This window comes from Mchenga conophoros, linkage group LG10, assembly GCF_057382185.1.
Source record: "Mchenga conophoros isolate Kocher_MC1m ecotype Shallow Benthic linkage group LG10, M_conophoros_male_GT1.1, whole genome shotgun sequence".
In the NCBI taxonomy this organism is placed as follows: domain Eukaryota; kingdom Metazoa; phylum Chordata; class Actinopteri; order Cichliformes; family Cichlidae; genus Mchenga; species Mchenga conophoros.
In genome coordinates, this window is record NC_140535.1 from 16,697,557 (window position 1) to 16,819,443 (window position 121,887).

The 121,887-nt window shown below is 40.1% G+C and overlaps 8 protein-coding genes across 10 annotated transcripts; 5 read left to right on the forward strand and 3 right to left on the reverse strand.

Annotated features, from left to right (window-relative positions):
* The first annotated feature begins 30,835 nt into the window (after positions 1-30,835).
* Positions 30,836-39,250, forward strand: cdc23 (CDC23 (cell division cycle 23, yeast, homolog)). The gene is made up of 16 exons (XM_085288893.1): positions 30,836-31,042; positions 31,470-31,542; positions 32,585-32,722; positions 32,859-32,901; positions 32,992-33,097; positions 35,442-35,574; positions 35,788-35,965; positions 36,067-36,164; positions 36,369-36,450; positions 36,619-36,772; positions 36,901-37,020; positions 37,133-37,208; positions 37,311-37,372; positions 37,500-37,578; positions 38,760-38,879; positions 38,963-39,250. The coding sequence occupies exons 1-16, from the start codon at positions 30,930-30,932 to the stop codon at positions 39,113-39,115; spliced, it is 1,728 nt and encodes a 575-aa protein (XP_085145019.1). The 5' UTR covers positions 30,836-30,929; the 3' UTR covers positions 39,116-39,250.
* Positions 39,251-39,370: 120 nt separating this feature from the next.
* On the reverse strand, positions 39,371-47,433 carry kif20a (kinesin family member 20A). Its single transcript, XM_085288892.1, has 19 exons — positions 47,223-47,433; positions 45,959-46,133; positions 45,377-45,487; positions 45,164-45,283; positions 44,827-44,965; positions 44,531-44,706; positions 44,210-44,303; positions 43,756-43,968; positions 43,261-43,372; positions 43,093-43,167; positions 42,843-42,986; positions 42,377-42,545; positions 42,130-42,282; positions 41,815-41,954; positions 41,522-41,624; positions 41,209-41,407; positions 41,031-41,122; positions 40,789-40,926; positions 39,371-40,297 (listed from the first exon to the last, which is right to left on the reverse strand). The coding sequence occupies exons 2-19, from the start codon at positions 46,121-46,123 to the stop codon at positions 39,920-39,922; spliced, it is 2,721 nt and encodes a 906-aa protein (XP_085145018.1). The 5' UTR covers positions 46,124-46,133; positions 47,223-47,433; the 3' UTR covers positions 39,371-39,919.
* Positions 47,434-47,538: 105 nt separating this feature from the next.
* On the forward strand, positions 47,539-48,704 carry LOC146565617 (uncharacterized). The gene is made up of 3 exons (XM_085287929.1): positions 47,539-47,846; positions 47,998-48,138; positions 48,273-48,704. Exons 1-3 carry the CDS (start codon positions 47,606-47,608, stop codon positions 48,326-48,328), a joined length of 438 nt encoding a protein of 145 aa, XP_085144055.1. The 5' UTR covers positions 47,539-47,605; the 3' UTR covers positions 48,329-48,704.
* Positions 48,705-50,605: 1,901 nt separating this feature from the next.
* Positions 50,606-59,123, reverse strand: LOC146565618 (cationic amino acid transporter 2). The gene is made up of 12 exons (XM_085287930.1): positions 59,088-59,123; positions 58,074-58,443; positions 57,800-57,955; positions 57,434-57,590; positions 57,211-57,344; positions 56,718-56,940; positions 56,400-56,536; positions 56,160-56,262; positions 52,293-52,426; positions 52,041-52,207; positions 51,744-51,852; positions 50,606-51,634 (listed from the first exon to the last, which is right to left on the reverse strand). Exons 2-12 carry the CDS (start codon positions 58,441-58,443, stop codon positions 51,492-51,494), a joined length of 1,833 nt encoding a protein of 610 aa, XP_085144056.1. The 5' UTR covers positions 59,088-59,123; the 3' UTR covers positions 50,606-51,491.
* Positions 59,124-61,527: 2,404 nt separating this feature from the next.
* On the forward strand, positions 61,528-65,736 carry casr (calcium-sensing receptor). The gene is made up of 6 exons (XM_085287932.1): positions 61,528-61,712; positions 61,791-62,097; positions 62,281-63,120; positions 63,213-63,443; positions 64,022-64,145; positions 64,228-65,736. Exons 1-6 carry the CDS (start codon positions 61,528-61,530, stop codon positions 65,361-65,363), a joined length of 2,823 nt encoding a protein of 940 aa, XP_085144058.1. The 3' UTR covers positions 65,364-65,736.
* Positions 65,737-68,340: 2,604 nt separating this feature from the next.
* Positions 68,341-77,009, forward strand: b4galt4 (UDP-Gal:betaGlcNAc beta 1,4- galactosyltransferase, polypeptide 4). 3 transcript variants are annotated; one of them, XM_085288896.1, is made up of 7 exons: positions 68,341-68,357; positions 69,741-70,285; positions 71,246-71,478; positions 73,150-73,337; positions 73,493-73,615; positions 73,706-73,810; positions 73,889-77,009. In XM_085288896.1, exons 2-7 carry the CDS (start codon positions 70,024-70,026, stop codon positions 74,022-74,024), a joined length of 1,047 nt encoding a protein of 348 aa, XP_085145022.1. In that variant the 5' UTR covers positions 68,341-68,357; positions 69,741-70,023; the 3' UTR covers positions 74,025-77,009. The 3 variants fall into 3 exon arrangements, with proteins under 3 accessions (XP_085145022.1, XP_085145020.1, XP_085145021.1); XM_085288894.1 differs by lacking the exon at positions 68,341-68,357 and adding an exon at positions 68,384-68,483; XM_085288895.1 differs by lacking the exon at positions 68,341-68,357 and adding an exon at positions 68,510-68,744.
* Positions 77,010-82,328: 5,319 nt separating this feature from the next.
* arhgap31 (Rho GTPase activating protein 31) lies at positions 82,329-96,341 on the forward strand. The gene is made up of 12 exons (XM_085288897.1): positions 82,329-83,176; positions 86,500-86,602; positions 86,980-87,124; positions 88,332-88,414; positions 88,539-88,646; positions 88,747-88,883; positions 88,973-89,180; positions 89,279-89,400; positions 89,626-89,673; positions 89,882-90,514; positions 90,614-90,762; positions 91,072-96,341. The coding sequence occupies exons 1-12, from the start codon at positions 83,077-83,079 to the stop codon at positions 93,070-93,072; spliced, it is 3,837 nt and encodes a 1,278-aa protein (XP_085145023.1). The 5' UTR covers positions 82,329-83,076; the 3' UTR covers positions 93,073-96,341.
* A 5,292-nt stretch (positions 96,342-101,633) lies between these two features.
* On the reverse strand, positions 101,634-103,085 carry gsx1 (GS homeobox 1). Its single transcript, XM_085287933.1, has 2 exons — positions 102,616-103,085; positions 101,634-102,508 (listed from the first exon to the last, which is right to left on the reverse strand). The coding sequence occupies exons 1-2, from the start codon at positions 102,992-102,994 to the stop codon at positions 102,156-102,158; spliced, it is 732 nt and encodes a 243-aa protein (XP_085144059.1). The 5' UTR covers positions 102,995-103,085; the 3' UTR covers positions 101,634-102,155.
* Between the last annotated feature and the right edge of the window lie 18,802 nt (positions 103,086-121,887).

Sequence of the window (121,887 nt, forward strand, 5' to 3'; positions counted from 1 at the left end):
AGCAGCATCTAGCTCTGTGACTGAGCAAAGTAGCATTAATTTATTATTTTCATATCATTGTATATTCAGTACTGGTGCATGTTTGAGCTACGAGTGCACTTGTTGCCAAATGCTGTGGTCTGATTGGTCAGATCTGTTTGTTCACATTTGTGAGTTGTTGCATTAAGAATAATTTAGTCTGAAAAATATTTTAAAGCACAAAATATTTGCACAAATTTTAGGCATGTAACTTTTGACACAATTTTATGAGTAAAAGCCTTAAAACCTTAAGGGTGTTTTCACACCTGTCCTGTTTAGTCCATTCAACTGAAGAAGTCTGTTTCATTCTACCCCTTTGTCCAGATGTGAGCATATTCATTGTACTCAGGTATGAACCAGAGCATCTGTACCAAGAAGCTTTGAAGAAGACAGCCTTGCTTAGATTCCAAACCAATGATACGGCACAACGTGATCTGATGTTTGGACTAAACCACTTCCTGTAGGATGCAGCAGAACACTCCCAACCCAAACACATCTAGCCAGTAACCAAAAACAAAATGTCCTCAAGTTACACATTTAGTTCTTTTTGATTTCCTAGAAATCAAAAGAAATCACACCAACAATAACAACAACAAAAAAAGCTACAAATATAAAAATTCCTCAGCTGATTCATACCATAATTTTGAAGCTCTTTTTTGCTGTAGCTAACAGTTGCTGGCTACAACAAAAACAGTACTAGCTAACCATTAGCTGGCGTACTTGATGGTTCCAAAAACTATTTTAGCCAGTGAGTACAAAAACAGACAAGCAATAGCTGATCTTATGAGAAAATCTGAGATTAAGCTTGTACAAAAATAAAATAAATGACTAATTGATTTCCATACCTAACAAGATAAATAAATACACATATAAATGAATAAAATAAAATACAATAGAGTTTTGTTGATAAGGCCAAACTTTAGAGTAACCAATCCTGGTGTGTCGCCTCCCATAATAAAGACCTCAGAACAAAATAAAACAAGCAAACAAATAATTGAATAGCTTTGGATTGATCTCTATGAAATATCAAAATTAGCTTAGTGTGCTGGTATGTGCTCTATCCATCAATTCTTTTTGCTGCCTCTGCTCTTAGTTTCTCAGCCTCTGAAACTTCCCTGGTCTATTCACTCTGTTCTTCTGCATTTGTCTGAGATCAATATTGTAATAACTGGAGGAGAAAGTCTCATCATAATCAATAAGAGCAATGTATAGCTAGGCAGACCCAGACAGAGAGAAATCATTCTGCCCAACAGCAGAGCTTAATGTTTGTGACACCTCATTCATTATAGTATTGAATAATCCATCGGCTTGTCACCGCCGAAGAACAGAATGAGCTCTGGTGCAAGCACATAGGTGCTCACAGCAGGAGGATGATCTGACAGAACTTGATAGGATTCACACAACTTTGAGAGTACTTACATATCCACAAGTCTGAGACGAGTTGTGAGATCACCAGGGCAAAACCAAAAAAACCTTGAGGCCAAGCCAAGTTACAAGTTTAAACTGGAAGTAACTTTTATGAAATCTACAAAATCTTTTTGTATAAGTTTTTAAATTATTACAACAAGATTTTAGAATTTCATATTTTCATACAGTTATGTCCATATATATTTGGAGACTGTCCCAGTTTTTTTTTTTTTTTACCTTTTTACTGAAACATATTCCAGTTATAGTTATATAATAAGCATGGACATAATGTGTGGACTCTCAGCTTTTATTTAAGGGCATCCACATTCAAATTGGATGAAGGATTTAGGAGTTTCTGCTCATTAACATGTACCACCCTCTTTTTAAAGGGACCAGAAGTAATTGGACATCTGACTCAAAGGCAATTTTATGGGCGTGTGTGGACAATTCCTTTGTTATATCATTATCAATTAAGCAGATAAAAGGGCTGGAGTTGATTTGAGGTGTGGTGCTTGCAATTGGAAGATTTTGCTTTGAACAGACAACATGCGGTCAAAGGAGCTCTCCATTCAGGTGAAACAAGCCATCCTTAAGCAGCAAAAACAGAAAAAAACATCTGAGAAATGACTACAACATAGGAGTGACAAAATCTACAGTTTGGTAGTCCTGATCCAAACATACCATATTATCTGTAAAGCACGGTGGAGGCAGTGTGGGCATGCATGGGTGCCAGTAGCCCTGGGACACTAGTTTTTATGGATGATGTGACACAGGACAGAAGCAGCTGAATGAATTCTGAGTTTTTCAGAGACATAATTTCTGCTCAAATCCAGCTAAATGCAGTCAAATTGATAGGGCGGAATTTCATAATACAGATGGACAATGACCCAAAACATATAGGCAAAGCAACCCAGAAGTTAAAGCAAAGAAGTGGAATAATTTTGAATGGCCAAGTCAGTCACCTGATCTTAACCCGACTGAGCATGCATCTCACTTAAGACTAAACTTCGGACACAAAGGCCCTCAAACAAGCAGCAACTGAAAGCTGCTGCAGTAAAAGCCTGGCAGAGCATTAAAAAGGAAGAAACCCAGCATCTGGTGATATCTATGAGTTCAAGACCTCAGGCTGTCATTGCCAGTAAAAGGTTTCCAACCAAGTTGAAATGAAATGAACATTAAATTTTTTTTTATTTAAATTGTCCAATTACTTTTGAGCCCTTGAAATGAAGGGTTTGCATTAAAAAACAACAACAACGCTTTAGTTCCTCAGATTTTTATGCAATATCGTCTCTGTCTAAGCTAACTGTATATCTGCCTAAGTACAGTTTTTAAGCTCATGCTTTCAGTCTTTCAGGGATCTTTCAGTGGCTTATTCTAATGAGCACCTGCTTAAAAATTAGGGACTACTCTTCAAATGTAAAATTATAAATAAAAGCAGTACCCCCCCCCCCCCCCCCCCCACCCCGCAGATGTTTGCAGCAGGTTATGCTTTCCTCCCACAGCTTGAGATGGCAACAGCATACAGGGATTTTAAAGTTTGGAGTTCCTGCTGTCAAGAGAGCCATTTCATTCTTTAGAAGATTATCCATTTACAGCACCATCAGTTCACTTAAACCCTGAGGTAAGAAAAAAAAAACATGCACCTCAGTGGCTTATCACCTGCCACCAAAAAACAGAAACATGGATCTAGTTTCGGGGCAGAAGTGGGACACTTGGTGGTGATCTTATCAAAAATGTCTGTGAACATTTTTGTTTGATCTTCAGCTCAAATTTGACCTTGCTTGGGTCAAAGCTATTATAGCTGCCATAAAAAGTAGCTGACATCCACCTCCAGTAAAATTATTACACCATGAATACGTATGCCAAGGTGGGAGGAGGAACGCTCAGACACAAGATGCAAAGTCATCAACTCAGATTCACATGTGTCTGACAGACACAGAATGAAACACTTCTTAAGAATTGCTCTTGTGGGGCCTGGAGGGCCTGTCAGTTGACTTTGGTGCGCTTTAAACTCAGGGCTAATAAGGATGTGCTGTTGGGAATTTGTGTGCATGACAGCCAAGCAGAAAGAGAGGCTTTGATTAGCTACGGGGCCCGTGCAAAGGGAATCATTGCACGGGGAGACCAGCCACAAACCTGAGCTGAGAGAGAAAAAAAAGTTCAAATACTGCTGAAGTTCAAGGCTGTTTGAGAAAATAAAAGCATGCACGCCACACAATCTATGATTTGACATTTTAAGGTCAAATAGGGAAATATCTCAAGGTCTTACTAAACAAACTACATTAAAAAAAACCTAAAATAAAATAAAAAATCAGTTGATTGTTGTCATCAGCAGTGCAGACATGTCAAACATGATGACAGAGACCTTTTTGGCATTTCAGGCAATCACAACACGTGAAATTGATTTAGGGTGTCGAACTGAAGAGCAATGAACAAGTGATTGTTACTGTCAGTGTATCAGAGGATCAGCTTGTTCTTCTGCTGGTAAACAAGCTTTCAACGTACAGAGGAGACTGTTGTAACACATTAAATGACATGTGAAATTTGGCAGTCAATAATTAGAAAAATGGGGAGGCTCCCTGGGGGAGCCGTTCTTAACCTGCTGGGTGTTATTTCTGTCTTTTTCACACTGTGAGGAAACCATTAAGGTCTTCTGAGTTGTTTTGATTGAGAGCCGCAAGGTTTAAACTGTGACCATTCTAGTAAATAAAAAAACAAAAAACAAAGTAATAACAGCAGCTCAAGACTGTGATTCCAACAGTGAGTTTAAGATTATGAATTATACAGCAATAATTTTTTTAAAGTTCATGTTATATTTGATGTGCATGCTTGAATTTAATATCACTGGTTTAGATATAATAGCAAATTAACAAGCAAGCCTTTACCTCTTGGATTCAAGTGCATTCAACTGCATGTATGTATGTATGTATACATATACTCCATGGTAGGGTGTAGTTTGCAGCTTAGCTATAGGGGAGGGGTGGAGCAGTGGGTTCAGGGTATGGTGTCAAGGGAGGCTGACCAACACAGCAGATTTTCATCACCTTATCATGCCTGTCCTATTTGAGTAGGGTGCCGTGACCTGACAATAGAGCTGACTGATGTGTTGCCCTGGAGAAAAAACACTGTCAATAAACATTCATCCATATTGCAACACTGTGTGTTGGTCCTTTTGTATCAAAAGAGGTGCTGCAACCCAGTCATGGGATGATGGATCCATGACCAAAAAAGTGGTAAAAGTAGTGTCGGAGCTGTGCATCAGGAACAAGCAACGGTACAACAGCAATAGCTTGACCGTCTGCAGGGTTAAGGTGTGCTAGTTGAAGCTGTTTGAGGACCTAGTTGCTCCGCACCAACATCACTGTCCCACCAGTGTCCCTTTCCCCAGAGACTCTCTGCTACTCACACAACCAAACCAGGGCTCCTAAATTCAAACCATGTCACTGTAAATTGTAGTAGTAAAAGTAAAAGTAGTGAAAAGGTATTCTTGCCTCAGCACTGAGTCTTGCATTTGGGTCCACGCTGCCTTCCAGCCACCTGGACGTAACACCCTCAACTTTTTTGGGGGACATCCGCTGGGCGATACCGGACTGTCCCCTCCTGGACCCATCAGCACCACCATGGGCCATTGCTGCAGAGCGACTGGGACATGTCCACCGGGAATGCCCACGGATGGGGGTGGGACAGTGTTGTCAACCCTCCAACATACATTGTCTCAGTAACGCATCAAGGGTGTATACGCAGCTTTGTTGGACTCAGGCTACACGAAGTCCTGATCCACCCAACCCTGCGTTGCCCAGGGGCATTGTGAAAGGGCAAAGAGGTCGTCTGACGGTGACTCTGGGGAGGATTAGATAGGTGGGCCTTCCTGGGAGGCCTCACTGTTTCCAGCGGTTCACACAATGGGAGGTTTCCCACCAGAGCAGTCTCAAGACGATACTCTAAGCTCAGCCTTTGACCAGGTGATGAAAATCATTGGTCAAATGGTGTGCCCTGATGTAGCGCTAACCTACTCGCATTTTGCGATGGTGACAGACAGATTGCATCTAGTGATCTGTGACACTTGAATGGAAAAGGAACACATCCAGTTGTTGGTGCTAAAAAGCTGCCTCTACGAGGTGGTGCGGTCAGACAGGGGAGTAGCCACAAAAGTTTAACACCTTAACCTGCTCAAAGCATGGAGAGGCTTAGGCCACTTCTTCGGTGAAGGAAAGAGATGAGTTGGGGCCGGAGGTGCCGAATTCCACCATTCCTATCTCCCTCCATTGTGATGACCATGTCACACAGGTTCAGAGAGTGGATGGTGCTGGACTGCAGCAGTGTTTTGCACATGTGTTACCTCCCACCTACCTAGTCATACCTCGCTCATAGAGCACCATTTTGAAATGCGCCCTGATGTGATGGTGCATTCAGGACTCGACCAGCTTCCTGGACAGAAGACAAAAAAGGGAAAAAAGAGAAATAGTTAGGAGGAAATGGGGGAACTGCTGAAGATGGGAGTAACAGAACAGTCCCACAGTGCGTGGTGTAGCCCCACAGTTCTTGTGGTGAAGAAAGGTGGGTCTATAACATTGTGCTGACAACCACAAAGTGAAAGAGATGCCACGATTTTATGCCATGCTCAGGTCGATGGTTCATGGGCCAGTTAGGGACTGGTCATTTCTTCATGACAATGGATTTAACCAAGGGCTACCAACTGATTCTCTTGTCTCAAGAACTGTTGCAGAGCTGACTAGACCTTTGACTGACCTCCCCTGAAAAGTCACCCCAGATCTGGTCCAGTCGACAGAGCAGTGCCAGGCAGCATTCGTGCAGGTAAAGAAGGCTCTCTGTAGGGAAATGCTGCTCCACACTCCTAACTTCTCCCTCCCCTTCAGTCTGCATTCTGATCTTGAACGGAAGGCAGGTGGCTGTTTTATCCCAGCAGGTAAGCGGGGGTCAATTGCCCTCTGAAATATATCAGTGGGGATTTGTTAGAGCTGAGAGAGGCCAGGTACAGTAGAGAAGGAGTTCCTGGCCATCTGGTGAGAGCACTTGACTCTCTTTGATAATACTTGCTGTACTTCCTGGAACGTCCATTCACCCTCTGTTCGGACCATGCCCCACTCCAGTGGCTCCATCGCATCCAAACATTCTCCCGCTTCTGGGTTGGGGTCGGGGTTCAAGGTGTGGTGTCAGTTGAGGCTGACACCGACTCTGCAGATTTCCATATTTCCAGCATGTAATCATGCCTCCCTTATTTGAATAGAATGCCAGGACCTGACGAGTGAGCTGTGTGGTGTGCTGAGCTGGAGGAGGCAGCTGGAAAGCTGTGCAAACACAAAGTGGCAAAGAAACACTGTAAATAAACATTCATCTATGCTGCAACGCTGTGTGTCAGGTCCTTTTGTATTACATACCCTGTTGCTTTTATTCTCCCTTTATTTGCAGCTGGCAGATTGAATAGAGTTGTTGACACCCATGGAACACACAGTTTACTCTTTTTAATGTTTATACACCCCGTTCACACTCTCAAATCATCACAGACTGATGCTTGGTCAATACATTATAGCCTTCACATTTTAAAGACAGTCTGACAGAGTTCAGGGACATGACTGTTGCTGTGCATTCAGCCAAAGTAATAAAGAAATATCTGTGGGAAATACTGCCCTTTAACGTGTGTTATGGTGGGTGAATGCCTGTGTTTGAACTCTGACTTTAGTGCCTTACCCTAAATAAAGAGCGATGGAAAAAGGAAAAACAAAAACAAAAACAGAGGTGACTTGAAAAACAAAGGATTCTCTGAAATTACTGGAGTCTGTGTGTTAGTGATTGTGCTATCCACTACCCCAAATGTCTCCTGACATGTATTTTTGTTTTGGTCTGCAAGTATTCTGTCTCCTGTCTTACCAGTCATTTATCACTCTGGTGCATATTTTTTTATTTTAATTTTTGAGCGTTAATTTTTCTTTTGTTTTTTTCAGTCAGACTCTCTCTCATTAGAGTACTTTTATAATGACAGTTTCAGTGATAATGTTTGATGGAACGGAGTTCTTTTACTACATTGCAGCTGTAATAGTTGCTAGTTTAGCATCAACCACATGGCAGCTACAGTAACTGTTTGTTTTTTGCTGGCCTGCATTATCAAACGTGAATTGACAAGCTTCCCTTTGTAGATCAGCAACATTAACAGTGGTTGAGTTGCAAGATTAATAAGTTAAGTTGGTAGGCAGCCTGCATTTTTGTCTCCATTGTCATCCAGCTGAACTTTTTCCCCTGCAGGTTTAGCAAGGCTGACCTTAGGAGAGAATGGACTTTAGCCTCCTCCAATTACAGCAGAAAGCACGAGGATGGTCTTTATCAGGTCACACTCACTGGGAGTGAGTGGATGTGTTGACACAGCTTCTCCAGCTGCATGCCTTAATAATGAGTAAGAGTTCCTCTATATCTTTTTTTTTTCTGTATCTTACGAGCAAAACTGTTCTATTGAAATACAACATTTTAGTAAAGTAAGTTTCTGCCTCTGTCAGTCTGCAGGCCAAAGTACCCGTGGGCAAGATACTGGACCCCAAGTTGCTCAGGATGTATCCAAATGTTAGAAAGCACTTAGACAAAGATAAAAATGTTATATGATTGAGTGAATGACACTTGCAAAAGCATTTTGAGTCTTCAACTAAATGTAAGTATTAGTCTGTTTCCATTTCGTCAATTCAGTCCACATTGAAATAGTTGGTTTTCAGTTTCCAAAATGGGAGTGCTTTTGAATTTAAATCAACAGCTTGTCAATCAAATCTCAACCACAACCACACGAAAAGCTTCTTGAATTCTTGCAATTTAAACTATTAAAGATGCATCGTTTTTTAGAATCAGCTTTGATTTAGCATGTCTATTTAAAACTGATTTTTTACAAAGTCTTTTGGGAGCTTATACATGTATAGCAACACATTTTTCTGGCACAACTTCACCTACTTCCAAAATGCATGGAGAGGACAAAGATCTGATGACGTGAAGACTCCAGCAACACAGTTTTTGTTTAAATAAAAAACAGGACCAGTCACACCTTCACAAATAAACAAACTGACCAATTAACATTTAACGAGGTGGTACTGGCTAATTGGTTAATTGGTTAAGCTACAGCCCAAATAGATTCTGGACTGAACCACTACAGATTAAAAGGGGGAAAAATAATAAAAGAAAACTTCCCTGCAGGTCTAAAAGAAATACATAATCAAAATTACACTGACAAATGCAAATAAGTTTATATAAAACTAAAGTACAGGGACGTTAAAAGAGGGAGAAACAATACAAAAATCTATGTTTTTGACTAAATTTTTGCATTTAGTTAAATGACCCTGATGATTAAATGACCCATTTAGTTCAATTATGTATTTAGCAATGACCCTGATGAAGGCCACAAGCCAAAAGCTGTTTGTTTAAGTGTCGCTGGAGTCTTCATGTCATCAGCTTATGCAAGTATACATCTGTCCATTGAGTACAGTGTTTGGAGTCCATCCACAGCCTCTAATATAAACACTCAACTTACAAAGCTATGCTGTCACTACTAAAACTACCTGTCTTATTTTATAGATTTAGACTTTCCAGACACAAACAGCATAATTTAATGAATGGCAACAAATCAGATAGTATTTTATTCATTTTCCCTCCCCCCTTGTGTCTTGTTTGTGATGCATTACCTTTTCATTTTCAGGTCCCTTTAGATTTGCTGCTTTGTGTATTTTTGGTACAAAAAGCAAATGAGTTTTACACTTTTATCTATTATTTTTTGCTGCAGTTACTTCAGTGATACAAAGAGGAAAAATAAGGCATTCAAAGATTAGGATGTGGTGTTTATACCTTATTAGAGCAGGAAAGCCAGAGTGAATGCACTGTAAAGGTCATGTTTTGTATTTAAATCAAATGTCTGCACCTGGCTGACTGTTCTGTTTTATTTTTGCTTTGCATTCTTTCTACTCCTTGCTTCTGCATCATTTATTCTGAGTCTGTTTTTTCTTAATACATCATGTTAGTTTGATTTAAGAGCTCCTGACAGACCAAGTGACAAAATGACAGTCTTGGGAAACAGTAGAAAGACAGTGAGAGATTCTTCTGGACAGCATCATATTGCTTGATATTCCTCTAATGCATAATGATTCCAAAGCTGTTTACGCCCTGAACTTTAATTGGCACCGCTCGTGTAGATGTGCAGTGATTTACAATAAGTATCAAGAATGCAAATAAAGTAAAACTGGGACATGTTTCAAAGGCTGTACTCTTCTGACAGCCCGACACAGCTACGAATGGTGAAATTGTACTAAAAGCATAGCATGCAATTTTGAGCTTTATACCGCTGCTTTTCCGATAAAAGAGGAATGCATAACTGTCTCTTTTGACATGGAAATATAATATTTTCAAGCAGCTGTCAATCACAAATTCTTTTCAGCTATCAAGAGACGCCCCGCTGGCCGAGTCTGTTACCTTAAAATCAGTTGAAAACCCCAAAGTGCAAAGGCGACAAAATAAGTCAGAGGAAAGAGAAAATTACAGAGAGCAGCTGTGATTTAGCCCTGCAAAATTGTGAAGAAGATGTACAAATAATACAAAGCGCAGTCAGGCCAGAGGATGCAGACATATGGCAGCATCTCAAGGCAAAGCGAAATGAGAGGAAGAAAAATGAGCGCACATACACCAAAGAAAGATGATGCAAGAAAGCTCTGACACTACTGAGAAGGATGGAAGTAGAAGGAGATGAATGAATGGATGGAAGAATGAATGGATGGATGGATGGATGAATGGACGGATGGAAGGGTGAGAAGAAACTTGAAATCAGTGATTTTCTTTTATGTTTATATATATATATATATATATATATATATATATATATATATATCTCTACATATACATAAAAAAGCGCTGAATGTCAAGCAGCCGTTCACAGAACAGACAGTTACATGGGGCAGTAGTAGAAGAGAGGTACAGGCACAGGAGTGGGTGGCTAGCCATCAGTGCACAAGCCTGAAGCAATGAAACATTACGCCGGGATAATGAAGATGGTTCTGCTCGGTCACACTCCACATTAGCCCAGAGTCAGACCGACCCCAAAGTGTCAACAAGTTAATAGACTGGGTATCAGTGACTCTTTCACACTGCTGCTCTCCACCACAAACACCAATTATTTACAGGAATTTTGTGGATAGATATACATAGATCCCTCTTCGTAGAAATTAATAATATGATCACAGCCTGAGGTACAGCCAGGGGTGTAAGCATTAATGAGTGTGTAGAATTTCTTGCCATGTCGAATGTGTGGCCAATGGTGTGAAGCAGTTTAATGGTATTTCTGTGTAGGCGTAATGCTAAGAGAGAGACATGATGTCAGCTCTGGATCTCGGTTTATCTTCAGCCTTTCTTCTAATGGAAAATCAAAGTAAAGTCACAGTGTAATTTAGAAAAAATATAAATAATTAAAAGGAAGAAAAAATCACAAACACTTTCTCAAGCCAGGGCGTCACGTACAGCTGTTGTTCTGTGCATGCTCTATTCATACAGGGTTGTTTTTTTAATGTAACAATGATGACCTTTAAAGTGAATTAAGCACTTATTTTAATCCTAAACCAAGATCTTCAAATGTTGCATAAGTAACATTTCTGGCTTTCTCAATTTTTTATTAATTTATTTTTTGGTAGCAGCACATTTATGTAAATGTTTCTTGCAGATTCAATTAGACATACCCAAGACCATAACTTCTTTAGAGTGCATCTGCTCTAAACTGCACTTTTAAGCATTTAGCTCTCTCGCTGTCAGTAAAAGAAAGCGTAAAAGAGGGATGTAGTTACCATGACGTCACCCCCTGGTTTGTAAAGTCCTGTTTTTGCCCTCAGCATCTTGATATTTTCAAACCAGATGAGGGAATGGTCTGACTAACCTGCCATCATTGGCTAGTGATTTGTCGATCGCAAGCGGTTAGCAAAATTACAACATAGCATTCATAAAATGGTCTCAGTGTGAGTCCATTTTATAAATGAGTGACTGAGACCATAAGCTTGGCAGGATATCGTTCACAGAGGGCTGTCTTCCCATAAATGTCTGTACATGTACAACTGAAACTCCTGTTGCAACCGAAGCTATCGCTCCCTGGTGGACTTTAAAAAGAATGCAGGTTTAAAGGTTTAGGGCAGGGATGTGAAACTCATTTGCTACATGCAACACAGATTGATCTTAAGTGGGCCAGATGACTAAAACTTCACTTTCTGTTAGTGTAACTACACATTTTTTTTTTTTTTTTTCTAAATGACATCAGAAACAGCAGTATGCGACATTACGTGATGGCAGAGCTTCAGTTCATCCTTTGTCATTTTTTTTTTTTTTTTTTTTTTAATAAATAGGACAGGGGGAATGAATGAGAGAGAGAGGGGGAGAGAAAGAAAGAAAACCCAAGGGGAGAAGAGACGGTGAGAAGGGGGGGGAAGAGAGACAAAAAAAAAAAAACAACTCCTGGGTCACCTGTATGGAGAAAAAAACAAACAAACAAACAAACAAACAAACAAACAAACAGAGGAGACAGCAAACAACAAAGAGCAACATAATAATAGAGAAAACAAAGCACCATCACAATAAACTAGCTAGTCATAGATATCAGTATTTACTAAGTAATAAACGATATTGTGCAGCACGCAAGATAGACAGCGCACAGTGTGCTTTGAGGCAGCAGCCAAGAAAGCTTTAGTCCGCGTCTGTGAATACCCATGTGTGCATACCTGTGTGGATCAGCATGCTTGCATTCCAAAGGTTTCTCCATGTAATGATCTGCTAGGGAGTGTGGGGGGGCCACAGCCCCGTCCTCCAGGGTGTGAAGCGGGTATGGAGGAGATCAAAACTCCAGACATCCAGAGGCCCCCAGAACACAAGAGACCATGGAAGACCAACAGAGGGGCAGCCGCGCCACTGTTCCAGTAAGAGCTGAGGAGAGTCCCAGATGAGGGCTCACTCAGCAGCCGCGGAGCAGAAGCCAGGGGGGGTTGCAGTGACGCGCCCGTGAGCTCCGCCGGCCCCCAGCTGCGCCTGAGTGACCGAGCCCTAGGCCGAGAGGCCTAGGGCTAACTACACATTTAATCCCCGAGGTATCCTAATATAAGATAAATAAGTTCAATTTTAAATGTAAAATTGATAAATGTACACATAAAAGTTCTCATAGCTCACACATTTGACACCCCTGGTTAAAGGCATTTCCAGATATCTAAACTGATTGAGGTTAGCATTAGCATTTTCTAGAGAAAGCATGAAGAACAGGGTTGGTTTTAGTTCATAGCAAGGTAGAACTTATCATGGATATAACTTGGTCAGTTTTAAAGTGCTCCATTTTTGCATATTTACAAATATACAACAGTGGCAGGGGAAATTAAAAGTTTTACAGCTGTTTATATTCACTTCAACCATCTTTTGATTGTTAGCTTACGGTTGCTGAGGCAGCTCTGGCTTTCTGACTAGGAAATTAGAATTAAAGGTGGTAGTCTAGATTAAAATTCTGGCTGGGAGCTCAGAAATTCCAACGTCCAACTTATTCAGGAACGCACCATCAGTTTCCAGACCCAGAAGCTTTTCAGAATCTTTTATACTGTGAGTGGTAATAATGAGTCTCTCTGAATTTATGGGCGTGGTTATTTTGAGGTGCTAGCCCTTGCACATGGGTTTGGAAACTGTCAAAATCTTATTATTTGAATTTATTACTGTTTAGGACAGTCTTGAATCCTGTTTTCTAAGGTGTTGAGCACCCACACGAGAAACATGCTAATCCATAATCCAATTCAAACTTTCAAACATTCCTAACTGTGATGCAGGAATCTTGTAAATATATAGATCTACACAGAAATTATTAACATGGTCACAGCCTGAGGTACAGCCAGGGGTGTAAGCATTAATGAGTGTGCAGAATTTCTTACCATGTCGAATGTGCGGTCAATGGTGTGAAGCAGTTTAATGGTATTTCTGTGTAGGCGTAATCAAAGAGAGAGACATGATGTCAGCGCTGGATCTCGGTTTATCTTCAGCCTTTCTACTGCCATAGCAACTCTTAAGCAAGGAGGAGCTTATCATTTAGACAAAAAAAAATGTTCGGATCCTTTCTGTCAAGTTAGCCAAACCTTTACTATGGCATTGTTCATAAAAGGCATGCATCTGCATGCTTCTATATAAACACTGTCTTTGCATATAAAGCAAAAACACAGCACATTTTTAACTTTTTGAGGGACCACGCTGCGCAATAATCATAACGTCATTGGATCAAACACGTGCCTATACGGGGCACATGCACAGGCTTGTTTTATTTATCAGTGTAAAATAACTACCAAGTACTAGCCTATATTGGTTGTTCTGAATGTGGCTCTGTCCTTGAACATTATAACCTCACTCACCCTCAATTATGCTAAAATAATGAGGTTTCTGCCTTCAAATTCTCAAAAAGCATTTTCTACAGTAGCATCCTACAGCCTGCGTCTCCATAGACTGTATAAAATTACCTTTAAACAGTGGATAAGCTGCACTTGAACACAGTCATGTTTTAACACTACTGTCAAGATACTAATGTGCTCCAAATGGGAACCCTAATATGGAGCTGTTTATCGCTTTATGTTGCTTTCTTCGTCACCTTATTTGAGAGTGTTAGCAGCTTTTCCTAGCTCCCACCAAACACAAAGTACAGCCGAGGCTCATGGGAATGTAATTAATAATATGATGTAATTGACACTCACTAAAGCCATCGCTAGGGGAATATCAATTCCCATAGCACTTCATTCAGCAGCTGTATTTTACTCCAAGCCACAAATGCCAGCCTCACGGCCATGCATCACTAAAGGGATCACTGAAGTCCGCTCACAATGAGAGCGATTTTGTCTGAAGCATTCCAACGACATTACGATAAAGGCTAGCTGACTGATGTTCTGTCTTTTAAGCCACTGTTAACTCAGAGCCTCGAAGCCATGAATTTGAATTCAAATCACTGATGAAGCACACTATTCTCCTGGCTTGGATGCTTCAGATGCCACGCAAATGACACACGGACAAAAAGCTTCTCTAATGGCGACGCGAGCCAGTCGTCAAATACGGAATTCTGCCGTTTGATGACAGCCAAAAGTAAACCTTCTCAAACAATAACTGCAAGAGCAACTCGGCTTCAGAAATCTATGGTACTCGAAATTGTTGTTTATTTTGATTCCACAGAAGTAAACATTCAAAGCAGACAGGGATAAACAAGCCAGGCATCTCAAACTTTTTATTGGATGCAAATTAAATAGAGAGGGAGCTCTTTAAGACCATTTGCAATCCTCTATCTCAAGCAATTAGGCGAGGGTACGATTGACAGCAGCAGAAAGCAGATGCAGAGATGTGACAGGCAGCCAGACGCACTCCAGTGTGCTACACCGAACTCCCCTAATGCTTTGGCTTGTAGATAACTTTACAGATCAGCCATGATTATGTTGCTTATTAATTCAATCAGTCAGCTCTGGATGGCTGCTCTTTTATTAGTGCCGTCTTTTTACTTATGCACTCTACAAAGGCAGATGTGAGTGATGCAAGCAAAGAGAAAGCAAAGGAGCGAGAGACAGAGAGAGGGAAGAGAGAGGAGACCTTTGACAAACTCTGAAGTAATTTCCTCTAGTCATTTGAAAAAGAGGTTTTAGGATGAAAAATTGATCCATAGATCTATTTAATCAAGAGCTGACTCAAGAATTGTCCTTTAGAGTACCTCTGCTTTCTGACACAAGCGAAATAAAAAATGAGACACTATGTTTTGGATTTTACACTTTTGACATTTAGAGTATTGTAACATTAATTGACCGTATCACGAGTCTCTGCCTAGCTCAGTGGGTTTCTAAGGATCTGGTATCGTGGTGCTAGAGCAGATCAAATGCAGCTTCCGCGAGGCATCAGAGATCCAGCCCAGTATTCCTTTCTCCTCTCTTTTGCCACTTTCTATAATTACTTGCAATGCCAAACCTCCCAAGTTGAAAAAATAATAATTACATCAGATGTTAAAACTTCATGAGGGTGACATGGTGAGTGTGATTAATGTAATTATTCCTTCGGGTTATGTAGTTCTCTGTTCCACAGTCAAAGAAAAGCAGTGAAGTCAGATGCATCAAAGAAAAGTTACATAACATAACCGAGTTTCCTCCAAAATAGTCAATTATAAACAAAATGTAAGTATTTTCATATAATTTGTACTTAACTGCGAATTGCCAATATTAATTGAAAATGAGAAAACGAATTGCTTAAAAAAGTGCTCAGTTTCAATTTAATGCATGTTTCAAAAACGTTGTGATAGGGGCATGTTTACCACTGTGTTGCATCACCTTTTCTTTTTAAAATAACACTCTGCATGTGTTTGGGAACTGAGGAGACCTATTGCTGTAGATTTGAAGGCAAACTGTTTTCCCATTCTTGCCTGATAGCTGCTCAACTGTCTTGGTCCTTCATTTCACACTGTGCAGCAGGATTTCAGTGGGTGACAAGTCTGGGCTTCAGAAAGGCAGGGCTTAAAGTTTCAGTATTTGGTGTCCTTTACAAAGGAATACATGAAGAATGGGGTTTAATTTTGCGTTAGTGAAGCAAGAAAGGTGTTTTTGGAAAACGTTGCTCCAAAACTTCATCATTCAAGCGTCATTTAGCATTAATGGTGCCTTTGCTGAGCAAGTTACCTACACCATATGAAGTAATGGCCTGGTCTCAGAGTCAGTTAGGTTACAGGTGAAACGGTGATCTGCATGTTTGATTTGGCATGGATGCCTTTCTTGATGTAACCCTCCGCCTTTATCTGGGCCGGGGACTACATAGTGGCTTGTGGCAGGCTGAGGTGAAGAGAGTGTCGGGCAGAATCTGAAGCTAGAAATTGAAGGGGTGAAGCTGAATGTTGTGATTGTGTATGACTCACATGTTGGGTGTCAGTTAAAGTAGGAAAAAGAACTATGGCGTAAGCTGGATGAAGTCCGGTCACCACTGGTGATTGATAGACTTCAGAGGACATATGTAGGTCAAGTAAACAGAGGTGATGAGGATGTGATGGGTTACTATGGTGTTCAGGAGAGAAATGTGGAAGGACAGATGGTTTTGGACTGTGAAAAAACTGATGAAATGATTGTGGTGAATACACATTTATGGAAGAGTGAGGAACATAGGGTAACATATAAAAGTGTACATAGTTGTCAAGGAGGGGTTTGGTGTGTCCTTGGGCAGAGAACAAGGAGACTTGGTGATGGGATGAGGAAATACTGGAAAGTATTCATGGAAAGAGGCTGGCAAAGAAAAAGTGGGATAGTCAGGGAGATGAAGAAAGAAAACAGTACTGGGAAGTTCCTCCTGTCTAATAGAGAGGTGGCAAATCCAAAGGCTTAAGGTGAGTTGTACATGAGGCTGGACACTCAAGTAAAGGGAAAAAAAGGCTTTATCAACTGGACAGGCAGAAAGATTGGACTGCAAAAGATTTGAAGCAGGTCAGGGTAAGGATAGAGATGGAAATGTACTAACAAGGGAAGAGAGTGTGCTGGGAAGGTGGAAGGAATTCTTTGAGGAGCTCACGAATGAAGAAAATGAGAGAGAGAGGAGGTCGGATAGAGGACAGTTAGTGAATCAGTGAGTGCAGAGGATTAGTTAGAAGGAACTGAAGGCAACTATCAAGAAAATATAGAGTGCTCCTGACATACCTGTGGAGGAACTGAGCTGTTAAGGAGGGCAATGGACTTTTTAATCAGTTTGTTTAACGCAATTTTGCAGAGTGAGAAGATCCATGAGAAATGGAGAATAAGTGTACTGGTACAGATTTTCAAGAACAAGTGCTGAGCTGCTGTAACTACAGAAGGATAAAACTGATGAGCCACATAATGATGCTATGGCAACGAGTTGTTGAAGAGAGAACTGACGATCAGCAAGAAGCGGTATGGCTACATGCTGAGAACAACCACGAGAGATGCAATGTTTACTTTGAGACTACTGATGAAGAAAGAGCAGGACAGAAGGAGTTGCACTGTGTCTTTGATGATCTAGAGAAAGCATATGATAGGGTAACAAGAGAGGAACTGTATCATGAGGAAGTCAGGAGTTGAAGAGAAGAATGTGAAGGTGGTGCCAGACATTAATGAAGGACAGAAAGAAAGTGGAGATTTGTATGGTAGGAGCCACAGATGGGTTTACATCAGGGATCAGCTCAGGGCCCCTTCTTCTTTGCACAGGTGATGGACAGGTTGACAGATGAGGTCAGGGAGGAGTCTCCGTGGACTATGATGTTTGCAGATGACATTGAGATCTGTAGTGAAAGGGAGCAGCTAGAAGAGAGTTTTGGAGGTATACTCAGGAGAGAAGAGCAAGACAGAATAAATCTGTGTGAATGGGAGGGAGACAGGTGTAACGGTGAAGCAGCAAGGTGTAGAGATACTGAAAGCAGTTGAGTTTAAATACATGGGGTCAACCATCCAAGGCAACAGACAGTGTACAAGACAGGTGAAGGACAGAGCAAAAGCATGGTGAAGTAGATGGAATCAAGTTTCAGTGATTTGTGAAATATTGCAGCATGAGTGAAGGAGAAGGTTTACAAGATACTGAGACCTGGTATGATTTGTGTGTTTGAATATGATGGCACAAAGTTACAATAAAACGTCTTTAAAAGAAAGAGGTTAATATAAGTTAGGAAAGTGCAAAATCAGTCAGGATGACTGGTGAGATTTGAGGTCTTATTCGGGCAAAAATCCCCTGTCCTTCCAAGACAGGAGGGTGAGCTGGAGGTGACAGAGTTGAAGATGTAAAAACATTTTTTATTTTTTGGGGGGAGTGGCAGAAGGGACAGGACTAGAACTGAATATATCAGAGGGACAGCTCAGGTTAAGTAATTCCAAGACAAAGATAGAGAGGCAAAGGTGGTTTGGACATGAGCAGAGGAGAGATGGTGGATATATTAAACAAAGGATGCTGACTGTGGAGCTGCCAGACTGGAGAAAAAGAGGAAGAGCACTGAGAAGATTCACGATGTAGGAAAGGAGGACATACAGAGATCTGATGATGGATGCAAGGGATGGGGTCAGACGGAGGTAGATAATCCCATGTGGCAGCTGCTAAAGGGAGCTGCTGCAAGAAGAAAAAACTGAGATTTACTAGGATTTTTTCTTTTTTTTTCTTTTTTGAATTAGAAAACTTCCTCGGGTTTTTGTTTCCCTGTTCAAACTGTTTCAAAACATGTTGCTAGCATCAGTTTCAAAATAAGTATACATTTTTAGTTTTGATGACTGAGAGCCAACATATGATTGCAGGTCACACAGTGAGTTTCGCTTGTGTAATGATGACAGCATGTCTTCATATCTTACAGCCACTTTTAGCACTTGTTTGTAATTTAAGACAATGAACTTGGCAGTAGTACAGTAGTGCATTGTATTTCCTTGCTGGAGTCAAAGACCTGTCTTTTAAGCCATGGGATGTAAATGGACGGCAGCACAGTGGTTAGCACTGTTGCCGCACAGCAAGAAGGTCCTGAGTTCAATTCCACCATCTTTCTGTGTGGAGCTTGCGTGGGTTCCCTCCAGGTACTCTGGCTTCCTCCTACCGTCCAAAAGACATGCAGTTTGTGGGGATAGGTTAATTGATCGATCCAAATTGCCTATAGGTGTGAATGTGGGTGCAAATGGTTGTCTGTCTCTGCGACAGACTGGCGACCTGTCCAGGGTGTACCCTGCCTCTCACCCTATGACAGTTGGGATAGGCTCCAGCACCCCCTGTGACCCTGAAAAGGATAAGCGAATGGATGGATGGATTTAAATGGACCACTGCTTACATATATATTTACTAATTTCAAGTAGATGTGGTACATAATACTGCGTTTTAACCCAAAGTTGGAGGCGTAGCATCATTCTCCAGTGATACAAGGTAATCAGCATTATTAACTTAATTAATCAAATCTTACTCTTTAACAAATAAAAATCAGCATGTAGATGATGGACAAGAACCTCAGCTCATTTGACTGACAAGTTCTACATGCATAATGTTAAAATGAATACAATTCTCTCTCTCTCACTCATGCCCTACCAAAAAACCCTGCAAGTCATTATTGAGCAATAATTAAATCAGAATTTACAACAAAAGCTCAGTCTTGTGCTGTCGATTCATCTTGAGTAACAATAACACATTGTAAATGCAGAAAACAGAAACAGGAGAATAGAAATTTCCCCTTCCTGATAGTACTGCATAGGTTTGTTAATAACCACATCATTGTGAAGAAGACCTGCAATTAATTTTAACTCTCTTAATAAATGAAAGATGCCATTCAAAATAATAAAAAAGACTTTATGTGCAGTTGTAGATCAAATGCTTTTTGAAAAAATTTAAAAACACACACATACATAGAAGTGCGTCGTCTGTGAAATCAGCTGTTTGGTCATCTTAATGATTCTTTTTGTCCTCATTCACATCAGTTTTCAATTGTTCTGCTAAGTTTTTAATTAATTTGTTTCAAGGCCACTGTGTGCATTTAAGAAAATGAAACAAAGTGTGAAACGCAGAGAGAAAAAGAAAGTGGGAGAGAGATAGAAAGAGGGATGGGTGTTCTTTTGATTTCTAAATGAAGAAAACTTCCTCAGCCTTTAAAAGCTCAGTGGCTCACCATCTACCCACATTACAAACCCCAGCAGCAGTCTGAATTTGAGGGATAAAATAGTGGCATAATGGGGACTCTGCGATGTTTCTGTTCTCCTTGAACCTTGATGAGGTCTACACCATGCTGCTACTTCTGGACTTCTTCTTCTTAAAAAAAAAGAGCAGTTCACTGTCAGCGGCGGTGCACATATCTTCACGCACAACGATGTGCAATTTGACGCCTTGTTGCCAAAGAACTCATCAGAAGTGTCCCAGTTGAGCCGCAGTGAACATAACCCATTTTATACACTTAAAATAGTCCCCGCGAGGAGTAGCATGACATGGTCAGACAGTCCCAGCAGAGTTCGCTGAAGCGAGCTTGAGTGTTTTGTCCACAGGGACATGTCATCTGTGGCTTGCCAGGGAACTTAAAAGGCGGGTTGGGGTGCTTAATATGACTACGTATGTTAACAGTGACTGCAACTGAGGACATGAGGTGAGTCATTTCACAAAAGTAGGCAGCGGCTTCCAGTAGGATGTATACAAAGGTCACGACAATAGGAATGAACCCCAAAGGAAGAATGGACTTTGTTTGTGCTTCCAGTCAAGGGAATAAAATTGTAAAAGGCAGGAAAGGGAGAAACGGCAGCAGCAGTGCATAACCACGAAGCAAATAACCTCACCTTTAAAATTAAAGTCACTTGTCAACATGAAAAATAGTGTGGAATGGCGGAGTGTAAGCTCTGGTGCAGGTTTTCAGTCCTAATAGTTTGCAAGTAGTCCTGCTTACACTTGTTGGATATTAAATGTTTTTCCTTTCGTGTTTAATTCTCACTCTCGTCTATTTGGGGCTTTGCCAAAATTTTGAGGAAAGCCTTGTCGATTTGAACAATGTTTGGGAGCGTCCAGCTTAGGATCGCTAATGAGTGGCACACCAGCAGTGAGGTTGAAGGGGTCAAAGACGCAGCTGCTGAAACAAGAAAAGTCAGATCTCTAACAGCACCGAGTGCCTCAGGAGGAGATGAAAAAACAAAACTTTAAGCCCTTCGTTTACTGATGTTTGGTGATTTCACATACTGGTTCGAACATTAAGTTTATTATCAGCTGAGATCCTCATCGGTGTCTAGTTCAGCAGTGGAAAAGGAACACTTAAACATTCAAATTAACAGATAAAAGAATTTAATCTGTTAATTTTGTAGCTTTTAACCAGCAAGAAAAGGGCTGGTGATCATATTAATAGTAATAATATTATTGTTGATCTCTTTTTATTAATTATCAGCACTGTGCCACTTAGCGGAGGGAAGAGAGAGAGAGAGCATAGCCCAATTATAAATTAGTAATATTTCTTCTGGGTTTTATGGAGGAAAGAGAATTGATATCAGAATTCATGTATAAAGTCATGCGTCATAAAATATTAAATAATGTATATATACATAGCCTTGGGCGCAGCAACCCATCATCTCATCCACATTCTGTGCTGCCATTTCTGAATTACATCTGCTGATAATTATATTTGAGGGGCTTATTACATGTCTAGATTCATCTGCACAACATAATCCTTGAGTTGACCAAGGACCCCTTCATGTAAAATTATTAAAACCCGAATATATAAAACCGTTACTCACTGAAGAGGAGCACAGTTGTTCTTCTGTGTGGTTAAAAAATGAGGTAGCGTGTGGTTTAAATCAGGGGTGACTCAGACTGGTTTAGTATAATTTGTGGAGACCATCTGGCTACGTCGGTGCCACCAGCTAAAGTAGAGTTTCTCACAGACCACGAGAACAAATGGTATCACGTTACAGGATGTAATAACAGCAGTGTAAAAGCCCATTACTGACAGAGACTTTCCATATGAATTTTGTCAGTTACATGTTCCCAGTGGCCTTGTGGAGTTGTTTAAATGGGAAGGGGGCGGGACTTGGGAGGGACTTTAGAGGTGGTTGCATGTAACACTAGAGTTATTGTGTCTGTTCCTGGCCCTCACAGCACCTGTCCCAAAAGGCAAATTAATCCCACAACCAAAACATATCCCTCTCTCTCTTGCTGTGCACAGACATGACACATCTGTCTCAGCCATTATCCGTGGCGTGACATGTTGCTGGGATACATCACATGACACCTTCACATGGAGGATATAGTTACTGCAGCATTTGGTCTCACATCTTATGCATGATGCTTCTTTCATCCCCCCCCCCCCCCCCCCCCCCCCCCCACACACACACACCAGCTATCTCCTCATATGACCTCACTCAAAACACTTTCTTCATAGAAAAATGTTGTTGAGAGTTGTTCATGACACGGCACTTGAAGACGGAACAAGGGGGGGAGAAATAAGACCTTGAAATTGCTTTGGTATCATGAAGTGAATAGCACTCTTTTTCTTTCTTTGGAAAGTGTGCATTTCACTATCTTGTGGAAAGAAAAAAAAAGACCCAGGGCAAAACCAATGCGTGACTATATCCATGTGGTGCAGTGCTCAGTGCTCAGGTGGTGGCTGCCCTGATGAGACATGGCTGTTGGCTGTTCTCAGTCCAGTGAAACAGCATCATCAGTGGCCAATCACAAGGTCCTGCACACGACCCTGAAGATCAAAACCACAGGGACTGAGCGTGTCTGTAAAGCCGCTTTTCACGCTTACTTACATAAATGTAACAGATGTACAAAAGTGTAGAAATGTTGCCTTTTTTTTTTTCACCCAGCAATATGTTGTCTTTTCTTGCCTCAGACATTCTTGGCTGATAATATTTTCAAGTTCCTATTTCTCTTCTGTACCGCTGGAGACAAATCTACTCCACCATCTCCTTTGATATACTGCCTGCTGAAAAGAAAAATAGGAGTGAGAAATAAGTAATAGATTCTTTCCTGGGGACGAATACATAGCTCGTGAGTGGGAACACATAAAGAACTTCACATTAATTGGAACTCTTTGAACTTTACATTTTGAAGGCAGTAGGCTATTTGTTTTATTTATTTTATTTATTCTTTTTTTTTTTTTTGCAAATAGAAAATTGGTACTTTTCAGCTCTAAATAAAAAGACTTGCATATTATGTATATTTTAGGTTAGATAAGCGTGTATTATATGGATAAATAAATGACTAGTCTCAATGTGAAGGTGCACAAACAACTAACAAACCAGTCATTATTGCCATATATTCCCTTTCAAATATCATCCTCACTGCCCCATACCTGCAGCTAAGGTGTTTTGGATGTTTAGGTAAAGTAGGATCGAGGCAAGAAGGCAGGGAAAAGACTTCGGAGATGGTTGTGTGCATAACTGTGGAAGCAGGGAAAAGCTGAGTAGAAGGAATAGACTATACGGACTGTCTCTGCACCTATTTCAACCTGCTCAGTGAGCCATGTGCTCAGTCCTGTAAACTGCAGTGCTGCTTTATTACTTTGTCAGTCTCCTTAAGTGGCTTTTGCACTGTGGAAAAAAATAGGGAGACATGTCTGACAGAGGATGTCCAACAGAGAGTGTAGAGATTACTGGAGACACTGCACCGGGAAAAAAAAAAAAGGGAAATTATATTTTGCTGTTTTGTGAGCACCGTATCTTCAGCCTTGCCAAGTTTTTTTTCTTCTTCTTAATGTGCTATAAGCGTTGTATCAATCCGAGCAACCAGAATCACGCGGCACTCCTGCGGAGGGCTTTAATCTCACTTTACTGTGCCCATAGTTAAAACTGTTCTGTCATCTTCTCATCCCCCTATAGTCCTGAGGGAGCGGAGACAATTTATTTCTCATACCAAATCCCAGTTCAGTTCTTTTAATAAAATTCAAGCAAGTAATAAAAGACATCTCAAACACACCACTCTTAAGCTACCTTTCAGAAAAGGGAGGGTTTGGATGGCTACGGTCGCTGTCTGAATTGCAGGAGAATAATGATGATACAGGGAGATAATTTCACTCCAGCACTTTCCTGGAAACTCAAATCAAAATAAAACGTATTTTTCATTCCTTTGTGTGATTTCCGTAACGATTAAACATCACAGTTTTGCAGTGAGTGAGTGAAAATTTGGGAATTTGGGAATCCAGTTAGACAGTGCCACCTCTTGGCAAAAATAGGCACACTTTTCTTCATGCGGTCCGTACAACTGCCAGAATTATGCTCACTGTACAATTTATCCATGCAAAACCAACTGACTCAGTGTATTTGTGAAGGAAAGAACATAGAGGGGAAAAGGTTTCACCATAAAAACAACCACGACACACAAAAAACATTCACACGTTCTACTGGGACAAAGGTGTGGATGTATATATGTTTAATATTTATATAATATTTCTATATATTAAGCTTTTATGTATTTAATAACAACAATGCAAGGACTAAGATCTACACTCAACTTAAAGATAGGAACTAAACTACTGCAGTGAAACATCATTTTGCTGCAGAAATGATTGCCTTGTCTACTTTACCCTGCAATACACTGGCGTCCCATTCAGTTTGTACCCTTTCTCTCCTCCTGCAGGAGGGCTGCAATAGACGCCAGCCCTCCTGCAGCCCTGGATTTTTTTCTGTCCATCCATCCATTCATTTTTTTTGAGCAGTAAAGTTGTGTATTGGCTACTACTGTTGTCTTACAGCAGGCAAGTCCTGGGTTCAAATCCATCATCCCACCAGGGCCAGTTTGCGTGCTTTCCCTGTGTCTGTGATGAATGGTTCCTTTTCATTTCAAACTGAAATACGAGCTGTTTATAAATACCAGATCTATTTATTCATTACAGCGTAACAAATGTTAAAGAGGAACATGTGAAAGTTTATCGATCCCTCCTTGCCCACTGTTGATGCATCAGCCTGTGTGAGGTCTGTCGTGAGACTGCATCTTTTCGTCTCCGTGTGCACAAAGCATGGCATGAGAAAAATCTTAGCGCTTGAAGAATGACCTTTCTTTATGATCAAAGGGCAGTTGGCAGGTTTCATGTTGGTTTTAGCGGCTGCTCAGAGTTGGTGTACTATTTCAAGGGTGCATGCTGGTCATGGATTTATTGATGGTGCTCAAAACTCTGTCATTAGTTAAGTCTTTGGAAAAAGTGGCTTTAGATTTCCACTAACTTACAACTTTTGAGCTTCAGCATGAGGCAAGCCACACTGCATTTGTAGTTGAAAAAGCTTCCATTTTTATTTTATTTAATACCTAAAACCATTATGTGAATCGTTAGATTTTAAATTAGGAAAAAAGAGTAGTATAGATAAAAATTCTGCGCCAGTACTCGTGTGCAGCGTGGTGGAAATCCCAAAGCCAGTGACACTGCTGATTTTGACAGACAAGGACATGATGAGCTATGTCAGCTCTGCACCAGTGAAGCGGGGTTGAGCACAGATGCCAGTGACAGGAGCTGGGCAGGCAATCAAGTAACATTCATTATTGGTACAAGAAAGAACCATAATGATTCTGCTCTTTTCAAACTCACTGCTGACTTAGATATTGCTGCAATAAGTAGCTATTGTTTCTCTATAATAAATTGCAGATTTTAACAGAGCAGTGACAGGATTCACTGGGGCATGAACTTGGCATTAATATCCCCATCAAAGTCTTCAATACAACTGATGCACAGCAAATTAATCTGAGATTGATCCTGATTTCTATCAAAGCTTTAATTTTTTTCATTATAATGTTACTGTCTGTGTAGTAGAAGAAAGTCTAACCAACATCATCCTGTCATTCTCAGGGGAAAGCAGACACAAAAGAAAGAAAGATTTTTAAAAAAGCCTTCAGGTGTGCAATCAGGTCATCATTAAGCAGAGAAATTAGTGGTTAAACCACTGTTGTGCAAATGGCCTAAACTCTCACTGTGACTTGATGAAAATATTTAAAAGAGATGGAAAAGCATAAAGGTATGCTTCTACTCAGAGACTTTTAGGATTAAGCTGAACTCTAGTGTTCAGTCCATATTAGTAAAGAAAGGCATTGCACGCTCACATTTGAAAACACAGAGCTCATCATAATGATTTGATTGGACAACAAACATCCCAGTGTTTTGTTCTAATTTCCCCTCGCATCAGTTGCTTTAACTCTGATCCTCTGGGGATGCTACCCTGTAGAAATCGGGGATCAATCCACTTCATAGCAGGGTTAAGCCCGGGTTGGTGGTGGGGATATTTGAAGTTCTGAGTGTGAAGTAGCAGTAAGCTGTGGGCCAACAGAGCTGTAAGCCTTGAGCTAACAGGCGTCTCAACCAACAGCTAAATATAGAGTGAAAAGTCCTGATGATGCTGCGATGTCTTCATCCAGTATCTGATTGCAGACATGAAAGCAGGGTGGTACTTCTCCCAATTGTATTTAAAAACCAATGAGCATCCTGGACAGCAGTACTCAATGTGATTGCTACAAAACAGTTGTGAGATGGGCCTTTATTAGTTTAAATACCTCATTTTTTATTATCTTTATTTCTATTACAAACAGCCTTATTTATTTAGACAAAAAAGAAACTGCCTCGAAGCTTCCTATAAGACGAGGTAGCCCTTACAGAGCTGCACTGGCTCGGAAAATAAGTTACTGTGTTTAAAATAACAGCTGCGGTGCACTGAGTTGCTGAGGTAACGCAGTTAAGGTCCTATTCAGACTGCCATGACTCCAGTGCATGCGTTGGCAAGATGATATTTATGGATCTTGACATTATTAATATTATTTAAATGGCTTAAGAGATTTATAAAATGATGCATTGCCCTTTCGAACAAATAATAATTGACTGTTTAATCATTTCACCTGCAGAGCAATCATTCAAAATAATATTACCGCTGTTATGTACAGTGTCATTAGAGGACCACGAATAAATTGTTGCCCTGGGGTCTTTCGGGAGGTAAATGGAGTCATAATTTTTTTATTAAATTAATTGATCGAACACATTTTTCTTTAGTCAGGGTCTTTAGTGATTTTTTTGTTGGTGTATCATTCTTTACTAAAAAAGAACATCTTGTCCCTCATTATAGCCCACAGGGTTTTCTTGATGTCATCAGCTGCTATGAAAAATACAAAACATTTGATCATCACAGAGATTCAAACTTCAGACATATTGATCTGTCCAGGTAGAAAGCAGAAACAATAGTGGCTTTATTTCACTTGCTTTGATGGAAATGAATGTGCGGGTGCACTTGAGAGGCAATAACAGAACAACATGCAAAAAGGAAAGTTTTTATTTGTTTTTTAAGGTAGTAGCCACAGACCATCCCCCTCTCTTTATCCATCCTGGGTGATTTTTCTCTAGTTTTGCTTTTTCTGTCAATACTGTGAGCATGAGAGCGGCATTCTTGTTGCACAGATAGCCTCACTCCTCCAGGATATGTGCCATCACAAAAAGGTTTGCTGTTTCTCCTAGTGCAGTGTCAAGAGTGTGGAGGATACAAGAGACGGGCCACTACATGAGGAGAGCTGGGCAGAGCATCAGCTTAGCTCCTTTGTGCAAGATGGAACAGAATTAGCACCACCAGAGACCTACGAAATGACCTCCAGTGGCCCTCACGTGTGCGTGTTTCAGACTGAACTGTCTGAAACAGACTCCATAAGGGTAAAATTAGTTCCCGGTGTCCTTTGGTGGGACCTGTGCTCACAGCCGAGCACCATACAGCTTGACTGACGTTTTCCAGAAAACATCAGAGCTTCAAGGTCCCACCATGCTCACACTGCCCTCGTGTGACAGATGTGAAATGGTCTTGAGAAAGTGTGTAAACTTTATGCTGCCTGCACCATTTAACCTCAATCCATGCATGTTTTTGGACTGTGGGAGGAGTACTGGGGAGAAATCATGCAGACATGGGGAAAATATGCATCTCCACACAGAAAGGCCCCAAAAATGGACTTGAACCCAAAACCTTCTTGTCTGGCATTAGGTCTAGTGGTGGTCTCGTATTCTTGGAAGGTCACATACACCACAACATGTTAGCCAGCAATATCCTCACAGTTTCTAGGTGCTGGGATTAAATCCTCATATCCACTGTCAGTGAGCCCTGGGGTCCTGCTGGTACAAGACAATGCCAGGATTCATGTGGCCAGAATATGTAGGCAGTTCCAGGACAGTGAAGGTGTTCAAGCCACTGACTAGTCTTCATATTCATCAGACAAGAATCCAGCTGAGAACCTCTGATATTACTTATCGGTGCCTCCAACACATTAAAATAGTCCCACAAACTGTCCAGGAATGGAGAGACCTCAGAACACCATCCACGTTTTCAACCAGACCATGCTCTGATGTTGTGAGGAGTGGTGATATGTGTATGATTACTGAGACGGATTGTGAAACAAGTTGAAGGGCCATGTGATTTCAATTTTTGGTAAACCTCCAGTTCTTAGCAGGTCTTAAAATTACGTAAGCAGGAAATAGAACCTGAAATTTTTACTTACCTCCCGAAAGACCCCAGGGCAACAATTTATTCGTGGTCCTCTAATGACACTGTACATAACAGCGGTAATATTATTTTGAATGATTGCTCTTAGCCTGATAGGCCGAAGGACACTGTCTCAGCTAAACTATGGACACGCACACACACACACTTACACTGATAAGCACTCACTCATCCCCCTCCCTTTCCAACGCCTTCGATGCTTGTGCCCTACCGGGGGATGATAGCAGTCAACTGGACCAGCACAGATGCTGCAGGACCGGATGCGCTGTCTACGCCGGCTCTCTCTTACCCTTTACCCGCCTCTGTTGCTTGTCTTGTGTTTCTATGGTGTATTGATAGTCATGTGCTTTTGTGCTGAGGTGTTTTTTCTTTTATCAAACTGTTCTCCCACTAGGAGCTCAGTCTGAGTGGAGTTTTTTTTCTCCTCCTCTTACCTCATGTAGTGTATTTTCGTTGTTTTTTTCCTATCAGCCTACCTTCTGACATGTCTGCCCAATGTGATGTTTGTGTAAAGTTGGTCAGAAGGTTCCTTTGTGAGTGCGCATGCGCCATTAGCGTGCTGCCTGCTGTAACCCCTAATTTCCCTCGGGATGAATAAAGTATTCTGATTCTGATATGATTCTGATTCTGAAATGAACTACATAACATGACATGTAACAGCATTTCTTTATTTGTTTGACAAAAATGTTGCCAAAATGCAGAAATATTGTATGTCTAGGTACAGAGTAAATGATCTTCCACAGAAATTAAGAGATTAAATAGCATCCAGGTGCTTCTAATCAGCTCTTGATTAACTCTTGATTAATCATCAGCAAGTGTGAGCACCTTTATAAAAATCAAGTCTTGGCAGTTTGCTGCTGAGCATTCAGTGTGTGTTAACAGAATGCCAAGGAGGGAAGATCTCCGCAGTGATTTTAGCGAAGCAATTGTTACTGCCCATCAATTTGGGAAGGGTCATAAGGCCATTTCCAAACAATCTGAACTCCATCATTCTACACTGAAAAAGATTATTCACAAGTGGAAAACATTCGAGACAGATGGCAATGTTCCCAGGACTAAATGTTCCAGCAAATTCGGGATCAGACCATGAAATGGTCAGAGAAATTTAAAAAAAAAAAAATTGTAAAAATTAAAAAACAAAAAAACAAGAGCTACACCTCAGACTCTACAGCAGGCTACAGCTAAAGCCATTAGCTTTAAAGTTCATGACAGTACAATTAGAAAAAGACTGAACAAGTATGGTTTTGATTGCGAAAGAACATGAAAGCACAGCTTAGGTTTGCCAAAATGCATTCTGAAATGCTTGACCATAATACAGTGCCAAGTCTGATGAAAACCAAACACAGCATATCAGCACAAACATCTCATAACAACTCCACGGTGGTGGAAGAGTGATGATTTGGAATTGTTTTGCAACCACAGGACCTGTGTGCCTTGTAGTCACTGTGTCAACCATGAACTCCTCTGTATACCAAAGTATTCTAGTGTCAACTGTGAGGTCATCTGACTGAATGGCAGAAAATGATAAGAATCAAGGTGTTGCAATGGCGCAGGAAAATGTTGTGGTGAGACAGTAAGGGTGGTCTTTGTGCAAAAACAAATGCCTGCAAACCTCAATGAACTCAAACAGTGGTGGAACGAGTGTGCTAAAACTCCTTCAAAATAACGTGAGAGACTGATTAAGTCATACCGAAAAAGATTTCTTCAAGTTAATTTGCTATTGCTGCTAAAAGTTGAACTACAAACTATAAAACCATGGTGTGTAATTAGTTTTTCAAATACCGCTTTGCATTTAGCATTTTATTTTGTTATCATTAATCTTTCACTCTCTTCCACAGAGTGCCTTTTATCCTGCCTTCCTCAACTCACCGGTGGAGACAGATGGCTGTCCCTCCCTGAGATTTTTTCCTGTTAAAAGGAAGTTTTTCCTTCCCACTGTCGCCAAGAGCTGGCTTACTGGGGGTAGTGTGTTTGTTAAGGGTTTCTCTCTATAATTTCAATTCTTCTTTGCCTTGCACTATAAGACTATATGTTGTTGTGATTTGAAGCCATATAAATAAAACTGAATTGAATTTTTCTCATTTTAAAATCCAGGACAGATCCATTTTTTATGTCCTGTAACGTGCGGTGGAGATGAAGCCAGCCGCGGAGGTGTGCAGGTGGATAGCGAATGAGCAACAGCTTCTGACTTTCCAAAAAGTACTCATTTATTTACAATATCAAAAATAAAAGTGCTACCTCTACCACACATTACTAAAGAGCACACTAGTCCGCGTACACACGGGAACATCCATTACAGGAGGAGTGCGAAGAAGAACAAAAAGGGGGTGACACCAGTCGTGAGACAGGAGGCGCCGCCATGTGGTGATACACTGCATTACGATAGTAACTGTTACAGTCCTTTTATGCAAAATCTTAGAAATGAACGAGGGTGTACTTTCCTTTTTACCAATTTTTACCTTTTTACTAGTTTTGAGACGGAACATTGACAGAGAGGGTTTTATTTTGGAGGAAAAGCGGAAGAGGAAGAGGGACAGCCTCTTTGAAACTTCCACCAATAGCGTACTTGCTTGGTAAAATATGAAAATGGCGGCTCTCTGTAGTGAGTTTGGGGATCTGTTACAAATCAAAAAACAGCTAATATCGGTGATATCGCTTTGCAAAGAAAGAGGACTTTTACACAGCGCAAAGTGGTGAGACTCCCAGTGAATAATGTGCCATTAGCTGGCTGTCTTTTTGCTCTTTACAGTAAGCGTTGACGTCTAGTTACGTGTTAGCTGCGTTAGCACTGATAAAAAAAAATCAGTCTCTGTATTAGCTAGCTGTTTATTGCCGTTAACTTTGCTGTCAGTGTCACCTTAAACATAAGCAGACCGTATATGTAGATTTACTAGTTGTGTTGACAAAGTCCACTATGTGTAACGTCAGTGTTGCCTGTGCCTGAGGTATAACTTGGTTCAGGTCGTCTCTCTAGTCAGTTGTTTTTGATCAGTAAATTAAAACTGGGGAGTTTAGATGAATGGAAATAAACGAACTGATGTCAGATGAGGAAGAAATCTAATGCTAAATGTTGCACTTAGGTGTTAATATTAAAATTGCGGTTGTTCCTTTACATTTTAGGGCTTCTGAATTGGCATTTGCTTTGGATCCTCTGCCAAAGGATGAACTGCCACCAACATCCCCTTTAACAGAGGTTTGTAAAACTGTCATGATTGAGGACCCTTCTGGGTTTCAGTTGTTACTGATGTTTCTTTTTCTTATTTCTTCGTTCTTTCACATGCAGTACAGTTTGTTCCAGTTCTTCATTCGTGTCTGTGAAACGGTGCAAAATTGTCACTTGTAAACACGTGTTTTATAGCTCCATTATTACTACATTACATTGGAATCTGATATGTTACCTGTGGCATGACTCCCGTCTTGTGGAGGACAACCCTTAATGCTTTATGGCTCAGGTCTAGTTTTATGTTTGGACTCCTCCAGAAATACTAGTGCAAGTGAACTGCAGATCCAGAGTGCTTAAGGTTTTGCACAAACCGGTCCGATGTCGTGCAAACCTCCCTGGAGTATTATTTTCATAGAAAAATCGACACCCTGGTTGTGCAAGAAAATTGAACTCTAGGCTCATCAGTGAGTTTTAATGCCACTGGAGTATAATCGAGATTTTAACTGGGTGTTAAAAGGTTAGTACATTTACTAAAATGGATCGAAATAGCAATTAGTAATTAAAGTGTTGTATTTGTTGTATTTTCATCAATGACACTTGCGTGTTTGTGTATACACTTGAAGGTGTAGAATCTCCAAATAAACCCCAGTGCCAGTGTCTATTGTGATAAAGGAAGAAGTCACTCAGTGGCATTGTGGGAACTCTGATGTTTTACTGTTTAGTTAACAGGTGTGTAGAACAGGAATTGGCTATATCAAGATTTGTCTGCGCACACAATCTTTTCAAAATGTGTTTGTCTTTAATTTTGATCGTTTAGGATATGTGGATATGGGTGTGGTGATAATTTTCATACTATACTATAATATGAATAAATAATGATCTGGAATTTATCTAAAGTTTGATAAGAATTAAAAGACAATAAAGACAGACAGATTTTCTGGCAGGTGGCAGAATATTATTTTTCACATGTGTATATTGCCCCCTGTTGACAGTTCTTGCAATGTAGATAGTAAGATGATCTTGTAATAACTTAATGATGTTATTCAAATGGCTCTTATTTGTCATCATGCAGGAAGATGCACAAGACCTGGATGCACTTACACTGGCCAAATCATACTTTGACCTGAAAGAATATGATCGTGCTGCTTACTTTCTGAAAGGCTGTCGCAGTCAGAAAGCTTATTTCCTCTATATGTATTCTCGCTATCTGGTAAGATTCTGTAGATGTCGAGCATGCCCACGTCCTTTTGATCCTTCCTTTTTATTTCATAGGAAGCCCGATTTTACTTTGATCGTTGCATTTGTAACACATTTTGTCATTGTCCTTCTGTTTTTTCTTTTTTCAGTCGGGCGAGAAAAAGAAGGATGATGAGACTGTGGACAGCCTGGGTGAGGAATTCTTCTTTTAGACCCATAAAAGATAAAAATGAGGAATTGTATTAGTCTTTATAGCTTATTTATATATTTTCTGTGTTTTAGGCCCTCTGGAGAAGGGTCAGGTGCGCAATGAAGCTTTGCGCGAGCTAAGGGTCGAGCTCAGTAAGAAGCATACTGCAGGAGAGTTGGACGGCTTCACCCTCTATCTGTAAGATTGCTAAGATAAGATAAGATAAGATAACCTTTATTAGTCCCACACGTGGGAAATTTGTTTTGTCACAGCAGGAAGTGGACAGTGCAAAAGTTATGACGCAAAAATTAGAATACAATAAGAATAAATACAGTACACAACTGTACAGAATAGAATAAAATAATATACTATATACAGTAGAATAAAATAGAATAAAAATATACAATAAGATAAAAATAGAATACGAATGCTATATACAACTGAGTAAAAATACAACGATGCCAGAAAAGATTATTGCACTTAGTGTTATTGCACATGTGTGGATGTGTGTGTTTGTTCAGTTAAAGTTTTTGTTGTGGAGTCTGACAGCAGTGGGGAGGAAAGACCTGCGAAATCTCTCCATCCCACACCGTGGGTGCCGCAGTCTCCCACTGAAGGAGCTGCTCAGTGCTGTCACAGTCTGCTGCATGGGGTGGGAGATGTTGTCCAACAGTGATGACAGCTTAGCCACCATTCTCCTGTCACTCACCACCTCCACTGGGTCCAGAGGGCATCCTAGAACAGAGCTGGCCCTTCGGATCACCCTGTTCAGTCTCTTCCTGTCCCCAGCAGAGATGCTGCCGCCCCAGCAGACCACACCATAAAAGATAGCAGAAGCCACCACAGAGTCATAGAAGGTCTTCAGGAGTGGGCCCTCCACCCCAAACGACCTGAGTCTCCGCAGCAGGTACAGCCTGCTCTGCCCTTTCCTGTAGAGGGCGTCTGAGTTATGAGTCCAGTCCAGTCTGTTGTTCAGATGAACACCAAGGTACCTGTAGCTGTCCACAGCCTCAATGTCCATACCCTGGATGTTCAGTGGTTGCAGTGGAGAATGCTTGTGCCTGCGGAAGTCTACCACCAGTTCCTTGGTTTTACTGGCGTTGATCTGGAGGTAGTTCAGCTGGCACCAGTCCACAAAGTCTTGAGTCAGTCCTCTGTACTCCTTGTCGTCCCCATCAGTGATGAGGCCGACTATTGCAGAGTCATCAGAGAACTTCTGCAGGAAGCACTGGGTGGAATTGTGGGAGAAGTCTGCAGTGTAGATGGTGAAGAGGAACGGAGCCAGAACCGTTCCCTGTGGGGCCCCCGTACTGCAGACGACCCTGTCCGACACACAGCCCTGAGTCCTCACATACTGTGGTCGGTCGGTGAGGTAGTCCAAAATCCAGGTAGTGAGGTGATGGTCCACTCCAGAGTTCTCCAGCTTGTCCTTCAGAACCGAGGGAAGAATAGTGTTGAAGGCACTGGAGAAATCAAAGAACATGATTCTCACAGTGCTTCCAGCGGTCTCCAGGTGAGCGAGGGAACGATGTAGGAGGTGAATGACGGCATCATCCGCTCCAATGCCAGGCTGGTAGGCAAACTGAAGTGGGTCCAGTGATGAGCTTGTTAGGCGCCGAAGCTGAGCCAGGACCAACCGCTCCAGGGTCTTCATCAGGTGGGATGTCAGAGCCACCGGCCTGTAGCTGTTGAGGTCCTTGGGGCGTGAAGTCTTTGGCACTGGTACAACACAGGAGGTTTTCCAGAGCTGTGGGACTCTTCCCAACCTCAGGCTCAGGTTGAAGAGGTGCTCCATCACCCCACACAGTTGGTCCGCGCAGGACCTGATGACCCTTGAGCTGATGCCATCTGGGCCCGCTGCCTTCTTGCCATTAATCCTCCTCAGTTCCCTCCTAACCTGGGTGGTTGAGAGAGACAGGCTGGAGCCTTGTGTTGAGTGTGTATTGGATGCTGTTGTTGGGGGTGGGGAGGAGTGAGCAGGGTGAATAGAGGAGGTGTGAAGTGTCTGAGGTGGAACAGCAGCAGTGGGGGTGGGTGAGTCTGCAGCCGATGTTGGAGACTGCCTCATGGTTGAATCAAATCTGTTGAAGAAATGATTCAGTTCATTTGCCCACCTCACATCCCTCCCAGGCAGAGAGTTCTGCTGTTTGTGGCCTGAGATGGTTCTGAGGCCTCTCCAGACTTCACCAACGTTGTTTTGCTGAAGCTGGTTCTCCATCTTCTGCCTGTAGCTGTCCTTCCCATTCCTTATCAGTCCCCTCAACTCTCTCTGCACCCTTTTCAACTCCTCTTTGTCTTTGGATTTGAAGGCCTTCCTCTTCTGCTTGAGGACAGCTTTAATTTCTGGGGTAATCCAAGGTTTGTTGTTGGAGAAACACCGTACAGTCCTGGTAGGTACGGTGTTATCCACACAGAAATTAATATAGTCAGTAATGCATGTAGTAAGGCTCCTCCATAGTGAAACACATTACTGCCATTATGCAGACGTATACAGTGGATTACTTACAGATGATATCATGTTTGTGTCTGTGTGAACACACAGGTATGGGGTGGTTCTAAGAAAGCTGGATCTTCCGAAAGAGGCCGTGGACGTGTTTGTTGAGGGAATACATGCACTTCCACTGCACTGGGGCGCATGGCTGGAGCTCAGTAACCTTGTCACCAATATTGAAATGGTAACAAGCCTTATGTTCTGACACACAGAAACTGTGGAAACTGATAGCATTTATTTCCATAAGCTAACTCACCAAATCCACAGCAACAGTTTCAATTAAAAAATCACTCCTTTTTTAAAAATAATTTTAAAATACAGGGTCCACATATTCAGTAAATGTTCAGAAATATTTCACCTTGAAGTGACTCTGTCTGCTTCTACCGCTTCCCCTCAGCTGAAGTCACTGTCTCTGCCAGACTGCTGGATTAAAGACTTCTTCATGGCCCACATGTACACAGAGCTGCAGATGATCAAAGAAGCATTGCAAAAATACCAGAACCTAATAGAGGCTGGCTTTTCGAAAAGTACCTACATCATCTCACAGATTGCTGTGGCCTACCACAATATCAGAGGTTTGTTTTTTTCTCTACTTTTTCAGTGGAAATTTTGAATTTCTGATGAATGGCATGTAAGCGGGCCTAGTCTTACAGCACGCTGTCTCCCCTTCTTTCAGATATTGATCAAGCTTTGGCTCTGTTCAATGAGCTGAGGGAGCAGGATCCGTATCGTATCGACAACATGGACACATTCTCAAATCTGCTTTATGTCAAAGTAAGTGTATGCCAATTGCAATGTGAGATCTGAAGAACATTAGTCAGTAATCAGTATGACTGATGTGGTTTGCACAAAGACATGGGGGCCAGTTTCTGTATTATTTCAGTGAGGGGTCAAAGGAAAAAAAATTGTAGAAAATAGGAAAGTCAGTATCATAACTGAAATTTTGTAGTGTTGCTGATTGTAATCATGTTTCCACAGAGCATGAAGCCAGAGTTGAGCTATTTGGCCCACAACCTGGTGGAGATTGACAAGTACAGAGTGGAGACGTGCTGCGTTATCGGTAAGCATTGAACTAATTAGATTAGAGGTCACCGGCTGCAAGAGGACGTTACTTATGCTAGTTTTAAAACAAATGGATCGTTCATTATGTACATGTAATCCATAATATATGTTGTAAAAGAAAACTAGTGTTTCCTGTACTGCAGTAAGTCGTGTGTCTGATCCACAGGTAACTATTACAGCTTACGCTCTCAGCATGAGAAAGCAGCTCTCTACTTCCAGCGGGCCCTCAAACTGAACCCTCGCTGTCTCGGTGCCTGGACACTCATGGGACACGAGTACATGGAAATGAAAAACACTTCAGCTGCCATTCAAGCCTACAGGTCAGTCTGGATATCTCATAGTCGCGCTCAGCATCTGCATCATCAGGATGTATTTATTATCAGGTGACACAGGTCTGGAGGTTTAAACGGATTTATGATTTTAGTCTCGTGTCCTTTTTCTTCCTCAGACATGCCATTGAAGTGAATAAGCGAGACTACCGTGCCTGGTATGGTCTTGGTCAGACATACGAGATCCTCAAGATGCCCTTTTACTGTTTGTACTATTATCGAAAGGCTCACCAGCTCAGGTTTGGACTTAAGCTAAGCAGATGATATTTCATGCTGCTGTTATAAAGAATGGACGGTTTTTGGAAGAAAACTTATACATATATATAAACACTTGTTGGTTTTTTTTCTCAGGCCGAATGACTCTCGCATGTTGGTCGCACTGGGTGAAAGCTACGAAAAACTGTCACAGCAAGCCGAAGCCAAGAAGGTACACATCTACCCATTGCCAGTAATTAACAGTAGTTTCTGTAGTCAGTTCCAAAGCTTTTTTCTTGATTCTAACTTGTGTCATGGATTTATTTTTGTGAAGTGTTACTGGAGAGCATATTCTGTCGGAGATGTAGAGAAAATGGCTCTGCTCAAACTGGCAAAGTAAGTGTTTATCACTATATTGAGCTGAACAACAGTGCTCTGAAGAAACGAGGCTCTGATCTGCTGCTCGATATTTATTTTCCTTTTTTATATATTTATTTTTCTGGTTGTTTGTTATTTTTGTCAGGCTCCACGAACAGCTGAATGAGTCTGACGATGCTGCCCAGTGTTACATGCTTTACATTCAAGACATTTTCTCTTGTGGGGTAAGCACTTTAAATTAAGCTCTGACACTCATATTCTCAGGGTCTAGGATTGCGATGATTTGCTCTTTCAAGTGAGATCACGATGCTTCAGCTTGCTATTATTATGTATTATTATTAATTTGTTTCATGTGATAGAGCCTGACTGGCAAGCAAAGATGACTTGGTAAACTGTAATCCAGGTTTTGTCTCCCAGCGTCACTGAATGCAGCATCCTTTCATGTTTCTTCCCAAACTGAAGGGGCTTTAGATCCAGTCTATTAATGCGTGTGGATTTGGAATCGGCAATCATTAATGGGTTTCATTTTATCTACTACAAACAAAAATGGGCCAGCATGTTTCTTTTCCTGGGGACCAGACAGAGTTTTAGACGGTAAACAAAGGCCAGATCTTGAAAAAGGCATTTCACTTTTTTAAATTGTCTGGTTTACAGTGAAAAGGTTCATTAAATAAAATAATCCCTTTAAATGCTATATCAACTTTAGCCTACATCCACACAGTGTCTGTCTGATTATCACTGCTGCGCAGGCAACTGATTTAACACAATGTTTTATGTTGTAAATATTGACTCCAGACAACTGTTCAGCCGTCATCAAAATCCAGCATTACCCTTACAATACATGATCATAAATATGAAGGAAATCCAATTATGCTGTTATCTAGGTGATCTCTATAAACCGATTCTTTAATATAGAGAAACTGTTGACAGTGTTTTGAACATTTGGACAGGCTTCAGTTGCATGCAAGTGAAGCCTGTGTAGAGGAACGTGTCACATGACTAACATAACTTAGCTATTGTTCTGCAACAATTTAGCTTTTAATACTTTGTGTGTATTAATAAATAATGTCCAGAGCAATGAAAATCTTGACCCAAGTATTGGTTAAATTATTAGAAGGCCTCCAAAATTAGCTGTTGCCCCCCCAGGGCCAAAGCCAGCAGATTGAGTTATCTCTGCAAGCAAAAACAGACTTAAATACCAATGAAATACAGAAATGCATCATTGCATCAGTTCATTTTCTGCTGTTTTACTCGTGTGTTAATTAGCCAAATGGGAACAATTAAGAGGATGACATCGGTGGCTGGAGGTTCCAGCCCTCTGGCTCTGTTTTTCCCACTTGTGCTCCAGGTCATGTGTTGCATTAATATAAAGGAATATAGTTCTAACCAAACTAAGTCTTGTCAGGAACAACTGGAGCATGCTGAGGTGAGCACAGCCCTGCGGTACCTGGGCCAGTACTATTTCAAGAACAAGCTCTATGATGAGGCATCCCTTTGCGCTCAGCGCTGTTGTGACTACAATGACGTAAGTGTTCCTGTACGATTTGAGCATCTTGTTTTAGTTGCTGTTGTGTGGTCGGTACTGATCGGTCATGCCTCGTCTTGCAGGCACGTGAGGAAGGAAAGGCTCTGTTGCGGCAGATCTCACAGGTCAGAGATCAAATCGAGACACCTTCAGCAGACCTGTTTGCACCACTCTCAAACAACAACACTCCAGTCAGGAGGGTGTCTCCCCTGAATCTCATCTCATTTACACCCTGACACCAACTCTCTTCTTCATTGGCTTAAAAAAATATGGACAATTTACCTATCTTGTGACATGAAACTGCTCTGAAGGTTATCTTGACGAGGGCTGCGTTGGAATTTACATAATAAACTGCATTTGTTTTTGTAAAACTAGCAATCCTGACCATTTTTGTCCAGCCCATGACATTGTCTTTGCTGGAAATGTGAAAACAATCAGCGTACCTGCAGTAAGCACTGGACAGGTCAGTATGCACGGTGCAGCATCGCATACAGTAAATACCCATTTCTTGTTTTTGGTAAGGTTTAATGGTCAATAGTGCAATACTACAAAAAGAATCCCAAATAAAATGTTCAAGAGCAAACAGACAAGATTAACATGTATATATGAATGAACGAACACACACACACAGTCTAAAGTTTACAGCACAGAGCATACAAATGGGAATTTGACTTCTCACTTCATTGCTCATCGGTACGGTTTATGTGTAAATAGTTTACAGCAGTCTTTGCAGGGACTGACTGGAAAGGGTAAAATAATTTACTACAGTTTTAAAGCATGATTATATTCAGGCTGCTCAAATGTGTTTGTAGGATTTATATTGAGTGGTGGAGGGAGAGTACAGCACAAAGGCACAAAGTGGAGTTGCAGAGGCAGAGCAGGTTGATTAACACACATGCACTATTTTAACCATACAGTCACTAAGCAGCTTTACCTCAGCTTAAAGCATTAACAGTTCAGTTGATGCCAATAATATAGTTAAAGTAGAAAAACATAAAAAAATATTATAAAGACAACAGCAACTTAGTTTGCTTTAAAGTTCAGTACTTCCCCCTGAGATTACGAGGGGTGACGACCGGACTAGGAAGTGGAGATGGCTGACGGGACCGCAAAATCCTTGAGGAGGGGGTCAGATTTGCATCCTCGGCAGCACGGGTGTTGTATTTACGTGTTGGGGTGCGAGATGGGAACAGAGACTGGAAAAACTGTCGTTTTTGCGGCGGACGGTTTTCGGGGTCGCTCGGTGCGCCGGCGCCACAGCCTCTCCTTTTGCAGGAGCCCGGCATGCTGGGGGCAGCAAAGCCAGACGGGGGCAGCTGGGGAGGGAGGGACTGTGTTTGGGCCAGGGTCTGCGCTTTCCGCCTCAAGTCGGCTTTGACCAGCATCAGGTCGTTCTGGAGCTCCATAAGGATCTGGCCCTGAGAAGAAGAAGTCAGTTGACAGGGGGTGAGGTTAGACAGGAGCAGAGAGGGAAGGGAGGGCTGTTTAGTTTCAGAAGGTGAGGCAAAAAGCAACAGCTAAACATGCTCTAGCTCATTGACAGCTTTGTGCAGATGTTAGAAACCTTGTTTTAGTTTAAAATCTGCCGGTGCAAGTGAGTTAGGAGAAGAAAACGACAGTTTAAAATGAGAACTGCTCATAATATAATGCAGGTTTTTTTTTTTTTTTTTTTTTTTTAAAGAGTTCATGCATTTTATCCTCACAAGCTGCTTCTAACTAGGAGGAAAAAGCGCTTTTAAACTCTGCACTGATGGAAATTTAACATGCAGTTTGCAAAATGTGTTCAATACTTTCTCAGCTGTTGCAGAACACAGAGGGCTGAGCACCCTGTTAAATAATTTAAAGAAAATCTTAGTTTACAAGTAAAACTGAATGTGCAAATTGCACACTGCACATTGCTTGACTCTACCTGTTTGGCTAAAGTCTCATCTGCAGCTGTTAAAGCGTGGCGCAGCCTCTCCCCTCCTGTGTTGCGACAGCAGGCTCTTTCACCAGACTGCAGGTCCACCCCCAGCCTCTGCAGATTGAGGCGCAGCTGACGCAGGTTCTGTTGTAAAAAACAAGAAATATATACACACATACAAATTTTAATCTTTCAAACAGTCCAGAGACTCACATGCAGCAGTGAGTTTGTGTAGAGCATGTACTGACCCGCTGACCCTCCTCCAGCTTGCGGTCAGCAGCAGAGGTGAGATTGCCAGCACTACCTGGCACTTCTAGCTGCATCTTAAGCTTTGTCACCTCTGCACAGACAAACAGAACAAATCAGTCAGCCATCATGAACAATATCCTTGTGCATATAATCAGAAATCTTCCAGTCAGACTGTACCTTGAGTCTTGGTGCACAGCTCAGTGCGGCACTGGTCGAGTTCAGTGCGCAGTCTCCCGAGCTCATTCTGCGTACTGACGCGCTGAGAGCGGCGAGGGCCCTCAGAGTCTCCAGGTGGCGCCGTCATGGGGGCTGCTTCATTTGCCTTCTTTTTTTCCTCAAGAGCAGCAGACAGAGCTTCAATCTCCTGATCACGTTCCTGGGAGAACGGAAATAAATTTGGTAGAGATTCAGCGAGAGCATCGCAAACAGTTGCGAATGCTTAATTTGCAGAGAATGCAAAGCATTACAAACTTTCAAGTCATTAACTGACCTTTAGCTCCTGGGTGTAGAATTTCTTCAGGTGTTTCTGCAGGCTATTTATCTTGTCTTCATACCTCTCTTCAATGAGCGCCCTCTCAGCATCCAGTGTCTCACTACAGGGTGAGAAGATATAAAATGTTGCTATATGTAGTCATTACGAAAACAGTTAAACAACACATTTCTCCCAAATCCCTGCCAAGAAAACACTATTAGATGTGCCTACTGCTCCTTACCACTAAAAAGTATTACAAAAAAAAAGCCTTTAAATTGGCATTTCAGATTCAAACAAGCACCCACACACACCTGAAACCATCTTGCATTCTAGAGATGACCTCCATCATCTCAGAGACCACCTGCTCTCTCACATTTGCTTCTAGGACTTCTTTCTCTTCCCGCTGGCGCTGCACCTCTCTCTTCAGAACATCAATGGCCTGCAGCAAAGCCTTAATGTAGAACAGTCGGCTGTTAGAACAATAGATTTTTGACAGTTTTCGACACATTTAAGATGTTACGGTTACTTGGTTTAAGTAGTGTTTCAAAATAAAAGGTTGATTTATTTTGTCAGTGAAATAAAAGTGCTTAATATTTAGGTGTTACATAAAAAGCAGAGGATGTTACCTTAGTATCTAACATGGTGATATCTCCATCGTCGACATCACTCTCATCCTCTTCCTCCTCCATCACCGTGCTGTCGTTACCATTTCCTGTTGGATCACGAAGTAAAGACAGGATGTAGGCCACTCTGGTCTTCGTGGACGGGCCGTGGACGAGCTTAAAGAAGAGAAACGGCACATTTGATTGATCTCACACAGGACGCAAAACTAAACCAGCCACTCAGGTACTCGTGTACAAATGAGTTTCTTACTTGGGTAGCAATAGCAGAGAATTTGAGGGCCTGGAGGGTCTCGTCATAGATGGATGCACATGGATTGATGTTGACCACCATGGTGGAGGTTCCTCGCCCACAGAAGAAACCCTGCAGGACACGGGTCAGCTTACTGTCCCTGAAAGGCACCACTTGAGGAGGCCGTGACCTGTTGATGCAGTAGGAAAACATATTAAAACCCATTTGGTCATTAAATCTTTATATGTACAACAGCAAAAAACAAAAACGCCCTAAAAGCTGTAAAAGTTGATTTAGTGCAGGAAATCCACACGCCATAAATTAGCGGATCAATAATTTAATTACTGCAGAAGCTGACGTGAAGAAAATTTATAGCAATTTAGCATTTTCGATCTTGAGAGCAGAAAAGCAGTAAAAAGCTCCACAAGATGATCTGTTTCAACCATTTCTCTAATTTACTACACCACCTAAACATTTTAAAACGTACTTATTGCTCTGGTTGTGCCTCAGGGCAGCAATGCAGCGCCCCAGTGTTAGGAGGGAGGTGTTAATGTTGTTGGCCTCCTTCATCCTCTCACCATTACGCTGATCTTTACAGCGTTCGGACCCAGCCAAATCACACACAGTCAGCCTAAAAAGGAGACAGACTTACATTATCACCTTTACAAACTCTAATCAATATAAGTTAAAATGACCCAAAACTGAAATCAAGACTGGGTAATTAAAAGCCAACTTACTCGCTGATGTGCATGGCCTGGCCTGAATTTGCTCCAGGGTGGACGTGCAGGACACGGAGGGAAAAGATGCTGTGGCTGTGTAAGTGATACGTTTATGATCAGAGTGTCCACAAGTGTAACTCAAATTAAGGTTTCAATAGGTAAACACGTCATTTAACATGCTCCTACCTGCGACTGGAGTTCTGGTTGAGGTGAGTGCTGGCGAAGCTTTGGTTGCGACGCCCAACTCTCAGAATCCTCCAGGCTTCCTCGGCGCTGCGGATCTGGATCCAGGTCAGGTCTGATACAACAGGAAGAAGCACAATGTGGTGCACGTGAAGGAGCTGCAGCAGTAGTTACACATGCTGTTATGCAGGAAACACATGAATTAAGCTAACGTAGTGTTCAAAGTCGTGACCATCTTTTGCACAGTTCTTTATTCATGCACTCATTCATTGTGGTGTGTTGTTGCACTCCCACAAACACAAAGTCTACAAAGACTGCAGGTAGAGTTGAGGAAAATGAAAGAAGCAATTTACAGTTTTTAAACATCATTTCCTGCCTGATGAAGCGTAACATACATCAGATGAGAGCGGCTGCCTGGTGGGAATGAGCCTCAGGAAGTTCAGGCCAACATACTTTGATCTAGTTTTAACTCCATTCCTGTGAATGAGCCACTGTTACCTTTCACGTAGGGGTTGCCCTGCTTGTCGTCGCTTAGCCGCAATGTGACTCTCTTCCGGGGCTGCTGGGAGGGCGAGGCGTCCAGTAGGTCGTACAGGAACTCGTTGTAGATTTCATAAAAGGACACCCAGATTGAAAACTGCACTCCTTCCTCGAGATCTTCCCCTCCGCTGTGCGACAGGCTGTCCGGCTCCAGACAAACACTGTCCGTGTCTGCAGAGGCAAATTAAAAGTCACATGTTTGTTTTGTTTTTTTAAGGCAGTAATGATTTTAATATAAAGAAAGCAGTGTTTAAACTGGAAATTGGTATGTGCTGCACAAACAACGCTGATGTTGACTTCTTATATTGTAAACAGTGCTGTGTACTCATCAAACACCAACTATTCTACTCCAAATACAGCATGTGGTGCGTTTAGCAGAAAATTGACTACATTTAGGAATGAAAATCCTCACCTTCCAGCTGAGTGCCAAAGGTAGTGGTAGCAGACAGTCCTCCGATGCCACTATCCCAGCTTGTGGTGGTGCCAGTGCAACGAGAATTCCCATCCTGAAATCCACAAGAGGAAGGAGAATCAGAAGATGCATAATTCATCTGCAGGAAAACATTTAACCAAGTAGCAGTCTGCAAGGAAAAGAACATGCCAAATATACCAAAGTGTAGTCACATACGTTTGGAGCACCACAATGTCCAAATGCATCCTAAAATTCACCTTGTTGCTACAATGTGTTCCAGAGTAATGCTGTAAGGCCTTTAAAAGTCATATTTATGTTTACCTCTTTGAGCAGAGAGTTTCTGCGGATTTCCTCTGCCTTGACCTCATTGGCACTGAGCTGCCTCACATCCTGGTATAAGACAGGCTTCAGGTTCATGCCACCGTACAGACGGCCCTGCAGTTTCCTAAACAGGGACACTAAAGCCCGGGGCAGCAGGCCTGCCTCTCGACCGCTGCCTGCAGGCCAAAGTTTGACAAGCATGGTTTATGTTGTGCGATTACATAACGAACAAACCTCATAATTAACCCTGGGATTTATGTGTCCAAGTAATATCTGCAGAACAGAAAATAACTCACCCTGAATGGTGTACGTCTTTCCAGAATTGGTTACACCATAAGTGTAGAGAAGTCTATTTTCTCCTCGAAGCACATCGTTTATCATCGCCTTCATTGTGCTCTCATAAAACTGTTGCTGCGCTGTCTCAGGACCAAATATCTAAGGGGAAATTTAAAGAAAAAAAAACAAAAAAAAAAAACATCTTCACTGGTCTGTTTCACTCCAGCATTCTCATTTTCTTCAAGTTCTTCTCTGAAAATATTATTACGTGATTACTACAGTTTTTTTCTGAATGGGTTTTCAGTTTTGGAAACAGTATGTTTAAGTAAAGAGGAGCTACACATACGACTCTCCTACCTTCGTGAAACTGAACTTGTGAATACTCGGAGTGATGCCTCGTTCTGCTGCTCTCATGTTCTGAGAGTCATTTGGAGCTTTAAGCAGCAGGGTCTCTTCGTCTTGGATAGCCACACAACCCTAAAAGAAAAACAAAATAGACTCAAGTACAGTTTCAGAGTATTGAAAGCTTTTATCCTAGAAAAAACAAAAATGTTGACCTTAATGTCTTACCTGCTCTTCCCCTCTGGATCTCTCCGTGTCAGTAAGTGGTCGGATGCGCAGGAAAACCTTCACCCTCTCGGTGGCCCCTTCATCGCAGCTTTGAGATTTCACTGCTACTTTCTAAACACACAAGCATCTTTGTAAATGTTTTGATGGTAGAATGGAAAAATATTAACACCACCAAACTGCAATCCCAGGGTTTAGAATTTTACATATTGCATCTCGCTCTACTGCAATACCCATCTGGGCTTTTAATGCCTATTTAAGCCTGCCAGACTGAAGAAAGCAGCTGTGTTTAAGAATCAGAGAGGTATAGCAAGTGAACTGGAAAAGTGTCAGAATGATGTAGTTTAAACAGAATGTTTCCCTGCCTCCCTTTCTTTTTTGGGGGGGCTGTTATTCATCTCCTCTGAAGGAAAAGCGAGGTATGAAATTATGGCTTTGAAAAACAGTTACACCTCTGGCAATATTGATCAATTATATATATATAGACACACACAAAAAACAAAAAAATCTCATATAGATTTGTTCTGAACATGTTTTGTTATACCTGAGGGACATATGATTTTTTTTTTTTTTGGGAACTCTTACCGGCCCTGTAATGGATGGCCTGGTGTCCAGGCCCGGGGAAATAACAGAGATCTCTGGTAGACGTGGTCTGGCCAAACCTCCGTGCTCTGCTGCTGTAGATTCAAACACAGCCATTTCCTCCTCATCAGAGGGGCATCCACACGGAGATGACAAAGACAGCGCCATGCCCGTCTATCTGTTCCAAGGATAACACGTTTTCATTAGTATGTAGTAATTCTATTAAAAGGGGATTACAAAATGTTTCAAACATGGGCTTGACTTAGGGCGTGTGCACAAGTCACTTTGAAAGGATAATATAGGCTTGTGTTGGAAAAAAAACAGCAATATACAACATAAAAGATGAAAAACTAAACACACTCACACAAGTGTCTGTGTTGTTTGTAATAATGATGTAATGATGTTATTCTCTGCTCAAGCATTTCATTGCTATGAATTAGTTAAACATGGGTGTGTCGTCATCAAACAAGCAGACAGGTAAAGGAACACTAGTTTACTGTTTAAAGCCAAATTGAACCTGCTTAAGTAGTCAAACAGGAAATATTTCCCAGGCTTTCACCAGACCAGGCAAGTTTGGCATTAGTGCTGATCAATACAACTGCTCTACAGCAGGTCCTGTCATGCTTAGTCTTTGTAGCTATTACGATGAGCGAGTTTAGAAGTCTCGGTTTTTCAATTTCATTCCCTTTTTTTAATCCAAATGGTATTTCGTGTTACACTGAGCAGCATTTAAAAAGTATCAAATCCACGTTTAGCATTCAAAAAAAAAAAAAAAAAAAAAAAAAAAAAAAATCACTCGAGCCATCTTCACCTTTCACTGCTTGTTACAGCAAGAAGACTTTGTGCTTTCAAAAAGTGTCTCAGCACTGAGTGCAACTAAAATAAAAACCTCAGTGCTGAACCTTTACATGTGCAAGTAGCCATGTTTAGCCTCCAGTAAGCACGTAGTAAACGGAGCCTATATTGCAGTGAATTAAACAGAGTCACTTTAATGTTTATACTAGCTAACATACATTTAATAACAATGATTTCTACTACAAGTACCAATATATGCTAACAAAGAGACTTGCTTCCTGGTTTTAAATGGGAAAATCGTGCAGTCACTCAAAACCAAAAACAAGCACACAAAAAACGTAGATATTGCATTTAGCTTAACACACACTTACATAACTCCGTCAAACAGTTATAGTTACAATCTAATATTATTTTTGTAACTATTACGTTATCTTGTTTAACGTCGTATTGCCCACGTTTAAGTAAAACTCACTTTAACTTTCCTGGAATGTCCAAAATGTGCCTGGTTTCCTGTAAGCTCGTTAGCTTAATGTTTACGATAGATCGCCAAAAGCCAACGTTGAGGTAAAACTGTATAAGTTCAACAAACCCTCCTCGTCTCGAGCTCTTAGCACCAGCTGAGCCGCTTTACCCGATTGCTTTTTGGGTTTTTGAACAATGCGCTTCCCCACAGGGAGAGTCGCCGATTGGTTAAAGTGTATCGCCGTCTTCCCTTTGATTGGTTAACAGGGCCTCGCATGGCGCATGGGCTTTGGAATATGACGTCGCGAGAGGGGGTGCGGCCAGGATTTTTGGTCGAGGTGCCATTTTAGTAGGCCAAACAAAGCGAGCGAAAGCACACGAATAATATCCGCTATGGTTCGTACTTGCTGTGTGATGGGTTGTAACGTTAGATCGCACGACCGGCAAGGGAATAAGCTTGAAAATGGGCTGTCTTTTCATTGTTTCCCCACCTGGAAGCAAAACCAGGGAGCTCATGTGTCGGATGTTACCAAAAGAAGGCGTATAGCCTGGATAGCAGCTGTGAGACGAGCTGATATCCAGTTCTCTACCATCCCCAGATATCTGTTGGTGTGTTCCAGACATTTTCATTCGGGTAAGTTCTAAATAAGTTCATATTACTCTGTATAGCCTATTAGTTTTATTTCGCTCTGAAGTCATAGCAAATTAGAACAAATATCTCAATGTGTGATTTTGCAGGACTGCGTTCTATTTATAGAGTTGCTAATTACTTAGCATAATTGCAGGCAAACCAGCCTATGAAATGGATGAAACAAATCCTGACTGGGTTCCAACGCTATACATGGGGCACTCCGAAATCCCTGCTTCAAACTTGGACCGTCACAGACGACGAATGCGACGGAAGCAGCAAAGAGCAGCAGTCGGAGGTAAATACAACTCCCACCAACATAAAAAAATGCTCTCACTGTCCGGTAATCAGCTCATAGCTTTTTGATGAGTCATGCACTTTTAAGTGGGCTTCTGGTGAACATTTGCCTTATGCACTCATTGTATCTGACAGGCTTTAGTAATGGAGGAGCAGAGTGTGAAGGTGAGGCCTGCATAGACGTTACATGAAGAGCTGCCAGAGATGGACATGACAGAAGACCGACACCTTAATCACCACGTGATGGAGGCTGTGGCCAAGAGTGGAGGCTGAGGTAGTAGCAACAAATGTAGAAAATGGAGATGGGACAGAGAGAGATGCAGAAGCTAAAAGACAGCCGATGGATTGTGTGTGCTGTGAACAGAGCAGAAATAAACCAGCTGTTGGAGGAGAACAGAACGCTTGAATCACAGTTGAAAAAGACAGCTGAATGAAAAATGTTTTAAAGGATGACACCAAAAAAGTAAAATATTATACTGGAATACCTTGTTTTGCTATTTTACTCTCCTTATTCAACAATGTAAAAGCTTTCCTGCCAGCATCAAAGAAACCGTGGCATTTCCAAATGCTTTTACTCACTCTTCCGCCTTACATTTGATCTTCCTGTCCAGCATCTTTGTGTGCAGAGGTTAAGATCCCCGCATTTACAAAAGGCTTCTGTCAACTTGATGCCAAGGACATTGAAGATACAAGAGCTATTGCCCACCTAATAATTCATGTCGAGCGAGTTGTAGGTAGTTTACGCAACAGGTATAAAATGCTGCATACCACCATGCCAATCAGATTACTTCTTTAATGTGAGGGTGAAGAGGAGGCCCTTCAGGATAAGATAGTAAAGGTTTGCTGCGTTTTGGTGAACATGTGCCCCATTGTGGTAGTAAAACCAAGGGAAAATGAAACTTGCTCTTAAGTACTATTAAAAGTCTTGTGCTGTGTATATGTAGTTATAATTTTTCAAAAGATACAGTAAATTTACAGAATGTTAGTGAGTGTTATTATGTAAATGCTGTCAATATTTTATGTAAAAAAATTTGTCAGTTGTAAACCATAAACGACATTGATTCTACATTGTAACTGATTTGATGTTCTATAAAGTGGTTTTAATAACAGGCAAAAATTTGTTTGTTTCTTTATTCATCTTTTAAACAGTGGTACTTAGTAAGTACATATTCAGTAAATGAAAATTATTTGCATGGCAATGCACTTCAGGCATCAATCTAGACCCCCTAAATAAAAAGTTATGGGGCATTCAGAACAGAACTATGCTCGGAGAAATATTTTCCCACCAGTTCTGGAAGGCACACTTTTTTTTTTTTTTTCTTTTTTTTGAAGAACTCTTGTGCTCTCTTCAAACGTGGTTCCCAGAAATCTACATCAGGGAAGATGTGTACCACAGCCATGTCTCTTTGAGTCCATGCAACGAGGTCACAGTGGTTGGAGCTGGTGACAAAGTGTTTGCACCTGTAAGTAGTAGGGGTGCGCCCTCTTTAAGTGAAGTCCATTTGCAGCTGACTCCAGGCAGAAGTCTTTATCCTGTGCATCCAATGCCTGCTTAATGCTGTCCGTTGTGTATTTAAAAGGACACTTAATCTCCAGGCACCACTCCCCACAACAGTCACACATTGTGAGATGCTCCAAGTTCAAGAAAAATTGTGTTCACAATAAAACTGCATAAACAAACCTGCAGTTTGTAGTGATGTGCTGCAATTTTTTGGGTGTAGGCCTTTCATGCATCCTCTTCATGCTCCACTCCCCATCTTGTTTGTGTAACAGACAGTTTTCAGGGTAGCTCACACAATTAACAACACTTTGGGCTGGTGTTTCCAAACTTGTGGCAAATACAGCGTGCATCACCGAAGCTGTGATTCTTCCTGCACACCATCGAAACCAACTTCTTGTGCTGAAGTCTTGTGTGTCCTTCAGTAGCTTCTGCCTGCTCTTCAGTCACTGTTGCAGCATTTAGACACTTTACACAGTGCAGCTGTAGAACTGTAAGGCCAAGGAACTGTGTGCCTTTGTTGTGTAAAAATGCCAGCGACTGGGGTAATGTAGGTGAATATACAGTGTATTTAGTGTGATATTTCTCAGTTCCTGACAAACCCACAGCTTTACTGTGTTCCAGCAGTGTATCCAATAGCAGTGACAACTCCTCCAGAGTAGCAGGTGGAATTTTTCTTTTTTGAGGACGGCTTCTTTTGCCTTTCACTACAGACGGCCTGTTTATGTTTTTATCGAGAGCATTTTTTAAAAACGGTGCCTGCTTAAACAAAGCACACATTTCATTGGTTCCTCTCATATCACGTGCTGTAAGTAAATGTGGCATTTGATCATAGCGTGGAGGCAGCATGGCTGTGTATGGGCATGTTTACAAAGGTTGTCATAGGGAAGGTATGTAAGAAAGAAAAAACTGAAAATAGGGAGACAGGAGTCAAAGTGCAGAGTATCTCATTCAAAACTTATAATGCCTTTTTAATTTCATGCATATCAAATGTTTACAGCAATAGAAAATTATTACTTTAAAGTCCATTTAATAACACAGTATTGGCTATATTGGCAGTTAAGTACAAGGCAAACAAACTAAACCCATGCCATTACAATGTATTCTGTACAGAAAAATAAAAGAGTTGAATTGCATTTAAACATGAAGGAATCGTGAGTAATATGACTCTGTCACATAAAAGAAATGGGCATCGTGAGTACAATTCCTTTTGAACAACTGTGACAGGATGATCACAAAATCCCCCTTCAGGGCTCAGCATAGAGGATCATCTGCCTCCATCTCACCCTGTCCCTAGCATACATTTCTGTCCTCCTATTTCACTACATGAACCTTCCATGAACCCTCTCTGTGGTCTTCCTTTTTTCCTCCTCCCTGGAAGTTCCATCTTCAACATCTTTTGTCCAGTGTATCCACCATCCCTCTTCTGCACATGTCCAGGCCATCTTGGCTCTCTGACTTTGTGTCCAAATGGCTCAACCTGAGCTGTCCTTCTGTCCATTCTGGTCGCTTCTACTAAAAACATTGTCATCTTAAACTCTGTTGTTCACAAAATCCAAATTTCTTTAGATTTTCTACCATTTAATATATAAGCTAAATGTTTTAGGGTTTTTTTTGTTATATAATACTAATAACTATGTGATTATACTTGAAATACTTGCTGAATCCTTCCTCATTCTTTCCTTTAATTAATACTTATAAGAAACAGTAATATAAAAGCAGAGTATTGCATAAAGCCTTGCATTGCTGGATGCTGCCAAATAAAAGTTTGTGAATTCCTGAGACAATCACCATTGTGAGATTTATGCAAATCAGGTATTCTTTTTAAAATTTATGTCATTAAATACACTATGTATTTATCCAGTTACGTCTTGTCCGGGTTTCGTGCTTTGCTCCATAGCAGCAGCGATGCTGTGAATACTGACTCGATCGTGTGAATTTTCAAGCCTTTGTTTCTGCACACTGTGGCGAACACCATAACAAAAGTAGATGATCAAACCTGTTCAAAATTTTAAAAGAAACGTAGCGGTCACACATATAAAAAGAGATATTTTTGCACATGTATAATCTTTTTTATGTATTCTGTAGCAGAAATGTGCTGCACATACCTACTCCCATCCACACTGTATAGCGGATCCAAGTGTCTGATCCAAGCTGAGCCATTAGATGGACATTGACAAAGGTACTAAAAATAGGAAGTAATGGGACAAAAGGAACCTGGGGATATAAAAGAGGAGAAGCATTGTTAAAAGATATTAAAGGAAAAAAAAAACCCAAACCCCCCAAAATTCAGAACTTTGGAGCTTAAAAAATAAATAAACATGTAATGATAATACAGGTTGGCTAAATTTCTGTTTCTATTTCTATGCTTTCATTAATCAGTCTTCACTGTCTTTCTTTCATACCATGAAAGCAGCTTCTGCTGTATTCTGCGGTTGCCTCCAGACGATGAGGATGATTAGAAAAATCATTGCTACTATCACAGAAAGACAAAGTATGCTCCACCACTCCAGGGCTTGCAGGCAATCTACAGCCTCAGATACGAAGACGCTGAGAACAACTGCTAAAAAGACTGAGGAGAATCAATACGTTTGAGTTCTATTAATCAAAAATTAAATCAATAAAAAGTACAGTACAACAGAAAGATGATGACTCACTAATAACAAAAGTTAAAAGGGACACATTTTTTGATGTCCTTGTAGTGGCTTGGTATGGAGGACATAATATCCCTCCAATGGTAAAAGGTTCTGCTTTGCTTAGACTAGAATCATCACTGAGGTCAGTTTGATACCTGTAAAATTAAGGAAATATAATTTTAAAAAAGTGAAAACATTTAAGGTTTTTAGTTATTTCTACTTATAATATTCTCGTAAAGCACCAAATTATTATATTCCTGTTTTTTTTTTTTCTTGTTCACATCCTGGAGTCTATTTTTAATGTCTGAACAACACACATCAAGTCAACAGCACTTCATTACATGATCTTTTGTAATTATAAGCGACTGATTAAAGTAAAGAAAACCTGATGTCTTCATAAACTCTTCAAACAAGCAAACCCTGAGTCATTCATCTGTTTAATTTCATTACGCTCATTATTGTGCATTGTTATTTCCCTATCTAGCGTACTCACACATTTTATGACAGTAATATGACCGTATCATAGTCAATATTTTGAGGTTGTTGAGCCATTTTGTGACTGACCTGTGTATCTAAACATATTATTAGGTATACTGTAAGCATCATAGAAGGCAGTAATAATATTAATTCATTTGTATAAACAACTTAATTCCGTCTCTTATCACAGGTTCTTCGTAACCACTCATAAAAGGTAAGCTTCTTTCAATAACAAATATACAACCTTGTCTATACATATATGTCTTGAGTGACCGCTTATTTCTCTATACAGTGGCTTGCAAAAGTATTCGGCTCCCTTAAACTTTTCCAGATTTTGTCACATTACAGCCACAAACATGAATCAATTTTATTGGAGTTCCACGTGAAAGACCAACACAAAGTGGTGTACACGTGAGAAGTGGAACGAAAATCATACATGATTCCAAACATTTTTTACAAATAAATAACTGCAAAGTGGGGTGTGCATAATTATTCAGCCCCCTGAGTCACTACTTATTAGAACCACCTTTTGCTGTAATTACAGCTGCCAGTCTTTTAGGGTCTGTCTCTACCAGCTTTGCACATCTAGAGACTGAAATCTTTGCCCATTCTTCTTTGCAAAACAGCTCCAGCTCAGTCAGATTAGATGGACAGCGTTTGTGAACAGCAGTTTTCAGATCTTGCCACAGATTGGATTTAGATCTGGACTTTGACTGGGCCATTCTAACACATGGATATGTTTTGTTTTAAGCCATTCCATTGTTGCCCTGGCTTTATGTTTAGGGTCGTTGTCCTGCTGGAAGGTGAACCTCTGCCCCAGTCTCAAGTCTTTTGCAGACTCCAAGAGGTTTTCTTCCAAGATTGCCCTGTATTTGGCTCCATCCAGCTTCTCATCAACTCTGACCAGCTTCCCTGTCCCTGCTGAAGAGAAGCACCCCCAGAGCATGATGCTGCCACCACCATGTTTGACAGTGGGGATGGTGTGTTCAGAGTGATGTGCAGTGCTAGTTTTCGGCCACACATAGCGTTTTGCATTTTGGCCAAAAAGTTCCATTTTGGTCTCATCTGACCAGAGCAGCTTCTTCCACATGTTTGCTGGGTCCCCCACATGGCTTGTGGCAAACTGCAAACGGGACTTCTTGTGGTTTTCTGTTAACAATGGCTTTCTTCTTACCACTCTTCCATAAAGGCCAACTTTGTGCACTGCACGACTAATAGTTGTCCTATGGACAGATTCCCCCACCTGAGCTGTAGATCTGCAGCTCATCCAGAGTCACCATGGGCCTCTTGGCTGCATTTCTGATCAGCGCTCTCCTTGTTCGGCCTGTGAGTTTAGGTGGACGGCCTTGTCTTGGTAGGTTTACAGTTGTGCCATACTCCTTCCATTTCTGAATGATCGCTTGAACAGTGCTCCGTGGGATGTTCAAGGCTTGGGAAATCTTTTTGTAGCCTAAGCCTGCTTTAAATTTCTCAATAACTTTATCCCTGACCTGTCTGCTGTGTTCTTTGGACTTCATGGTGTTGTTGCTCCCAATAGAGCAGCTGTATTTGTACTGACATTAGATTACACACAGGTGCACTCTATTCAGTCATTAGCACTCATCAGGCAATGTCTATGGGCAACTGACTGCACTCAGACCAAAGGGGGCTGAATAATTATGCACACCCCACTTTGCAGTTATTTATTTGTAAAAAATGTTTGGAATCATGTATGATTTTCGTTCCACTTCTCACGTGTACACCACTTTGTATTGATCTTTCACGTGGAATTCCAATAAAATTAATTCATGTTTGTGGCTGTAATGTGACAAAAAGTGGAAAAGTTCAAGGGGGCCGAATACTTTTGCAAGCCACTGTATTTTGTTAAGCCCTAGCAGCCTTAACTAATGAGCCACCACTGGTTGCCACTCAGTTTAGACAAGATCTCCAACAGCACTGGCTATAAGCCCCACAACATGACAAGGTCTCCACCGTGTTTTAGCTGCAGACATCACTCCATAAGACCTGTTGTCACTGGTTTTTAGTCTAGCTCTTGTCTTGTGTTGAGGTATTTGGCAAAGCTCAGCATTTACTCCTTGCTCCCTTCATTAAAATCACTTTTGAAGGGGAGCCATCATTCCAGTGAGATCATCCAGTGGCTGGAACAACTGAGGGGACAGATGAATCTCTCAAATCCTGTGTTGGCTCTTTGTATATTTTGACTTTCAGATACTGTTCATTAGCTAATATTTCAAGCCATGTCTTCTTTTGTCCTCCACATTTCCAGTTTCTTCACTTATTAAAGACAAACTGGACGCCATGCCAAGATTGTGGTGTAGTGTTGTGTTTGGCATGCTGAACCTTTATGCAGGATTCAGAGGCAGAACTGGACTCAAAAAGACTTACAGGAAAGCCACAAACTAGAAAACCTGGAAACTCAGAATGGAATTAATAATCAACTAGGCGAACAAAACACGAGGGAGACAAAGCATGATGGTGGCTGGTACAAGGAACTAAGGAAACTGAGGTCTTAAATATACACTTGAGGCAAACAGGGAGATGAAACACGTAAGTGAACACAGCTGAACTAAATCAGGGAAACAAGACAGAGCAAAACTGACACAGGAGGTGAGACTATCAAAATAAGAGAGGAAGCATAAACACAGGGACGGAAACACAGACTCAAGACATACAACCCAAGGCAAGGAAAGGGTAAACAAACACAGAGGCATGACTGAGACAAGGGAGAGAGAGCAAGCACGGGACAGAAAGAGAGAGAGAGAGAGAGAGAGAGAGAGAGGACACGAGGGGTGACTAACATAATGAGAAATCAAGAACTATAACCAAACTCAGAAGCACAAGAGAACAATACACTCATTAACCATATATACATAAATCATCTTATACTTCTCCAAAGAAATAACTAACAAGTCCAAGCAAACTGTAATACTGGGTTAAAGACAAAGATGTGCCAATTTCTGGCTAATAGCTCTTTGTGTTATCTTTGGCATTAACTGGAAAAAAATAGCAACCAATGATGTTTGGGGGGGGGGGGGGGGGGGGGTCTGACAGGCTGCTAGGAACAAAGTGCGTCAAGATACAGTTTTAAACTGATGCTTTGTCTGTTAGACATATTACCATTTCATCCTTTCAGTTAGAAACCCTTTTATATTTGAAGGATTCATAGGTTAGTGATTGAACAAACAAAAAACATTCCTCTGAAAATGGTCAGGTACAAGGACTGAACTAAAACTGAGTGAAAACAGCCAGTGTGCAAAGAAAAACTTTGAAAGACCTTCAGAAAGCTGGACAACTAATGGTGAAGAACACTTTTAAAAAACGCAAGAAAGTCTTGTTTGTTAGGTGCAAAATATACCAATAATAAGCAGTAATAAGTGCAGTGCCAACATGCATACTTGTGATCATCTGTACCTTAATATGAGAATGCAAATGGCAACAAGTGTGTAGGCAAACAGGGTTCCAATCGACATCATGTCAACCAACGACTTCAGGTCAAACAATAAAGCCATGATAGCTGCAAAGAAGTAGGAGAAATTAAATATGTTTATAAATTCTGCAACCATTTTATCAGCGTAGTAGCTGATGGCCTTAACAAAATCAAATAATTAATAATAATAATTATATTATAATCTCTTCTAAAGTTAGTTATACCTGCTACGACCCCTGAAGCCAGTGTAGCAATGACAGGACTTTGTCTGTCACTCATGTTACTGAGAGGTCTGAAGAGCAGTCCATCCCGGGCCATGGCAAAGAGAACACGAGGCATCGGGAACATTGATCCTAGAAGGCTTCGGAAAAAAGCTCATAGCTCATTAACAGCAATTCAGTTATTCTCGTGTCCCTGTTTTAATTCCTAGTAATGATCCCAGTGATTTTATTTGGTGTATGTGCTATAAATGTCACCAAAGGGGTATTGTAATGTATAAAGAATTGTAGGTTTGTTTATACGTGATACTTCATGCATTATACCTTGTTGAGAGCGCACAGAGTGATCCCACAGCAACTGCATACTTTGCAGGGCCCCAACCGATGTATGTAAAGGCTACAGGCAGTGGGCTGTGAACGCTGAGCAAATAGTATGGCATCAAAAGAGTCAGGGTGGCAGACACACCAAAATAAGCCAAGAAGCAGATAAGGAGAGACGCCACAATCCCGAGTGGGATTGACTTCTGAGGGTTCTGAACCTCCTCTCCTAAAGAAAAACACAAAATTATCCCAGTGTGGTTTATGCCATCATTTAATCTTTAGATGCGTTTTTATGACATAGCACCATGTCTATAAAATAAACTATTTTACAAAATGTATATGCTGTAGAGAATATTCTAGTGTGCAAAGATCTCTGTGTTTTTCTGGACAATTGAAATTGCCACAAACATCTTCTGATGTCATTGTGATCAAATTTTCACTTTCCTTATGCAGTGCATTATAATTACTGGCTTTGCACTTAAATTCTAAAAGTTACCTGTTGTTGCAATGCAGTCAAATCCAACAAATGCATAAAAGCAAGTGGCTGCTCCTGCTAATGTCCCCTCAAAACCAAAAGGGAAAAATCCTCCGCTGCCATATGTGGTGGTTTTATTCAGGGTCGTATAGTTCCTGTAAACAGTGATCAACAGTCAAGCAGCTAAAAAAAAGAAAGAAAAATACAGCAGAAGCCAAAATAACGGGGCAGGGGGAGGCCATACTCGGATTGGTTTGGAAGGGTGTCTTCATATCTGTACCAGTTGTTGATGTCCCCCTTTATGAACCCAGAGAGGATAACAAAGAGCAACACCAAGATGTTAACTGCTGTAAAAACTTTATTTACAGTGGCCGATTCTTTAACACCAAATGCAAGAATCCCTAGAAAGAAAAATATATAAGAATTAATTTCACCATGTCAATGAACCTAGTGGAAACTCATTTGTCAAATATTTACTTTAGTCAAAAATATGTAGGACACTTTAACCTCTTGTGTTTGTTTGTTTTTAATCATTTTTTAAACTTACAATAAACTAAGAGTACCTGTATTATGTTAATAAATAATTAGGTTTTTAGTATATGAAACTTACCTGCCAAGAGCATAATGATACCTGCTGCAAAGAAGTCTGGATAGGGAGCCAATCCAGGTAAATCCATTGCAACCTGTTTGCCTAAAGAGTTGGCAATGACATTTCCAATGAGATCATCAAAGGTCCCACTCCATGCTCTGGCTACACTTGATGTCCCTTAACAACAGAAGCCATTAGCAAACAATACCCAGTGTTACTTAAAATCACTTGACAAATATTATTTTAATCTATGATTTTTCCAGGATTAATATTCATTCAATGGCCTTATTGTTACCTATGACATAAGACAGCAGGAGGTTCCAGCCTGTGACAAAAGCCCATATCTCACCCACAGTCACGTAGCTATAGAGATAAGCAGAGCCAGTTTTGGGAACACGAGCTCCAAATTCAGCATAACACAGTCCTGCAAAGATGGAGGCCACTGCTGCTATCAGGAAGGAGATTATGATACTAGGCCCGGCCACAGCTCTGGCCACTTCTCCTGAAAGCACATACACACCGGCCCCCAGTGTGCTGCCGACCCCAAGAGCCACCAAATCAAGGGTAGTCAGACACCGGCGAAAGTTGGACACTTCACCCTCAGGCTCCAGAGGTTTTCTACGTGAAATATTCTGCAGAAACTGCAGCACCTTTGCACCGGACATCTGTGATAATTAGGAATTATTCAGTTAATTGTGTGGGTACTAGAAGAAAATCAAAACTTGAGAACTGGCAGTGAGAAAATTGTGAATACAACCAGGACTAGATTTTAATTATTTTTATGCTGTTATCTGATCAAACAAAGTAAATTTGTTTTGTTTTACAGTTCATTTAATCCGAGTTGGTAAATGATAAATGGACTAGTTCTTACGTAGCACTGTTCTGCTCTACTTGAGCACTCAAAGCCTTTATGCATTTAATAATAATTATTATTAGTGTATAAATCACCATATGACTTCACAAATGAACAAGCTCACGTTTCATACCATCAACAGTAAGCTACAACTACACATACAGAGACTTTACTGAACAGTAGAGACTATAAGCACTAATTTTTACTTTGTTATTCATGCAAGAATTTGACAAGTATATTTCATGGTCTATTTGCTGAGTAAATGAGGGCAGATAGTGCTTTATCATTATAAATTTATGATTTTACAGTGTTTATATAATGTACCGATGATTCACCGTGACTCAGATAAGATGTCATTACAAAATAAGCCATGCACACTAATTACACAAACTAACAAACTGAGATTACAGCTGATATATTAAAGTCACATCAATAAAAAAAGAGAGGCATTCCTACCTTTCTAGCTAAACTCTGTGTGAGTCTGTTTTGATCTGTCCCACTCCACACTGTGTATGAGAATAAATTCATTCACCGTGAACTCTTCACAGCCCAACATTTTTTTACACATTATGTTACATTTCAGACTTATGTGCCATTTCTGAAAAAGAGGGGATCAGAATGATTTGTGTGAGCACTCACATATCAAGACTTTATAAAGGTGGGAGCAAGCGGGAAAAAACTTATTTTAGCTGTTTTTTGTGCGTAGATGACACTTATACTAAACATGTTTTTACATTTGAATTAAACTGAATGCTATAAAAAAAAAGCTATTGAAACCTTAATGATGAATTGCTCTTACTGATTCATACATTCGGTCATAAAGACGTGCTGGTGAATTTATTAATTCACTTTATAATTTATTTTTACTTCAAATCTAGAAACACATTTACTCATTTATTGTCATTTCTTTCAATAATATGTGAACAAATTAAGCATGCACTAATTTGCTTTAAGATTATTGGCCTCATTTAACAAATGCTACTGTTAATGGTTCTCACAGTACTTTATACGCCTGCTGATTAGCATACCAAGGTCTGCATGTAGTATGACGACCTTCCTCTAGCTATAAAGAAGTTGACTGAAACTTAGAACAGACTTATTAGACTTATTGTAACCTCTGGAGAGCTTCTGTGTGCCTGATGTCTCGTGAACACACAGTCGCCTTGGGACCCTGGTAAGTCAACACGTTGTAAAGTGAAATGGTTTTCACTGGAGACATCTCCTCAGCAACAAATTGACTTGTTCATCAGAGCGGGAATCAACTAATTGTTTGGAGAACAATTAATTGAACATAAGGGTACAATCCATTGCTTCCAGGAGTTCATGGAATCACAATGCAGATGAAATACAATAAAAATGTAAACGTGAAAAAGGCACTTAGTTATTACATAATAAAAATAGTAATACTACTACTATTAATAATATTACACAGAACCCTGTTCCAAATCCAGTTTAAAATACCATTTTTATCAAAGCCCATACAGAAAGGCAATCTCCACAACTCGTCTTTTTTAATCCAACAATGAGGCTGTGTACTAGGAAATACATTAATTTTCATTTGTAATAGCGTAGACAAAAGAATAGATTTTAAGTCCCAACCTATCCTCTGCCACTTTAGATGTGATTTCTTTCAGGAGGAGTGAACTGTGAGCTGACTTCATTAGCTGAAGGAAATGGCCTATCCTTCTCTTTGTTAATGATTCATCTGCAGAAAGAGGTTCAGAAGCCAGCAGCATTGTCTAGCGAAATCATTCAGCAGTCAGGATATTTTGGAAAAAGTCCTTAAAATCGACGAATAGCTGCAAATTGACTGTTTCACATGTCTTTAAGTAATACTCGGGAATTTGGGAGGTAAGTTTTATTTGAGTTTATATGCCATATTTTTGTTGTTTTAAATGGATGTTTAAAAAGCAGGACATTATTTTAACCAATAGACCCATAACTACTTTCTAATTTAGGTTTTTAATCATTTGAAACCAGTAATAAAACCATGGTTACTGGCTTTATTGATTTTAAAACACTTTTGAATCGATTTTTAATCACAGTTTAGTTAAAACTGTTCTTTGAATTAACTGAGTTACTTTCTGTTTTTTTAACATTTACCTGCAAGATGTAATAAATCCTAATTGTAGAAAATTGATGTGTTTTTTTTTGTTTCTCCTTAGTGCAATAAAAATTCTTCTTCTCCGTAATGTGGCAAACAATGGCTCCTAGGGGTTGTAGTTGCTTCATTATCACGGCTCTGCCCCAGCATTTTTCCAGCAGTATTAACCAGCTGGAGCAGGGCCGCTATGGCTTTTCTCCATGGTGACTGGGTTCACTGGCCATAGCATTTGCAGGAAGGTCATTAGAGTGTGACTTCTCTCTTGGCTCATGTATATCCTGTGCTTGTTTCAGTTCATCTAGGATATTTCAAGAACACTATGACACTGTTAGTGAGGTGTGAAATGTTTAAATTTATCTCTTCTTAGAATTACAACTAAAGAAGTCAGCTCATTAAGAAAAATCCTAACTCTTAGAAAACTTCTGTATCTGAGTGGTCTGGCTCAAGCAAGAAATATAGCCTTAGGCCATGATGGCTCATTACAATATTTTGTCCCTGCTTAAGCTGGAAAATGAACTCAATAATTGGAGTTAAGTCAGTATTACACACTCGGCATATTCCTGTGTTTTTCTGAATTAAAAACAGAAAACTCTAACGATTTCACCAGTGGTACTTATTTCTAACCAATGAGTTGTTCATCTCTGTGTTTCAAACAGGTAGACCTTCATCAGCATAAACATGAATAACACAAAACAACCCAGCAGGCAGATTGATGGGAGAAGTTAATATTGAAATTTTCTTCACCCTAGGAAGTCACAGAAAACAATCGTATCCAATCAAAGACAAAAAAAGATGAGACTGCTTCTGTATTATTTGACACTGCTGGGGTCCAGTTATGTGATTTCAACGTACGGACCCCACCAGAGAGCACAGATGACTGGTGATATTTTACTTGGAGGTCTTTTCCCCTTACACTTTGGCATTGCATCCAAAGATCAAGACCTTGCAGCCCGGCCAGAATCCACTCAGTGTGTCAGGTAATTTATGCTCTGAGGTAACAAAAAACCCTTTTGCAAACCAAGTGTGTCATACTCATGCCTTTTTTCTTTGCACAGGTTCAATTTCCGTGGTTTTCGTTGGCTCCAGGCCATGATTTTCGCGATTGAAGAGATTAACAACAGCAGTACGCTCCTTCCCAACATCACGCTGGGCTACAGGATTTTTGACACTTGCAACACTGTGTCAAAAGCCTTGGAAGCCACCCTAAGTTTTGTGGCCCAAAATAAGATCGACTCTTTAAATTTAGATGAGTTTTGCAACTGTACTGATCACATACCATCAACCATTGCAGTAGTAGGAGCTGCTGGATCTGCTGTCTCCACAGCAGTTGCAAACTTGCTGGGTCTATTTTATATCCCTCAGGTGAGTTGCTGGGTAATAGCTATGTCAACAACACATCATTACTTCATTATCTACATCCATAAAAATTAAGTCTACATATAATGATTTTCGTGTTTGTTCAATAAATGATTTGAAAGTGGTTAAAGATAATTAAGAAGATGCAATGAAAACCTGATAGATTAACTGAGCAATTTCCTGTTTCAGATCAGTTATGCCTCGTCTAGCCGCCTACTGAGCAACAAGAATCAGTACAAGTCCTTCATGAGAACCATTCCTACAGATGAGTACCAGGCCACAGCCATGGCAGACATTATTGAGTACTTTCAGTGGAACTGGGTCATTGCTGTGGCCTCCGATGATGAGTATGGGCGTCCAGGGATTGAAAAGTTTGAGAAGGAGATGGAAGAGCGAGACATCTGCATTCATCTAAATGAACTTATTTCTCAGTATTTTGAGGATCACGAAATCAAAGCACTGGCTGACAGGATTGAAAATTCCACAGCTAAAGTAATCGTTGTGTTCGCCAGTGGCCCAGATGTCGAACCTCTAATCAAAGAGATGGTTAGGAGAAACATCACAGATCGGATCTGGTTAGCCAGTGAAGCTTGGGCAATCTCCTCCCTTGTTGCTAAACCAGAATATCTTGATGTTATGGCAGGGACTATTGGTTTTGCTCTAAAGGCAGGTCGTATACCTGGCTTTAGAGAGTTCTTACGGCACGTCCAACCAAAGAAAGACAGTCATAATGAATTTGTCAGAGAGTTTTGGGAAGAAACTTTCAACTGCTATCTAGAAGATAGCCCGAGATTCCAAGAAAGTGAGAATGGCAGCACTAGTTTCAGGCCTTTGTGTAGTGGTGAGGAGGACATCGCAAGTGTTGAAACACCATACCTGGACTACAAACACCTTCGTATCTCCTATAACGTTTATGTTGCAGTTTATTCCATAGCACAGGCGCTACAGGACATACTCACATGCACACCTGGACGTGGACTTTTTGCAAACAATTCCTGCGCAGATATAAAAAAAATGGAAGCATGGCAGGTACAATGTATTTAATTTATGTTTAATAAAAGGAGTTAAATATTAGATATGCCAATGTGTGAATGATGAAAGCATGTTCTTCTATTTCTCAGGTCCTTAAGCAGCTTAGGCATTTGAACTACACCAACAGCATGGGAGAAAAGATGCGCTTTGACGAGAACTCAGATATGGAAGCAAATTACACCATTATAAACTGGCACAGGTCTACTGAAGATGGCTCTGTGGTTTTTGAGGAGGTTGGATATTACAACATGCATGCCAAGAGAGGAGCCAAGCTGTTCATTGACAGGACAAAGATTCTTTGGAATGGCTATAGCACAGAGGTCAGTGAAACTCTTTTGTATATCCATTAAAACACTGTTATTTCTTGTCATTGAGGAAAAACAAGGGAACGCGGCTCTGACTTATCAGTGTCTCAGCTGATAAATGGTACTTTTTAAGGTAAAACAGCTGCCTGCATAAGTACTATCGGAGCAATAAGAGTGAACCAAAACTAAAGTTGTGATTTTATGTGAAGCTAAATACAGATGTCACCTTTGTGGTTGTGGATTACCATTTTTCAGCTCCGAGTTTTGCATTTTAGCCCTTGCCATCTGGGAAGTAGTCCCCCTGTTGGCCTCCTTTCTCTCCACCACTGGAAATGCAGTGTATGGCCCACCTTACAGGGCCAGTATTTGAGACTCACATGTATGGTATAGTTTCCACATCCATAAGTCAGGTGGTGTCTGCTTCAGTCTCTGTTATGTAAGATGGTGTGTGTGAAGTCCCATGCCTTCCGCTTCTGTAACGTAGACTTCTTTTTAAATTAGTACTGGGGGATTTCTTTATTTCTATTTTACATTTGAATGCCCATCTAAATCAACCCCTCTCATTAACCTTCCTGTTATTTTATCTTCTAAAGGTGCCATTCTCTAACTGCAGCGAGGACTGTGAACCTGGCACAAGAAAGGGGATCATAGACAGCATGCCTACTTGCTGCTTTGAATGCACAGAGTGTTCTGATGGTGAATACAGTAATCATAAAGGTATGTAGGTAGATGCAAAACACTCTCTGTTAATGTTAGACTTGATGAATGATAGAGTTTTAACACAGTTTCTCTTATACAGATGCCAGTGTTTGTGCCAAGTGTCCAAATAACTCCTGGTCAAACGGGAACCACACATTCTGTTTCCTCAAGGAAGTCGAGTTTCTCTCCTGGACAGAACCATTTGGGATAGCTCTGGCTATATGTGCAGTACTGGGTGTTGTCTTGACAGCCTTTGTGATTGGAGTCTTTGTCAGATTTCGCAACACCCCAATTGTGAAGGCCACAAACCGAGAACTATCATATGTGCTCCTTTTCTCACTTATCTGTTGCTTCTCCAGCTCTCTCATCTTTATTGGAGAGCCACAAGACTGGACATGCCGTTTACGCCAACCCGCCTTTGGGGTCAGTTTTGTTCTCTGCATCTCCTGCATCCTTGTCAAAACTAACAGAGTCCTTTTGGTATTTGAGGCCAAGATTCCTACGAGTCTCCATCGTAAATGGTGGGGATTGAATCTGCAGTTTCTCCTGGTGTTTCTGTGCACATTTGTCCAAGTCATGATATGTGTGGTCTGGCTTTACAACGCCCCTCCTTCTAGTTACCAAAATCATGACATCGATGAGATCATTTTTATCACATGCAATGAGGGCTCTGTGATGGCTCTTGGGTTTTTAATTGGCTACACGTGCATATTGGCAGCCATATGTTTCTTCTTTGCATTTAAGTCACGGAAACTTCCAGAAAACTTTACAGAGGCCAAGTTCATTACTTTTAGCATGCTCATATTCTTTATTGTTTGGATCTCTTTTATTCCTGCATACTTCAGTACTTACGGCAAGTTTGTTTCAGCTGTGGAGGTCATTGCTATCCTGGCATCTAGCTTTGGGATGCTAGCCTGTATCTTCTTCAACAAGGTCTACATCATCCTCTTCAAACCCTCCAGGAACACGATTGAGGAAGTCAGATGCAGCACTGCAGCCCATGCTTTCAAAGTGGCTGCCAAAGCTACATTAAAACACAGCACAACTTCAAGAAAAAAGTCCGGCAGCCTCGGTGGTTCTTCTGCCTCAACTCCTTCCTCATCCATCAGCGTCAAGACCAATGGCAATGACTACGACACTGCCTCAGGAAAGCACAGGCCAAGGGTGAGCTTTGGGAGTGGAACAGTTACTTTGTCCTTGAGTTTCGAGGAGTCCAGGAGGAGTTCTCTGATGTGATTGCTAGGTGTTGATGTGTCACCTTCACTGATCCAAATTAAGTAGGAGTGTATTTTTTTAGACTTTGTTTTGGAATTTATTTTAATGTAGATTTTTTTCTTTAAATTTTTTCCCTCTCCATATTTTATCAGAATGATCAGTCAAAACAATATACTGTCTATGAATTCTGTTACTTTTAGTATTTCTGATTAATGTTAACTCTGCTAATATGGTAAAACACAGCAATACAAGCAAAATTTCCAATTGTTGCCTGTTCTTTAAAGGATTATCCACTTTCTAAAAGGCGTTCGCACTGTTTTGTGGCACAATGTTCCCTCCTCTGATAAATATCCTCCTATATTCCCTCTATTGTATTTTGTTATGACACTATGAGCTTGTAAAATACAAACTAACTACCTATAATGTTATGTATATAATAAAAATGAACCAAGATGCAAGTAAAAATTACCTAAATTCTCTTGGAAATAGATCTTATTACTAGAAAATCTGGTGAACACACTGACTAAAGGGGATTCTGGTCTTTCTAAGAACTTGCTCTGCTTGTGGTTTGCTTATCACAAGTATCTGACAACTGCAAACAGTGCAGGCCTGTCTCGCATGTTAATGTCATTCGTGCAGTAATCCTGCCCTGCAGTCATTTCTTTACAATGGTGGTGTGAGGAGTAGCCATCTGCTTGCCAACTGTAAAATCTGTAACTTTTCTAAACTCTATGGTACGTGTTTATTTCAGGGCTGCAGAGATACTTTTACATATAAAGCTGTTTAACAAATCACTGAACGTTTATTGAACAGACGATACAGTACACCCATAAATGTACATGTTCGTGGGTGTACTGAGCACAAATAATAGTATAATAGTGGCTATGTGGAGTCTGCTCTCAAAAACATCCTATCATTTGTTACCAGAATATTGTGAAAGAGCACCTTGTACCTTTACAAAGCTAATGATATTTTTTGTGAACTTTCTACTTTAAATTAAGGTTTAACTCCTTAAGAATGATAAAGGATAGAGAACTGAGTATTAACATGTATATGAAATTATCAACACAAAAGTGAAATACAATAGAGAAGGTATCATAATGTAAGACTTCTTTGATGGTGCAGAATCTCCTGAAACTCAATACAACAAATTACATTTACAACCCTTAAAAGAAATGAATACAGGGAGACATTAAAAAAGGACAAATCCAGTTTTTTAGAGTACCCCACATTTAATCAAAATTATTACTTTGGAATGACCTCAACTGGTCAGTAAATGACAAACCACAATATAGTTGAGTTTCAGCAGTTCAATCTGAATATATAGTCAAAAATGTCTCTTGTCAGTTCATCAAGTCTGAGCTACACCAGAAGGAAGTGCATGTTTCAAATGAATACTGTTAATGGATGTTTGGCCAGTTATGAAATGAAATTGTTTCTTTAATTCTCCTGTTGTGAATGTTTAATGTGTGTATTTAATAAAGGCGGAGATAGCCACGATGGTTTACATATTATTAGTGTCAGTACACTGACGTTGTCTATTTTTCTGACTTAGATGAAAGTCCAGTCATATTTTATGACTAATTAAAACAGAAATTATATAGCCCACACTGTGTGAACATGAAAGCCAAGACTTGGAAAATTTATAGCTCAACACCACCATCTAGGAACGCAGCCAAGGAAATATTCCTCTGAAAAGTAGTGACATCTATTGTTTCAGTGCCCTCTACAACTGAAGTCAAAACCACAACCCCACATCCAAGTCTCAAAATATAATAAAATCCCACGAGCTATGTAATAGCATATTAATGTAATATAATACATGTACACTATGTTACAAAAATAAGGTAAAAGGGCATCTCACAAGCACCAGACCTCCCACATGTCTCAATAAGAGGTCAGTGTGCTCAGTTATTCAGGACCACACTCGACCTGAAACTGACTGAGGTGCAGCTGGACAACCAACTCCTCTGTTGACAGGAAGAAACGAGCTTTATCTGTAGAGGCTCAAATATAGCTCTGCAGCACGACCAGCATGTTGCTGACATCTGAACTCTAGGGTGGGATGAACCATAGACTGAGCAAAATAACCAGGAAGCATTGCATGCTGTGCACATCTGTCAAAGCTTGCCCTAGCTGAAAAAGGAGAGGGTTTTGTCAAAGTACTGTAATTATTCAAATGGAAAACACTGGCACACCTGCAAGTGGAAATAGGAAATTTGGTTGAATTTTAACTACAGTGGAGTAGAAATTTACCCTTTCACAAAGTTTATTTAAGCTAAATCTTTCATATTTTATTCACATAAAAATCTCACAAAATTAAACGTGGAAAGAGAAAAGACTGGAAAGCAAACTTTCAAAGGCTGTAGTGCTGTTGCATTTAGCTTTTCTACAAGCTGTTTACTTATGACTCTCCATCAATGCTCAGAATTAGCAAAAACAACAACAACAACAACAACAAATAGAAACAAATTAAAAACCCCGAGTACAAAATCCAAATTCAAATAAATAAACAAGTCCATATTATAGTCAATTTATACCGATTTGCATAGGTAGAATAGACACAAATTAAGCTAAAGTCATTTATAAGACATCTTAAGTGGGAATAAAGATAAGATAAAACCTTTTAATCTTGTTAGAGATTCTTCTGCTTTTTTTTTTTTTAGAAATATGAGCAGAATCAGAAGCACTGTGTGTAGAGCAATGACTGCATAGTAGTGAAAATTTATAAACTAACGTAACAACAGTTAAAAATGTATCCGTGAGTTTTGTCCTCCAGTAGTTTTTGGTGTCATCAACAGATCGCAAACTTCAATTTTGAAATTTTCACAACGGAAGTATTTATGTGACGCACATCATCATCATCAACTCGCAGACTTTCTGCCTCAACAGAAAAACGGCGTTCATGAGGCATAAGCAAATAATATAAAAAGCAGAAATTAAAGAAGATTTACTCATAATAAATAATATAACCGTTAAACCCCCGCCGCCCGAGATCTCTTCAAGGTCTTAAAGGTAAAACTTTATTATGAAATGCGTGGAACGGAAGTCCTTACTAATTTACGTTTACTTGACTGGTGGGCTTGTAGACGGGCTAATTACAGCGATGTTGTAGTCTATGAAAGGCTACTTAAGTATCAGGTAAGGAAATTGGTGTTTTGCGCTAAATTGAAATAAGGCCAGACTGTACTCGGCTTCCAAGACACGTGTCTCTTTTAATGCTAATGTTTTATTTTTAATAGCCGTTATATCCGCATTCGTCAGCTAGCTAGCAGGTAAGCTATAACTACAGGTGGCGTTTATGTGAGGGCATCAACGTGTAAGTTGTGAGCTTCTGCAATCATAAAAAGGACTGCAGTCAAAAGAGAGAGGAGCTGGCACAAGTATAAGGAAAACAAAAAGGTACTGTTTCGTTGATCTGCACCTCGTGTTATGGACGAACTAGTCGACGTTAGCTTGACTGTGTTCTCAAAATTAACTCAGAGAAATCTTACTAAAAATGGCAGAACATTAATATTTAAATTGTAAAACGCTTTCCTGCTAACGATCCTGCTAGCATCCCAAGAGAGGACAACCATGCTAGCAATAGCATAATGGCTTTCATGTGTTTTGTTTGTCGCTGGTTGCGAGTTAAAAAATTATCATAATAATGTTAACGGAAAAAGAGTTAGCGTTAATTGTTATGTCAGCTGATGGCATCTGTGTTTGATTTAATGGAGAGAGTGTATTATTATAGTAGTATGTCAATGAAACTGGAGTGTTACTCTGTTTTACATGTTTTTGGTTTAAATAGGAGACCTAGAAAAAAAAGCCCATTCATTAATCTCCTCTGTAATGGACATTTGTTTTTGGTCTATGTCTTTTGACTTATTTGAGCTACCCTACTAAATCCTGATGTACTCAATGGAGGCCATCCAGGGCTTTCAATTGGTCTCTCGTGTGTTTGGCTGGGCTCTTTTAGTTCGAAAGAGGAAGGAAATCACAAAAAAGGTTCAGCTTTTTTTTCCCTCGGTTCTCAGGAGGATCTAAAGAAAATTTCTACTATTAACAAGCAGTCCACAGTTTTGATCAACTTATCAGCTGTTTCTATATCTTCGGGCATTTTCTGTTTTTGAAACGGGATAGTTTGTTTTATTATGCAGTCATTTTCTGTAATGAATACTTTACCAGTGAAACTACCATCTGAGCAATAATCTGCTCAAGTGGTAATACAGGTTCAGAAAGTACACGTATCAGTTCAAGTAACACGGTAAGCTGGTTCCTTAATGTGGCTTTTCCTGCTAATGTGTCACATATTGTTAGCTAAAACCTGCCCTCAAAATGTGTTGCATGTTTCCAAGCAAAAATGCACCCTTTTTTTGGTTCTAACATTTTTATTTTCTGTTCATCTATTCCCAGTTGGTGGAGTGCCCAAGCTTATGGCCCCCCGTCTAAAAGTGGAGTTTTCTGATTCACCAATGGAATTTCACAAATAAGTGCTTGCTCTATATTATAGTGACTATAATAATTAGTTTCTATATAGTCAAGGAGCATGTCTCATCAGCATGGGATGACTGGTCAGCGACTCTATGGCTGTCACTGTTTTTGCTGAAACGTTCTTTGTGAAAGAAATAGCGTAAACTATAGCTTACAGAATCTACATTCACTTTTTCTGCCTTCACATCAGCAAAGTCACATAGCCATGGGCTATTGTTCAAGTTCGAGGAAGATTTCACGCAAGAGCAAGTACGTCATACTGCTGATTCTTGTGCTGTCAGTACTGGCATGGATAGCAATATTTTCAAGAGAGATGGTGAAACCTATCTGGCATTACCCCGGCACTCAACAAACTCATGTCAAAGAAGAGAGTCAGAGGAACGAGGTCGACTTGCAGATAGAAGCAGCTAATGAAATAAATACACCACCACAAAAAACCAAGTGCCCTCAGGAGTCACCATTGCTGAGTAAGTATAGAACAAAATGCTATTTAGATGCCTTTGTATAGATGAAAGAACTACCATGTAACTCAAGGAATCCATCAATCAACCCTTTATGTTAGATTGTTTATGTTAGTTTGTTAACAAGTGTTAATACACATTAAAACAAATGTTCACTGTTAAACATGTGAATTAGGGCTGCACGATTTTGCATAAAATGAGAATCACGATTTTTTGGCTTAGAATTGAGATCACGATTCTCTCACGATTTTCTTTTCCAGTATAAATATTTATTGCACTTATTAACTGCACATCAACTTCGTAACAGTTGAGACTGAACATAAAAACAACAAATGTCTCACGTTTTGTTGTTGTACTGCTTGAAATTCCGTCTCCACCATTGCTCAACACTGCGTGTATAGAGCAGGTAGTGCAACAATAGAAAAATAGTTGCGGGACGGCACTGTGTAGCGTTTGTCTAGGGTGTTGATCATTTCCCTAAATCCCTCGTTTAGCACAGTGTTGATGGGAGCCATATCTTTGGTCAGGTGATAAGTAATAGCCTCCGTAATTTCTTTGTGCCTGCGGGAGTTCGACGTGTATAGGGAAGCGCTGTATAAGGTTCCCGATATTGATATTTGAGTGGTTGACCGGAACGGATTTTCTCCTGTCACTTTCTCGTCATCCCTGACGTGCTCTCCGTTGTTTTTTCCCTGCTAATTTTAGCATCACATGGCACAGCTTCTGTATCACGTGGTATAAGGCTTGTCATTTGTTGAGCAGGAAGAGTGAGCGCTTGTTTTCATGCAGATTACGCCCCGGATCAAAACGCGGTACAGTCGTCGTCGTCTTTTTTTCTTTCTTTCTTTTTTTTTTTTTTTTTAAAATCGTTGTCATTTGGAAATGAGATCGCACATAAGTATGAATCGAGATCGCCATTTTCTAACGATTAATCGTGCAGCCCTAATGTGAATGTTGTTTCTCTAGTGGGGGCTGTGAAACTGTCCTTTGAGTCGTCTCTGAAACTGAAGGATGTAGAGAAAGACAACAAAGAAGTAAATGAAGGCGAGTATGAGCCCTCGGATTGCACAGCGAGGCAGAGTGTAGCAATCCTCATCCCTCATCGCAACCGAGAGCGACACCTCCTCTACCTCCTGCATCACTTGCACCCCTTCTTGCAGAGACAGCAACTACACTATGCCATTTATGTCATCCAGCAGGTATTTGTCACCTTTGTGCACAGTTTTTATATAAGGTCATGCTAATTCAGTTCTTATGCTTGTGGAACAGACATTTCTGTTTTATTTTGCATAAAGCTGTTGAAACTTCCTGGTTACATACATAGTGTTACTTTGTAACACTATAAAGGAAAAATATAACCGGTAACACTGAAGGAACTGTGTTCTGAAAAACCAACAGGCAACAGTTCACACTCTTACATGATCTAATACTTTTATTTGGAGTTAACTTTAATTTAGCTCTTGAACTTAACTGGCAGAGTGAATCTTAAACTGCCTCTGCTCATGGCTTTAATGATTCTCAGCTCTGCTTTCATATGTACCTATTTTCAGTGATATCCACTTTTAATAGCAAGAAACTAACGAGCCATATTCTTTTTTTTATTCTTTTTTTCTCTCTCTCTCTTTTTGCCATATTTTTCAAGTAACCTATATTTGACAACAGCATAGTTAAACTGGAAATTCTGTTTTTGATGTGCCAGCCGAATGGCCCCATGTGCCCATCCCAATAAAAAAAATACTACAGGCACCCCTGTTAGTAAAGTACTAGAATTTCAATCACTAAAACTGAAGCACAAACCTCTTGGACAGTCAGTACCACACAGCAAGCTGTAGTGTTTGTTAACTGATTCCATTAAAAGTCCTCCAAAAGGGACTGGCATCTTGACATAGATTTGGTGGGTGCGTCTGCATGTATGTAGTGACTGCAAACAGGAAAAGCAAGTATGTCAGATTTGATCTGTTCTCTCATGTCTCCAAAGTTTCTTGCGGAGAAGTTAAGAATAAGTAAAGATGTTAATCTTATCAATGCTAATAATAGTTCGCTGTCCAACTTAATAGTCCCACTCAGTGGATTAAAATTTTATGGCCTATGTATGGGGTTTTTCTTTCTTTTTATTTTTTTTATATGATTAAGTTCGAGCTGGAGTTGGACAGCACAGTGGTTAACACTGTTTCCTCACAACATGAAGGCCCTCAATTCAAACCACCATCTGGCCGGGGGCTTTATGAGCAAAGTTTCTGTTGTTCAGCCTAACACTAACCCTCTGTGTTCCAGCTTCCTCTTACACTCCACAGTTAGTGGGGTTAGGTGAATTGGTGTTTCTAATTTAACTACAGATTTGAATGTGGGTGTGACTGGTCATCTGTCTCTCTATGATAGCTCTGCATCAGACTGCCGAGCTGTCCAGTAATGTACCCTGCCTCTTGCTCTATGGTAGCTGGGAATAGACTCCACCCCCCCGGATCACTGTATTTGATATGCGGAGGAAAGTGGATGGATGGAGTTATTTGAGTTAGTCAGTGAATTATTGTAGCCCTAGATATGAAATGAATTCACCCACCTTATGGCTTCTGTACAGGAGGAACCCAAAACTGGACTAGAGGAACACTTTTTTTTTTTTGGCACTTTCAGGGTGACTTTCAGTAATGAATAGCTTTATTCTTGATAAAGAAAGATATGCAGCATTAAATCATACTTTGTCCCTAATCACTTTTACATGTAAAAGCCTTTTTTTTTTTTTTTTTCTTTGCAGTGAGTAATGCAGCCCATCACATACACCAGGAGAACACAGACATCTGCAACAAGCTCTGAACTTTCCACAGTGTCTTGCATGTTGTAATCTTTGTACTTTCTTTTTTTCTTTTTTAAAGGCTGGTGATGTAACTTTTAATCGTGCCAAGTTACTAAATATTGGATACTTGGAGGCACTAAAAGACTACAACTGGGATTGCTTCATCTTCCATGATGTGGACCTGGTACCTGAAAATGATCATAATTTATATGTTTGTGACATGCAGCCCAAACACTTGGTGGTTGGCCGCAATGTAACGGGATACAGGTAAGAATGACTAAGAGGAAATTTACTGTAAGTCATGAAGAGTCATGGAAAAAAGCAATGCTTTGTTTTTCCACATGTGCCATTCTCTTTCCTATGATGATACATTCAGAGGTTTTATTGTCTTTAATTTTTTTCTCATGTTTGTTCACTTTCAGGCTGCGTTATAAAGGCTACTTTGGAGGAGTCACTGCCTTAAGCAGAGACCAGTTTTTTAAAGTGAATGGGTTTTCAAATGCATACTGGGGCTGGGGTGGAGAAGATGATGACCTTCGCATCAGGTGAGGCATGAATAAGTGAAAACATGACTACATTTTAAACATTGCTGGTAGTACGTATTCATTCAGCATGCATGTTTTTGTCTCATGCAGGGTTGAGCTACAGAAAATGAAGATCGTTCGGCCGCCCGCTGACGTAGCTCGCTACACGATGGTGTTTCACAAACGAGACAGTGGCAATGAAGTAAACCGGGACAGGTCAGTAGTGTAGAGATGGCAATAACGTGTGTGTAGCATGTTACAGGTCATTTCATAGTATGGATTTGTGCTTTTCAGGATGAGGTTGTTGGGTCGAACACCACAGTCATGGAGGAAAGATGGACTCAACAGCTGCTCATATAAGACTTTATCAGTTGAGAGGATGCCTCTCTATGTGAATGTTACTGTGGACATTGGCAAGCCATTAAGTTGAAGTCTTAAATAGAAAGCCTTCCTGTGACCAAAAATACTTTGCTATATTTACAGATACCAGAGTGCAGGAAAACTGCTACACATGCAGAAGACAATATGTTGAGCATGCAAAATGCACATTGTTTTGATTTAGTTTAAATACTAGAATCAAATTAAACCAGCAGCTGCATTCAGAGTTAGCTGAAACATTTGAGTTACGTCCAATCTTCATGGTGTTACCAGCATGCAAAAAAACCAAAAGATTTTTCTGACAAGGAAAGTTTAGCTTTTGTCAGAAAAGTATCCAAATCCCTCATTTGAAATGGTCTAAAGCATTAAAAAGTCATATATGATAGTTAAAATCGGTGCACATTTTTCTTTCTCCATTTAAATAATCTTTGTGCCTTACAATGGCTAACTACACATTTTCCTCATCAACCTTTATGAGCTTATCTACTATAAATATGCAACTTAGTCCCGACCCCGGCATTTCACAGTTGGCTGCTAGGTTGGCAGTTGGCTAACTCTTGATTTATGAGCATTCCTCAACTCTGCTCTTGTGAGAGACCCGACTCGGGTCCACACCTCTATAGTCTGTCATGTTAAGAAGCAGAGTAAAAACAAATGCTTAGGGGAGAGAAAATATCATGGCGGACATCAGTATTGACAGTGCCAGGAGCACACTGGATAACTGCTTGGTTCTGGTTAAACTAAACTAAACTGTGTAGATGGATTTACAGTCATTGATATTTATTACACATTTATTACATGTAATAAGTTCCCATCAATTCGAGGAACACTTTCTTCACCTGTCTGGCCTACCCTCTGCTTTATCCGTGTCTCTGTAATACAAGCCGAGCTCAGCAGAGACACATACACAGTGCAGCAGTGGAGAGGAGGGGTGCAAGTAAAGTAAACCACAGAAAACAAACTGATGGCTTATAATGTGCTGCTACTGCTGGATAAACCTCTTTTCTTATCTGCAGCTCTGCCTCACCCTACCTGGCAATTTCAAATATTTTGATAGGGCTTCAGCTGCCAAACATTGATTAATTTACGTTCCTGCCTTAACATTTGTTAACAGAGTGTATCTTGTGTTTTTATTATGAGTGCAATATCATATAACTCTTCCTACAGTTACAGTTTGGCAGTTACGATTGTTATGATTTTTTTTGACATGCATCTCAATCTAACACCTCTTAGATGTTTGCTTCTGTTTTTCCACTCCACTAACCCAGCACGTCACAGTATATTTTCCCCCAGCTTTAACTTTAACTTGAGCAACTGGCTCATGAGTCAGATAACTGAGAAGACATCTGACACAGTTAGTGTTCAAGTCTGATAGCGGTTGATTATTGGATTATGAATGTAATGTGCACTAAAGCTGTATTATTAATTTTGATACATCCCCAAACTACAAACTAGCTTAAATTACTACTTAAAAAGTAATTTGAATACAAAAGCACAAAGTGCCTAATAAACAGCACACATTTAAATCATCATTTAGTTGTTTATAGATAAATTACACCTGTATTTATGGGATTCAACACTTGGTTTCTCACTTTTCTAGCAAAAACAAGGACATGTTTGGAATGTTAGTAAAATCACAGTAATCATAGTAATGATGCTATCTAAGGTCTTCCTTATTCTAAATTTGGCAGCAGTATTCTAGCGTTTGTATGCTTTTTATGCTTGCTTTGTTCAGTGAGTGGTAAACAACCACTTTAAGTGCAGCATGATAATCGTCTTTTTCACCACTACTACATCAGATTAAGCAGAAAGATTAAAATCTCATGCAATAATATATAAAGGATTCCATTCAGATATGTCATTTTGAAAATGAAAGGACTTAAGAGTTAGGAGTTAGGAAAAAAAAACAGGGTGATGTAATAAAGGAATTCAAAGAGTTAATTATACCAGTCATTCTGAAAACAAGTATAGGACAGTAAGCTGCCTTATTATCACGATTGCTATTGATGAAACCTGTGCATTTTCACACCATAATACTGTGAATATTGGTCAATTAGAAGGTCAACTATGCTTAAGTAGTGTTTTTAGTGCACACTGTAAGCTCCTCTAGGATCACAGTAAATCATCCTACATTAAAATTGCTATGAAAAACAGATTTGCTGCATTAATACACACAACTACAAAATTAGCCCCATGAGCCATGTTTTGTGATGCAGCATGGTTCTTATAACGACTAACATGATTTTTATCTAGTAGAAAATGTTGGGTGGTGGATTATTTATTATTATTATTTACTGGCATCTCAGACTGGAGCAAATTGCATACGTGCTTTGATCATTGCATTGTTTGATACACAAATTTGTCATGTTTTTTTTATTTGAACGCAAGGTAGTATAGCTGTGAACTTGCTATTAAGATATGTTCTTATTTGTATCTTTTTCAATGAGCAATATTAGTAACTATACTGGGATATAGATTACTTCTGCTGTTACACGATTGTGAGTTACAGGTCGCAATGAAGTGTGTGTGTGTGTGTGTGTGTGTGTGTGTGTGTGTGTGTGTGTGTGTGTGTGTGTGTGTGAATTCTTGCACTGCTCATGAACCAACTACTCTTTAAATCTGCGGTGTGTTGTAGCCATTATGAATACAAGTTCTCTGTGTTGGTGGCCATACTGTCTGTTATTGTAGTTCTATTTCCACTCCTTGATGAATGTTATGTATGTTTGTTTGTTTTTATATGTACTGTGGTTTAAAATCTTTTATTTTATATGACTGAAACATTTGAAGTAGTTACATTTTCAACTGTAACTTGATCAGGACTGACAAAATCATGTTGTGATATTGTAGCATTAAGAACCTTAAACTTAAATTCTCTTGAATTCAGTTTATACTTTGAAATTCAAAGTAGTTTTATTGTGTAGTTTTTGTGTTTAGAATTTTGTTTTGGATTATGGGATTTCTGAAGAAGAAAAGGGATACAATTTGACTTGAAATGGTATTTTCTCTTTAGACAACGTAATAAAAATATTTTCTCTTATGAACAGTTTTATGATTTTGTGTTTCAGTGTTTAAAATACAGTTTGGGATCATCTTGTACAATATACTGTATTGTTTAATTTATGGGGAAAAGGTATTTCTCTGTTTTAATATAAAAAATACAGTCTGGCTAAACTAATAATACAAAACCAGTTTTCTCATCTTTACTAAAAACACTCTTTTATCATTTACTGGCTGAAAAATTCTAAAACCTTCAGATTAATGAGTTGTTTATTTCCAAAAAGGAAGTGTGTCAAATAAGGCTGTGAGAGTGGAGGTATGGGTTATCGACAAGTTACTCTAAATGGAGCAATAAAAAAAAAAAAAACTGTCTGCTTGGAAAGCCAGAAGGAAAGAGTGATTCATTTATCAGAACTTAGAAATTATGTCAATATTTTTTATGGTAATTCTATTTTAATGAAGAGAGAGAAAATATCAAATACCTCCCCCAAAATTCCAAGGTTATGAAAAGATTTCCAGAAGGACACATCCCCCAGCATGCACCTATTCCAGGAAGGCAGTACAATACAATAAAAACTAAAACAAACAGAATGGGGAAAAAGTACATTTGCCAGGGTTGTTACAATAGTAAGTAAACAATTAATGAACATCCGTTTGTCCCCCTTCCACTAACCTGTTCAATCAACAATTACTCAAACACGCATGCATTTATATTTTTATGTTGTATTTATTAGATACTCTTGATTTGTGTGCATGGAATGAAAGATTCTGAGTCTTAGCTAGAATTATGGCTCCCCCACATTGCCACACAGAATACAATCAATCGATCACAATACTTCTGATCTCAACTTAACTTATGTTTATAAAGCACAGCTTCCTATAGAATCAGTTTATTCCAGTCCAAACTCAATCTTCATGGGTAAGGCCAAAGAGGTCATGAGATCATGGAGTGGCCAGGCCAGTCTGCAGACCTCAGTCCCATAGAACATCTGTGGAGGAAGCTGAAGCTTGGCTAAGAAAACTAAAGGACTTCAAGTTTCTGTAAAGAGAAGTAGACCAAAATCCTTCCTGAGATGTGTGCAGACCTGGTGACCAACTTACAACTTCTATGTATTGTTTTTTGTTTGTTTTTTTTCTGGATTTTTAGTTGGTTTAGTTTATTTGGTTTATTTATTTTTCTTGCCATTAAAATTAAACAGTCTCTAATTTTGTATTAGTTTATTTCTTTTTAAGTGAGCAAACTTACAAATTCACCAGGGGATCAAATAATTATTTCCCGCACCATAAATATGCACAAAGCTGGAAAAGACTTCAAAGGCACGTCAGGAGAGCAGAGTGTTTATCAGTTTCACAATAAGACAAATTATGTACAAATGAAGGGAACTTGGGCCTGCTCTAAATTATTTAGTAACAACAGTCTGCAAAGATCTTATGCAGTGCACGCCATGCACATCTGAGAGAAATGAAAAGCTGAACCTGAGGATAACAGGAAAAACAACTGTGGAAAATAATTAACCAAAAGCAAGTGTTCATCTCAGAGGACGAAGGAAGGAAGCTTTGCTTTTTGGAAATGATTTCTAACGTCATATCTGGAGGAAAAGTGCACTGCACATCAACACAAAATACCAAAATGTCCTTGTTTGGGCCTCCTGTGATTACCACAGGACCCCGATCTTATGCACTTGTTAAAAAAAATGGGAACGGTCAAGTCAAAGTACTATTAGGCACTTAATGTTCATAATTAATAAGAAGGTAAAGAAAATGCAGGTTATTGCTACTAGAGGTCTGAGTTGCCAGAATCACTGCCCTACACAGTGAACGGTCACTGAATGTGTTCAGTAAAGACGTGCAATGTCCAGCTGTTTGTGACGCATTCAATTTTGTACATATCTATAATAATAATAATGGATTGGATTTATATAGCGCTTTTCAAGGCACCCAAAGCGCTTTACAATTCCACTATTCATTCACTCTCACATTCATACACTGGTGGAGGCAAGCCACAGTTGTAGCCACAGCTGCCCTGGGGCAGACTGGCAGAAGCGAGGCTGCCATATCGCGCCATCGGCCCCTCTGGCCAACACCAGTAGGCAAGTAGGGTAAAGTGTCTTGCCCAAGGACACAACGACCAGGACAGAGAGCCCAGGGATCGAACCGGCGACCTTCCGGTTACAGATGCGATTCCCAACCCCCTGAGCCACGGTCACCCCTATGCATATTTGTTGTAACTGTGCATTACATAAGAAGCACAACCTCACTGTGCAACTTGCTGTAGTGCAAAGATTTGACCAGAGGAGGGCGTGGAGAGCACAACTTCCAGTTTAAAGAGGACATCTCAAGGTATTTAAGAAAATTGCATTTATTGCCAAACAACTGGGACAACAGTGGCCTCAATTCATTATAATAATAATAACAGGATTAAGCTCAGACATGGAACAATAAAAGAAAATAAAACAATAAATGATCTTTCTTGATGTTCAAATAATGTAAACTTATATCTTATTTTCTAGGATTCTAATATTCCTGCTTAGTTAGAAAACATGGCCTAATCAGGTTTGGCGTGAATAGGCTATGCAAACAAAGGGTTAGACTCTCTGTTGATATAGTTTAAGCAAATTGACATAGCACCTCACGCCTATTTAAATCACTAAAGCCAACATAGCCACCTGTCTCGCATCAAATACAGCTGAAATATCAATCTTCTGTCTTGAAAACCTTATATCCTCATGCAAAATCAACAGTTTTTTGTATATATAAAGAACATTTTCTACCTAGTTGTGTCATTTCCCTTCTTCCACATTTAGCTGGAGCCAAATTGTGCTGCAGATCTACCAAGGCATTGCATCACTCTGAGAACATGGAGAACTTGTTCTAAAAGACTCAAAGTAAGGACAAGAATAACTCCTTATTAGTCGCACACACAATGAAATGGTCTCTTAGCATAGACACTTTTTTTATTATTAACCAGTGCAAAGAAAGAGCGGGATGTCTGAGGCTTTGTATGAACAGCATGATGTCATCTCCTCTTCCTATGGTGCAGAATGAAAGCTTTGTCTTGCTGAGGCCAAGCTTGGTCATGTAGCTCACATGTGACATTCACAAAACACTCACAAAAATATCAACTCTGCGAGCTGTGATCTACTCAACAAACCACACAGTGCAGATATTTAAAAAAAAGGTCCACAGCTACCTGCTGTGTGTACCTCGTTGTTCTTGCTTTTAAATACTATATGGCTTGTGTAAGAGCTCCTTTGTCAGATGTTCTCATTTCTATTTGTAGCAGAACAGTCATTTAAGTATGTGGAAGTTTCCTCTTTTTGCTCCAGTTGTTTCAAACTGTTCAGTTACGCAGGTCAGATGAGTTGAATCTGAATTTTGTGTGTGTGTGTGTGTGTGTAGGTGTGTTTGTGCCTGGATGTCAGTATCAGCCATGTCTGTTTAGAACAAATAGATCCTGGGAAAATGATTCCTTGTTTTCATAAATACGTAGAAGTGAGAACAGATGGATGGATTAACAAAATGTTCTCAGAGGGAAAAAAAAAAAAAGAAAGACATGGAAACTGGCATTTTTGACAGCTGTAGTAAAAAGTGGTGGTTAATGTTTTAGAGAAAGAAAGGATTATTTGTATGTAAAGAATCCGCATAGAATCATCACCCAAGTCTGCCGTTTTCTCTCTGCTCTACTGAGAATTCGAGCTTCTGTCAACTCATTGTTTTGGTTTTCCGGCCTGTTATTTTACTTTGGTTCACTCACACTGCTTGTGTTAGCGACTGGGCGGGAGGCAGACAATGTCAGCAATGAGCTGGTAAACAGAGCCGAGCATTTAACAGCCAAGGAGCCAGATATTTCCCCAGGGAGCAGGAGGAGGCCAGAACACAGCTAAAAGAAGCATGATTATTAGACTTATTAGGCTTAAGTTATGGGGTGGACAAAAAGCAAAACTCTAGATTAATGCTAACGTTACTGCATATCTCCTAGACGTGTAAAAGGCAGCACTACTCCCTATCTGGTTTACCATTAAAAAGTGATACCAGGCTTATGTTTTTAATGTTTGGTTTGCAGCTTGTTATTTTATAGCTTTTTATTTCTGTATAGGAAAAAGTTGCTTTTACTCCAAATCAGTTTTTCAAGTTACGTAAGGCTGGTTTAACATGCTCTTTGGTGTCTGCATATGCATGTTTTTCTGGCAGGAGTAAATGGTTTTAATTCGATAAATGTCTACAGTTAATAAATCATTGCACTCGGTGGTTTGTCAGGGGGAATCGGCGATTATGTCCAAAAATGTCACTTCATGGAAAATTCAGTTTTTCACGGCTTTAAAATTCCAAGCCTCATTTGCGGAATATGTTTCTTGGGGTCTGTAATTTTCCCTGTTAAACCGTCAGAGTTCCACAACGCTCAAGAATGCACTCACTGGCCATTTTATTAGGTATAATCATATCACAGTGACTAAACGCATTAAGGCATGCAGTCATGGTCAAGATGATTTGCTGTAGTTCACACCGAGCATCAGAATGGGGTAGCAGCTGATTTCAGTCATTTTGAACATAGAATGGTTGTTGTACAAATCGCTGATCTGGCATTTTGTCCCACACAATCACCTCTATGGGTTACAGAGAATAGTCTGAAAAACAAGAAATTGTGGATTTAGAGTTCATAATGATGTCAGTGGTGTAGTGGTCTATGGGCCTCTTAGTAACAACTGAGCATAAACACCACAGCCTACCTGAATATTATGCTGACCATGCCCATACTTTTAGGGCTACAGCGTACTCATCTTCTGATGTCTGGAGAGAAGCAGGAGATTCACCTCATGGATGTACAGCTGACAAATCTGCAATAACTGTGTGATGCTGTCATATTTATACGGACAAAACCCTGGAATGTTTCCATGAAAAATTAAGGCAGTTCTAAAGGCAAAAGTAGGGCCCAACCCAATACATATAAGGTGTACCTTATATTGTGGCAGGTGAATGTATAGACTCACTATTTATGGAGTTGGGCATAATGACCCCTGCAATTGTGTTTGTATTACATGGAAAATATTACATAGAAATCATTTACATTCTATAACTAACACGACTCAGTGTTTTAGCCATTAATTCATTATTTGTTTGAATAGAAACTGAACTGAAAAAGACAAAGATTACATATGTAGCAGTTAGTAACAAGAACCATGTGTTGTCCATCTCGCCACGCCACCCCTCCCCATTTCCCCCCATTTCCCATCTGTGCCCTTCAGGCCCTTACTTCAGTCAACTCCCACTTCCCTCTTCCTTCAGAACCCGTCTGTTTTTGTTTTCGAGCCGGAGCTCTTTGCACAGGAAACTGTATACATTGGGAGCATTCAGGAAGGCAGAGAGAAGTTTTCCCGTTAGCTCCAGGTTTGGGCACATCAAAAAAAAATACAGAGAAGAAGAGAGTAATTACTAAACTAGGAGAGAAACACAAGTGTCAGCTGTTCTCACTCCCTTAACTTCACATCCCTCCCCTTGCATAGTCTCAGCATTTAAAAAATCCCAGGCATACCACTGCCACAAATCAACACGTTTACGTGAATGTATTTATTTGTGAAATTAGAGAAATCTGTGTAAAACTAGGGCCATTCTTCATTGGGGGGGGTTCTTGCCCCTCTTGACGCATGTTCGTCTTAGCTACAGAGAATCTGTGAAGAAAAGGAGACAGTGTGGAATGAAGGAAAAGAGGAGGAGAAAGAAGGAGCAGAGCGAGACTGGTTGGGGGTTAAAGAAAAACGACAGGAAACCGACGGATCCTAACGCAGTTTCTGCAGAGCTTTCAGAGATAATGCCACATTCTAGAGAACCAACAGTCACACCGTGTCTTTTTTGTGTTTGGTCTTCTGTTAAAGTGACAACACTCTAAAGGACTTCAAGTTTAAAAAGTGACGTCACTTCTCCTCTCCTCTTCCAGCAGTGTGGTCAGACAGAATGTGAGCGGATGCAGATTTTTTGGGAGCTGTTTGCTGGGATTTCTATGTGGCTGCTTTTTGATCTACTAACTCAACTTTCTTGAGGTCATATGGATCATTCGGTGTGCTCTCAAGGAACCTTTTGCTTTAATCATCTGGACTACTAACTGGATCCACATGAAGAATAAAGGGACGAAGCAGAAGACCAAGAAGAAAGGAAGTGAAAATGCGTTCGGCTGTGACCTGATAGAACATCTCCAGAATTCAGGACAAGATGGTAAACTCTTTTCTTTCTTTTTAAAAATTGCTTCCTTGAAATCTAATTCTACTTTACCAGAACTGTTGCTAAACTTCAAACTATTCCTATTAATAAGTATTTCCCATACAGATAGAGGCTAATGAAGATAATGAGGGTAATAGGCTTTACTAGTCGTTTCTTATGTTGTTGTAGCTATTTTAACAGAAAAATTGTATGAGTAGAAGACAAAAGATTCCTTCATGTAATAAACACAGTCTTTGTTCAGCGGTTACATATACACACTGTATGTATCCAATTTTTTACATTTAGTAAGGTCATTCATTCACCCACTGACTAAATTAAATGGTCATTTGCGACGTTGGGTGTGGCTCTTACATTTTTGTGTCAGTTTCCTATGGTGGCTATAGTTCCTATGAGTAATTCTGTGCCTACCAAAAGACTTGCTAGGACTGCGGCTCCCTGCTTCTGTGAGAAAATAACGAGCCAAGAAAAACAGACCAGAAACAAAGACTTCCCGACTCATTCAACAGATTGTTCAACTAACCGGGTTTTCATTAGCTTTCTGGGGTTTTTCGTGTCCGTTTATGTCATCCTCGTTCTTTTATCACCACCGTCATATGCGAGGTTTGACATCATATGTTAAATATGAAAAGAGTGAAGAAAAAACCCTCCCACGTGCAGATATGAATAGCTACGCAGAGGGTAACTTTAAAGATGACCTGTTACAGTGGACACACTGCAAGGCGGGGTATTCAACACAGGAAGTGAGGGAGGAGGTATAGGTTGTACTCCTATGTCATGAAAGCATATTGGGCTTTTGTACTCTTAGTGACTCTCCATGAAAGTAGCTGAACACCCCTGAGAGCAACCGGCAAACTCACAGCAACACAACATAGATGATAAGTTGAGTAAAGGCTCAAAAACCTATATATTTTGACGCATTTGAAAGTGTTTTCTGTATTGCTCTTCTTGGTATGGTTAAGTGCTGAAACAGCTTTAAAAGCACAGCGTTGTGCACAAGTGACAATAATGCATTCAGCACACTTGTACATCTACAATAAATGGTATTTGACAGAAAATACTCTCAACTTTTGCATTTTTAAGATTAACTTTAATCTAAACTGTCAAAAAACAAACAAATGATAAATAATAGTTGATAATATTTAATGAATAAATATTGATTTGATGCCAAGAAAGTTTAAAACATACACTTCCTGTCTAGATGAAGTAAGGTTTTTTTCAGTTTTTCACATTAGGAATGTGATGTTGGCTCTGTAAAATAACAGCATCAAATACTTTGGTCCACGTACAACTGTTTCTGTAACATGTTCAGTGTTTAATGAAACATTTAAGATGACAGTAGCAAGACGTGCAAATACCTGTTTTTTTACAAAGTTTCGTGTATTGATTTGTTGCCACATGCAGTCAAATCCTGTTTCCGAGGCTTCTTTGTAAAACAGATGAAAATCTAATTGCGTTTTGTCCTTCTGCGAGAGGCAGAAATCTTCTCTAAGTCGGGAAACGCGGAGGCACAAAATGGAAACTCCAGAGTGCCTCATCGTCCAGAATTTAACCACAAGCATGCTATTAAAAGTCCAATTAAGTCAGAAGGAAGAGAATTTAAATAGCAGATTGTTGGTGTCTGTGGTGATGAATGAGAGACTAACTCCTGCAAGTAATATTCAGGCATTCATTTTGTTGAGGACACAGTCTATGTTTTGTTTGCGAGATCATTCGTTTTGTACGAAAAAAAACTGAAACATTACATAAAATTCAATATCTAAAAAAGCTAAATGTTGATTAAAACTTTTTAATTTGTTTTATATTCAAACTTTTATTTCAGGCAAACAAAAACATGGTATGCTTATTTTATTTTTTTTTACTATTTCAGCCCTTATCAGTCAGAGTCCTAAAAGAACACCTTCCAATCAACAGATATGAGTAGACTTTTAATTTGGAATGTAACCTTTAGCTTCCTGAGACCTGTGTTTATGTTTAAGTTGCATTTTTTTTCCAATGCTAATTTCTCTAAGCTATATGGAAGTAGTTAATGAGTGAGTATAAAGATAAGTATAAAGACTAAACTTTGTAGAGACTAAAGAAGTCTGTCCTTCTATGGGGCAGTGTGTTTATTTTACAACATAACACAATAATGTCACAATATTGTAATAAAGTATATTATGGCCTCTTCTTTAAGTTTGTATTCAACCTAATAACGTAGTTTTGCAGCAATGGCAAGTGTGTATATGTAAGTATCTATGAAAAAGAAATTCTTCAGGAACTGTGGTGGTGAAAAATATGCATGGCTTTTTTCCAAGCTACCAGTTCCTTTGGCAATAAGTCAAAAAGTTGATTTCGGACACTGCTTTCAGTTTCCTGTCACACTTTGACTATTTAGCCTATGAAACTGACAAGACACAGTTAAACAGTTCAACACCTGCCACTATCATACGTTTTCTGATAGGCTAACATCAGCAAGCGTTTACACTACTGTACAGTCAATATAACTACAAATGGAATAAGTTGGGGACTGACATTCAGTCATAAGTAGCAATATACTTTTAAGACTTGTAAGTCAGTATAGGAACCTTAAATACTCATTTAAAATAATAATGCCTTAATTAAATTCTTTCATCTTTAAGTACGACAAATAAACATGTCAAATACATTCTATAAACCTTCATAATGCACAGTTAATTAATGATAATAATTAATGACAGCAGTTTGCTGATCTGCGTGAAACTCGGAAGATGAAAAATCTGATTAAATGTTGGAGGTCATTTCTATTATTCAGAAGTTTTTTAAAGCAAGAGTAAGCTGACCCAGGAAGTGACTTGCAGTCAATTTTTATTTTCATAATTAGTTAAAGGGAAGCTGCGATCGGATCGTATGGTTGCAGTCCATTCTCATAAGGTTTTAAAATAGTGGAGCAAGACAAAGTTGTGTTCAGAAGGTGATGTGCCGTCGTTTAGAAAGCTGCGCAGGTCAGTGGTAACATTTCAAAAGCCGTTTTCTATTAGAGGAAATGTCGTAAGTAATCCCAGCTACAAGGACTGGGTGTGTCAACTTTCCTCTGAAACAAACAAACCATTTTTAACTTCCTGTCCACCTACAATCACCAGCCCCAAGGAGTCGAAAACGGTCATAGTGGAACAAACCACATACCATGAAGTCGACCGTATGCATTGTTACTGTGGAAAGTTAAACGTACAGCAATTTCCTCCCCTTGCTTTTCCGATTAATGCAATGTGGATATGTGTAAAGGAAAAAAAAAAAGGTGAAACACGATGAAATATAATCGTTCAGGTTTCTCTACAATTAACATTGTTTCTTTAATGAAGTTCCTCAGGTCCTGAAGAAATGTGCAGAGTTTATTGAGAAACATGGGATTGTGGACGGGATCTACAGACTGTCGGGGGTTACCTCAAATATCCAGCGTCTCAGGTACTCCTACCATACTTTTTTGAAGATTTGCAACAATTAGACATGACATGCTAAGAATTACGATTTAAAATCTTAGACTAATCCTGATGGTCTGTATGTATCGCCTCTGTTTATATGCAGCTTCTCTGAACAGTTACTGGTGTATGTATTCTTCTTGAAAGAAACAACACACATAAATCATCTGCGTTATGCAAGTGTTTCCTTAGATCTTTTTTGCATCTTTTTTTGCATCTTTGCTGGTGATTTTCCCCCCCCCAAAATAACACAAGTCAACTGAATAGACTTAAATCTTACCAGCTACATTCTGCAATCGTAGTTAGCAGGGGTGTTAAACAATCAAAGCATTCAGCTAAGTCTGTGTGTGTGTTTGTGTGTAGGCAGGAATTTTGTTCTGAGGCGTGCCCTGACCTTACAAAGGAAGTGTACCTCCAGGACATCCACTGTGTGGGTTCCTTATGTAAGCTGTACTTCAGGGAGCTACCCAATCCTCTGCTCACATATGAGCTTTACAGCAAATTCACCGTGAGTACATTCAAGTCACATCTGCTGTCGTGATGGGGGAGGGGGGATCCTGTGTGACACAGAAGTGGTTTGACTGCACGTTCAGCTGGTCATATGTCACTCACAAGGGTACAATTAGCAGATATCAGCTTCATATTGGCTAATTTGCATTTAAATGGTATTTTTTGACCTAATGACACTATTCATAAAGAGTTTTTCATGTTTATAACAGCTGTAATTTTACAGTAATGACAACAATAACCACTTCCAAAAAATGTGTTACTCATGAAAAAAACTTAATTTAAAGATGAAAAACATCTTGTCTGTTTCACTGTTGCATAAGATGCACAACGAAGTTAGAAAAACACAGTTAAAGTGTAATCACATCTTCATAAATTCAGATTTTTAGCACCGAACATTTGTGAATTTTCTGGATAAAATGCAGGCAAGAAAGTAGGAAAGAAGGAAACAGGAATATCAAACTCTAAGATCAGGATCATATTTTCTGCCCAGCGTTCTGTGTACTTTCACGGGGCATTTGCATACCTTGGCATTCGTACATTTCGTGCCGCTGGTTCCTGAAAAACTGCAGGACTCCAGTGTTTTAGGAAAAATCTGCCCTTCGCACGGTGCACTAAAAACATCATAAGAACAGTTTAGAAAACTTTATTGTTTTCTTTAAAAGAACAAAGTTGGTGCTAAATTGCTTTCAGATTGCAAACGTTGCTCCTTTTTTTGCATAAAACGTTATTTTTAGGTGGACGGTTTGTACTTTGACTGTTTGAGTTAAATGCAACTTACAAAAGCTCAGCTGTTTGAAGCTCCACTGCATTAGTTTTACAGCAAACATACCAACCTATGCTTGTCTGTTAACAGGGCTAACAGCCCTGACAGCTAGATTTTTTTTTTACCCTACAGATAATTATAACATTAATCATATCGAGTGTAATCTAAGATTAAAAAAAGAAAAAGAAAAAGAAAGTTCAATGTTGTTTTAGTGCAGGGCAATCTAGTCGTTCTGCAGCTATATTAAGGTTTTCTCTGATTAATGATTAGAGAGCTGCAGAGAAAACGCTAATGCTTTTTTAAAAATATAATGGTACTCTATAATTCAAACAATCTTCTAATGTACTTCCTCTAACATATACTTAAAAGAATGCTGGCGTTCATGTATCTCAAAGTAACAAAATTAGGCTGACGTGAATTATTTTGTGCGGTTCGCATGCAGGAAGTGGTCTCAGTCCAGGACGATCATGAGAGACTTTTACACATTCAGAAGGTCATCAAAGAACTGCCGACTGCTCACTTCAGGTGAACCTTTAACTTCTTAAACTTTAATGGATGTGACAGTCGTCCTGCTGACAAACTCTTTACTGTGTTTGACTAATCGTGTTTAAATAAGTGTGAAAACACATTTTTTCTCACCTATCCTTAGGACTCTGGAGTACCTTGCAAAGCACTTGTCTCACCTCGCTACCCTGAGCACCCAAACAAACATGCATACACGTAACCTTGCTTTGGTGTGGGCTCCAAATCTGCTGAGGTGCGTTTAGATGTGGTTGAGACACATTATACGCCATCCAGTGTCAATGCAAGTTTTTACTGTTGGGTTTCAACACTTGTTTTTGTATTTCCTTTTTTAGATCTAAAGACATTGAGGCTTCATCTGGTAATGGAGACATGGCTTTCCAGGAGGTGCGGATACAACAGTCGGTGGTTGAGTTTATTTTAAACCACGCAGATCAGATCTTCAGCAGTGAACAAATTCAAGTCAAAGAAGGTATGACACTTCTTTTGCTGAGGAGAAATGTTGAGCTGAAGCATTTTCTCAGTTACCAGCGCAAAAAACAACATTTTATATTTCTCCAGGACCGGTTTCGAAGTGTGGGGAAAAGTACGCCACGCTCCCCATCAGTGGCCAGTGTGGGCCAATGAAGTTGATGAGTTTGGAAGAAGCTCAGGCTCGCTCCTTAAGTCCAGACCACCCTCTCCATAAAGAACGCCAGCGAGAGAACAGTTTGCCTGATACAAGCACGGCCACGCTCTATCACACCGTCATAGACATATCAGACAACAAGTAAGATTTGGCCTCAGCCTCACGTGTGTTTAAAGTGCTGTGATGCTGTGACATGTGACAGATGCCAGTGAGCTTAATCTTCTCTCTTCGTTTGTCAGGAGAAAGTTTTCTGGGAAATCGAAGAAGTGGAAGTCTATCTTTAACATCGGAAGGTCTTTGGACCCAAAGGGAAAACTTAGCCGGAATGGCAGTGTGCTCATAAGAGCACAGGGAATGACAGGTAAAGATTCCCACAGGAGAGAACTATTTAAAGGAAAACTAGCTAAATATACGTCCCCACCGGGCAACATGAACAGCCAAGCAAGTTAGAAACAGTTGGACAACATGATTTGCCTTTTCCTTTGACCTTCTTTAATGATGTTTCAAAATTATGCAGGCCTTAAAGCGAATATCCAGCCCATGCTAGTTAGTGTTAATTTAATATTTCTTTTTTGTTTTCTTACAGAAAAAGCTGCTCTCCGTCCATCCAGGAGCATGGAGTCCTTGTACACAGGTGGGGCTTAAACCTTGTTGTAACTATTTGCATGGAACTGAAACAAACTGCATAAATTTTGGATGTTTTAATTTAGCAAAAGACTTTCTCTTTGCCTCGTTATAAGAGAGTACCATTGCATATACTGTAGTTCTCAGAAATCGTGTGTGTAAAAGGGCATGACATTTTCTTATGCTAATATTTATCACTTTTGGACTTTGAATTGCAGATGATGACAGAACAGGAAGCAATAGTCCAGCTGGTGGACCAGGCAGTATTTTCATTCCGGATGTAAAATCCAGAACGCTGGGATCCGACTCGCTCTGTGACATCAGCGAACATGATCAAAACTGGGAGTTTAAAGGGAAGAACACTGGGGGGGCAACGGGTGGCTGGAATGTCAGCGAGAACCAGAAGGGCTCTGAGCCCCCTCAGAAAAACCTGCCAGAGCAGCTCAAGGTGTTTAAAGGTGACGACCTCGGTGGCTACAAGCCCACCTCCCCAAAAAACAGGAGGATGTTGTACTCGGCTTCCTCACACAACAGCTCCTCCCGACCCTCCTTTCCAGGAAGTTTCTTCCCACTGGAGTCTTCGCCGAGGCATCAGCGCAGAGCCGTCAACATATCTGAGCCTTTTGCTGTGTCTGTACCTCTGCGTGTGTCAGCAGTTATCAGCTCTAACAGCACGCCATGCAGAGGGCACGGCAAAGAAAAAGCAGCTACTCTGAAACCCTGCAAAGAGACTTCAGAGCAGAGCGGCAACAGTGGAAAGAGCAACACTTTCCCCCAACTGGAACGGAAGAGGCAGGAAAGAGCAGAGAAGAATAACGTAGAGGAGGTGACGTCCAGGGTATCGTCACAAGGTAAGGCCATCTTCCTTTTTTTGTGTGAATTGTTGCTCACATCTAAAGTCATACTTGTGTAACCGGTTGCAATGAAAACAAAAAACATGTTTTATTCAGATATAAGGAAAGAAATGGTCCAAGACGGTCAAGGAGAGAGGAATATTTCTCAACTGGAACTGCAGTCCCTTGCAAATGCAAGAGAAGGCAAAGATGCAGCGCCATCTTCTGGGAAAGAACTGCACAACCTGCCCACAGAGAAGCAACTGGTAATCATCTCCGATTACAGATGTTGTCTTTTATTATAGTTCAGGTGTAACACTCCATAATAATTTGTGAAATTAATTTTTTTTTAAGGAATAAGTACTGTATTTGCTAGTATTATTAGTATTTTGCGTCACGTTATTTACTCAGGTTTAGCCTTTTTTACAAAAAGGAACTAACCAGACCCAATAACACTGCTTTAAAATACCAGAAATGTTTTAGTGTGGTAACCCAGTTGTTCTTGCTCATGTACATTTGCTGTAATTTGTTACTCTTTGCTAATCTTTGCTTGCTTATCCCTTATAACTTCCCAGGATAAGAGATCTTCTACTGGCAAAGACCTGTGGTCTGACCTAAACCAGGAACTGAAAATAACTGAACCCGAATTTGACCTGCTGGATGAAAATGTTAAACAAGTTAACGTCTCAACAAGCACTTGTGTGAACACTAAGTTAACAATGGATGTTAAGGCGAAGCGCAGCCGCAGCTCTCCATCTCTGTCTTTGCTATGTAGAGAGCAGTCTTCAAATACCTCTCGGAGTGATTGTGAAGTCGTCGCAAAGAAGCAGCCTTCAGAATCAGACATCTTACTGTCTCTTCACAAAACTGCACCGCCTACTGACACGATGGATGAGAAAGAGAAGAAACTGAATCTTAAAATCCCACCCTTAAACAAAGATAACTCAGTTTACACCAAGCAGAGCCAGCTTTGTCCAAAGAAAGCCAGTTCAGACCAAGTCATAAATCATTTAAGAATTGAGGATGTTCTTGTGGTTGCAGATAATATAGACAGCAAATCTCACAAACACGAAATTCCTCAGGAGAACCAAAATGCCTTCAGTGATGGAGCGAAGAAAGTTATGATTCCTGAGTTGGAGATCCCTCAGAGGCTTCCAGTGTGTTTGGAGGAGAAACGTAACACACTGGAGCTGCCGAACCTCGACGATGATGAAGGAGGGACTTCAGAGGAGCTGGACCTGGTGGAGCCCTGGGAGGATATTAGCTCCACTAAGCAGTGGGTTACAAGCCCACTCCACTCACCTGATCTGGAGCACTTATTTAACCACCTGTCACCCTTCAGCTCACACGGGGAAACTTTGAGCTTAGAGGTGGAGAAGAGCTCATCTCCTCAAGCTGATAACAACAAGTTCTTCAGGAGCACCGAATGCTCTCCAGGAAACCTCCTTCAGACTACAAACAGCAAACCAGAAACAACGTGGATGTACGTTCCTTCGGCACCTACACGGTCGAGCTTGAACAGCAATAGCACAACACAACCTCAAACGGAAAAGTGCAGCACAACAAAATCGAAGAACACAGCGTCATCTCAGAGGTTTAATAGACAAATGTCGTATGAGGCAGCAGCTTCAGAGAAAAGAGAGGAGAAATGCTTTTCTAAACACAGGCCGTGTTCGCTTAACTTGGATCTGGGACATAGGTATATCAGAGACATTTCTAATCAGCAAAACCGTACTTCATCAGAGTTTTCCTCCTGTCAGAGGGGGCTAATGGCCTCATCTGGAGCTGTGAACAACGGGCTGCCCTCAGAGTTGGAGCTGTTTCTGAACGATCGGCAGGCGCCTCTCCGGCGAAACTCGGCCCCGGTCAGCGTGTCTTCTGTGCGGACAGCCTTCATGATAAAAACGTGCCAGGCCAAAGCTGTCCCTGTCATCCCCCCAAAGGTGCAGTACAGCCAGATACCTCACTGCAGACCCGAGAATGAATTTGACAGGGTGAAGGAACAAGAAAAGGAGAATCCTAAAGTGAGCACGGAGAAAAGCAATGCTGCACCTCCTCCGAGCGTGTCAGACCTAAAGGAGGAGCTGGAGAATAAAGAGCCAGCCCCCATACTCCAAAAACAGCCAAGTGTTGAGAAATCTGCCGAGTCTTTGAAGATCTCATCCACTCCAGAATTGCCTGTGATAACCAGGAGGCACACACCCAGCCTGGAAGTGTTTGTGGATTGTCCCAGACCCAGCAGAGGGAACCTCTTACAAAGACCGTCCTTTAGGAACAGACAGAGACCTCAAAGTCTTATCCTGCTCAGCCCTCCGTTTCCCATCATGGACTATCCGACGTCGGGGGATGACGGCAAGCTCCTTTCACCCATCAAGAGCCTGAATGACGCGTCAGCAGCGAATGTCTTTTCTAAAGAGATGGCCGAAAATTTCAGGACAACAGAGGGGATCGCTCTTCAGAATAAAATGACTATCCCAAAAAGCGGACAGAGACTGGAAACGTCAACCAGCTGCTTCTACCAGCCACAGAGAAGGTCGATGATATTTGACAGCAGGAGCCACAGGCAGATTGAGTGACTGGAGATCCACTCAGCGACCATGTATGTAAATAGATGCGATACATCAAGATCCCAAGGAAGATGATATGATAACCTGTTGTAAATTGTATGACTCACACATTCCTTGAAAGGCGGTTTAAAAACAGGAAGTAAGTGGGAAAGAGGAAAAGGAAGCCACGATGTGCCTGAGTGCCATTTATCCTTGAGTGACATCTGCAACCAATGTTTTTTTTAAGTCTCCATTAGTCTATTATTTTGGTCTCTATTGTGTTAGAGATTGATTTGCTGTCATCTAATTGTTTTTAGCTCATTTAGGAAATTTATGTAAAATTCATTTTAGGATAACAGACATTCTGTCTCATTCCCAAGGCATGTTATGATATATATCCTACCCTGTCAAAGAGAATCACTGCCAGACTGGAAAGTATGAAAAGCATCCTTTTGCTATTAAAACTGCAACTTGCAAACTGGCTGCCGGGCAGCTTTTGTCATAGATGGAATAGTGAGCTGTGCTAAATATTTTCTGATGAATGAAAAATCACTATTGACCTTTTAAACCGCAAAAAAAGGAAAACAAAATCTTAACTCAGGGTTGAAAAACTGGTTGTTTATCCAGAGGCTTGAAGTACCATTTTAACCATACACAGCTTCAAAATCCAAGTTATACATGAAAGTAAAATGTTACCAGCAACACAGACCTCTGAAAAAAATGTCCCTTTTAAACTTGTATGGAGTCATTTGGTGTAGCAGTGTCTAAACCACATTTTACTACCACAGTTAGAAGTGAAACCCGAGGGGTCTGGAGATGATTAACGAAGTAGGAAAGAAAACGAAGGGAATATCTGTTGCACTGATTAGTAGATGTTTTTGTGCATAAAAGGGTTAGTAGCTGTATCTGTCTGATATAACAGAAATGTAGTTCAGTAAAGTAGAAGTATGGAGAAGTTTAAAGATATGAAATGGAAATATTCAAGTCAGGTACACTTAGTTCAAAATGGTCAGGTTAGGAAGGTTTGGTATGGAGTAAGTAGGTAATCCATCCTCACACGCATATTTAAAGAAATACATGGACAGCAGATAAGCACAATGTACCATAGTGAAGACATAAATAATAAACTAGAGGATCCACACAGCAGCATGTAGGATTTTAAAATAACTATACTATGATTTGCGTACATGAGTTATCGCTGCAGGAACAAAGCTGGGTTTTTTAAAACAATGCTGTTCTGCACTTTGGGACGCGGAGCCTTTCTCCAGAAGAAAAAAACTGAAACTCACGATCAAAGCGGTGCCGTAGACGCGGCTCACCCGTCAGCCCGTTAGACCATTTGATTCAGTGAGTTTCTGTTCTTTATAGATAAATATGACACTGAGGAAAAGGGCAAAGCAGCCCCAACAAAAGCATGATACAATAAACTCAAGGTGGCTTTATCAATGTGCAAATATGACAGATGATAGAATATGGGTTTGTTTTTTTTACACGCAGCTTTTTACAGTTTATTAAGATCAGCTTTAAATCAATAATTATTCCAAGAAATGTATAAAACTGAAGATATTCCCTCTTAACCCCTAGTGAATGGATATTTGATGCATGAGTTTTGGGGAATTGTAAAATTAAAGAAAAATACATTGCACAATACAAAAAAAGCAAATTAAAACAAATGAGAGCTCATTTATGCAAAATCATATTTCATTTTTGTTTAGTTAAGTCAATAAACACTTTTTTCCACCATAAAGTTGAATATTTTACTATCATTTCGTTTTTCAAGATTTAAATGGATGTTGGATGTAAACATCTGTGTATGAGTACATTTTCTAAAATCATGGATCATAATAATTATCTTCAATTTTTAAAAATAGTAGAATATAATGAAGTCATCAATGTACCAGCTTGTGATCGGTCTCATTATCCTGGAGTCATCCAACAACACCACAGTCATCTGGATACGTTAACTTGTCCTGTGTTCATACCCGCCCTGTCACATGTTTTTGCATGGGATAAACAATAACAGTGAGATAATAATATGGACATTTCAGTTATCCGTTAGTTGCATCCAGTCAATTTGCAAGTCAAGAATCCAGCCCACAAGATTTTTATTGAGGCCAAATTGTTCGAATAGTTTGCTGATTTAACTCTAAGGCAGAAATGTGCTGAAGGTTGAAGAAAAATTGACCCACAGCAGATGAGCATACCTTTACGATTTCTGCTCCTCTATGCGGTCTGTAAGCAAGCTCCACGGGTTGCATTGACTAATCACTGATGGTTAGTCATTTGTTATGGAGAGAGCTGAGTCTGCAGGAGCGCTGTCTGGATTCTGGTACACTCATTTCTAAAAATGTCAGAATACAGACACTGGAAAGAAACCTGTCCCATACTCGTGAGCGATGTGATGGCACCGCATGAGATTATGACCTTTTTACATACTTGTGTCAACCTAGTTTGTTCTCAATAGCCTGAATACAGATCTCAAGCCTGATCCTTTACAGGAAAATGACTTTATTTATTCCTTTATGAAGTTTCACGTGACTTTACGTAAACCTGATACTGTATATTACACATGCAACGACAGGCTTAGTGAAGAGCTGGTGGCTGTTTGTTTTTTTTAAAGAAGTATTTAAAAGGAAATTTCTATCAGCACATGAATTAAGAGCTTTAATTCCTGTGTCACTTTTTTCTGTAATATGATTGAATGGATTTCACTTTGGATTTAATGAGAGGGTTTTATTTGGTCATCTGATGATGTGATCAGCGCTGCTCGTCAGACAGTAAACTGGAGCTTGAGTTTGTGCGTGCTGACTGTATTCACTGTGCTTGGATCTTAATGGTGCTTTGTGTAAAAGTCGAATAACACCATCTCCGTTTTACATTTTCTGCTATTTTTGAGTGAACAGCCCAAAAAAAGAAGAATTTTTTTTTTAAATCACTTTGTATGTTAAATTGTATTTAAGATGTCCTTCATGTAATTAAAAGTTGCGGTGTTTTTATACTGTAGTTTGGACAGCCTGGATGTGTGATTCGTGTCATAGTGTTTAATTACTTTGTAACTCATGTATACTTGTTGATACTGAAAATTATTGATTGAATTGCGTGTAATCATGGAGTGGGGGGAGCCTTCGAGATGAGCTTTGCCTTAATTATCTGATTATGGCACCTAAAGTAATGTACATAAGATGAGTTTTGTTACAACAGAAAGCTATGAAAATAAAATGTTCAAAAAAAAAAATTACATAAATCAGCGTGTCAATGACTGTTATTAAATCACGGCATGTCCAGCTCACCACTTCAGAGCTAGAGTTTAATTATTTGTTAATTATTAGTTTACTGACGTTTCCACTTTGACAGCATGAAGTGTTTTGGTACCCCCTGACAATGAAAGCAACCAATCCCAAAAATGCAAAAGAAAGAAATACTTCTAAATATTTTAAGGAAGAAAACTTTTCATTTGGCTATATTTTCCAAAGAAAAAGTTTGGGTTCCTTAAGTTCTTAGTCATAATTCCCCTCAGAATCACAGCTTTCAGCTCTTTGTTATTTCAAAAGGCTTCTAGCTCTGTGATCTTTCACCACTGCTGTTTTATATTGGTAAACATTTGGAAATGATCCCCTTTCTGTCTTTGGTGTTTTCTCTTTTTTTACATACTCGAGAATTTGCTGATATCCAATATAAGTCTGTTCTTTTCTCATCCAGTAAATTGTCCCCTGACCCAGTGGCTGCAACACCAGCAAATTCTGTTTTCATTTCAAAACTTCACAGACTCCATAAAAAAACCCACCAAACATTTTCAGATGCTTGTTGTTTATTTTATTTCATCATCAAAGTTTTCGGTGATGACTGTAACAAGGCCCACCCATACAAAGCTGATTCAAGTCTGAGATTTTGGTAAAAGTCATGAGTGCTGCACATATTTTGTGTAACGCTCCTTTTCACCACTTTGACATGGCACAAAGGATCAGTACACCAAGTTCGCTTTAAATATTGAAACAAACGCTTCATCTTTAACTTTGTAACTTTTTGGTGATAACTTCATCTTCTACTTTACAGTAAGAGACCACCATTGCTTCTCTATCACTTTGAAAGGTACATGCAGGCTGAATACAGTTTAATAGGTTTTTAAAGAGTGCCCTCCTGACTGTTTTTCTGCCCTTCTTAAAAAATGTATCTGGATCTTAGTGCCAATCTTCACAAGTAGATGGTTAGATAGGAATTCTCTGTTTTCCTCTCCTTTTCAAAGCAGCTCCCTGAAAGGAGAATAACAGAGCTGACCGGTGCTGCTGCCTGAATAAGAAGTATTCCTGTAAGGGGCCCCCCCGAGATTTTTCATGTCAAAACTCTGTAAGCCTGGTGGAACACACGCTTCCATTTTAATCTCCTGGCTCTGTGCTTTGCCACCAGGTGACGCTCCTGCTTCACAGTGCACATCCGCGCAAGCCACCCAGCTGCGGAACAAACAAACAGACAAACGCGCTGAAAACGGAGAAAGTGTGCGCTCCAGGCACGTGAAAGTGTTTCAGCTGCTTGGCATACAAGGCGATGGAGATGGTAGAGGTGTGGTGCCCTTTATCTGTCGGCCGAGAGAATCACTCGGGTTGTCTGTCACTTTGGTTCCAGAGTGTTTTTAGTGCGTGTACTTTGCGCGTGTTTGTGCGTCTTTAGGGGAAAGACAACCGCTTGTACTCTCTCCTGACCCCCTTTTTTTTATTATTATTATTAAAAAAGGGTTTCCTTCTGCATGCCCACACAGTAACAGCATAAGGTCTACGTACTGCAGCAGCATCTCAGCAACAATTCTGCTACTACCTGGAACAGAAACTGACAGAATGCTTTAAAACGCAATGACACACAAGTCTTTTTTAACACCATCAAAAGCAAATGAAAACTCTGTAATTGATTTTTTTTTCTTCTTTCTAACCTAGACACAATAAATAGGCCACCACCAACACCAACATGTTTCTTTTTCGCATCTCAGTGCGCACGGCACAGTTCTGTTATCCCCAGTTTTTATGTCTAAGTCTGATATTTACATCAGTGGCCTGTGTGCAGGTGCCACAGTCAAACGCCGACAGAAAACAAATACGTTTCTTTGTCCAAATGTCAAATCTCATACCTATTTAGACAGAAAAAAAAGACAAATCATCCTCGGAGGCATTCAGGTTGCGTCAGTGGTGGCGCTCGCAGAGGTCTCTTCCATGTCTGAGCAGTTCATTATTTCTCAACCTTTGACACTGCTTGTGTATGGGCCGAGAATTAAAAAGGCGTATTCTGAGCACACTGAAAAAGGCAAGCAGAGCACAGTGCGCGCATTGAATATTCAATTAGCGAGGGGCGACTGAGGAAAAGTGAAGCTGCGTGCCAGTCCTTCATCTTACACTGCTGATTAGCTGTTAAACAGATTATATACAGTTGAATAGGTTCAAATGTTGCAGCAGAATGCAGCCGGAGTTCAAGGCAATGACGAGCGGTTTTCTTCCTTGCCACTTCAGCAAGCTCAACACACTTTGTCACCAACAACAGCTCCGTAATGAAACGTGTTGCTTTTGCGGGGTTTTTTTTCTGTCTTTTTTTTAATAACATTCATTTTATAACACAGCGTGAGCAGCTGAACCCATTTCCAGTCCATCAGTGCAGGTCGAGATGTTAGTTGAAGCTGCAGCGAAATATAAAATGATAACCGTGATAGACTGCAGACTGCGGGGATAATATTTTTCTGCCTTCTAAATGTTAAAGCAAAATTAAACCTTTTTTTTTTTTTCATTTATAACCACACAAACAAACCCACTATAGTTTTATCAGTAAACGCGTTCCTTAGGCTTACTGACAAAAACTGTTACAAGTCTTTTAAAAACGCCACATCCTCAAGTGATGAAATGTTAAGCTAAAAGTGTATTAAAATCACTAAAGTCCTGATTGAAAATTATCTACTGGAAGTCATTTCCCCCCTTCCAGCAGTAAGTCTGGACTCTGCATTTATAAACCAAGTTGGAAGTGTGGAACAGCTTGTATTTATTTCTTAAGGCGAGAGTAAATAAACACCTTAAAGTGTGTAAAAGTTTACAAACTGTTTTGTAAAAAGTTAGTGAGTTAACTTGTTAAGATTTACTACACACTTTTTACTAAGCTGGATAAGTTTAAAGTAGTTGAATGTGCAGTGCCACAGCAAGCCACGCGGGTCCAAAAGAGCTCTCATTGAGAAGCCACGTGTCCGTTTCCAAAGCCTCTCCAACTTAACCACCTCCTTTGTACGACTAACCCACATCGGCAGCGTCCCTCCACATAAAGGGATTTGCAATTTCAAGATATTTCAGCTTAAATGTTTTTGACAGTTCCCTCGCTTTTACCTCGGCTTGGTTATTTTAACTGTGCCAAATGGGTCACCTTGGGTTGCTGTCTGCGCGCAAAGGGCTTTTGCGCGCATTCAGTCTGAATTTTTTCCAACTTTCCTTGACGGGGAAACCAGCTGCTGGTCGTGAAAAGACGGCTTATTAATTGTCCTTTGTCATGCAGAATTGCTTGATTTCTAAAGAAACGTACAAAGGCTCTTTTTCAGGATTCAAGTATTTTGTTTCGTGCGTATTTTCAAACCATCGAATCAGCTGCAGCGCCGCGCCGTCTACCAGACTCTCAGGTACTGACTGCCTGCTCCCTTTGTCCCCTTTTAATGCTGTTGTAAATCGTGCAGACTGATTTGTTACAAGCTGTTCTTTTAATCTGATAGATAAGAGACATGTCAAAGAAAAGCCGTAAATAAAAAATTAGCCAGAATAAAGACAAGGGCGAGTCTGCTAGATGGGCGCCTGTTGACTCAAGCGGCTCTCCAGCGTCAGGGGAGCCCTCTCCTCAGCTCCGTCAAGGTTACGTCCACAATTCCCTTTTCTTCTTTTTAAAAAGACACCGTAGTCCTTTTTGCTTCAATGAATTGATCGGCACAAAATTAAGAATAAATAAATTGAGCATTTGAAGCACCGAGCGTATAAGCTCCCCCAGGGCGCATACCCCCGGGCTATTGAATGGATAAAGGGCGCTTTGCAGAGGACGTTGTGAGCAAAATGGAGCTCTATGGTGCAATTAACAAAATGGTCTAATCCCATATCTTAACAAATGCAAATATTAGAGTTTTGTTAAAATGGTTAAGTGAACAATTAAATGAAAGTTTACAAGTGGAACTTCACATCCAAATAAGGCACGCTGATGCAGATAACGTGCTGTACGCAATTTAGGAACAGTTTTTAGTCTCTTTAGAAAACTCTAGCAGTACGTTTATACGGAGTAAATATAATTTAAAGCCTATTCAGCCTAATAAATATGACTTGGGCAGTCAAAGGCTCTAAAGAACAGCCGCTGTTGCGGTGCGTAAAACGGGCAAAGAAATATGGAACTATACACCTAACTCATAGTTTGATTTTTTGGACGTTTTTTATTTATAACATAATATTTATTTTAAACTGAAATAAAAAGAAAATTACACATACACTGATTTTACACTCGTTTTTCACCAGGAGAGCATTTTAGTTTTTTCCTAGAAGACTGGGTTTCTTTTTTTAAGGGCTACCGCGTATTATTTGACAAATAATTCATTTGGCTGGTTTAAATCATTAACAATTTTTTTTTAAAAAATGCTATGCTAATTAATATTTTTTTATGTTATCAAGTTACACGTGTCGAGTTTTAATAGGTTTGTATGGGGCTAAAGCACACAGAGTTTATAAAACCGACAACAATCTTGTGCACAGTGCTCCGTTAACAATTAGAACAATCTGGGTCACGGACACTAAACTGCGTCCTTTTCTCATTTATTTTCATGTTAGATCGATATCTTAAGTTATGCGCATTCCTGATGCACCATTATACACCCACAGTGATTATTTACTCGGTCACACGAGACAGATCGTTTCAGCTGGGATGAAACTTTGGGGGGGGAAAGCTCAGAAGGGCCAGGCAGCTATAGCTGGGTCGAGTGCCCCCCAGGGAAAGCGCGTAAGAGGTGTCCACGATAATGCATTTATCGCTTCTGAGTGATAAAGATTATGAAGTACTTAATTTACTCCTTCTTAGGCACGTAATATCCAATGCGCTTCTTCGATGCAAAAGAACATTTTATTTGTGTGTACGACGCAGGGCAGTCTGGGAATCTCACGGGGGGAAATAGTAACACCAAATTTGTTTTGGGTTTCTGTGGGGGAAAATTAACTCTGTTAAGCACCTTTAAAATCTCCCCAAAGCACCAACACACCCTGCAACCAGCAGCTTTAACGTTTCGTGAGGGAATTTTAAAATATGCGTGTTTAATTTGCACAGAAACAGTCTAAGTTCTGAAAAGCCGAGCAAAGCGAACGTTTTCACGTAAGCGCAGCTATCCAAAGTTTTAATATGTGAATGTCCCTATATCTTATTTCTTAGTTTAAATAAAGGATACTAGATACAATTTCGAATATTTGTAATTGTACCTTTTTGGCTTTTTCCTTTTAAATTAATACCCAAACTAATATTTTCAGCCGGAAAACAGAATACAGAATGTTTGTCCCCGTGCGCATTCAGTGGTGCGCAAAAAAACATAAAATAATAACCCACAAGACAACGCAGTCTACCGCTCAGAAATATTTTATTTAAGTATGAACATTTTTAAATAAATAAATATTTTTTTTTCAATTACACTGAGGATATAATTTCAGAGTGGTGTCGGCGGATTTCTCTCCAGCTTTCCATATTTTAAGTCACAGTTCCATCCACATAGAATGAATCTAACCAGTATTTACCAAGTATAGTACAAAATACTGTCTTCCCCAAAATACTCATTAACAATGTTGCTATTGTTTGTTTGGGGTTTTTTTTTTTTTTGGGGGGGGGGGGGGGGTATCTTTACAAATATGCCTACCATATTCATCGGATTGGCAACAACAAGTGACTGTTTTCAGAAAAAACTACATACAAAACGTACAACATGTATACAGCTATACAATAATTCAGGGCAGTCCCCTGATTTTAAAATATTCTCTGTCTATGTACAGTCGACTGAACACAAGTGGAACAGTCTGTTTGTTTTTGGCTGTATTCAAAATCATCAGGAGCAAAATCTTTCAGAAAGGGGGGATCAAAGAGGGGGGCGTTCAGGGGGAGACGGACAGGTCCACATCTTCCTTTTCGGACGAGGACGGAGATATGGGAATGTCATCATCCTCTTCCTCCGAGCATCTGGCGGTTGACAGGGACGAGCATTTGCAGTTATGTGATCCAGTCCTTTGGCCGCTGCTCTTTCCCTCCTTTTTGTGCTTCACTCTGCGGTTCTGGAACCAGATTTTCACCTGCTTCTCGGACAAGTTCAGGTACGTGGCGATCTCAATGCGCCTCAGTCTGGAGAGGTACATGTTGGAGGTGAACTCTCGCTCCAGCTCCAAAAGTTGCGTGCTGGTGAAGGCGGTGCGCATGCGCTTGCTGCTCTGAAGTTTGCCGTTACTGTTTTCTGAGAAAACAAACATAAACTGTGAGCCACGGGGGGGGAAATTGTGGAAACAAATTTAATAAAGCGTTTTCTGAACTCGATCAGTAGTTAAAACAGCCTCTACTCACCGATGGAGATGCAGTGGAACTGTCGAGGGTCTGGGACCGAGTAGGCAGCCTGGTATATCCCCGGTCCGTGGCTGAGGTTGACGCTGTTGGATGAAGAGTGTTGCCTCGACAGAGCCGAGTGGCAGTACTGTGAGCTGAAGGGAGGAAACGATGCTTTGAGAAGCGGCAGCGTCGGTGGAGATGGATGGAGCTGGGAGGCGGTCATGCACAGCGGGCAGAAGCACAAAAGCCCGGCTTTCCTCGAGTGGCAGGAGCCTGGCAGCCCGTGCGCGTGATGCGGCGAGTGCACAGCGTACGGGAATAAAGGTGGGTTGTTCTCGTTCCCTTTGTCGTTGGCCTCCCTTAAAATCAAGGAATCCACGAGAAAAGATCTCGGCATGTTTGCAAACTTGTTGCTCGGCGTGCTCGAAAGTTGAAGTCGTTCGTGCTCGTTTGGTTGCGTCAGCGTGCTCTCTCCGGGACTGTGGACAGCGAAGTGGTGCTGAAGGCGCACAGCCTCTCCTTAAATAGCTGCCGTGGACTCGGTTCGGCCATGTGACGGTTACGCTGTAAGCGGCCAAGAGCTCTCAATAGGGTTTTGTGCCTTTCTCTCGGCATTCCCACTGCACGCTTCCCCATTATTTCACTTGTTAACTAAATGAACTGCATAATGTAGTCTATTCTTGTCAGCCCCACCCACGCCGCAAGAGGCGGCACAGCCCATTCTCCCTTTTATCATCATTCTCATTTTATCATAGAGACGAGCTTAAATTTGCGAGAGAAAACGTTTCTGTCACATTTGGAGAGCCGGCGTGCATTCAAGTTTTGTCTTAGACATTAACCAGTGTGTCTGAGTTAAAGTCTAAAGTAGGTCTGCGTGTCCCGGGGCGAGAGGTAGAGGTGGAGAGTCGCTGGCACACATTTACATTTATTCAAATATTTCAATCCAGCAGGTAAATTAGAGAGCGATTTCCCCGCAGTTGCTTTTAAAAATCAAAAGTTAATCGCGTCTATATTTGGTGGAGCTGTCAAGGCAAAGCCGCCAAGTATTGTTAAAGTTTTTCTTTTTTTTAAATTAACACCAGAAAACACCCATGATTCCAAAACCTACGTCTTTTCTTTCTTTCTTTTTTCCTCATTATTTGCGTCTGCATCCCGGCAGGTCCGTGTGTCTACTTTACTGACAGTGCAGAAAGAATAAGAAAAAAACATAAACGCAACAGCTGAATGTAAAGTTTATGCATATCCATTTTAGGGTTAATGTGTCATTTCTGGGCACAAAAAAAGGGACAAGTCATTGCCTGAAGCCAGTGCTGTTAAAGAGCAGTGATTAATTCCTTTGCTCGGGCCCCTGCCGAGTCGGGGGAAAGAATATGTAAAAATAACCAGGTTTTCACTCCGCGGCCCTTATTGAATGTCATTGTGGAGGGTTTTCAATGAGAGAGAAAGAGAGTCGAATTAAAGTGTGTGACAGCGGCGGATAGACCCAACAAAGGCGACTCTGTCATAGAGGAGCCCAGTGCGCGGTGCGTGAAGCCCCCGCCTCGCGCTCTGATTGAATTAAGTAATAGGAAAACATTTTCTTTCACTTTAAGGCTTTCTGAACAAGACCTTCAAAGAGACTTGGAGCCGTAATATGTGAGTAAATAGTGGAATGCGATTCTTCTTCTGCAGAGCTGCTTCTTTCCTAAGCACACAACGTTAAAGTACGACTAGACGTGACATAAAAGGCGAAACTCGACGCTTGTTTTCCCCTCTTTTTCTTTCCTTCTGATGTTCCTATACTTGACACGAAGGCCATCTTTTTTTTTAATGTAAGAAAGGCTCCTCGTTGTCGCTTTATTGTTTACGTGTTATGCTTTAAGCATCATTTGCCATAAATTGTTACGTCCAGGGAATTAGTCCTTCAGCTCCACACAACACAGCCACATGACGGTGTGATGCTATCTGTTCTCTCCTCATAAAAGAGGCTTAATGCGCTCAGCTTCACACCGCTAATCTTCCATAAAAAAAAAAAAACAAGACCTGTAATTAGGTGGCGCCATTAAAGTAGTTACAAATTAGGAGCAGTTAAATCCTTTAACGAGATCTCGTCATTAGGACAAAAACCTGTTATATGCGCGAGAGCCATTTTCAGATTTATTTATTTTTTGCATTAGTCCATCCTTTCATTTCCTGCCAGGAATGAGCCATTAACTAGTCTGTCAATCTTGCTGCAATCTCTGAAACCTGTAAATACGAATCTGCCGCTTTTATTACGATTCCTAATTAGTTAATACGTTAATGACTTGTTTTCATCATACCTCAAAACACTCACCGAGAGCTTGCCAGCTTGTGCGCTAAAGCCCCCCTAAAATAAAATAATAATAGTAATAATAATAATAATAATAATAATAATAATGATAATGATGATGATGATGATGAAAAAGGAGGGGTAAAACGCGTCTCTCTCTTTTTCAACTCAGGCCTCTAATCGCTTCAGATTTGAAAAGAATTATGCCTCATATCAAGCTTTCTCAGATATGCAGCCTACGCGGTGGCAGCTTGACGCATTGCTCAACATAAAGATGTTATCAGAGGCCCTAATTTTCAAATTATGTGCAGCAGTCATCCCGTGGATAGGAATAGAGGTTTCATGGGTCCTCTCGCAGGGGAGGCTTATCCTAATTTGCAATCCCAACTGGAGACTGACAAATAGTTTTGACCTCCCTCTGGAGGCGCGGGCCAGAAGTGCAAAGAATCTCATCCTCCATAATCACTTGTTACTGAGATAAGTAATCGAGGGAAAATAGCCTGCTCACATTATAACGGCTCATTTTTGCACTAGTTCCAAGCTACAAAAATACACCTGTAGGCACTTATAAGGTTTATGCATCATCACCTCCACATCCACATGCACTTTTCTTTTTCTGTTAATTTATTTAATGTTTTGTAACAAACCACTAATTCAGCATAGCTTCATGCGTTCAGTAACTAGCAGCTGTGGGTTGGTAAAGCTTCTTAACATTAATGTTTGATGGGGAGGGGAAGCCATACCCCTGAAATAGTAAATTATTTATAAGATATTAAGTTGGAACAATTGCCATCACTCAAATTCATCCCTGATGATAACACTGACCAGTGCCTGCTGTGCTGTTGGAGAAGCACATTTTCAGGGGCTTTTACGCAATTATACCCAAAGATCTCGTGCCTGATGACATAAAGAGAGCAGTCTGTTTATGGAGATGTAGTCAATATCTCCTTTTCTTTTTGGTATGAATAATTCATAGTTTAAGACACTATCCCTCCCTCACTTAATATGTACACACACTTAAACACCCACACATCTCTAATACAAATGATGGTTTTAGCTGACAGTGTAACAGGATTTAAGGTCCCAGTGGGGTTTGGCCCAGCCGCGGATGGGCGCTGTGACTGTCGACGTGACACAGAGGGCCGGCTGCCCCTCCTAATCTCCCCCTGAGGCAACATCACAGGCTGCAGATCCTGCTGCACCTCTATGGACGCACAAAGGCCTGATTATCATTCATATGCTCACCAGAAACACCAGTCCAATAGATAACAGATGACACGTAAGTACCAGCTGAATGGTGCAATATGTTTAGGCTGCTGGAGTCTATAGGGACTAATGAATCCTTAAGAGAGAGGGAGACGGACAAAGAGAAGCTGTCAGTCAAGGTACCATAATGTGACAGATATAAGGCTCTACAGGTGAATTGGGACTTGAGCAGACCAGAGAAGTTTTGTGTTAAATATTCTGTTGAAAATGTAAGTGTCATGTTTTTATGGGTTTTCAACATTCAAACAGATCTGTAATGAAAATTTCAGATAGATAGATAGATAGATAGCTAGATAGATAGATAGATAGATAGATAGATAGATAGATAGATAGATAGATAGATAGATAGATAGATAGATAGATAGATAGATAGATAGATAGATAGATAGATAGATAGATAGATAGATAGATACCTTTTTTTAGGGGCATGTCAGTGATTATTTTGATTTGAGGAAAAATTCGAAAATGTATAATCACAACTTAACTCAGCTTGGCCTCACAATTAAACAGATCAAATTTAAGCTTTAACAGTTTCAAGAAACTGCTAAGTGAGACTTACATTTTCAACACTTCTGATGTACAGTTCTTAAAAGATGTTGTTTTTTTTGTTGAAATTTTTATAGTCTCAAAAATGAATGTTTTGTCCTTGAGTCGGGTTTGTACATTTGTTGACATCTGGTTGCCTTTTTACTGATGAGAAAAACTCAAAATACCATGTCTATGAACTTTTTTTACATTCCCTGTTTCAATGTTGCTGCATCAGGAGAGGAGATCAGGCAAACCAGCAACATTTTACAAATCAGTACATTACAAAACATATGCATTATGGTTTGCCTTTTTGTAAAACTGATTTTTAAAGGAATCATATTCAGAAGATCAGAAATGTGTCGAAATGTGATTAAAACTGATTATTCCATTCTTGTTTCCATTCTGAAAATAGTGGAATACGTCAGGTTTTCTTTGGAGTTTCGTCTTTGGCCCAACACTGATATGTATAACTTGGACCACTTTTATTGATATGAATGTAACATTTCCAGAAACATTCAATCCAAATGCTCTGCCACAATATTCCCTCTCAATCAGTTTTCATCTGTAAACAAGTACAAGTACACAACCCTTTTGTTTCAGCACAAATCAAAGCTTAGATTTGTGTAAACCATGCACAACACTTTTTATTGTAGCTTCAGATCTCTCTAAAGATGAAGAGGACTGATGATTAAGGCAAGTGAAGTAAAAAATATAAACAAGTCAAATGATGATGAGATCAGCCAAGCGGTGAAGATGTATTTGGAGTAGACTGTGGCATTTGTGGTCTAAATGTAACCTCATTATTGGCTGATAACTGATCAGAAATCACTGCATCCTGATATGAAGCATTGCCTTCTTATCTTGCTGTCCTAGCTGTTAGCAAAGTCCCAAGTAAATATATAGCATTTTTAATGTTTTAATAAAACCTTTAAAATCGTGTATAACTTGTTGTCCCTCCCTTCTTAATTCATTTTTCTGTAATTTTCAAATGTTTTCTGATTGCTTGAAATACTCAACTACACTCTCTAATCATCAGTAACATGAGCAGAATCTTTGTCACTTAGTTATTTTTTATTACTGTAACTAGGTTCACAAATTGCAGGATAAATGTCTGACATTTGACCACAAGCTGAGCCTGAATGTCTGGGTTGCTCGCTAATATATTTAATATTCACAATTAAATCTGCTGAGAATTTTAAAATATATATTTGTGTCAAATGAGGCGGTGTGAAAAGGGAAGAGTCGACTGGACCCAAAAGTGCAGACTCTCAGAAAACTTAACTTAAAAGCAGCTTTATTGCTGGAATGCCAAAAATACAAAACTAAACTATGAGGCACAGGAAAACTAGACAAACAGGCAGCACACACAGCACGGGAATGATGGAGATTGCAACACAGGACAGAGGAAGACGCAGACATTAATACACACAAGAGCTGTGTCCCAAAGCGTAGGCTGCATCCTTCGGAGGCCGCATTTGAAGGCCGATTACGTCACAGCCAGGCGACGAAGGCTGTCCCAATTCGTCAACTCCTTCAAATGCGGCCGACAAATGCGTCCTTCATTTCCCCGAATTTGAAGGATGGGTTGGGTGTTTCCTTCGTGTCCCACCATATCCCAGAATTCATAGCGCGGCCCAGCCAATTCCAGTTTCCAACAATGGCAGCCGGGTCACAAAATAATATTTTCAGGCGAGAAAGTAGCCGTGTAAACTTCAAATATCTGCTTGGTTTATCAAGACACGCATATTTGCAAAAGTGCTCCGACGTTTTCGGAGACGTCTGTTACCCACCCGCTCGATAGCTAGCCGGGGGGTTCAATGGTCACTCGAACCGGCGAGAGCAGCGGACTCCCGGCTTTGTCATTTTCAGACCCCCGCTCTTTCGCTACTCAGGTTAAACATGATATATAAGTCACTCGGATAACTTGTTTGGCTTTTTTCGGTGTTTTACTTGTTGCGGAATAAATCGGTTTGGCTGAGATCAAACTTATTAGATTGGATTAAATAAAACTTTATTAATCCTCTGGGGGGGTTTCTCCAGGATTTTCACACAGCTGAATAAACGTCAAACAGAAAACTGAATAAACAGAAGTTTGAGACGGTCGAGAATTTACGCCAGTGTCCTGTTATATTTTAGATAGCAAGGAGCAGACGGCTGAGTTTATTAAACTTCACCGAGACAGCGGTGACGCAAATCTGAAGGCTAGACTGTCCCATTTCACAGCCTCGCACTTCTGTCCTTCTCTGTCTTCGAAGGACCCGGCCCACGTAGACCGCGAAGGCCAGGTTCTTCGAAGACAGAGAAGGCCGGAAGTGCAAGGATGCGGCCTACGTTTTGGGACACAGCTATTGACAAACGAGGTAACACACCACAGGAGGGAACACAGCTGAACGTAATCTAACTAACGAGACAGGAACAAGGCTGAACATGAAGATCACAGGACAAATGACTGTCAAAGTAAAGCAGGAAGTGACAAGCACACTGATACAGAAACTAAGATACAGGAACTTGACAGGAAAAAGTAAACCACAAAGAAAAAAGTGACTTAACACAGGAGATGACACAGAAACACATAGGGGGCACAGGAAAAACTAACTTACAGAGGTGCATCCAGCAAATTGAAAACCTCACAGTGAATCAATATTGGGATGAACATAAAAATATACAGAAGGTATGAACACATAGGTCTAAAAATACAAATCTAAAGTGTTTCTAGAATGAGCAGCAAACCAGCGGATGTGTTGATGACATGTTAAAAAGTTTGGCTCTTCCCTGACGGTGAATCTGCTTGCTGCATCGATCCCTCAGTCAGACATGTAGAGCCTCTCTGATCTGGTTGAGTCCAGGTCAAGTGCTGTTGCTAGGTGCATCGTCAAAGCTATGTCTGTCTCTACACAGCTGGCCACACAGAGCGTCTCGCTGACAGCCACACTGTGAGTGCCAGCGACTGGTGCAGTTATGAATTACTGCTAATTATGACAAAAACAGATCCTTGGAATGTTTTGAATGGATGAATAACCAGCGATGAATAACCTATTTATTTATAAACTATTAAAAATGAAAATAAGTGGTTATTTAGATTTATCTTTTGCATGAATGTGTGGATGAAGTGAGCTATGATGCATTTTCTGTCCTGGCTGAGAACGTGGCAGTTAAAGGTAAAAAGAAATACACGTGGACCAAAAATCAAACAGAGGAAGATATAGAAGTGCCAAAAACCCCATAAGACTAAGACATGCTCAACCTCCCTGTCAACAATAAGCTTGTATGAGTGTGTGTGAATGAAATGATGAACAAATTTACATACAGGTAAAAATTCAATATACCTAAATGTTATCATAGAGCCTCTGAAAATTACTGTACATCATCTTTTGCCCTTTACTAACTAGAGGTTGCAAATTTTGATACCGTTCAATCCAAAAATCCCTGGTTTGTGTAGCTTTTATTTTTAGCATTGTGATTAGTTTTGTATACTAATGCTGACGCATCACTGGAAAAACAATGAGAAAAATCCATAAGAATTTACAGTTTCCTCCAGTGAATATTAAATAGTATTGTTTCATATTGAAGACTTGTACAGATCATATAATTTAATCACGAGCCTGGGGCTTTTGGCATTTTTCTCACTCAATGTCATATATAGCTAAAAGGAAAAAGGGGCCTTTGCCTATTTTGACAAAAAAACAAATGAGAAATAGATGCTAACTTGGCAGCCTGGCCTCAGTAATGAGCCCATTTACATCTAAATGTGACGACGCTATGGGAACTAAAATGGTCAAGCGCACTTTTCCCTGAACTTTTTGACTTCTACCGACTTTGCCGTTCGTTCCAGTATACAAAGCATTTGTTCGCTAATGAATTTTCAAATTGTGCTGTTTAACGTCAAAGTTGCCCCAGTCCTTGCACTCACTCCTCATAAATGAAAAATAATTAGAAATCGTGCTGTGCTCAGAATTATTATTAGACAAACCATTAGAGGTCTAAATATCTTTGGATGATTTCAAATTTCCTTTTGATGTGAATCCATTGGTTCTGCTATAGTTATGTCTCAAACGTTCCCTTTGACCCTATTCATGTGAAGGCCTTGAAATGTTCTTCAAAAGGGTTTGTTACCCTGCGGAGGTCAGTAGGCTATTACGTATGGCTGACTCACATTTTTCCAAATCAGCAGACTTTTGGCCTAGAAATAACAGGTCAAACCAATGAATTTAATGAACTCTCCCAGACACAATGAATGCCTCTTGCCATTTGAACCCCAATAAAGGGATATGGGCAGGTCAGCAAGCCCTTTCAAGGGGTTTGTACACAAATGTGACAGAATGCAGTTGCTTCAGTGTCTGCGCTGACAAGTTGTTCAAAGTGCTGGGGATGTCAGAGATAGTGCCTTCATCCACACTGCTCCCTTTGTTCCCTATTTTGTGTCCGTTGCGCTTTCACAAGTCCCACAAGTACAAAAGCCAAAGAATGCAAAGCGTCTTTTGCGATGTTGTGTTTGCCTCATTTCTCTTCGCCGAATGTTATGCTGTAGGCGCGCATGTTGGAGACTTTTTTGTAGAGAAAACAAAGCTGAATTACGGTGCAGAACAACTTCTGATGGTGACGGGCTGCTCCTCCCTCCTTTTCACCACTTTACTTTTCTGATCCTCCCCTCTTTCTCTCCCCTCATTCACTTTTTTTTCTCTAAGATTTGATTTTTGATCCTTTGATGTTTCCAGTGGGATTTCTTCTACAGCTTAGAGATGAAGATTTTCAACTGAATTAACAACTATTTTACATTTTGTGTTTAACTTTTTAAAAATGTCCGTGTATTGATGGGCATTTTCTTGATGCAGCTGCCTGGCTGGTTTTCGCTTGGCAGAAAAAAAAACAATCTTGCAATCATACGGTGTTGGAGTGTTCACTTAATTGAATCAATTGGAAACCCATGGGAAATCACAGAGGGGGGTAAGTGTTTGGGTGGAGGGAGGTCAGAGACTTAGAGCAGCAAAAAGAGGGGGAATAGACACCCACCAAAACTACCCATGTTACCATTAAGTACTCAGTTTTAGCTCAGCAGTTTATAATTACCCCCATCTCAGCGTTTTCCTCTAAAGGAGCAAGATGAGGAAGCAGAGACTAAAGCCACTGTGATTCTTTAAAGTTTGTTTTTTTTCATTAATGACCTCCTGCAGCTTGGCCCATTTCCTCTCCATTCATCTCACATTAGCCTCCATTCAAGAGTCACTATTGTTTTTGGAATTGTTTTCATTTTTTAGGATACAAAGGTTTGAGTGTCGACACTTTCAATTACTTTTTTTTTTTCAAACTCTGATGGTACAACTTTTTATGCACATGATGTTTTAGACGTGTAATGAAAACAGAGGGAAAAGTTTTTAATGATTCTGTTTAAAACCTTAAGGAAAAATAGATTTTTCAACTGTAACTACACTTTAACTGTTTGAGTTTCCTGAGTGGCAGGCATACTTTCGGGGCAAAGAGCGAGAAAGTGAAGAACATTTGCATGAATGAGAGTAGACGTCTGCGTGATTTTCATAACTGAGTACCCCCCCCCCCCCCCTATTTTTTTTAAATTTCCATTGTAAACATTGTGATTTGGAGTCAGCTTTTGTTTCATTTTTTTTTCTGTCCCACTTCGTGGTTGTTGTGGTTGCGCTAGTCTTACCCCTCACCCCCCACCTCATTCTAATGACCTCTGCAATGGCTTTTAACTCAGTCTGACACTCTGCTTTTGACAAAAACTGGGAATATATGGCTCCGTCTTAACGTCTCTCAAGAGTTATGACGTAAGCAGTGTGAAAAAGAGATTTAGGCTAATTCAATGTCCATAATATAACCATATATGTGAGAGCTAGTGTGATGACGGGTCACTGCCCATCTCATGGGGTCCCCCAGTTTTCTGCAGATGCGCTCTATTGAGGAGGCGACACGCGGCGGGACGCTGCTGGGAGTTAGTTACTATTTCTCCATTACCATAGAAACTAACACACTGGCTTTCAGCTGGTCTAGGCCAGGGGTCCACTGACACCAACTTTCACACCACTCGAAGTCTTGACAAAACCCCAAATGGATCTCATCACACAGAATAATACCCATTTGTACCCAGCTCACACACAAAATGAGCTGCCAGCAAAATGCTATAACAACAAAAAATAAAGTGGCCCCATTTTTGGATGAACACACGTTTAGGAAAATATGTGCACTGTTACATGTTTGCGTATAAGCCAAGATGCAAGCAACAAGTTATAGATGAATGTATGAATGAATGTATCTACAGTATCTAGATGAATGCAATGTTATCTCCTCCCACTAAAAAATGTGATACAATGAAAAGATTTGCAGTTTTGTTCAGCCTTAATGGAATAATTTTCAATAAGCTAATTTATTTTCTTGTATAAGGGAAAAATAATGCCACTTCAATGTTTCTGTGGTCGTTAAAAAGCTACTGCAGGAAGTTGGGTGTACTTTTAGTCAGTATTTCAAGGATTCTATTGTCATTCGCATCACGTTAACATGAGGTGGAACGAAATTATGTACACACGGTCCTGGAGCGAAAAGAAACAAAACAATGAAGAAACAGATTTTTTTTTAAAGTAATAAATAAATAGTTGGTGTTTTTTTTTTTTTAACAAACAGAAATAACAAGTAATAAACGGCCTGTATTTGTATAGTGCTTTACTTAGTCCCTATGGACCCCAAAGCGCTTTACACTACATTCAGTCGTCCACACATTCACACACTGGTGATGGCAAGCTACATTGTAGCCACGGCTGCCCTGGGGCGCACTGACAGAGGCGAGGCTGCTGGACACTGGCGACACAGAGCCCTCTGACCACCACCAGTAGGCAACGCGTGAAGTATCTTGCCCAAGGACACAACAACCGAGACTGTCGGAGCCGGGGCACGAACCAGCAACCTTCCAATTACAAGACGAATTGCTAACTCTTGAGCCATGATCGGCCCTTACATGAGGCCAAATCTTGGCCTCAAGTAAGACTGTGAGGCATTTCGGAGTCATTTTTGACCAGGATATGTCCTTTAATGCTCATATTTAACAAATATGTTGGCCAGCTTTCTTACATTTGTGCAAGATCTCTAAAATGAGAAACATCCTGTCTCAGAGTGATGCTTAACAACTAGTTCATGCATTTATTACTTCCAGACTGGACTACTGTAATTCATTATAACCAGGCTGTCCTAAAACTCCCTGAAAAGCTTTCAACTGATCCAAAATGCTGTGGCAAGAGTACTGGCAGGGACTAGAAAGAGAGAGCATATTCTAACAAACTGGCTTCTCTTCATCAGCTCCCGGTTAAATCCAGAATGTAATTTAAAATCCTTCTTCTCACACACAAGGCTTTGAATAATCAGGTCTAAGAGTTTTTAAAAGTAGAACAGGATTCGGTAGACAGACATCCTCTACTTTCAAGATTAGTCTTAAAACTTTCCTTTTAGATAAAGGCTGTATCAGGTAACCCTGTATCTCCCTTACTTACATTGCAATAGGCTAAAGTTGGTGGGGCAGTGTTGCTTCTTCACTCATCTTTTACACTCACTATGTGTTTATGCATTTAATTATCAGTAATTATTAATCTCTCTTCCACAGTGTGTCTTTTATCTTCTCTTCCTCCGCTCACCTCCAACTGAAAGTGGCGGATGGATGCCCCACCCTGACCTTGGTTCTGCCGGAGAGTTCTTCCTCTCAAAAGGAGATTTTTCCTTTCCACTGTCACCAAGTGATTGCTCAAAATTGGTCATTGTTGGGTTTTCTCTCTATTATTGTGGGGTCTTTACCTTATAATATAAAGTTCACTGAAGCGTCTGCTGTTGTTATTTGGCACTATATAAATAAAACTGAACTGAAATGAATTGAATTAAAAACACACTGACATCTGCTGATTCAGTTCAGTTCAGTGCATCCCTGACTTGGATCATTCTAACGATACAAAAGTTCACCTGCTATTGAAGGAAAACAGCTTCAGACTTTGCTGTTCCTGACACACCCTTAATGCAGCTGGGGTGGGTTGTGCCACTTTCTCCGCCCAAGCTTTCAACCATCAGATCCATTTAGGTTGATTTTGAACTCTCAAATTCCATCTCAAAAGCTGCGTGTTTCTGTGTATATTCCTGTGAAAGCGTAATCCTACCTGCCTTTGAACCCATCAATGCTTTTCACTCTCCCTGTGTACCCATACTTGTTGATAATATTTTAAAGTGGTCTACGAACAATGCCATATTGGGTGACGCTCATTTTTAAAGCTGTTTTTCTCCCACATATCTTTAATTTGTTTCCATACAACTATCAGGCTGGATATGCTTCAGGTGTTCTATTTTATTTTCTATTTTTACTTTTAACAGTAAGCCCACCTGTGGAGGATAGAACTTTTTTTTTTTTGCTTATTCAACGATTCAACTGGCATGCAAACAAACATTACTTGACCTTTTTGCTGAGCTTGTTTCACTCATCTTTGTCTTTGCTTTTAACAAATGAGTTCTGTGATCAATTAAACTGGAGAAAGGTGTAACATTAATGATGGACCTGCTGATCATCATTTGTCCAAATACTTTTCTTCTGGTATTTATTGGTGCATGTTGATTGTTCCTCAAGGGAAACTCATTTATTTATTTATTTTCACCTAAAATGTTTATTATAACTGTGCTAAAATATACAAATCAGATACAGCTCAATTTACCATTTCTGATATAACCTTATAAACCTAAAGATTTTGCATTTAATATTTTTTTTATTTTTCTATCTTACATGCTGTCCATTCATGAAAGTGAAATCTAGAGCTGCGCAACAATGTGGACTTCATGCCAGTGAATATACATTTTTGTCCATTCTTAATGTATATATTGCACGGTGTGGGTAATAATATAGGACTGTGGAAGGTATAAGGTCAGAGTTCACAATTGATCCTCTCACCCCTGGCAGGTGCAGCTCACAGGAGTGAGAGGAGCCGGCCCCTCATCTCTCCCACCTCTTCACGCTGCTCAGCAAGAGAAAAGGAGGAGTGTAAATGAGTGCACTCCAGAAAGCCATCACCTGCTCCCTCCACCCTCAAATCCCCACTAACTCTGCCAGACAGATATCCTACAACCCCAGCTCAAATTTCTCTGAATCTAGTTAATGACAGAGCCAGGGAGAAAGAGATGGACAGAGAGATGGCAAGAAAGTGACTGGGGAAGAGCTGAGCAGTTAAAGTTTCAGCTGTAACTATGCCCTCATTTTTTTTGTTTTATCTGTTTTGTTGTTTTAGTATGGAAACTTTTATCAGCAGCAAAATGTACATTTGTCATGCCCATAGAGAGAAATGAATTGGACTGGAAGGGCCATTGAGTTTGTGCGCACAGAGAGCCCAAGGGTGAGGTTGTGTATTGATGGGTGCCCCTCCCAGCTTCTCCCAGAATCCCCCTCTATTGTGACTTTGAGTGAATGTATCCTCTTGCTAAGGGCACTGGAATGTGTCTTCTCAACTCATGTGATGGATGGGGCCTTGTTTTGCACTCCTCCGCCCCTCCCTCTGAATCCCTCTTTCTCTCCCTCAGCCTTTGACTCTTTCATCACATCCTTTTATTGAGCACCAATAAAAGTCAGTGATTCTTCATCAGCTGTTGTGCAGATCTGAGGGCCGCTGTTATTTTTCATCTGGAGTGTGTCACACATCACCATTCAGCCGCTCCGTCACACAAATTCAGACATTGGCACGGAGGCAGAAGCAGGTGGAGATACACCATCAATGAATTATTGAAATGAGACACAGGGCATATCCTTTAAATTAAATTTAAATACTGGGATAATATTGTTTAGTGGGTCTCTATTGTCGTGACATACCATTTTATCCTTAGCGAGTTAGAATAAAATAGCATTATTAAAAATCAATAGGGACGCTACAAAATCTTTTATAGCATATTTTTGAAGGCATCAAGAAAAACGGGACCTTTAACACTAGTACATAATTAAGATAATTTGAAAACATTAATACAAATTTCACTATCAAAATAAAAAGTAGAAAAAATAATTACAATTTTTTTTTAATCAATGGAAACTACATGGATGTGGCATGTCGAGGCTACATATACTTACTGGCCACTTTACTAGGTGCATTTGTTTATTAAAGCATATACCTAATAAACCAACCACTTGGCAGCAATTCAATGCATTCACATCATCTTGACCATATAGACAACCTGCTGAAGTTCAAACTGAGCATCAGAATAGGGAACAAATATGATTTAAGTGACTTTGAGTGTGGCATGGTTGTTGATGCCAAACGAGCTGATCTGAGTATTTCATGAACTGCTGATCTACTGGAATGTCCTCACATATTTCTCACACAGGTGTTAAGAAAGAATGGTCTGAAAATACCAAAATATCCAGCGAGTGGAAGTTCTCTGAGTGAAAAAGCCATCTTGATGCCAGAGGTCAGAAGAGAATGCTGCTCTAAACTCTGGAGTACGTTCTTATTGACCTTTCCAATAGAAATGTCACAAGGCTTACGCTTTGCAATGCAATGGTTTTGAAGCATTTATTTATTTATTTGCCCATGAGTAAGTTTGGTGGAAGCTAATAGAAGCAGTCAACAGAAATAAATAATAGCGCTGTTTTAACAGCACCCTGGTTCAGCTGCAAGCAAATGCACCCTACTCAGAGTGCACCCAGATGCAGCAGCAAATCATTTACTCAAACTCATAACAGAAAGAAAGAACGGCAGTAGCCTATGTTCAGAAAAAAAACAAAAACATGTTATTTAAATAAAAAAACACTGGTGGGGAGGGAAATGAAGAGAAACTGGCTTCTTTTTTCCCACTATAACCGTGTTTACAGGCCGTTCTCATGTTTATTCATCTTACACACTTGACCAAACAACAAATACAAAATTAAACAAAAAAGTTAAAAATCAAAATGTCTCTTCCAGCGAACAAAAAGAAAATCTCCGACGTGAAGTTAAGTCTTTTGCACGATTTGGAGCATCTCAAATAAATAAATTAATTAATTAATAATCCAAAAAGTAACTATGTTAATACCAAAACAAACAAGAAAAGAAGGTAAAATATTCCCTCCAAACCAAACTTATAAATTCTTTGACAGGAAAACAAGCATGTTTACTGTATCATGTTTTAGCAGTGTGCGCAGGTGGTTAACAATATTACCAGCACTGCTGAAGACGGATTCTGAACGTGTGCTTGTGGCTGGTATAAACAGATATGTTTTACATATCGGCCAACCTTAGTTAACACCTTCATGAAAACTATTTCGCAGGTGATCTGAAAAGAACACATGACCAAGACTGCACAGTGTAAATAAAACACATACATAATTATCTGGGACATGAAACAATTTTCAGAGAGCTCATGAAGTCCCCTCCACCCCCATCTTTTTTTCTGTATAATATATGTACTGAAAAACATCGAACAGTTCCACACTTCCAACTGGAAGCAAAGTTGTATTTCATTACAGTTATGTCCATATATATTTGGACACTGTCACAAGTTTTGTTTTTTTACCTGTTTACTGAAATCTATTCCAATTATAGTTCTATCATAAACATGGACATAATGTGTAGACTCTCAGCTTTCACTTGAGGCTATCCACATTGAAACTGGATGAATTGGATGGGTTTAGGAGTTTCAGCTTAACATGTGCCACCCTCTTTTTAAAGGGAGGGTGTCCAAAAGTAATTGGGCATTTGACTCAAAGGCTATTTTATGGGGAGGTGTGGACAATTATTTCGTATGTCATCAATTAAGCAGATAAAAGGGCTGGAGTTTATTTGAGGTGTGGTGCTTGCATTTGCAAGATTTTGCTGTGAACAAACAACATGTGGTCAAAGGAGCTCTCCATGCAGGTGAAAAAATCCATCCTTAAGCTACAAAAACAGAAAAAACCCATTTAAGAAATTACTACAATATTAGGATCAGCAAAATCTACAGTTTGGTAGTCCTGAGAAAGAAAGACAGCACTGATGCAATGCAAAAAGACCTGGATGTCCACAAAAGATCACAGTGGTGGTTGACTGCAGAATCATTTCCATGGTGATGCGAAACTCATCCACAACAGCCAACCAAGTGAACAGCACTCTCCAGGACATAGGCGTATCGATATCCAAGTCTACCATAAAGAGAAGACTGCATAAAAGTAAATAAGGGTTCACTGCAAGGTGCAAGCCACTCATAAGCCTCAAGAATAGAAAGGCTAGATTGGACTTTGCTAAAAACATCTAAATGGTAAATGCACTTATTCTTATATAGCGCTTTTCTACTCTCACGGAGAACTCAAAGCGCTCTATACAACATGCCTCATTCACCCAATCACACCCATTCTCGCAAGCATTTTAGCTACACTTAGTGCTTTCTAACGACATTCATACTCCGATGGATGCATCGGAGAGCAAGTTGGGGTTAGCATCTTGCCCAAGGATACTTGGCATGCAGACTGGAGGAGGGATCGAACCACTGACCTTCCAATCAGTAGGTGCTCTACCTGCTCTACCACCTGAGCTACAGCCACCCTAAAAAAACCCCAGCACAGTTCTGGAAAAATATTCACTGGACAAATGAAACCAAGATCAACCTCCACCAGCAAGAAAAAAGTATACAGAAGGTGTGGAACGGCTCATGATCCAAAGCGTACCACATCATCTGTAAAACACGGCAGAGGCAGTGTGATGGTTTGGGCGTGCATGGCTTCTGAATTCTAAGCTATTCAGAGACATACTGTCTGCTCAAATCCAGCTAAATGCAGTCAAATTGATTGGACAGCATTTCATAATACAGATGGACAATGGCCCAAAACATTGTCCATCTGTAGGCAAAGCAACCTGGCAGTTTACTAAAGCAAAGAAGTGGAATATTCTTGAATGGCCAGTTGAGCATGCATTTTACTTGTTGAAGACTAAACTTTGGACAGAAAGGTCCACAAACAAACAGCAACTGAAAGCTGCTGCAGTAAAGGCCTGACAGAGCATTAAAAAGGAGGAAACCCAGCATCTGTTGATATTCATGAGTTCAAGACTTCAGCAAAGGGTTTTCAACTATGTACTAGAAATGAACATTTTATTTTCAGTTATTATATTTTAACTAATTTCTTTTGAGCTCCTGAAATGAAGGGTTTGTGTTAAAAGAAAATGCTTGAATTCCTCACATTTTTATGCAGTCTTTTTGTTCAACCCACTGAATTAAAGCTGAAAGTCTGCTCTTTAACTGCATCTGAGTTGTTTCATTTAAAATTCATTGTGGTAACGTACAGAAGCAAAATTAGTTGTCCCCGTCCAAATATATATGGACCTAACTGTATGTATTTTGCATCCCATTTTGTTTTTTGCTCTTTATGCTGTTTTTTTTTCACTGTAAAATCTCACATTCAGACATAACATCCTATCAGTGGTTGTGGAAAGTAAGAGTGTCTCTGTTTAAAAAGTATTATTCAACCGAGTGTTACATAAGAATCTCCAAACAGGCCTCGCAAATGAATCACGAGCTCAGTCATCATGTCAAACAGTGATCCACTGGCACTTAAACCACTTTGTGACGTTTCAAGCTATATAAAAAGACTCACAGACAACTAAATACAGACAGAAGTATCACTTGGGCTTACATTAATGCTTCTGTAATAATACGATAGTTTCAAAATGACTCACCGGCAAGTTTTAAAAAGAGATTTACGGATTACTCTTGCATAAGTCTTATTTACAGATAAAACCAAATTTCAATATATGCTGATCTTATTTTCAAACAACAGACTTGCATTCATTGTACTAGCAAAGCTACATTTTGATTGTTTTTCCCCTCTGAAAACAAGGTTCGGCAAAATGGGTTTTGCAGTTCCATTGAATTATTGTGCAATTCAACATAGGAGTGAAAAAAATCCTGCCTTTGATAAAGACACATTTTTCAGTGTTTGTTTAAATGTTTCTACAGTTTTGAATGAACTTATTTACCACTGGTTTTAAAACAAGCTTGTAAAGTTGTATGCACAATCATTTATACACATGACAATGACAGAACACTGCGGGCGCAAATTAAAATTATAAAATGATGAAGACATGAAGTACAGCTGAGATTGTGAAAAGAGTGTCATTAAATCTGAGTCACACACAACTAAAAATATTTGAATAATTGGTAAATGTGAATGGAAGCACCCTCTGACTAAACACTGCAAACTGTCTCAAGTCAGAAGACTGACTAAAATGTGCGTGTTATAAAATCATATTTGTTGCCAGATGAAATGGGTTAAATTATGATCTTCATTTTATTTCAGTACAATCTACAAAAACAGTCCCGATTTCCTGTATTGTTGTCATCAAAAGACACCCATAATATAAACGGGAGATAAAAAATGACAGAGGATTAACCATAATTGATGTTACTGTTATTAGATTTAGACAGCAATGAAAACAGCGATGTGACATTTTTATACTGCACAAAAATGCAGAGCAAAGAGCAAATGAATCCTAGACACACAGCATACATTTCTTTTATCATATTAACAATCTTATGTGAAGCATTTTTCCTGCACACCTGTGGTCGTTGTTGAATTCTTCAATTTATTAAAAGTACTCTTAAATGCTTTTAGTCATCTTATTTATCTACTTACTATAAAAGCTTGATGATAATTGACAAGATTTTGAGTTTAACAACATAAAAATTTGATTTATATTTCATTTTTATTACTGAGCACTATAAAAGTCCTATACTGAATTATGTCTTGAGTTTATTAAAATAAAAAAGGAGGTGTGGGGAATATTACAACGTGTACAAAATGGAAACTGCAAAGTTCCTAGACTACAACATCAAGTGTAAATGAATAATAAAGTCACATATGTTTGATGCAACCCATTTTAAAACAATATTTGTTACTGTATGCAACTGCCATAGACACCTCATTTTATTTACTAGCGCCCTCTGCAGGCTGTTATATTCACTGAGGCAACAGTCAATGAGGAGAGCCCTTTCAACTAAAACACAGTAGAACACAATGAGCAACAGCTGTATAAATTTCATTTCTATTGAAAATGCAATATGCTATAAGTTTAAAATATTATAAAACATTTTTCTATAATCTAGTATTGTAAAAGTGTGTAAGATCATTTGGGAGACAATAAATTAAGGATTAGATCAAACATTTCTAGAACAGTCCCTTTTCAGTAATTTAATTATCAAATAACTGCTTGTTAGAGTGTCTGCTTTAAAAACAAAAACCCCCAGCA

Bases quoted from the DNA above. Each gene is read 5' to 3' on its own strand.
- cdc23 (XM_085288893.1), top strand. From the start codon at position 30,930: ATGAAAATGGCGGCTCTCTGTAGTGAGTTTGGGGATCTGTTACAAATC. The intron at 31,043-31,469 runs GTGAGACTCCCA...TTTACATTTTAG, and splicing joins CTTTTACACAGCGCAAAGTG to GGCTTCTGAATTGGCATTTG. The intron at 36,773-36,900 runs GTCAGTCTGGAT...TTTCTTCCTCAG, and splicing joins GCTGCCATTCAAGCCTACAG to ACATGCCATTGAAGTGAATA.
- kif20a (XM_085288892.1), bottom strand. From the start codon at position 46,123: ATGGCGCTGTCTTTGTCATCTCCGTGTGGATGCCCCTCTGATGAGGAG. The intron at 45,488-45,958 runs GTAAGAGTTCCC...TTGTGTGTTTAG, and splicing joins GGCCATCCATTACAGGGCCG to AAAGTAGCAGTGAAATCTCA. The intron at 44,304-44,530 runs GTAAACATAAAT...TGTGGATTTCAG, and splicing joins GAAACTCTCTGCTCAAAGAG to GATGGGAATTCTCGTTGCAC.
- LOC146565617 (XM_085287929.1), top strand. From the start codon at position 47,606: ATGGTTCGTACTTGCTGTGTGATGGGTTGTAACGTTAGATCGCACGAC. The intron at 47,847-47,997 runs GTAAGTTCTAAA...GCATAATTGCAG, and splicing joins TTCCAGACATTTTCATTCGG to GCAAACCAGCCTATGAAATG. The intron at 48,139-48,272 runs GTAAATACAACT...TGTATCTGACAG, and splicing joins GCAAAGAGCAGCAGTCGGAG to GCTTTAGTAATGGAGGAGCA.
- LOC146565618 (XM_085287930.1), bottom strand. From the start codon at position 58,443: ATGTCCGGTGCAAAGGTGCTGCAGTTTCTGCAGAATATTTCACGTAGA. The intron at 57,956-58,073 runs GTAACAATAAGG...TCTGTTGTTAAG, and splicing joins CCTGCTGTCTTATGTCATAG to GGACATCAAGTGTAGCCAGA. The intron at 56,537-56,717 runs GTATAATGCATG...TTTTTTCCGAAG, and splicing joins CTCTGTGCGCTCTCAACAAG to CCTTCTAGGATCAATGTTCC.
- casr (XM_085287932.1), top strand. From the start codon at position 61,528: ATGAGACTGCTTCTGTATTATTTGACACTGCTGGGGTCCAGTTATGTG. The intron at 63,444-64,021 runs GTCAGTGAAACT...TATCTTCTAAAG, and splicing joins GGAATGGCTATAGCACAGAG to GTGCCATTCTCTAACTGCAG. The intron at 64,146-64,227 runs GTATGTAGGTAG...TCTCTTATACAG, and splicing joins TGAATACAGTAATCATAAAG to ATGCCAGTGTTTGTGCCAAG.
- b4galt4 (XM_085288896.1), top strand. From the start codon at position 70,024: ATGGGCTATTGTTCAAGTTCGAGGAAGATTTCACGCAAGAGCAAGTAC. The intron at 73,616-73,705 runs GTGAGGCATGAA...TGTCTCATGCAG, and splicing joins GATGATGACCTTCGCATCAG to GGTTGAGCTACAGAAAATGA. The intron at 73,811-73,888 runs GTCAGTAGTGTA...TGTGCTTTTCAG, and splicing joins AATGAAGTAAACCGGGACAG to GATGAGGTTGTTGGGTCGAA.
- arhgap31 (XM_085288897.1), top strand. From the start codon at position 83,077: ATGAAGAATAAAGGGACGAAGCAGAAGACCAAGAAGAAAGGAAGTGAA. The intron at 87,125-88,331 runs GTGAGTACATTC...GTTCGCATGCAG, and splicing joins AGCTTTACAGCAAATTCACC to GAAGTGGTCTCAGTCCAGGA. The intron at 89,401-89,625 runs GTAAAGATTCCC...GTTTTCTTACAG, and splicing joins AAGAGCACAGGGAATGACAG to AAAAAGCTGCTCTCCGTCCA.
- gsx1 (XM_085287933.1), bottom strand. From the start codon at position 102,994: ATGCCGAGATCTTTTCTCGTGGATTCCTTGATTTTAAGGGAGGCCAAC. The intron at 102,509-102,615 runs GTGAGTAGAGGC...TTGTTTTCTCAG, and splicing joins GTTCCACTGCATCTCCATCG to AAAACAGTAACGGCAAACTT.